We start from the raw sequence: 137,500 nt of genomic DNA on the forward strand, positions 1-137,500 counted from the left end.
AGAGAGGGTGATAGAAGAGTGATAGGGTGATCAAGAGAAGAGAAAGGGCGATCAAGAGGAGAGAGAGAGAGGGCAATCAAGAGAAGAGAGAGAGAGGGCGATCAAGAGGAGAGAGAGGGCGATCAAGAGGAGAGAGAGAGGGCGATCAAGAGGAGAGAGAGTGGGCGATCAAGAGGAGAGAGAGAGGGCGATCAAGAGGAGAGAGAGAGGGCAATCAAGAGAAGAGAGAGAGAGAGGGCGATCAAGAGAAGAGAGAGGGCGATCAAGAGGAGAGAGAGAGGGCGATCAAGAGGAGAGAGAGAGGGCGATCAAGAGGAGAGAGAGTGGGCGATCAAGAGGAGAGGGAGAGGGCGATCAAGAGGAGAGAGAGAGGGCGATCAAGAGAAGAGGGAGAGGGCGATCAAGAGGAGAGAGAGTGGGCGATCAAGAGGAGAGAGAGAGGGCGATCAAGAGGAGAGAGAGAGGGCGATCAAGAGAAGAGAGAGAGGGCGAGCAAGAGAAGAGAGAGAGAGGGCGATCAAGAGAAGAGAGAGTAATATAACCTCCTAATGTAATGTATTACTCCTATGAAAATGTTCAAAAAGTGCTCAAACTTAACATGTGTGCTAACAGTCCAGCCGTGAAGACATCTACGGGACAGTTTTGAGATTTCTTCAAATGCCGTTGCCATGGCAACACAATGCTCACCATGAAACACGGTTTTCTCATAACTTCAGTGAAAATGATCGAAATGGCCCAAAACTTCACAGGTTTGGTAACGATGCAGCCATCAACACATCTAAGCGTATTATGGGGTGTCATCAAATGCCATTGCCATGGCGACAGATCATTCACCAAAGTTAGTTCAAAAGTTTGCAGTTCAAATATTCTGCTGCTTTCCCAAGCCTTTTTACTTTCTTTTCTCATCTTAATACAAATTCATTCACTACTACTTACATCTGATATTTAACTCCTTCAGCCTATTTTCAGCTGCAGAAACCATTCAACTATTACATTATTCAGCTATTTCATTACATCAAGGCTATACATGTTTTTTTAAACCTTTTCTTTTAAATATTAAGCTTTTTCTGCATTTTTGGAGCTAAAAGCAGCTACCATTCAGCTAATAACATATTCAGCTTTTTCAGCTAAATTCAGCCACAAATGTTCACAGTTTACAGCATTCGCACGCATTTTCTGCAGGAAATGCATTTTCTAGTTCTCTCCATTCTTCCTTCTGCCAACGGTGTCGCAGTTTCTCGTCTCTCCCGTTTGTGTGCTTAGTGCGTACGCATGGGTTAGAGTTTGCGTGGAGGACAGCACATTTTCCAATCAAGTTAGTATTTTATAAATCGCAAACATTGCGTAGAAACTGGCGTACGCCATTTTTTGAGCGTATATCCCTTTATAAATGAGGCCCCAGGTCAGCAGGTCCAGTCAGGAACCTCTGGACGAACCGGAGCCTGAAAGCAGCCCCTCTGCTTGCCAGGTGAACCAGGCCATGTCCCCCCTCTTCCTTTGGCAGGAAGAGGCATTTTTTATTTAGGCATTCTGCACAAAACAAATTGTAATGGGAATCTTTAATAAAAGTTAACAAAACAAAAAAGGAGCCGGATACAAAAGGTTCAGCCTTTGAAAACTACATTCTAATTGTGAATGTTAATTTTCCTTATTCTGAGACTGGCACCAGAGAGATAACTGAGCTTACTGGTCTTTCCAGCATGTTTGTTTCTGTCATAAAAATAATCAGACCTCTTGATCTGGGTGGTGTCTCCAGAACTTTTGCCATTAACCAGGATCAATGAAGTGCTTTTGAGTTTATGATCAATACATGTATGTCCAGGTATATGGTTTCTTTGAATGCAATTCCATTCTGGTCTTTCTTGCAAAGTCGTAGATCCATCTGCTCCAGAACTCCGTTATGCATTTCACTTGCTGCCAACAGTGTTTTGGCTCTGAATATTGCAGATGGATTTAACCTGGTGGTAACATTGGTTTGACCTTGAGCTGGAGCAAGTGGTCGAGAGATAGAGGTTCAAAGTCATTTGGAACATTTGGCACTGTAGTTATGTGTGTCGGCTGTTGATAATTTGTACACGCACATAACTGTTGAAGGGCTTTCATCATCAAGTGTTGTCAAGTTGGCCAAAGTCATTGACTCTGACATACATGTATGGTGGTAGCTCTGGCGTAACTCTGTCTTTTGGAAATCTGACATGTTTTGCTCTTTTGCATTTCTTTGCGTGCACCTGCACTTTCTGTTGCAAAACTAATTTCTTTAAAACCATCAGTGCATGTCTTTTGATGAAATCAACCAAAACTAGAAACATTGAATTTTTCATTTTGTTTGAATCTATGAATTTGCGGTTCTACACTTTTCCCTGAGTTTAAAGGAAGGTATCAATATTTTCTATTGAGTTATAATATCCTTAAAGAAAAATAGTATAATTGAGCAGTGCTTTTCTATCTTCACTGTTAATGGCATTCCAATTTGACCTTTCTCCAAACAAGCTGCTGCAAAAGAGTTCATTTCCATAGTTCTCTTCGAGCAATCTCTTGGCTTTCTCGTCCTTTTTAGAATTCATTTATTGAAACCTTCTCACCAAGTCTTTAGCTTGGACAAACATCTCAATAAATGGAAGGTACTCTAATTTATATTCTTTAAAGATGGGTATTTCTCTGGATGGATGTAATGTTAAGCGTTGCTCCTTTGTCAGCATTTCAGTCATTTTGATTTGGTGCTGCATTACTTAAATTGAGTCACTCTTTCTTTGCTATTTGTCTGACTTGGCTGGAGTTTGGCTTTATGTTTTTTTTCTTGTTCCTCTTCATTATGAACATCAGCATTTTCATGTGGTTGACCAGTACAGTATTGCTCCACCACAGCAAATATATTATCATCCTCCACCATACTCCAGGGCTTCCATGGTTGTTATTGTATCAGTTTGAAGCTCAAGCTTTTCCATTAGCGCTCTAAGATTTGTTTTTATTGCTTCAAGGTTAGCTTCTTGTTTTTCAAGCGAATGTATCTGTTGTAAAGCAGCAGTGCATAGAGCAACTTTCTCAGCAACAGCCTTTCTTCATGTTAATGAAGCTGTCATAGATATATTACTGCCAGTATAGCACATATGAGACTTACTGCTAATCTGGCTCACACATTTTCTGTATGCGTACTTATCAGAATCAAAATCAGAATTCCTTTATTAGTCTTAGGAAATGTACAGTGTTACAGCAAAGGTGGCATAGCAGGTAAAAAAGACAACCAATACATGGCAAAAAAATATTATATTATATATATATATATTAATGTATTGAGACCTTATAACAATTAAATGCTGGGACATTTATAAAAAAATGTGCTTTTACATAAAATGACTATTGCACAGTAACATTGCAAACAAGTGTCTATTTTTTCCTTTTCAAGTGGATGTTTCCTTAAACCATGCATAATATATATCTTGGATATGATTGATCATGACGGACATGAACGATAGTTTCTTTCAATGTTCACCTATCACTGCCAATGTCAAACAGTGTATTGCATTTTTTTAAACCTGCTGTAATTTGATGCAAATGATGTCTCAATCCCTTCTTTCAAATCCTTTCACTGACAATTCCATTGCAATCTGCCAATTAGATTTGTATATCTCTTAATTTGATTCTAGTGTGATTGAAGGATCTGGATCCATCGATTAGACCAGCTGTTTAATAATTGACTGCCCATCATAGTTGTAGTTTAATAAACTATAGGAAAGGAAAAATGTTATAATAAATGTTGATCCATGCTTATGAATTGTTTAATAATCAATTAAGGCTTTTATATGTATTGTTTTTATTTTCTACAGAGAAGCAGCAAGAGAAGTTTTTGGAGGAACTGGGGTTGGATCACCACTACAGAGAGAAGCTGTCCCTAAGCACACTTCTGAGGATTGACCAGAAGACCTTTACAGATGAACCTGCCAAATGTAATCCAGATCTTCCATGGTATTTTCTGAAGAAACTAATGATGGTTAATGTGACAGCTAGGAATGTGAAATATACACCTGCACACGAGTCCAACTGTGAGGATCACACAGATGGTCTTGATGACCTAGACGAAAAAACACATTCAGGTGAAACACTGAATCCCCTTGACATAATCACTGCTCTCTTCCTGTGCTCTGATGGTTTTGTACAGCAGGAAATGGCCCTCAAAATGTCCATGTGTCAGTTTTCCGTGCCTCTGTTGCTTCCCAACTGTGACACAAAGCAGTGCACACTCATGCTTTGGGCCATGAGAGACATTGTTAAAAAGTACAGACCTCGGTCCCTTGTAGAATCCAAGGGATTTATTGAAGAGAGAATTGTTGTCTCTAAACTTCCAATGATATCTTTTGTGAGACTGGGTGAGTGCTCTTTGTCCAAGTCAGAGATCCTCAATAAGCTTCTGAGCAATTCTCAGCAGAACCATGACACCTTTGTTCACCGTAACATGGAGGGTGGTGACAGTCCAAGGAGAATATCCAATGGATTGGTTGAAATGACTTGGTACCTCCCTTGTGGGAACAAAAACCTGGACGTCTTCAGCGAGCCAGTTGCTGTAGCTAACCTTCGTGGGGACATTGCTTCATTTGAAACACAATTTTCTTTCTTGTGTCAGACATCTGCAGCAGTTTTTGTCTTCTTTGATGCTTTGGAAGCTGAGTGTGAGCTGCTAACCAACCAACAACACAAGGCACAGATCTTCTTGGTGGGCAACCGTCAAAGCAAAGATTTCAAATTAGATGCTGTAAAAAAGGTAGCAACCAAGTTGAGCTTAACCAAGAGCAACATCCTTTTGAAAGATAAGCACATAAATGATGCAAACTTTGTCAAAGATTTGCGGGAAAAAGTCAGCAATGCATTTGAAAACACAAAGGTGAAGAGGGGAATTGAGAAGATGTCTGACATTGCCCATGAACACGGAATCTCTGTTGATGAAGACTCTCCAGACTGCCAGAATGCGAAGAAAAACTCAGATGCCATCACTGCAGAAATTCAAGACCTTCTTGAATACAAAGAAGCTCAGCTTCCTTTGCAAGGACAAATATGGAAAGACCTCACTTGCTTAGAGAAGGAAGAATTCCGGCTTCGGAAAGTTGGGTCTGAAAAAAATATAGAAAAGTACAAAAGTGATCTTCGGCTACAGAAAAAAGAACTTCGGAAAAAACAGAACTCTCAGGACATGTCAAAGGCAATGACATGTTTCATCAATGCAATATCAAGCCCAGGGATAGAGAGGTGCTATTTCCTGAAATGGATGCGAATGAACCTCGATAACGTGTCTCGGGAAAAACTCTTTGACCTCAGGGAGCAGTACAAAGAAAAATGCAAAAACCCTGAGAACAAAGAGGATATCAAGGAGATTGAGAAACAACTTTCCAACAGCTCATTAGGGACTGAACACTTCTTCCGTGAAATGGGCCAGATCTATGAAGCTTCCCTATTGCTTCCTGAAACAGACCCAGCACGTCAACAACTGCAGCATCTCCCCAAGCTATGTGCAGAATTAATGCTTGCTGGATTTCCACTTGAGCTTGTAGATGGAGAAGCATCCAACATACCTCTCAGATGGGTGAGTGATGTTCTCTCTCAGCTCAATGACTTGGTGTCTCCTAAGAACAAGATCCTGGTAGTCACAGTTCTTGGAGTTCAGAGCACAGGAAAGTCCACTCTCCTCAACACCATGTTTGGAGTGCAGTTTGCAGTCAGCAGTGGTCGATGCACTCGAGGTGCCTTTATGTTGCTGATTCAAATCAATGAAGATGTCAGAAAAGACCTCAACTGTGACTTCATAGTGATCATTGACACTGAGGGCTTAAAGTCACCAGAACTCGCACAACTGGACAATAGCCACGAGCACGACAATGAGCTTGCAACACTTGTTGTGGGGCTGAGTGATATCACCATCATCAATGTTGCAATGGAGAATTCAACAGAAATGAAGGACATCCTACAGATAGTTGTACACACTTTCCTCAGGTTGACAGAGGTGGGAAAAAAGCCCAAATGTCAGTTTGTTCACCAGAATGTGTCCGATGTTTCAGGCCATGACAAGAGCCTGAGAGACAGGAAACTGCTCCTGAAGCAGTTAAACGAGATGACCCAGGCAGCAGCCAAAATGGAAAAGAAAGAAATGTACTCGAGCTTCACTGATGTGATGGAGTACAGTCCAGACACTGGAAACTGGTACATTCCTGGACTCTGGAATGGAAACCCACCGATGGCACCAGTCAATGCAGGCTACAATTCAAAAAATAAATGTACACATGGGTTACACAAGCTGAAAAAAGAATCTCCAACTTCGGTACACCTGCTGATAAATCGAACAAATCTGACATGAGAGAACTTCTCATGCTATTGAGAAGCGAAGCTTTGATAGAGCTGTCTGAATGGGAGACAAAGCTTCTTGGAAATCTGGAACAGTACTTCAAGGAAAAAGAGAGTCATGTCTATCTTGTTGAAGGATACAGACAGGAGTTTAAAAACAGTGCAATGAGCCTTCAAGGAGAAATGGAAAGGTCTGTGTTTAATCAACTCACAGCAGCAGCTGACATCAGAAAGGGGATGACAGAACTTGATAGAATCAAGGAGAACCACACAAAGGAATTAGAGGGCAAAGTTTGTGCATTGATTGAAGAATGTAGGAAGAAAAACATCAAGATGAAAGAGGAAGAGCTGGACAAAGAATTTGACAAGATGTGGACTCAAACAGTGACTCACCTATCCTGTTCAGAATTGAAGGTTGAGGACATTTTCACCAGTGTGTCTCACTGCCTGAGAACACATCTAAGACAAAAGGGAAGTCAAGCGAGTTATTTGTTGAGTAACAAAACCCTGGAAGAGTGTGGACGGTTGCCTTTTAAATATACAGCTGAAGGAATTAAGCGATTTATAGACCTAGTCAGTGCTCAAAGTCACACAAAGGCTGTACAACAAACAGCTGACAGCATCATTACAGTTTGCTCAGAGATGATGACTGACAAAATGCAAAGAAAGAGTCATTACCATGATACCTACATAAAGGAGATTCTAAAGATGATTGATGAGAAGCTGCAAAACAATCAGGAAGTTGACATCACTTTGAAGTCTCTCTGAAACTGCACATCTGTGGAGACGCAGCCAGAAGGTTTCAGAAAATGCATGAAGATTTCATCCATGAGAATGATCCCTACAGATGTCTGAACGAAAACAAAGAAACGTTTCGTTCTGATTTTAAAGATGTGTTCCCTCATGTAGTCCAGTGCCAGAAGAAAGCAGAAGAATTCACAGACCGATGCTTGAAGCCTGCAGTCGAAGACTTTGTCAACCGTTCCCTGGGTCCTGATATCATTGGTGAAATGAAGACAAGTGAGCAGTTCAGCACAAGAATGTCCTTCCAGTATTCAGTTTTACTGGATCTGCTCTCAGAGGATGACTTTAAAAAGTACCTGAGCTTTATTTGCTCCTATGAGAAATATGTAAAGAATTGGATACTCAACAAAATAGTGGAACGCTTCTCAAATGGGTCTACGATGTTCGAGGAACAACATCTCCAGTCATGTGTCTACAGCATAAATACTGCTATCCAGAAAGCTCAAACAGAAAAGAGTCTCAACTTGAAGTCATTTGTTGACGTTGTCTGTCAGGAGCTTGGTGACAAACTGGTCATTTCCCAGGATGCTCTTGGTAAATTCATGATCCTGAACAATGCCAATCAGGAACAGTTTGCTCACAGGCTCACGGAGTGTGTGAAGGAGATGGCACAAGCTCTTAGAGAGAAGTTTAAGGAAACAAACATCAAAACTAAACTACAGAACCTTCTGGTGAAACCTCAGAACGAGCTTTTCAACACACTGATTGGATGTGGTGAACAGTGTCCGTTCTGCCAAGCGCCCTGTGATGCAGGAGGAAGAGCCCACAAGGAGCACTTCACTTTACTTCATCGTCCAAATGGTCTGGTTCAATACAGATCGGAAGAGACACAAAAACTTGTGATTGACTTATGTTCTTTCTCTGTGAACAGTGACAAGCGTTTTCGCTGCAGTGCTTCAAAGGGTGAATGGCATCCTTACAAGTCTTACAGAGACATTTATCCGGACTGGAAAATCCCACCAGATGCAAGCCTCCAGGCATCAGACTACTGGAAATATGTAATGGCAAAGTTCAATGATGAGTTTGCAGCAGCATACGATGCAAAGCCTGCTGATATTCCTCCAGGTTGGAAAGAAATCACAAAGGAGGAAGCAGAGGCAAGCCTCAAAGAGGCATTTTCTATCAAATGAGAAACTACAAGCTTTGTGCTCACAGAGGGTCACGTCCTCCTCATTACAGTCATCATCCTCTCATGGATATTTAGATTACACTTGATTCATATGAAGAGAAGCACACAGAGTAACATGCTGTTTGTGAGAAGGCAAGGTTGACCATATATTTTCCCCACAACAACTTACAAGGAACTTGTAAATGTTTCAGTTTGATTAAATCAGACTTTGTGTCCTACTTCTTTGGTTGTTATTGTCGTATCAATTAATCAAATCCGATTTGATTAAGTGTTTTTATTTCCTTAAAGTAACTGATGCAAAAATATTTGCTTTTATGTTTTTCTGTGTTTTTGTCATAAACACATTAACAATTTCAATGTTTTAAAATATCATTCAGTCTTCATGTCAACATGAAGATTGGACAATGTCTTTATTTTTATTTCAAATAAGTATCTGGCTCTTATTATTAACATTTTTATTGACACATTTAGAATTGTTGTCTTTTCATTTCTGAGCTGCATCAAAAGCCACACATTTACATTTTTAAATCAGTTAATGAATCATTGTGTTTTAGTGGTGGTACAGTCAACATGTAAACATGACAGAAAGTCTGCTGTAATCAAGTTAAGTTTGATATGTGACCGTTTCCCAGAGAGGTAGAATATATTCTTATTTAGTTTCTGTGAATACATATAAACATCAGTTACAAATATTTACATATTCAATGTTTAAAATATCATTCAATCTAAATGTCAACATGTAGATCATACATGTATTTTCTTCTTACCTTATTGAGTGCTATTCCAATACGTATATAACTCCAAATATTTACATTTTTATGTTCGTGTTATTATATTGACTCAAAATGTATTATGTTACTTTTCGTTTTGGGCTGCATCAAATGCCACATTTTAACATGTTTAAATCAGTAAAAGGATAATTTAGTTCATATTCAGCATGTCAACATGACAACAAGTTTGAATCAAGTTAAGGATGATATGTGATTGTTTTCCAGAAGGTTATAATCTATTAGATTTTGTTGTTGAAAGATATTTCAGTCTAAATGTCAACATGTAGGTTATCCTTCAGGTTGTTTTTCTTTCCTATTCGAGTATGATATGTCATTTCCTTAGCTCAAAATCTGTTACGACTTTATTTTTTATCAACTTAGTATCTGATATCACATATTTACATTTATTAACACTTAAAAGATCATTCAATGTAAAAGTGCTATTGTCAACAAGTAAACATGACAACGTTTGTTTTAATCAAGTTCAGCATCATATGATCTTTCTTTTACTCAGAGATTATAATCTTTTGTTTCTGTGAAGTATCTGATTCTTTATATTTACGTAATAAAAAATATAATTCATTCTTTATATTGTTAACATGTATACTGACCACTGTTTACTATTTCAATAAAGAGACCAAATCTGCAGACTGGCTGTGAATGTCTTTAATGTTTCCCAGATCAGAATCACAGCATAGTGTATAATAACTTCTAAAGGAAACAGAAATATCATCACCTCATTTATTTATATAGTTTTACGTAATATACTTTTTTGTAATAATCATCTTTTTTTTAATTCTATAATTTAACATTTTTCTTCATCTCAAGTCTTAGGCTTCTGAATTCAACAAATAATGTAAAAACAAGACAACAGGGGCAACTCCGCAATGGATTGTGTGTGTGTGTGTGTGTGTGTGTGTGTGTGTGTGTGTGTGTGTGTGTGTGTGTGTGTGTGTGTGTGTGTGTGTGTGTGTGTGTGTGTCACTGTCTTTACTGTGTGCGATATGAAGTCACTTTGGTGTGTTTGGCTGACTGCAGTTTGTTGAGGCTAGGTGTGTCCACATACATCCAGTCGGATGCACCGTTAATCACAGGTTCAGACTCTGAAAGTGAGAGAAATTCAGATTAACTTCAAGTTGAATTTCAACTGTTAAAGGTGGGGTATGTAATTTTGGAGAAACCAGCCCGAGTGCGCTAGAATTTGAAAGTACACAACCGGAAAAAATCTGCCACTCCTCCAACACACACGAACGCGCACATGACCAATGAGGGCACGAGATACGTTTGTGCACAGATGGAAGGCTGACAGGCAGGTAGGGCATCCAGTTATTTTGGCCGGCTCAGATGATTGGTCGTGCTTTTTACAGTACTACGGCTTCCACAGATTAATTTCTTTATGTATTTATTGTCAAAGCATTTAATATATTCATTGCTATCGGGATGTTAAGAGCATTCCATGGAATATAACGAAAAGTGTCTCTGAAATCAATTACATACCGTTTAACAATAAACTAAAAGTAAAGAATGTTTTTAAGGATGAGTGTACATGTTTTGCTTTCCAGTGTTTTTGTGTTGATTTGTCCATAACTGTATATTTTGCTAATTAAAAACACAAATGATTACATTTGGATAAAGAAAGGATAGATGGAAACAGAACAAGGGGAAGTCTGTCCATGTCATTCATTATCTTTATCTTCAGGTCAGCGGAGTTGACAATAATAAATAAATGACTGACCTTTATTTAATCCTGAGCATTTTTTTTAACTGTTAAAGATAAATTCAGCCAGTTATATTATTTTTCAAGAAATCAATCACATGGTCTTACTGAAAACTGTCCTTTACCTATTCACTCTGAACATGGACTCCAGCAGACTACTGACATCTAGCGGACATGAATTGCAACAACACCTACTTTAAACTCAGGATTTCTCTTTCTAATTGTTATCTTTAAAACATAAAGACATGGAACCGTAAACATTTCCTAATTCGACCTGAAAATTAAAGACAATTGTTAATTTACTGTTAATTTAAAACACAACCGTAGCCTCAAGACATGCAAAGTGAATTACAGTTTTTCTCGACACACTAAAATTATACATAAAGCACAATTATTTTAACTGACACTCAAAGAGCAAAACATCGGCCAGTTTCCTAAACTCTAAACACGTTTTCAGCTTTTCACACAATTTGCAAATCAACATGGCACTTTTTGCAAACCACTGCACACGTTTCTCCACGTAAGACACAGGAATCTGACATAAAGTCACGTCTTAGCACATACATAACACTGATATCCAAAATGCCTCACACATGGACCAATGATCAAGAAACACGTTCCACCTGACCAAACACCTGATTGCATAATTGTTGGCTCATCCATCAGGATGTTAGCACTATAAAAAGACCACAGGTGAGTACTTTCTTACAGCAACAATGGAAGCGAACATGAGGTGCGTTCACACCGGAGTACTTTGGTGTACTTTTCCCACAATAGTTAATCAGAACTACGATATATTTGCGTTCACACCAAAAAGCCCCAGGAACTAAAGTAGCTCAACTTAGTTCGCGAGACTCGCTTTTCAGTCCCTGCTACAGAGCAGGGTCTATTGTGGGAGAAAGTAGTTCGTACGTCTGATTGGCTGTGCGGAATGCAAACCACGCCCGTTTGACTCAGAATTTTTTGTTGTAAGCGGCCATTGTATTTCCTCGCTTCGCAGCACACACGAAGAGATTCCTTTTGTGAAAGCAGTTATTATAGCAACACTAAATAAATCAATTGGAGTGGTGGAGTGATGAGGATGAGGATGTGTCTGCGCTTCTGGCGATTGACTCGGAGGACGCGAAGCGCCACATTCAGAAGCTTCTACTGAATGCAGTTTCTGTGGCTCTGCAAAGTTAGCAGACCTGGCAAAGTCATGTCGGGACGACTACCAAGGTAAAATAAAATACATGCACTGCACTGTTTTAATCTGCACAATACTGGTCTTAGATGTACTTTTATTTGCTCAGTAGATCGAGCTAGCCATGGTAGAACTTGCTAACGTTAGGTCCAAGCTGGCTAATAACATCTAGCTAGCTAGCTATTCTCATCCATGCCCGCTATGAACACGTTTTGACTTGTGAATAAGTGTGCAATGTTCTGTAATTTGCTTCACTAACTCATGGCACTAATCGTGTGTTTCAGGCGAGGTGTTTCTCTCAGGATTAGAAACTAGTTTTCCCCTCCGGGATAAAACGATAATATAACGTTAGCAATTAGCATGCTAGCTGGACATAATGCTACCTCTGTGGCTAATGCATAGAGGTAAACAATAGATTGTAGTTGCTATAATTTCAAGTAATTTGCAACATTCATTCTACATGTTAATGGTAAAAGCTTAAACAGTTGATTACCTGCATGCCACAAAGACTGATGTTCTAATATTTTTGCACATTTAAGTAGAAATGTAATTGAAATTCTATTTACTGCCTAAACATTGTTCCTTGTATTATCCTAAATAGTTTGACCTTGTTTCCTCAGAAGGCTTCTCAGACTACATGGAGGATCCCTCAGAGAAACACAGTTTCCACGTTCAGTTCCCCCCCGCTGAGAGTAGGCAGCTCCACACCCTCAGGACTACCATCCTGACCGCTGCTGCCATACTGCAGCAAACAGGAGGGAACAGAGGTGAAAACACACTTTATACATTTAGATATGTGGAGCACAAAGAAAAGCATTGCTAAAAAACATTTAGCAGCTAAACTGTGGATAACAAGTAAACCACATTGGTTTGTTATTCAATATTCAAAAGCTTTTTGAATCATTACATGTCACTTGTTAGACGCTTTATCCAAAGCTTACATACTCAATACTGTGGGCAATCCCCACAGGAGCACTTTGGGGTGAAGTGTCTCAGGGACACAACGACATGCTGACTGCAGTGGGGTTTGAACCTGTGCTTCCCTGATCCGAACACCAATGCACTTATCCACTGCGCCACACACCTCCATCCTTTACTCAAGTAGAAGTACAGATACTCGTGTTTGAAATACTCTGGTAAAACTTCTTAAGTAAAAGTAAAGAGGGCTTTGAAATGTACTTAAGTAAAAAGTACCCATAACTACCAGCTGTTTTAAAGAGTACCTGACCTCCCTTTATATTAATAGAACAATAATGTCATTGTTAGCTAATGAATGTTTCCATGCTGAACAACGGCAACATGACAACGTTTTCTTCTTCTTTAGAGAAGACCAGGAAATGATGGATACACGGATTGTATTCAAATCAATAGGCACGCAATGACTCTAAATAATAATGATCACGCCACCAAACACACATTCAAACTAAAGTAACCAGCCTGTTTGGAAAATGTAAGAAGTAGAAAGTACAGGTATTTGTGTTCAAAATGTAAGAAGTAGAAAGTACAGGTATTTGTGTTCAAAATGTAAGAAGTAGAAAGTACAGGTATTTGTGTTCAAAATGTAAGAAGTAGAAGTAAAAAGTGATCAGAAAAATAAGTAGTGGAATGTACTTAAGTACAGTAACGAGGTATTTGTACTCCGCTACTTCCTACCTCTGACCAACGTGTATCTCTATATTCAGAGCACCCAGTATAAGACGGTGGAGCGGGTGGTGCAGACTCTGAAGAACCTGTGCTGTGCTCTGGACGAGACGGAGACCCAGGCCATCACTGAGGCCGTCAAAAGGCTGAAACACTCCGTCAACTTACCCCAGACACGCTCCCCCAAGGTGGGCTAACACTCTGCTTCACACGTTCATACAGAGCGTTGTTTACATGTTAGGAAGTGTTTGTAAGATCAACTTGTTTTGCTTTGCAGATGGGGTCCACATTGTCTGGTCAATCGTCAAATGGTACGTACACACAGTCACACTCCACCTCCACTTATTTAATTTAAATGTGATTGTTGCAGCTTATCATGTCAATGTGGTGCAAAGATGCATTACAGACAGAAATAACTTTTAAATAAAGTCACTGTCAAGTGTCTAAGGCTATTTAAAGACTATGTGGCTTATTCTATTACGGTATGAATCATTCAAAGCTTCATAGCATCATTAATGCTTGCATTAAAATTGTAAAACGTTTAATTTGTATCTATTTGTCCCTATCATGTCCTGAGAGCCCTCCATCCCCCAATTGCTAGTGCCTTCACCATTTAAAATGTTAATAGTCAAATCAAAGGTGTTCCCCGTGTTCCTCCTGTTGTGTGCCTGCAGAGACAGATTTGGACAATGTTGTGTCGTTGTTGCGATTAAACTGATCTTGTATCTTGCTTATTTCACCTTAGGAAAGTGGGCACGCGATGACAGCTTCCTTGACACCATCATGGCGATGGCCCGCCGTGCCATGGTCAGCAAGGAGAATGAGGACCTGCGTGCCAAGGAGATGCACGACGAACGGCTGCTGCATTCACACAAGGCCCAGGAATCGAGGTGGAGCAACAAAATACCTTTCAGGCTGGGCTTCTGGCAGTGCTAAGCGAGCTGATTAAATCCAACAGGCCTTCAATACAAAAATTAAGAAAAACTTGTCGTTGATAAACTGTACAATGACTTGTTGGGAGGCGTGTGGTGCAGTGGTCTGGTGCGTTGGTGTTCGGATCAGGGGAGCACAGGTTCAAACCCCACTGCAGTCAGGATGTCGTTGTGAAGACACTTCACCCAAATTGCCTACACCTGTGACAGTTAATTTTGTATTATTGTGATTATATATATATGCCACTGTTATTAATACTGACACCTAACTTTGCTGCTGAGCCTACCTATTGTTTTTATATATATATATTGCCACTGTTATTATATTGTTTTGATACTACTGACACTTATTGATCTGCTGCTGATAAATAAAAGAGAACCTACATGCACGGCACTAGCATCATGACTGTCTTTGTTTAAACCAGCAGCAGAGCAGCGGTACACAGACTAACCTGTGTGTGTAACGTAGTTCTTCAGGTGTGCATGCTTAACATGTATGTTAACATGTATGTATACAAACGTTTTTAAAGAGCTTTCAACCTCATCCCATTGTCTTTAACACACATTTAACATAATATACTCATTAATATACAAATATACAGTATCAGTACTGTTTTGATACTGACATTTAATCTTTGCACTAAGGTGTCTGCACTATTGTAATTGTGTCTGTTGGCTGGTAAATAAAAGAGAACCAAATGCACTGTACAAAATATCAGCTTTATTGTCAATTTACAATTTCCATGCTGTTCAGATGCCTCTCCACAACGTTGCTTCCAGGCGAATACAGAGGAGTTGAAAAGAGCCCTTGGACATTCGGAAATCTTCGATCCACTGCACATGTTGGCACCACCAGGCCGACGTTCTATTGTTCACCCAGAGTTCCGTAGTATTCGCATATCTGGAACACATACAAAGACACAAATTAGCCCTACATAACTCCATAAATCCTACATTAGATAGTATTAATGTGATTTAATGAACGTACCATTGCTGTTCTTTGGGCGTGATAACGGCCATCATCCTCGGCTGTACAACGGCGAAACATGTCCATCGCGTGTGATTTTGTCGTCTAATCCTTTTGTTAAGGCTTCTTAACCGCCTTCGCCTCCGACTCAGCATTTCTATTGCATTTGAATGGTCGATCTGTATTTGTGGCTGAGTTATTGGCTTAAATAACTCCGTTACGAAGCTGTATAACACGACCATCAAAACGTCAACTCCATACCGTGTCTGAGGTCGGAAGGTAAACAGAAGCATACAGCGGAAGCGGAAGTTTTTTTTCTTCTTCTCTCGGTTTTTTGGCAGATTGCAACTTTAAGGTGCATACCGCCACCTACTGTACTCGCCGTGAAGTTGTTTGCAGCCTGCCAGGAAAAGCTAAGCAGAAGAAGAATAAGTGACGTCAGCGGCTCATTTGCCTAATCCACCCCCAGGAACTCATTTTGGTGTGAACGCGATCTGCTTTAGTTCGTCAGAACTAAAAGAACTCTCATGAACTAAAGTTCTCAGGAACTACTGTGGGAAAAGTACTTGGTGTGAACGCGCCTATGGAAGCAAGAGCAAGAGGAAGAGGAAGAGTAAGAGCTGGGCTGAGAGTGAGAGGAGGAGGAGGAAGAGGTGGGTGAGAGTGAGAGGAGGAAGAATGAGAGGTAGAGCTGGAGGGAGAGGACGTGGACAAAGAAGAATACTCTCTAATGAAATGAAATGTTATCAACCATGGTTTGACGAAGAAGACAGAAACCTGATTACCCAGCAGCTGTAGTTCCTGCATCAAACTATGCATGTCAAAACAAGCTTGCAATCGTTTTGAATTGTGCTGTTGTTTCCTCTGAGGTCATCCTGATCATGTGATACTGGCCTTTAAGAGGGCAGGATATAGTCTGGACCATATATTGGCCAGTTGCGGATTAGTGTCCTCCTTGAGTCTCGGCAGGTTGTTTACTGGCCCAGAGTTCTCTGTGAAAATGTAAGATTGAAGTGAGACAATATTCGCTACATTAATTTATGGTCTTAAGTTAGACGGACAACAAATGCTGTATTCACAGTGCCTCGGTAGCAGTAGGTTAAGGTAAAGAATGAAGCGCTGGTGGCTGCAGTTCAAATACTGTTCAGTCAAACCCCCCTTGGATGGCTTAGAGTAGACGACAGAGTACAGCTACTTGCAATGGGCCTGGTCTACAAGATCCACTACACCTCTATGGTACCCATGTACATGTCAAAATTCTTCCCAAAGGTCAAGGAATACCATGATCATAACACCAGAGGGAGCTCCACAAATCATGTAAAACCCAGATTTGGCACAAAAAAAGGGGAATACACGTTTCGCAATTATGCCACATCAAGGTGGAACGCTCTTCCCACAACTGTAAAGGAAAGTAAAACTATACTTACCTTCAAAACCTCTCTTAAAGAGCACCTTCGGGGGAAAGCATTGCAAAACTGGCCCCGGTAATGGTACAAATCTCAACCTGTCGTACAATGGACAGCTTCCCCCCCTCATCTATGTATATACTCGCATTTTAGACTCTGTTACTAACTGTATATCTGTAGACTTGGTATGTCTTAAATGTCCGGTTAGGATGTATTAGAACGAAATCTAAAATGAAAATTGTAAATAAGCCATCTGTATGTAAAAAACCACCTGTATGTAAATTGTAAATAAGCCATCTGTATGTCAAATATGTCTTATATGTCTTAAATGATATGATGAATTGGAAATGGGGGACCCTGATGTAAACAAGACGAAAGTCTTTCTCTGGTCTGCATCCCCTTAACAATTGTATGTTTTGAGCTGTACTGTACTGTACCCAATATACAAGCTGTTAATAAACTTTTCAATCAATCAATCAATCAAACCTTCAGACAAATCTGGGGGTCATTTTAGACTGTGATCTTCATTTTTTAATCCATTTTAACAAGGTTTCAAAAACTAAATGTTTCCAACTGACAAACATTGCCAGGATTAGAACAGTTGCCACTCAGAATGCTGCTGACATGGTTTTACATGCTTTGATTTCTAGCGGCTTGGACTTGGATTTCAAAGTGCATTGATAGCAGTAGGTCAAGGTACATAATGAAGCACTGTGAATCCTGATTGGAGGGCAGGCCCCTTCCAAAAAACACAAGTAATCCGACCCATTCTATCTGAATGGTTCTGCTGACCCTGCTTCACCATCCATTCCCTATCTGTACCATGGTTGGCACTTCAAAAGCTCCAAACTATGGTGAACTGGCTTTGCTTCCAGGAACAGAAGGAAGCAAGTGAAGCTGAGACAAGTCTTCTGATTTGATGTAAGGAACAGTCTCAGCAAATACACATGGTAAGCACAGGAAGGAAAAGTAAGTGAGTCACGAAAGCCTTTGTCGATTTGTCCTTCCACCAAGGTGAATGCCGATATCCTTTATTAGGCCTAGATATTTAGTCGTGGCACCATCACAAGAATTAGGGAATGAACTGGCCTGCAGAGTAACGTAGCTCCCACAGGGGAACCAGTTCACATCAGCCCACACTAAGTACACTAGTAGGGCTTGCTCTAGTATCTCACCCTCAACTGTTATGAGAGGCCCAGGAGTAGGTTAAGCACCCTCTCTGGTAGAAAATATCCTGTTGTAAGAGTGTTAGTTACTTAGTCAGTTGGGTAGAAAGGAGGAGGAGAAGGTTATAAGAAAGGATTCTAGCATGTATTGGTCTTTATCAATGCCAATTCCTTTTTTACAATGGTTCCAAGGTACCAAGAATAACGAAATTGCGTAATTGTGCTCGTGCAACGGAGTAGCATAAAAGAAGGGACTTCAAATGTGTCAAAAGCACATTTAAAAAGTGTTCACCCCTCTCCTGTTGTTTCACATAGTATGTGGTTCTGAATAACGTTCCTGAGAACTGGTTACATCAGGTTTCAACAGGAAATAAATGCTATTTAATCTGAGGTTGGAAATCCCCTTAGCTTTAATTTATGCAAGATCTCCTCAAAGCATAATATGCTCGTGACAACACCCTTTTTAGTTTCCTTAAATGTTCACCTGTTAATAATGCCATGTCACAGAATTAGGATCATGTTCATTAACTTGCTTTTTTCAGATGCAAAATAGAGTTTCTTTCCACTTCTTTCAAGACCTTTACAGAAAATGACATTGCAATTACATTTTTTCATTTTCACACTTAAAAAAACTAGGTAAGATGGTGTTGTGCAAGCCAATTGTTTTGTAATGAATGAGACAACAATTTCCTTGCTCTGTTGAACATCTGATGTTAATATGTATTTGTTAACGGAATCATTCTCAGAAACCCATTTTAATACTGCTGTCAGTTCCTCATAACAGATACCTGATAATGGGTGAAAGGCGTTTGCTACAGGGGCGCTGGTTGGCTTTGTAAGATATACCCAACAATAAAGTCTGCACACAACAAAAACGAAAGCAGACTAGTACTAAGACACATGGTATTTTATCTTATTGGAATATGAATAGCAGTACAGTCTATAAGAGTCAAAAAAGGCCACAGGAGTATCAAAGACCCCCATCACCCCAGCAACAAACTGTTCTGTCTGCTGCCGTCTGGCAGGCGGTACCGCAGCATCCGGACTAAAACCACCAGACTCAGGGACAGTTTCATCCCACAGGCCAAAAGACTATTTTACACCTGAGCTTGCACTATATTTATTTTTGATTGTTGTTTTTTATACATATTTTTGTATATCTTAAAAATTGCACTGTTGAGGAACTTGTGATCTAAGTTTTTCATACATTACATAATTACACCGTAGTTTGTTATGATGTTATGACAATAAACCTTTGAATTTTGAATCTTGAGATTAAAGCTCTCTTGTTGTTTTCAGAGAGAAGCTGTTTTCACAATCATGACCAAGAGCGGGTTGACTGAAAATAATTATTCAGAAAGGGAGGATACCAAACAATACGTTTCTTTTTCAAGGAAATAAAATGCAAAGTGGCTTCCCAAGGCAGTATAAAAGGAGACACCTCTCATAGGCACTTGCATTGGCAGAGAAGGGCAGGGCTGTGTACTTGCAGAGCTTTATACTACTATACACTGCAGATGAAAGCTCTGGATACAAGAACAGATTTACGTGTTACCATGGTTCATCTACAAAAGGTAGGAAAGCATTTCTTTGTCTTTCATTGAAATACTTTTTAAATGATGGCTTCACATGGTCTCAAACAGAAGCATAACTCATCAGTTTCAGTAATCTATCAGGCTGCAGAGTTCACATGCTGTTTGATCTGTGGTGTTCAGGTGTTGTGTTGAATGGTTTTCAAGTACTCTACTCAAGTATGTATTTGAGGTACCTGTACTTCACTTGAGTATTTCACTTTGTGCTACTATATACTTTACTTCACTTCATTTTGGAGGCAATTTGCAACTTTTTACTTAATTTTTAACAATATGTATTTCACAGTTTTAGATAGCTGCTCTGCAGACGTTGAATAATAATACAGAATACAAAATAAACTAATAAACCATCATGTATTATTATATGATAGGCACCCAGCAGTATATATCAAGATATACAAAATGAACCCAACCTCTACCAATTGCAACATTGAAATGAATTGACATTAATAAATTCATTATTACTAATTATAATACAATCATTTTAAAATATGAAAATGGATCTTTCTGCACAATGAGTATACTTTCACGTTTTGTACTTGAAGTATCTTTTGATGTCTTTTGTAATTTTACTAGGGTAACATTTTGAATAAAGGACTTTTACTTGTTACAGAGGATTTTTACATTGTAGTAATGGTACTTTTACTTAAGTAAAATATCTGAGTACTTCTTACACCTCTGGTTATTTCCTATTACTTTTAGCGGGAAGCTGTTTGGATAATCTGGACAGTGTGGGATTGCTGAGGGTGTATCAAAAATGGAGTACACTGATAAGGAGGTAAACCGTTAAATGACAATACAATTACAAATACATGTCACATAAGCTATTGTTAATATAGTATGACTCATCCAAAATAGAATGTAAACATACTGTAATGTTCTCACTTACCAAGGAACATCATGAAGAAACAGATCCCTCTCCTGACCCGTGCTGTGAGGAAGGAAAGAACACTCCAGCAGCACCACAGTCTGACCGTAAGTGTGACTGTCAATAACTGACCTAATGTTATAAATATATACGCAGTGATATGTAAAGATACTGAGATGTACTTTTCTTGTCTTATGACAGATGTTCCTCCACCAGGGAAAGTAGCTGGGTGTAGACTACAGTTAGATTACTCAGGCTGTGAAACAAACAGCGGCAGTTTGACTGTTGATAACGCAGAAACTGTCACGGTTAAGGCACTGATTCACGGGACTGAGTGTACCATCAGATTCACAAAGATTGCAGACAATGGAAATCAAAGCGAAGCAACCTCGCTATCTGTCTTCACAGGTAAATCTGAAAATGTAATCAATCACACCTGTTTCTGGATCTTTTGGATAATTATATATGGCTATATATTTTTTTGCCTTTCCTTGTCAGTCAAACTTTAAAACTTTAAAATGCTTTAAAATGCTGACAAACATTGGTGGAACATTACTTTTTTAAGTTTTACTGAAAGCTTTCTGTTTTTCCCCTCAGAGCCCAGCACTCATGTTCAGATTAAAGTCGATCAGGTCAGCAGCAAGTCACTGTGTTGTGCAAACCAGAGATGTAGTTCATTGAGCGGTTTCACACAAAAAAAAGTTTTACGGCAAAACATTTTTTTTTTTACTTGCAAAATTATCTTTTAAATTGACAAACTATGTGTACTTCGTGGCACAATTCAAACGGGATCGAAAGATAATTTTTCTCTCGCCATATATGAGAGTAACACATGACGGCTCCGCCCACTTTTGGGGGAAAACAAAGCTGTCATTTGAATGGCGATCAATTCAAATTCTGAAGTTTTTGCCAATCCGATCAGAAATGTAAGAAAACCGTGGATTTTTGGATCTTCAAAGAGCCCGATTACAAACAATTACATTAAATCATTGGAAATCGAAGATAGGGCTCGATATATGGTTAAATATAGCAGTAGGCGATCGATGTCCTTAGATGAGAGTAACATCTACATCACTTCAGGGCGAAAATTACGGCCCCGCCCACTTTTGGGGGAAACAACACTGTCATTTGAATGTCGATCAAGCCTGAAGCCACAGAGCTCTTCTTTTACTGTCCTTTTTTCTCAGAGGAAGTACAGAAAAACGTAACTCTGGATTTGTTTTCATGTTTGAGGTGCAATAAATGACACAGCAGCTTTTTGGCATGATAAAACAATTATTTTCCGCCTCGCTCATGAAAGTAACAGCTGGCGAAATTACGGCCTCGCCTACTGATTTTAATTTAACCATATATCGAGCCCGATCGTGGATTTCAAATGATTTAATGTAATTGTTTGCCTGACTGGCCATCGTAATCGGGCTCTTTGAAGATCCAAAAATCCACGGTTTTAATACATCTCTGATCGGATTGGCAAAAACTTCAGAATTTGTATTGACCGCCATTCAAATGACAGCGTTGTTTTCCCCCAAAAGAGGGCCGGGCCGTAATTTTCACCCGGAAGTGACATAGGTGTTACTCTCATCTATTGACTTCAATACATAATTTTTCCTAAAGAAGGTCCCATGGAGGTCCACCGGAAAGGGAGGGACTTCCTTATGTGCCCTTTTATGCATTTGAGCCTCGTCCCCTCTCATCCTCTCCATGTGCCTGGTGTAGAATCTACATTAGATTAGATGTTGTAACACAGTTCTTTTCTAACACTTTCAGTGAGACGCTGTTTGAAGAATCTTGTGGGATGGCTGAGAGTGTTTCTGCAATGGATAACCCTGATGTGGAGGTAAATAATTAAATTACAATACAATTACAAGAGAAATATTGTCATATATTTAAGTATTGTGAATATGGCATGATTCATGTATTGGATTAGAATTCAAAAATTCAACATATTCTTCCTAATTACCTAGGAACATTATGGAGTATCAGATTCCTTCCCTGACCCGTGCTGTGAGGAAGGAAAGAACACTCCAGCAGCACCAGAGTCCGAACGTAAGTGTGACTGTTAATAACTGATTTAATGTAATAAATATATACCTGCTGTGGAGATACTGAGAGATACTTTTCTATAAAGTGAAGAGCTACAGTGTTCTGGTACACACTATTGTACACTATTTTACTTACTGGTAAATATACACTTTTGTATTAATATTTACTGAGTACTTCTTTCAGCACTGGTAAAAAGTATAGTGAAATGCGTAATAGTTAAATTAAGGTTAGAATAGCTGACCCCTCATAGGTCTGAAGCATAAGTATTTATACAGTTTCCTGCCCTCCCCTGTGAGCGTCACAGGATATGTGGTTCTAAGTAATATGATTGATCATGACAGCACCCATTCTGATTTTTATTAAATGATCACCTATGAATAATGCCAATGTCCAATCTCAGTGCAAAGAACATTTTCATCAACCTGCTGTATTCTGATACAAAGAAATGTCTCTATCCACCTCTTTAAGGTTATTTAACCAACAATTGTTAATATAGTATGACTCGTTCAAAATAGAATGCAAACATACTGTAATGTTCTCAATTACCAAGCAACATCATGAAGAAACAGATCCCTCTCCTGACCCGTGCTGTGAGGAAGGAAAGAACACTCCAGCAGCACCACAGTCTGACCGTAAGTGTGACTGTCAATAACTGACCTAATGTTATAAATATATACGCAGTGATATGTAAAGATACTGAGATGTACTTTTCTTGTCTTATGACAGATGTTCCTCCACCAGGGAAAGTAGCTGTGTGTAGACTACAGTTAGATTACTCAGGCTGTGAAACAAACAGCGGCAGTTTGACTGTTGATAACGCAGAAACTGTCACAGTTAAGGCACTGATTCACGGGACTGAGTGTACCATCAGTTTCAAAAAGATTGCAGACAATGGAAATCAAAGCGAAGCAACCTCGCTATCTGTCTTCCCAGGTAAATCTGAAAATGTAATCAATGCCACCTGTTTCTGGATCTTTTCGATAATTATATTTAAATCAGGAGAGACGTTGATGTATGGAATACATATGTATTACCGGGACACATAAATGAATGAATAATGATGCCACAATTATAACAGGAGAATGAAATGGTGTTTGGCGATTAGGCCCCAGTTTGCAGGATAATCATTGAGGAGGGGGAAGAACCGCTCCGATGAAACCCCCCGGGGTCTAGACACTGGTGGTGGTGATAAGTAGGTGGGAACGGACTGCAGGGAGAAGGTTTAGCTTGGTCCTGAAGGAGACAGGAGGCGAAAGGGGTGGAGGAGGGTTGCGTTTTTGTCACCTGAAATGACAGCTGACAGAGGAAAGAGCAGATATAAAGGGATTAGCGGGAGCTATGATAGGCTTGTGGGATTGGGGAGAGGAGAGATTGGTTAGCTGGGGAGTGACGCCCCCGATCACTTAATGAGGAAGGAGAGTGTAATGTGGTGACGTGTAATCTGAATGAAGAGCTTGGTCTTCCTGATTGAACTTGCGCTGAGCTTCATATGGCTTTTTTTTTGGCCTTTCCTTGTCAGTCAAACAGCACTTTAAAATGCTGACAAACATTCATGGAACATTCATTTTTTAAGTTTTACTGAAAGCTTTCTGTTTTTCCCCACAGAGCCCAGCACTCCAACTGCACCATCTGCCCCCAAAGGTCAGTCAAATATAATCGTTATTGTATGGTTTACTATAAAAACAAAAGAGGCAAAACAAAACTAAAAGATGTACTTACTGTAAGATGATAACGTTAAATAATTGAGCGGTTTAGAACTCTGCCACATCAGCCCATAAATGTGTATCTCAATAAGCTTGTGCTAGGGAATTGTAGTCTTTCTTTTTAATTGACTCTAGAGGTCGCCACTGGGTGAAAATATTATTTTGGCATTCTGCACAAAACAAATTGTAATGGGAATCTTTAATAAAAGTTAACAAAACAAAAAAGGAGCCGGATACAAAAGGTTCAGCCTTTGAAAACTACATTCTAATTGTGAATGTTAATTTGCCTTATTCTGAGACTGGCACCACAGAGATAACTTAGCTTACTGGTCTTTCCAGCATGTTTGTTTCTGTCTTAAAATTAATCAGACCTCTTGATCTGGGTGGTGTCTCCAGAACTTTTGCCATTAACCAGGATCAATGAAGTGCATTTGAGTTTATGATCAATACATGTATGTCCAGGTATATGGTTTCTTTGAATGCAATTCCATTCTGGTCTTTCTTGCAAAGTCGTAGATCCATCTGCTCCAGAACTCCGTTATGCATTTCACTTGCTGCCAACAGTGTTTTGGCTCTGAATATTGCAGATGGATTTAACCTGGTGGTAACATTGGTTTGACCTTGAGCTGGAGCAAGTGGTCGAGTGATAGAGGTTCAAAGTCATTTGGAACATTTTGCACTGTAGTTATGTGTGTCGGCTGTTGATCATTTGTACACGCACATAACTGTTGAAGGGCTTTCATCATCAAGTGTTGTCAAGTTGGCCAAAGTCATTGACTCTGACATGTATGGTGGTAGCTCTGGCGTAACTCTGTCTTTTGGAAATCTGACATGTTTTGCTCTTTTGCATTTCTATGTGTGCACCTGCACTCACTGTTGCAAAACTAATTTCTTTAAAACCATCAGTGCATGTCTTTTGATGAAATCAACCAAAACTAGAAACATTGAATTTTTCATTTTGTTTGAATCTATGAATTTGCAGTTCTACACTTTTCCCTGAGTTTAAAGGAAGGTATCAATATTTTCCATTGAGTTAAAATATCCTTAAAGAAAAATAGTATAATTGAGCAGTGCTTTTCTATCTTCACTGTTAATGGCATTCCAATTTGACCTTTCTCCAAACAAGCTGCTGCAAAAGAGTTCATTTCCATAGTTCTCTTCGAGCAATCTCTTGGCTTTCTCGTCCTTTTTAGAATTCATTTATTGAAACCTTCTCACCAAGTCTTTAGCTTGGACAAACATCTCAATAAATGGAAGGTACTCTAATGTACATTCTTTAAAGATGGGTATTTCTCTGGATGGATGTAATGTTAAGCGTTGCTACTTTGTCAGCATTTCAGTCATTTTGATTTGGTGCTGCATTACTTAAATCGAGTTACTCTTTCTTTGCAATTCGATTGTGACTTGGCTGGAGTTTGGCTTTATGTTTTTTTTCTTGTTCCTCTTCATTATGAACATCAGCATTTTCATGTGGTTGACCAGTACAGTATTGCTCCACCACAGCAAATATATTATCATCCTCCACCATACTCCAGGGCTTCCATGGTTGTTATTGTATCAGTTTGAAGCTCAAGCTTTTCCATTAGCACTCTAAGATTTGTTTTTATTGCTTCAAGGTTAGCTTCTTGTTTTTCAAGCGAATGTATCTGTTGTAAATCAGCAGTGCATACACTGGTAAAAGTATTTCGTTCAACCAATTAAAAAAATTTAGGGTAATGGTTCACATCTATACTCTATAGCTTGAGCCAATGAAAAATAAATAACTTGCCTCAAACAATATTTCTTATGTCCATGGAAACTATTATATAAGACTTGGCACAAAGTATATTTGTCTTGTTGAAGGAAGTCAATTAATTTAAATTCTATATTTAATCCAAACAAAAAAATATAGATTTTATCAAACAGTTTTTTCTCGTTAAAATTAACTAAATATTATTTGTTTTATCCAATCAAAAATGTATACATTTTGTTAAACTATATTTTTCTCATTTAAGGAACATAAACTGAATGTTTAATCTAATCCAAAAAATATAGATTACATCAATAATTCTCATTACACATTGTGATATTTAATAATGGGTTTATTACTTATAAAACAACCATATTTACAGGGCATCTGCATTGTTCAAATAAAATGTAACAATTTAAAATAATACATAGAAAAACCACCCCTCGGTTGTATGCCTAAAGGCATAAAAATGAAAAATAATTCTTGCCAGAAAACAGTCAAGTTTCAATGGTCTGATTGTCAGCCCCACATATCAAAACATTTAAGAAAACAAATGAAAAACGTTCATACTATAAAGTGACCGTTCCTTTTGAAAATGAAACATCTTTCAGACTTATGCTGTGATATAAGCAAGCAAAAATATGACCACCAGTTTACAGTGAGAAAAATACCTAAATTATCATTTTAATAAATATTACCTTTAAGGGTAAAACAATTTAGCTGTATTTTTAAGCCCTTTTCCTTAAATTAGTTATGTTTTGCGTGCTTTAAATCACAGCCTAACCCTGATTTATCTTAACATTGTACAACTCCAATAACATTAACTTTGGAATCCCAAACGTGCTGAAATGTAAAATCCTCAAGTGAGGTTAACATTGAGCTGACCAGACATGAAGACATTCTACACATTTTGAAAAATCGTGTAAAAGTGAGTCAAGTCTTAAGTTAGCCAGTAAGCTTAGTTCTCAAGGGTCAGATTTGGAACTTTGAAGAGCTGGCAGCCAAACATATTATTGACCTTTGAAATCAAATGCGTACGCAAAACAGTTGCGTACTCGACCAGCCAGAGCAGAACCCATCAGTGCCACAGGGTAATTGCTAGGACAGTTTTTATATTTTCTAACAGTTCTACTTCAGAATGACGAACCATAACTAGTTACACACAGGTGTGTAACCTTTTCATTCTCCAGGACAGTCACATACGTTTTCTGTGACTTGTTATCATTTTCCATGACTGGAAAACTTGGACGTGTAGGAAACCTGAACTAAGCTCTATTGTAGAGCTGGTCATAGAGCTTCTTGACCTTGGTGGCCATGCCTTTCGGGTCCAGCTCCATGAAGACTTTCTGGATATATTCAAATGTCAATTTTAATGTCTTGGGATATTCCAGATTGAGAGCATAAAGGAAGCCCAGGAGAATGGCGACAGCATTTGCAACAGACGCCAACTTATTCACAACCTCTTGTCCCTCAAGTATGATGCCAATGTCTTTGGTTGCGGCTTGTGCATCTCTGATGACGAAGATTGCGATAGTTTCCCGCTGAAGAATTTGTCCAGCCTCTTCCTTCTCCGACACCTGGAAAATAATTTAGGAAAAAAGAATCTGAAATCAATATAGCTCGGGTTTCCCCCCAGATGAATAACTGTTAAGACATATCGTGGACGTCCTGGAAGGCCATAATTGGCTGTAAGAAGGAATTGTATCGTGATGCATTGCTTTGGCTCTTGTCTGTAGCTATTGCCTGAGCACGTCTTTAAACACTACTAGGACTGCCTATTGGTTACTCGCTGTTTTGGTGACATTTGAATTTCACTTGTACTCCTATTACACTTGTTGTTAGTCACTCGGGATAAGAGCACCTGCTAAATAACTCAAATGTTATGTAAAATGTAACACACATCATATAAAGTGGACAGCCTTAGCTAGAATTTTAACATCTCAACAGTAATCTTGCCTTACCAGGAATTCTTTGATCAGGTCCTCCACCGATTCTCCCATGTTGAGGATGAGACATTTGAGAGCAATCTCCCTCTTTGTAGTGGTGTCAGTATCCTGCATGAAGACAGTCACAATAATTAATGTTAATTGTTCAGTTCGTCCATTCAATCAGTGTGAGTGTGCCACGGTTTGTTAATGTGGGATTGAGAGCTAGTGTATGTAGGAATGAATGCATGGGAATGGTCATAAATGCAAATGAGCTTTGGGTGATAAATGAGTAAGGATGCATTTAGACAGTAGAGACATGAAAAAAGAGCATAGTTTGGCGTGAAGTTAGGGCTGGACACTTTTTCATATCAGTCGATAAAATAATGATTACAATATCAGTCAATTAGTGTGTCAACCATATTAAGGCCATGAAAAAACAGCCAAGAATTCCCATTACGCCAAAATGGATGTCTGCACCTATAAATATGTAGAAAAACATGAACATGAAGAATGAATGTGCCAAGTCTATGAAACCTCCGGCTAAAAGGTTGCTGTGTCGGATCAGTGACCAATGCTATAAATAATTGATTATGTATTGAAAAATATATCTATTGTTATTGAGGCATATATGTAAGTGAGCAGTAAAGTAAAAAACATCTGTACATACCGTTTCCACAATTGGCAGGAGCTTTGTCTTCTCCCGGATAGCTCCACCCTTCTTTGTGACGACTTGAATTAGTTCACTGCACTTCTCGTCAAGTTTCTGCATGAACCTTGCTTCAAGGGGTATTGTGGTTACTCTGAGGAATTCTTCATTCACCTAGGGAATATAGGTAGTATAGATATATATATATATCAAAGACAGACAAATGATATGTGCCTCATGCAAAAGCATGTGATTTAGCTTTACGTACATTTGATTACACACACATATACATACATACTATGAGTAAAGTTAGTGTACCTCTTGAACTTCGAGTGCAGGTTTTAAATCTCTAACTGTACATACTTTGTGTTTTCTCCATTTATGAGTGTGGAAACTTCCATATATGTTGGTTTGATATGAACAATCAACATACATGTGGTGAAAAAAGTCTGTTTCAGTAGCAAGTTGATTGTCGTCACAAAGATGGCACTTAAAATGTAAGATCTCTGCTCTTGAGGATTGCTGAGAAGGGTGTTGTGTACAAAGATGCTTCAGTAGTGCATTCCACGTTTTACATGAAAATGGGCAGTTTTCATATAGGCAGGGATAAGAACGGTGCCTTCCATAATGTTGATGATCTAGTCTATAATGTTTTAGCAGTTCAGATCTTCTGGTACATGAATAGCCACAGTCCTTGCATCTCCACATCCATCAAATAACCAATAACTCCCCCCCCACCATTGAAAAATGAAATCCCCAAAAAAGCAAAAATCCCAACAAAGTTTCTACTGTATGTCCAACCGTAACAGCAGCAATGAGAGGGTTGTGGCTGAAGATATAGATGTTTCCACCCGAGGAAACCAATATCCTAGATAAGAGTGAGAGGAGTCTGAAAGATAGATAGATAGATAGATCGTACTTTATTGATCCCAAATTGGGAAATTGTTTTTGTTACAGCAGCATAAAAGGCATTTTACAATAAAACAAAATATACAAGAATAGAAATAAAATAAAATAAAATATAAAATAAAATATAAAATATACATGTCAAAATACAAAATAGAAAATATACATACAGATATTATATATATATATATATATATATATATACAAATATATATATATTCAAAATATATGGAATTATGGAGTATTAAATATGAAACAGATTATGTGTGAGTAAAATGTACAAGGTGGTTTTATTTCTAGAGAAACTATGGAGCAGAGAGTTCTCTTCCAGCCAGAGGTGATTTGTTGTACAGTGTTATTGCAGTGGGCAGGAATGTTTTCCAGTATCTGTCCTTGTGGCAGGGGAGCTGCAGCAGTCTGTTGGAGAAGGAGCTCCGTTGACTGTCCAGCTGCAGGTGGAGAGGATGGGTGGGGTTATCCATGATGGACAACAGCCTGTTCAGTGTCCTCCTCTCCACCACAGCTTCAAAGGGGTCCAGCTTGATGCCGATGACTGACCCAGCTTTCCTGATCAGTTTATTGATCCTGCTGGTGTCACCGGCTCTGATGCTGCCCCCCCAGCAGACCGCAGCAAAGAAGAGTGCACTAGCCACAACAGACTGATAGAAGATCTCCAGCATCTTACTGCATACGTTGAAGGATCTCAGCTTCCTCAGAAAATAGAGTCTGCTCATCCCCTTCTTGTACACAGCGTCAGTGTTGATCCTCCAGTTCAGCCCATTGTCTAAGTGCACTCCCAGGTACTTGTAGACCTCCACAACTGCCACATCCTCTCCCAGAATGCACAGGGGCAGAGGAGGAGATGTCCTCTTCCTCCTGAAATCAATGACCATCTCTCTGGTCTTGGCCACATTCAAAAGCAGATGATTTCTTCCAGTCCACTCAACAAAATCACCCACCAGCGCTCTGTACTCCTCCTCCCGTCCATCCCTTATACACCCTACCACTGCAGAGTCATCCGAAAACTTCTGCAGGTGGCATGACTCTGAGTTGTATAGAAAGTCAGAGGTGTATAAGGTGAACAGGAAAGGAGACAGCACAGTCCCCTGTGGGGCTCCAATACTACCAACCACCACATCAGACAGCACACTGCCCAGCCGGACGTACTGTGGTCTGTCCGTGAGGTAGTTGGTAATCCAGGAGATGGTGGACGAGTTTACCCTCATAGCCTGCAGCTTGTCACTCAGTAGCCGAGGCTGGATCGTGTTGAATGCACTGGAGAAATCAAAAAAGGTGATTCTCACAGTGCAACCCGATCCATTCAGGTATGAGTGAGCACGCTGCAGCAGGTAAATAATGGCATCGTCCACCCCCAGGTGAGGCTGGTAGGCAAATTGCAGAGGGTCAAGGAATGATCTCACCTGCGGTCTGAGATGGGCCAAGACCAGTCTCTCAAGCACCTTCATCACATGAGATGTGAGTGCTACAGGGCGATAGTCATTGAGCCCAGAAGGAGTTGTCTTTTTAGGGACCGGAACAACGCAGGATGTCTACCACAGCACCGGGATGGTCTCCAAGTGCAGGCTCAGGTTGAATATATACTGGAGAACAGGAGCCAGCTGGCGTGCACAGGTCCTCAGGACCCTGGGGCTGATACCATCAGGGCCAGCAGCCTTGCCTTGGTGGAGTTTTTCCATCTGACTCTGGACCTGTCCTGTGCTCACAGTGAAGCGGGGGGGGGGGCTTGATGGCAGGGGGGATAGAGGGGGGGGGGGTCTGAGGCAAGATGAGCAGAGGGGGGGGGGGGGGTCAGCGGCAATGTGAGCAGAGGGGGGGTGCAGAAGCCAGGCTGGGTGGTGGAGGAGAGGTGTGAAGTGTAGGTGGTGAGCAGAGGGGGGATGTTGACGCCAGGCTGAGAGGAGGAGGTGAGGTGAGAAGAGGAAGTGGAGGAGACAGCAGCGGGCGGAGAGCTAAACCTATTGAAGAAGGTGTTCAGCTCGTTGGCCCTCTCCAGGGTGCCCACAGTCAGTCTGTCTCTCCCTTTGAAGCCAGTGATAGCCTTCATCCCAGCCCAGACATCCCTGCTATTGTTCTGCTGGAGCTTAGTCTCCAGCTTCTTCCTGTACGAATCTCTGCCCCTCCTCAAATTGTCTCTCAGTTGATGCTGGATACTCTTCAGCATTGATTTGTCCCCAGACTTAAAAGCTTCCTTTTTCTTATTTAAAAGAGTTTTCAGGTCACTAGTAATCCAGGGTTTATTATTGGGGAAACAGTTGACAGTTTTAGCCGGTAATATTGTTTGTTCACAGAAGTTGATGTATTCTGTGATGCAGTCAGTCATATTATTGATGTCCTCTCCATGTGGCACACAAAGCACGTCCCAGTCAGTGGTCTCGAAGCAGTCCTGTAGAGCCTCATTAGCCCCTGGAGTCCATTTCCTCACAGTCCTGGTGGATACAGGCTGCCTCTGCACCAGAGGGACATATTTAGGAGCCAAAAAGACGAGGTTGTGGTCAGATCTGCCCAGGGGGGGGAGGGCAGTGGCACAATATGCATTCTTGGTATTTGCATATAGAAGATCCAGAGTATTATTTCCCCTGGTGGGGCATTTCACATACTGAGTGAATGTAGGCAGAGATTTGTCCAGTTTTGCACGGTTAAAATCCCCAGTTATTGTTATGAATGCATTTGGGTGAAGAGTTTGGAGTTTGGCCACAGAGGAGTGAATGACGTCACCAGCCACCTCCGCGTCCGCGTTCGGTGGAATATAGACAGCAACTACGATGACAGAATAAAGTTCTCTAGGTAGATAAAATGGACGTAATCCCACAGCTAGCAGTTCAATGTCCGGGCTACAGAAACGCTCCTTCACAGTAACATGTCCAGGATTACACCATCGTTCGTTCACATACAGTGCAATCCCTCCTCCTTTCTTTTTACCGCTCAGAATAACGTCCCTGTCCGCCCGAACACTCGTGAAGCCGGGGAGAGCCGTGTTATTATCCGGGATGAGCGAGTGCAACCAAGTCTCGGTAAAACACATGATGCTACACTCACGGTATTCCCACTGCGTCTTCGTCAGCACGCGGAGCTCGTCCATCTTATTCCCCAAAGACCTCACGTTCCCCATTATGATGGCCGGTACACAGGGTTTGTACCTCATCTTCTTCTTCATCCTCAGCTTGGCCCCAGCTCTGCAGCCCCGCTTGAGCCTCCGAAGCTCCTCCGGGATGTCATGCCTGGCTCCGGGCAGCAGCACGGGTCGGCACAGCGCAATCAGCTGCTCACGCGTGTAAACAATGCCATCACTCCTCTGAGCATGGCTCTCCGACACAAAAAGTGAAAAAAGTAGCAGAAGAATGACCAGAAAACGTTCGAAGTAAAACGTGGCCATAGTTCGCTGCAAAACAAAATAAATATCCAAAGAAAAAAGTACAACTAAGAGAATAAAAGTAAACAAAAAGACAAAGATCAATAAAACACCGGGAGCTGCATGCAACAGGCAGCCACCAGCACGGCGCCTTACGCAAAGAGGGAGGGAGCCGAGAGGGAGAAAAAAAGAGCGATTAACTCATAGTCTTCATAAACATCACCAATAGAAATGCTCAAATCAATGGCAGAATATGATTTAACTTTAATGCAATCAATATAGTTGTTTAAGGCTTAGTTTAGGATGAAGTCATCTAGCTATATTTTTTATCTACGATTGTACACACCTATAGTAAGGTTAGCAGTGTTTTTCGATTGGAAATTTCATATCTTGTTTGTCAAATTGACATTACATTACAAATTGCTGGGTGCGCCATTGTCTTTATCATTTTGAGATGCTCAGATCAGAGCAGACCCTTCTCACCTCCCATCTTAGTTGTTAATATTATTAGCAGGGTGGGCAATTACTTTTCCTGGGGGGCAAAATGAGAAACCCAGATTGTTACAGGGTGCCAAACAAATTAAACTCAGGAGTAACTGCTAAGTGTATCACTAAATTAAATTAATAAAACATACTGTGCACTTATTTTTCAGCATTTATTATATTGGAAATCACACCACACAGCATCTTATTAAGATAATTACATTATATGCAGGAGTCTTTGAACCAACTGCTACCAAGTTATTAGCTAGCTAGCAAGCAAGCAGATAGCATTAATAATAATTAACGTACCGCTGTAAAGTCACGGATAAAATGAGTTAATTTATGTAACATTTACCAACGACATCACGTAATGTTAGCAAGTGTAACGTTAAACTTAACTAAGTTTAACATTTACCAACGTCGACATCTAATGTGACCACGTATGTTTGCAGAGAAATGGCAAAATATATAGCATGCAAAAATAAAACTTGAAGTTGAATTAGAACCACCGGGCCCGCATGGTATGCTAGCTGCTTGCTAGCTAGCTAATAACATGGTGGTATGCTAGCTGCTTGCTAGCTAGCTAATAACATGGTGGTATGCTAGCTGCTTGCTAGCTAGCTAATAACTAGCCAATTAACTTTACCGCTGTAAAATAAGTCACGGATAAAATGAGTTAATTTATGTAACATTTACCAACGTCTACATCACGTATTGTTACCAAGTGTAAAGTTAAACTAAGTTTAAGACTTACCAACGTGGACATCACGTAATGTTAGCAAGTGTAACTTTAAACTAAGTTTAAGACTTACCAACGTGGACATCACGTAATGTTAGCAAGTGTAACGTTAAACTAAACTAAGTTTAACATTTACCAACGTCGACATCAAATAATGTTACCAAGTACGTTTGCAGAGAAATGGCAAAATATATAGCATGGAAATAACAGTATGCTACGAAATACAGCAGCATAATTAAATTGTTGTTTTCACTTACCACAATGTAATGGTTGCTCTCTGTCTCTCCGGTGCAGGAAAAGATCGGTCGTGTTGAGGCTCTCTTCCTGGGCGGCCTGGGTTGTTTGAAGACGGTCCTGTCTTATAGCTTTCTGTTTAATGCGCATGTGCGGGCCTATGCGTAACCTTAAGATTGTATATTCGTCAAAACCGATATTTCTTAGTTGAGCTCTGAATGAAAAATATTTACATTAAAAAAATATATTGATAAACAAATTATTAGTTGAAGAAATAAAACAAATAATGTTGAATTGAATGAAAGGACAATTATAAATTGGATGGAGTACAGCTCGAAAACCTTTTTTCAGTGTAGAGCAACTTTCTCAGCAACAGCCTTTCTTCATGTTAATGAAGCTGTCATAGATATATTACTGCCAGTATAGCACATATGACGCTTACTGCTAATCTGGCTCACACATTTTCTGTATGCGTACTTATCAGAATCAAAATCAGAATTCCTTTATTAGTCCCACTGCGGGGAAATGTACAGTGTTACAGCAAAAGTGGCATAGCAGGTAAAAAAGGCAACCAATACATGGCAACAAAATATTATATGTTATATATATATATATATATATATATATATATATATATATATATATATTAAAGTATTGAGACCTTATAACAATTAAATGCTAGGACATTTATAAAAACATATGCTTTTACATAAAATGACTATTGCACAGTAACATTGCAAACAAGTGTATATTTTTTCCTTTTCAAGTGGATGTTTCCTTAAACCATGCATAATATATATCTTGGATATGATTGATCATGACAGACATGAACGATAGTTTCTTTCAATGTTCACCTATCACTGCCAATGTCAAACAGTGTATTGCATTTTTATAAACCTGCTGTAATTTGATACAAATTATGTCTCAATCCCTTCTATCAAATCCTTTCACTGACAATTCCATTGCAATCTGCCAATTAGATTTGTATATCTCTTAATTTGATTCTAGTGTCGTTGAAGGATCTGGATCCATCTATTAGACCAGCTGTTTAATAATTGACTGCCCATCATAGTTGTAGTTTAATAAACTATAGGAAAGGAAAAATGTTATAATAAATGTTGATCCATGCTTATGAATGTTTAATAATCAATTAAGGCTTTTATATGTATTGTTTTTATTTTCTACAGAGAAGCAGCTAGAGAAGTTTTTGGAGGATCTGGAGTTGGATCACCACTACAGAGAGAAGCTGTCCCTAAGCACACTTCTGAGGATTGACCAGAATACCTTTACAGATGAACCTGCCAAATGTAATTCGGATCTTCCATGGTATTTTCTGAAGAAACTAATGATGGTTAATGTGACAGCTAGGAATGTGAAATATACACCTGCACACAAGTCCAACTGTGAGGATCACACAGATGGTCTTGATGATTTAGACAAAAAAACACCTTCAGTTGAAACACTGAATCCCCTTGACATAATCACTGCTCTCTTCCTGTGCTCTGATGGTTTTGTACAGCAGGAAATGGCCCTCAAAATGTCCATGTGTCAGTTTTCCGTGCCTCTGTTGCTTCCCAACTTTGACACAAAGCAGTGCACACTCATGCTTTGGGCCATGAGAGACATTGTTAAAAAGTACAGACCTCCGTCACTTTTAGAATCCAAGGGATTTATTGAAGAGAGAATTGTTGTCTCTGAACTTCCAATGATATCTTTTGTGAGACTGGGTGAGTGCTCCTTGTCCAAGTCAGAGATCCTCAATAAGCTTCTGAGCAACTCTCAGCAGAACCATGACACCTTTGTTCACCGTAACATGGAGTCTGGTGACAGTCCAAGGAGAATATCCAATGGATTGGTTGAAATGACTTGGTACCTCCCTTGTGGGAACAAAAACATGGACGTCTTCAGCGAGCCAGTTGCTGTAGCTAACCTTCGTGGAGACATTGCTTCATCTCAAACACAATTTTCTTTCTTGTGTCAGACATCTGCAGCAGTTTTTGTGTTCTTTGATGCTTTGGACTCTGAGTGTGAGCTGCTAACCAACCAACAACACAAGGCACAGATCTTCTTGGTGGGTAACCGTCAAAGCAAGGATTTCAAATCAGATGCTGTAAAAAAGGTAGCAACCAAGTTGAGCTTAACCAAGAGCAACATCCTTTTGAAAGATAAGCACATAAATGATGCAAACTTTGTCAAAGATTTGCAGGAAAAAGTCAGCAATGCATTTGAAAACACAAAGGTGAAGATGGGAATTGAGAAGATGGCTGACATTGCCCATGAACATGGAATCTCTGTTGATGAAGACTCTCCAGACTGCCAGAATGCGAAGAAAAATGGATGTGGTGAACAGTGTCCGTTCTGCCAAGCGCCCTGTGAGGCAGGAGGAAGAGCCCACAAGGAGCACTTCACTTTACTTCATCGACCACAGGGTCTGGGTCAATCTACATGGGATGAGACACAAAAACTCCCGATGGACATATGTTCTTCCTCTGTGAACAGTGACAAGCGTTTTCGCTGCAGTGCTTCAAAGGATGGATGGCATCCTTACAAGTCTTACACAGACATTTATCCGGACTGGAAAATCCCACCAGATGCAAGCCTCCAGGCATCAGACTACTGGAAATATGTAATGGCAAAGTTCAATGATGAGTTTGCAGAAGCATACGATGCAAAGCCTGCTGATATTCCTGCAGGTTGGACAGAAATCACAAAGAAGCGAGCAGAGGCAAGCCTCAAAGAGTCATTTTCTATCAAATGAGAAACTACAAGCTTTGTGCTCACAGAGGGTCACGTCCTCCTCATTATAGTCATCATCCTCTCATGTATATTTAGATTACACTTGATTCATATGAAGAGAAGCACACAGAGTAACATGCTGTTTGTGAGATGGCAAGATCTAACAACTTCCAAGGAATTTGTAAACGTTTCAGTTTGATTAAATCAGACTTTGTATCCTACTTCTTTGGTTGTTATTGTAGTATCAATTAATCAAATTCGATTTGTTAAACGCGTTACACTACTCCGTTACCGACAAAAGTAATATTATTACACCCAACTCTGAGTGTAATGCACTTTAATAAAAAACAGGCGAACTGCAAGTAAGTCAAATACAATCATTGAACGGTTGATGCAGACCATGTGAACGATTTGTGTAAGAGAATGTCAGCAATGTGATGAGAACTCAGAGATGGCTTTTATTGCACATGCCTCTGGCTTGATAAAGTTCCTTTAGCATGTGAGACTGCCAAGAATGCGGATGCCAAACCTGAAGAATCCTTCCTTGAATACAAGGAAGTTTGTCTTGCAGAAGACAGAAACCTGATTACCCAGCAGCTGTAGTTCCTGCATCAAACTATGCATGTCAAAACAAGCTTGCAATCGTTTTGAATTGTGCTGTTGTGTCCTCTGAGGTCATCCTGATCATGTGATACTGGCCTTTAAGAGGGCAGGATAACGTCTGGACCATATATTGGTCAGTTGCCGACAGAGTTGGGTGTAACGCGTTACTGTAATAATATTACTTTTGTCGGTAACGGAGTAGTGTAACGCGTTACTTTTATAATTCAGTAATCACACTACAGTTACTAACATTGCCCCGACACGCGTTACTTCGTTACTTTTATAAAATCAGTCATAATCACACTGACAGACAAGAGGGGTTTTCGCCGCAGGTTTATATGTACGTAATCTGCGCGACTTGCGCGTCCACATCTCCACGTGCAGTGCTGCATAAACATGGCTGAGTCAGCGATAACTTTCGAGGGGTGGAGGTATGCCCATTATTTTGAGTTCGTCCGAAGAATAGACAGGAATGTGACGGTGAGGTGCAAACTGTGTCCAGGCCAGAAGCTGTTATCCACTGCTGTAAACACCACGTCAAACCTCAACAAACACCTGCAAAGAACACATGCTAAGGTGAAGCTAATAGCTAAGGACCGGACCCCCAAACCCAGAGTGAGGATGTTGTGAGTGCGCCACCGCCGACTCCGAAGCAGCACAAATTAGAATTTGGAGGACCGGTAACCAAAGCAGAGATGGACAGGCTTGTAGCATCCTTCATAGTAGAGGTAATGTTGCCCATTTGCACAGTGGAATCACCATCGCATCGTTCAGAGATATACTGCGCAAAATACAGATAGCAGGAGACAGAGGACAGCCATAGTCAGAGCTATCTGGATCAGTCTTATGCGACAATGGAAACTGAACTAAAGAGAACATTTGAAACTTTAGCAGTCTGCGTGATCTGCCTGTAGGGAGGGGCTGGCCGGCCCTGCGAGTAAAGTAACGAGTAAAGTAACGAGTTACTTTATGTAGAGAGTAACGAAGTAGTGTAATATATTACTTTTTAAAAAAGTAATATGTAATATGTAATATATTACTTTTTTTTAGTAACGACCCCATCTCTGGTTGCCGATTAGTGTCCTCCTTGAGTCTCGGCAGGTTGTTTACTGGCCCAGAGTTCTCTGTGAAAATGTAAGATTGAAGTGACTACATTAACTTATGTTCTTAAGTTAGACGGACAACAAATGCTGTATTCACAGTGCCTCGGTAGCAGTAGGTTAAGGTAAAGAATGAAGCGCTGGTGGCTGGCTGCAGTCAAACCCCACTTCAGTCATTTTAGACTGTGATCTTCATTTTTTAATCCATTTTAACAAGGTTGCAAAAACTAAATGTTTCCAACTGAGAAACATTGCCAGGATTAGAGCAGTTGCCACTCAGAATGCTGCTGAAATGGTTTTACATGCTTTGATTTCTAGCGGCTTGGACTATAGCAATTCTCTTTTTACTTGTCCCTCTTAAAACATCTTTTAAATAATTGCAATTAATTCCGAATGCTGCAGTCAGGATATAACAAACAAAACAGAGATCACATTTCCCCTCTGCTGGCATCACTGTACTGGTTACCGGTGTCTTACAGAATTGATTTTAAAGTGCTTTTAATGATTGACAAGACTTCACATAACCTTACCCCTCGATACTGTACATCAATGACTGCCTTTCATTCATGCAGACTCGCTTAGACTAGAAGACCATATTTGCTACATTAATTTATGGTCTTAAATTAGACAAACAAAATCATCTGTTCAAAGTGCATTGATAGCAGTAGGTCAATGTACAGAATGAAGCACTGTGAATCCTGATTGGAGGGCAGGCCCCTTCCAAAAAACACAAGTAATCTGACCCATTCTATCTGAATGGTTCTGCTAACCCTGCTTCACCATCCATTCCCTATCTGTACCATGGTTGGCACTTCAAAAGCTCCAAACTATGGTGAACTGGCTTTGCTTCCAGGAACAGAAGGAAGCAAGTGAAGCTGAGACAAGTCTTCTGATTTGATGTAAGGAACAGTCTCAGCAAATACACATGGCAAGCACAGGAAGGAAAAGTAAGTGAGTCACGAAAGCCTTTGTCGATTTGTCCTTCCACCAAGGTGAATACCGATATCCTTTATTAGGCCTAGATATTTAGTCGTGGCACCATCACAAGAATTAAGGAATTAACTGGCCTGCAGAGTAACGTAGCTCCCACAGGGGAACCAGTTCACATCAGCCCACACTAAGTACACTAGTAGGGGTTGCTCTAGTATCTCACCCTCAACTGTTATGAGAGGCCCAGGAGTAGGTTAAGCACCCTCTCTGGTAGAAAATATCTTGTTGTAAGAGTGTTAGTTACTTAGTCAGTTGGGTAGAAAGGAGGAGGAGAAGGTTATAAGAAAGGATTCTCGCATGTATTGGTCTTTATCAATGCCAATTCCTTTTTTACAACGGTTCCAAGGTACCAAGAATAACGAAATTGCGTAATTGTGCTCGTGCAACGGAGTAGCATAAAAGAAGGGACTTCAAATGTGTCAAAAGCACATTTAAAAAGTGTTCACCCCTCTCCTGTTGTTTCACATAGTATGTGGTTCTGAATAACGTTCCTGAGAACTGGTTACATCAGGTTTCAACAGGAAATAAATGCTATTTAATCTGAGGTTGGAAATCCCCTTAATTTTAATTTATGCAAAATCTCCTCAAAGCATAATATGGTCGTGAGTAAGCAAGTTATTATCATGGCAACACCCTTTTTAGTTTCCTTAAATGTTCACCTGTTAATAATGCCATGTCACAGAATTAGGATCATGTTCATTAACTTGCTTTTTTCAGATGCAAAATAGAGTTTCTCTTTCTGAGCTAACACCTACTTGACTGTAGTGCAAGATATTATTCCAGATTTTATAAATAATAGAACCTTACATAACCTTACCCCTCCATACTGTACATCAATGACTGCCTTTCATTCATAACCAGACTCGCTTAGACTAGAAGACCATATTCGCTACATTAATTTATGGTCTTAAATTAGACAAACAAAATAATCTGTATTCAAAGTGCATTGATAGCAGTAGGTCAATGTACAGAATGAAGCACTCTGAATCCTGATTGGAGGGCAGGCCCCTTCCAAAAAACACAAGTAATCCGACCCATTCTATCTGAATGGTTCTGCTGACCCTGCTTCACCATCCATTCCCTATCTGTATCATGGTTGGCACTTCAAAAGCTCCAAACTATGGTGAACTGGCTTTGCTTCCAGGAACAGAAGGAAGCAAGTGAAGCTGAGACAAGTCTTCTGATTTGATGTAAGGAACAGTCTCAGCAAATACACATGGTAAGCACAGGAAGGAAAAGTAAGTGAGTCACGAAAGCCTTTGTCGATTTGTCCTTCCACCAAGGTGAATACCGATATCCTTTATTAGGCCTAGATATTTAGTCGTGGCACCATCACAAGAATTAGGGAATGAACTGGCCTGCAGAGTAACGTAGCTCCCACAGGGGAACCAGTTCACATCAGCCCACACTAAGTACACTAGTAGGGGTTGCTCTAGTATCTCACCCTCAACTGTTATGAGAGGCCCAGGAGTAGGTTAAGCACCCTCTCTGGTAGAAAATATCCTGTTGTAAGAGTGTTAGTTACTTAGTCAGTTGGGTAGAAAGGAGGAGGAGAAGGTTATAAGAAAGGATTCTAGCATGTATTGGTCTTTATCAATGCCAATTCCTTTTTTACAATGGTTCCAAGGTACCAAGAATAACGAAATTGCGTAATTGTGCTCGTGCAACGGAGTAGCATAAAAGAAGGGACTTCAAATGTGTCAAAAGCACATTTAAAAAGTGTTCACCCCTCTCCTGTTGTTTCACATAGTATGTGGTTCTGAATAACGTTCCTGAGAACTGGTTACATCAGGTTTCAACAGGAAATAAATGCTATTTAATCTGAGGTTGGAAATCCCCTTATGTTTAATTTATGCAAAATCTCCTCAAAGCATAATATGCTCGTGACAACACCCTTTTTAGTTTCCTTAAATGTTCACCTGTTAATAATGCCATGTCACAGAATTAGGATCATGTTCATTAACTTGCTTTTTTCAGATGCAAAATAGAGTTTCTTTCCACTTCTTTCAAGACCTTTACAGAAAATGACATTGCTATTAAATTGTTTCATTTGCACACTTAAAAAAACTAGGTAAGATGGTGTTGTGCAAGCCAATTGTTTTGTAATGAAGGAGACAACAATTTCCTTGCTCTGTTGAACATCTGATGTTAATATGTATTTGTTAACGGAATCATTCTCAGAAACCCATTTTAATACTGCTGTCAGTTCCTCATAACAGATACCTGATAATGGCTGAAAGGCGTTTGCTACAGGGGCGCTGTTTGGCTTTGTAAGATATACCCAACAATAAAGTCTGCACACAACAAAAACGAAAGCAGACTAGTACTAAGACACACGGTATTTTATCTTATTGGAATATGAATAGCAGTACAGTCTATAAGAGTCAAAAAAGGCCACAGGAGTATCAAAGACCCCCATCACCCCAGCAACAAACTGTTCTGTCTGCTGCCGTCTGGCAGGCAGGCGGTACCGCAGCATCCGGACTAAAACCACCAGACTCAGGGACAGTTTCATCCCACAGGCCAAAAGACTATTTTACACCTGAGCTTGCACTATATTTATTTTTGATTGTTGTTTTTTATTAAAAAAAATGGTATATCTTAAAAATTGCACTGTTGAGGAACTTGTGATCTAAGTTTTTCATACATTACATAATTACACCGTAGTTTGTTATGATGTTATGACAATAAACCTTTGAATTTTGAATCTTGAGATTAAAGCTCTCTTGTTGTTTTCAGAGAGAAGCTGTTTTCACAATCATGACCTAGAGCGGGTTGACTGAAAATAATTATTCAGAAAGGGAGGATACCAAACAATACGTTTCTTTTTCAAGGAAATAAAATGCAAAGTGGCTTCCCAAGGCAGTATAAAAGGAGACACCTCTCATAGGCACTTGCATTGGCAGAGAAGGGCAGGGCTGTGTACTTGCAGAGCTTTATACTACTATACACTGCAGATGAAAGCTCTGGATACAAGAACAGATTTACGTGTTACCATGGTTCATCTACAAAAGGTAGGAAAGCATTTCTTTGTCTTTCATTGAAATACTTTTTAAATGATGGCTTCACATGGTCTCAAACAGAAGCATAACTCATCAGTTTCAGTAATCTATCAGGCTGCAGAGTTCACATGGCTGTTTGATCTGTGGTGTTCAGGTGTTGTGTTGAATGGTTTTCAAGTACTGTACTTGAGTATGTATATGAGGTACCTGTACTTCACTTGAGTATTTCACTTTGTGCTACTATATACTTTACTTCACTTAATTTTGGAGGCAATTTGTAACTTTTTACTCAACAATATGTATTTCACAGTTTTAGATAGCTGCTCTGCAGACGTTGAATAATAATACAGAATACAAAATAAACTAATAAACCATCATGTATTATTATATGATAGGCACCCAGCAGTATATATCAAGATATACAAAATGAACCCAACCTCTACCAAGTGCAACATTGACATTAATTGACATTAATACATTCATTATTACTAATTATAATACAATTATTTTTAAATATGAAAATGGGCCTTACTGCACAATGAGTATACTTTCACGTATTGTACTTGAAGTATCTTTTGATGTCTTTTGTAATTTTACTAGGGTAACATTTTGAATAAAGGACTTTTACTTGTTACAGAGGATTTTTACATTGTAGTAATGGTACTTTTACTTAAGTAAAAGATCTACTTCTTACACCTCTGGTTATTTCCTATTACTTTCAGTGGTAAACTGTTTGGATAATCTGAACGGTGTGGGATTGCTGAGGGTGTATCAAAAATGGAGTACACTGATAAGGAGGTAAACCGTTAAATGACAATACATTTACAAATACATGTCACATAAGCTATTGTTAATATACATAATAAACAGAATGTAAACATACTGTAATGTTCTCACTTACCAAGGAACATCATGAAGAAACAGATCCCTCTCCTGACCCGTGCTGTGAGGAAGGAAAGAACACTCCAGCAGCACCACAGTCTGACCGTAAGTGTGACTGTCAATAACTGACCTAATGTTATAAATATATACGCGTGATATGTAAAGATTCCTGGGTGTAGACTACAGTTAGATTACTCCTGTGAAACAAACAGCCGCAGTTTGACTGTTGATAACGCCGAAACTGTCACTGGCACTGATTCATAGGACTGAGTGTAGCCTACCATCAGATTCACAAAGATTGCAGACAATGGAAATCAAAGCGAAGCAATCTCGATATCTGTCTTCACAGGTAAATCTGAAAATGTAATCAATCACACCTGTTTCTGGATCTTTTGGATAATTATATATGGCTATATATTTTTTTGCCTTTCCTTGTCAGTCAAACTTTAAAACTTTAAAATGCTTTAAAATGCTGACAAACATTGGTGGAACATTACTTTTTTAAGTTTTACTGAAAGCTTTCTGTTTTTCCCCTCAGAGCCCAGCACTCATGTTCAGAATAAAGATAGGGCTCGATATATGGTTAACTATTGCAGTAGGCGATCGATGTCCTTAGATGAGAGTAACATCTACGTCACTTCAGGGCGAAAATTACGGCCCCGCCCACTTTTGGGGGAAACAACACTGTCATTTGAATGGCGATCAAGCCTGAAGCCACGGAGCTCTTCTTTTACTGTCCTTTTTTCTTAGAGGAAGTACAGAAAAACGTAACTCTGGATTTGTTTTCATGTTTGAGGTGCAATAAACGACACAGCAGCTTTTTGGCATGATAAAACAATTATTTTCCGCCTCGCTCATGAAAGTAACAGCTGGCGAAATTACGGCCTCGCCTACTGATTTGAATTTAACCATATATCGAGCCCGATCGTCGATTTCAAATGATTTAATGTAATTGTTTGCCTGACTGGCCATCGTAATCGGGCTCTTTGAAGATCCAAAAATCCACGGTTTTAATACATCTCTGATCGGATTGGCAAAAACTTCAGAATTTGTATTGACCGCCATTCAAATGACAGCGTTGTTTTCCCCCAAAAGTGGGCCGGGCCGTCATTTTCGCCCGGAAGTGACGTAGGTGTTACTCTCATCTATTGACTTCAATACATCATTTTTCCTAAAGAAGGTCCCATGGAGGTCCACCGGAAAGGGAGGGACTTCCTTATGTGCCCTTTTGTGCATTTGAGCCCCGTCCCCTCTCATCCTCTCCATGTGCCTGGTGTAGAATCTACATTAGATTAGATGTTGTAACACAGTTCTTTTCTAACACTTTCAGTGAGACGCTGTTTGAAGAATCTTGTGGGATGGCTGAGAGTGTTTCTGCAATGGATAACCCTGATGTGGAGGTAAATAATTAAATTACAATAGAATTACAAGAGAAATATTGTCATATATTTAAGTATTGTGAATATGGCATGATTCATGTATTGATTAGAATTCAAAAATTCAACATATTCTTCCTAATTACCTAGGAACATTATGGAGTATCAGATTCCTTCCCTGACCCGTGCTGTGAGGAAGGAAAGAACACTCCAGCAGCACCAGAGTCCGAACGTAAGTGTGACTGTTAATAACTGATTTAATATAATAAATATATACCTGCTGTGGAGATACTGAGAGGTACTTTTATATAAAGTGAAGAGCTACAGTGTTCTGGTACACACTATTGTACACTATTTTACTTACTGGTAAATATACACTTTTGTATTAATATTTACTGAGTACTTCTTTCAGCACAGGTAAAAAGTATAATGAAATGCGTAATAGTTAAATTAACAACCTGGTCTCACCAGAATGCGTGACTCCACCACGACTCCTTAACACCGCAGTGCGTGGTGGAGTCACGAACTTTGCTACATTTACGTGTCTGCACCACGCAAACAACCCCAATGTAAAGTGAATGAGGCTCCTTTGTCGTGGTGCACACACGCATTTCTACAACGTCCAACATTGAGCTTTTATTCTATAAAACGTTTTTAAAATCTACTTTATAGCTTGTAGTAACTCACGGGAAGCTTCTTTTATTTTATTTGTATTCATAATAATTTTTATTTTTCGTCAGAATGTATTATGGTGCATTATTCACCAATTTTTGTTCTCAAAAACAGTGCATTGTGTGTAATACAACTGTGATTTTTATTAAATGAGTTAGTTTTTAAGGAAGGCCAGAGCTTCAGCTGTGTCAAATAGATTGTTCCCTTTAGTTAACGTTATTTAAAAGATAATTATATTCCTATTTGATCAAGTCCTCTTTATTGTATTACGGAGAGCAATGTGAGCGTCCATTCCCATTAGATAACGGAGGATTTTACACCCGGAAGTAAGTATTCTCCTTCCTGTCGATTGATTTTATTTACAGTGATATCTGCACTGCTCATCAACTCAAAAACACCAGATCATCCTTGTTAATTACACAACATTGATTGGTTTAAATTGTGTGCAATGCTTTTGTATTTTCCCATTTCGATTCGGAGAAACAAATATTTGTTCGTCGTGTGTGGATGGCAGAAGACACTACACTACCCAGAATCCTCAGCTATGGGACTACACCATGTGCTTAGAACGTGTCCTACCCCCCCCCCCCCCCCCCCCCCCCCCCCCCCCCCTCCTTAGGTCACAGGCTCCTCCAACAGTGCAACCCTACGTCCATTTATATATACAGTCTATGAGTGCAACACAATAAAACAGATACACAGACAAAATAGTGCAAGTAAATACAAAAAGAAAAATAGTCAAATAGTAAAAAGTGAAATAGTGCAATAAGAGTCTATATACAAGTGATTGGAATATGATATATTAGATAAATAATTTCTAAGTAGCAGCCAGATGAATGTTATGGATGTTGTTTCAAAGTTCAGGTGTTTAATAGTCTTATGGCCTGTGGGATGAAGCTATCCCTGAGTCTGGTGGTTTTAGTTAGTTAGTTCTGCGGTACCGCCTGCCAGACGGCAGCAGACAGAACAGTTTGTGGCTGGGGTGATGGGGGTCTTTTATAATCCTGAGGGCATTCTTTAAGGTTAACCTGGTATTTTTACTCCACTACATTTATTTGAGTTACTTTACAGATTTGGATTAATGATGTGAAATATAAACAACCCTTAAATCAGACTTTAGTTACACCTGAGTAAAATTCAGTGAATTCAGCCAACAATCAGGCGAGATATTTGGTAGTGGGTGCTTGAGAAGATTAAATATTTATCTGCAGATCCCTATAAAGCATATTCATTACTCGTTATTCTCTACTAATAGTTCATTAAAAACTGTATATAATGGCTATTTTGCACATCCCTTTCAAGATTTCAAGATTTTCTAAGGTTTATTGACATATCATATACACAACTACGGTGTAGTTATGCAATGAATGAAAAACTTGGGTCACAGGTTCCTCAACAGTGTATTACAAGACATCTATCGATACCTGTGTACCTCCACCATTAAACATATTCTGCACCTTTCTTATACTATCTACATACATCTTATAAGAGTATAATTAATATGTATAATATCAGTTAAAATAAGTGAAGAAAAAGGCATTTTAAAACAGTCATTAAAAAGCAACACAATCTACCTGCATTACAATTACTCTAAACGTGTAATAACGTGCTTTAACCAGTAGGAGGTGCGGGTTAAAAAGCTGTCAAGTTTACAGTGTTAACAAAATAAAATATACTGCTGTTTCTGGTTTAGTTTACGACGGATATATTCTGTTATTGTTTTGATATTTGTAACACAAAAGCGATGTAAAAAACCCACAGCAAGACAGAAAAGAAGGTCTTAACATGACCCAGCGGTCTAGTAGTTAATAAAAAACAATAATATCAAAACAAATTATTACTACTAACTTTATTGTGAAATTAAAACCGAACGGTAAAAGAATAGTTTCCGGTCTATTCTGAGCCCGATCTCTGTAGATAAATAAAGAACTACGACAGATGTGTAATGTTTAATGCAGCCAAACCATTCATTACAATGCATTCATGTGATGACTTTCAAAGAGTAAAGCAAGCACTGCTGAATAAAGTATGATTTTATCTTTTACGAAACGTTTTTTTTTCCATATGGAATGCAGTTGGAGGTCAACCAATCACAGAGCTTGAGGCAAAGCAGAACAATAGCTGAGGATTCTGGGTAGTGTAGTGTCTTCGGCCATCCTAAACTCTGAACACATATTTGTTTCTCCGAATCGAAGGGGAAAATTACAAAAGCATTGCACACAATTTAAACCAATCAATGTTGTGTAATTAACAAGGATACTCTGGTGTTTTTGAGTTGATGAGTAGTGCAGATATCACTGTAAAATCAATCGACAGGAAGGAGAATACTTACTTCCGGGTGTAAAATCCTCCGTTATCCAATGGGAATGGAGGCTCACATTGCTCTCTGTGTCCGTAATACAATAAAGGGGACATGATCAAATAGGAATATAATTATCTTTTAAATAACGTTAACTAAAGGGAACAATCTATTTGACACAGCTGAAGCTCTGGCCTTCCTTAAAAACTAACTCATTTAATAAAAATCACAGTTGTATTACACACAACGCACTGTTTTTTGAGAACAAAAATTCGTAACTAATGCACCATAATACATTCTGACGAAAAATAAAAATGATTATGAATACAAATAAAATAAAAGAAGCCTCCCGTGAGTGACTACAAGCAATAAAGTAGATTTTAAAAACGTTTTATAGAATAAAAGCTCACTGCGGGACGTTGTAGAAATGCGTGTGTGCACCACGACAAAGGAGCCTCATTCACTTTACATTGGGGTTGTTTGCGTGGTGCAGACACGTAAATGTAGCAAAGTTCGTGACTCCACCACGCACTGCGGTGTTAAGGAGTCGTGGTGGAGTCACGCATTCTGGTGAGACCAGGTTGTAAATTAAGGTTAGAATAGCTGACCCCTCCCGCGCGGGGAAGCATAAGTATTTATACATTTTCCTGCCCTCCCCTGTGAGCGTCACAGGATATGTGGTTCTAAGTAATATGATTGATCATGACAGCACCCATTCTGATTTTTATTAAATGATCACCTATGCATAATGCCAATGTCCAATCTCAGTGCAAAGAACATTTTCATCAACCTGCTGTATTCTGATACAAAGAAATGTCTCTATCCACCTCTTTAAGGTTATTTAACCAACAATTGTTAATATAGTATGACTCGTTCAAAATAGAATGCAAACATACTGTAATGTTCTCAATTACCAAGGAACATCATGAAGAAACAGATCCCTCTCCTGACCCGTGCTGTGAGGAAGGAAAGAACACTCCAGCAACACCACAGTCTGACCGTAAGTGTGACTGTCAATAACTGACCTAATGTTATAAATATATACGCAGTGATATGTAAAGATACTGAGATGTACTTTTCTTGTCTTATGACAGATGTTCCTCCACCAGGGAAAGTAGCTGGGTGTAGACTACAGTTAGATTACTCTGGCTGTGAAACAAACAGCGGCAGTTTGACTGTTGATAACGCAGAAACTGTCACGGTTAAGGCACTGATTCACGGGACTGAGTGTACCATCAGTTTCAAAAAGATTGCAGACAATGGAAATCAAAGCGAAGCAACCTCGCTATCTGTCTTCACAGGTAAATCTGAAAATGTAATCAATGCCACCTGTTTCTGGATCTTTTGGATAAATATATATGGCTTGTTTTTTGGCCTTTCCTTGTCAGTCAAACAGCACTTTAAAATGCTGACAAACATTCATTTTTTAAGTTTTACTGAAAGCTTTCTGTTTTTCCCCTCAGAGCCCAGCACTCCTGTTCAGAATAAAGTCTATCAGCTCAGCAGGGAGTTAGAGCCTCTGCATCCTGAGCCACCTGCTGCTGAACTTGATGAAGTGGAGAGTAACAATGCAACGTGGTGCAGTGAGGTTGGAAAGCCAACTGCACCATCTGCCCCCAAAGGTCAGTCAAATATAATCGTTATTGCATGGTTTACTATAAAAACAAAAGAGGCAAAACAAAACTAAAAGATGTACTTACTGTAAGATGATAACGTTAAATAATTGAGCGGTTTAGAACTCTGCCACATCAGCCCATAAATGTGTATCTCCATAAGCTTGTGCTAGGGAATTGTAGTCTTTCTTTTTAATTGACTCTAGAGGTCGCCACTGGGTGAAAATATTATTTTGGCATTCTGCACAAAACAAATTGTAATGGGAATCTTTAATAAAAGTTAGCCGGATAAAAAAGGTTCAGCCTTTGAAAACTACATTCTAATTGTGAATGTTAATTTGCCTTATTCTGAGACTGGCACCAGAGAGATAACTTAGCTTACTGGTCTTTCCAGCATGTTTGTTTCGGTCATAAAAAGAATCAGACTTCTTGATCTGGGTGGTGTCTCCAGAACTTTTGCCATTAACCAGGATCAATGAAGTGCATTTCAGTTTATGATCAATACATGTATGTCCAGGTATATGGTTTCTTTGAATGCAATTCCATTCTGGTCTTTCTTGCAAAGTCGTAGATCCATCTGCTCCAGAACTCCGTTATGCATTTCACTTGCTGCCAACAGTGTTTTGGCTCTGAATATTGCAGATGGATTTAACCTGGTGGTAACATTGGTTTGACCTTGAGCTGGAGCAAGTGGTCGAGTGATAGAGGTTCAAAGTCATTTGGAACATTTGGCACTGTAGTTATGTGTGTCGGCTGTTGATCATTTTGACACGCACATAACTGTTGAAGGGCTTTCATCATCAAGTGTTGTCAAGTTGGCCAAAGTCATTGACTCTGACATGTATGGTGGTAGCTCTGGCGTAACTCTGTCTTTTGGAAATCTGACATGTTTTGCTCTTTTGCATTTCTATGCGTGCACCTGCACTTTCTGTTGCAAAACTACTTTCTTTAAAACCATCAGTGCATGTCTTTTGATGAAATCAACCAAAACTAGAAACATTGAATTTTTTATTTTGTTTGAATCTATGAATTTGCAGTTCTACACTTTTCCCTGAGTTTAAAGGAAGGTATCAATATTTTCCATTGAGTTAAAATATCCTTAAAGAAAAATAGTGTAATTGAGCAGTGCTTTTCTATCTTCACTGTTAATGGCATTCCAATTTGACCTTTCTCCAAACAAGCTGCTGCAAAAGAGTTCATTTCCATAGTTCTCTTCGAGCAATCTCTTGGCTTTCTCGTCCTTTTTAGAATTCATTTATTGAAACCTTCCCACCAAGTCTTTAGCTTGGACAAACATCTCAATCAATGGAAGGTACTCTAATTTATATTCTTTAAAGATGGGTATTTCTCTGGATGGATGTAATGTTAAGCGTTGCTCCTTTGTCAGCATTTCAGTGATTTTGATTTGGTGCTGCATTACTTAAATCGAGTCACTCTTTCTTTGCTATTCGATTGTGACTTGGCTGGAGTTTGGCTTTATGGTTTTTTTCTTGTTCCTTCATTATGAACATCAGCATTTTCATCTGGTTGACCAGTACAGTATTGCTCCACCACAGCAAATATATTATCATCCTCCACCATACTCCAGGGCTTCCATGGTTGTTATTGTATCAGTTTGAAGCTCAAGCTTTTCCATTACCGCTCTAAGATTAGTTTTTATTGCTTCAAGGTTAGCTTCTTGTTTTTCAAGCAAATGCAACTTTCTCAGCAACAGCCTTTCTTCATGTTAATGAAGCTGTCATATATATATTACTGCCAGTATAGCACACATGATGCTTACTGCTAATCTGGCTCACACATTTTCTGTATGCGTACTTATCAGAATCAAAATCAGAATTCCTTTATTAGTCCCACTGCGGGGAAATGTACAGTGTTACAGCAAAAGTGGCATACAGTAGCAGGTAAAAAAGGCAACCAATACATGGCAACAAAATATTATATTTTATATATATATATATATTAAAGTATTGAGACCTTATAACAATTAAATGCTGAGACATTTATAAAAAAAATGTGCTTTTACATAAAATGACTATTGCACAGTAACATTGCAAACAAGTGTATATGTTTTCCTTTTCAAGTGGATGTTTCCTTAAACCATGCATAATATATATCTTAGATATGATTGATCATGACAGACATGAACGATAGTTTCTTTCAATGTTCACCTATCACTGCCAACGTCAAACAGTGTATTGCATTTTTATAAACCTGCTGTAATTTGATGCAAATGATGTCTCAATCTCTTCTTTCAAATCCTTTCACTGACAATTCCATTGCAATCTGACAATTAGATTTGTATATCTGTTAATTTGATTCTAGTATCGTTGAAGGATCTGGATCCATCTATTAGACCAGCTGTTTAATAATTGACTGCCCATCATAGTTGTAGTTTAATAAACTATAGGAAAGGAAAAATGTTATAATAAATGTTGATCCATGCTTATGAATGTTTAATAATCAATTAAGGCTTTTATATGTATTGTTTTTATTTTCTACAGAGAAGCAGCTAGAGAGGCTTTTGGAGGAACTGGGGTTGGACCACCACTACAGAGAGAAGCTGTCCCTAAGCACACTTCTGAGGATTGACCAGAAGACCTTTACAGATGAACCTGCCAAATGTAATCCAGATCTTCCATGGTATTTTCTGAAGAAACTAATGATGGTTAATGTGACAGCTAGGAATGTGAAATATACACCTGCACACAAGTCCAACTGTGAGGATCACACAGATGGTCTTGATGACTTAGACGAAAAAACACATTCAGGTGAAACACTGAATCCCCTTGACATAATCACTGCTCTCTTCCTGTGCTCTGATGGTTTTGTACAGCAGGAAATGGCCCTCAAAATGTCCATGTGTCAGTTTTCCGTGCCTCTGTTGCTTCCCAACTGTGACACAAAGCAGTGCACACTCATGCTTTGGGCCATGAGAGACATTGTTAAAAAGTACAGACCTCCGTCACTTTCAGAATCCAAGGGATTTATTGAAGAGAGAATTGTTGTCTCTGAACTTCCAATGATATCTTTTGTGAGACTGGGTGAGTGCTCCTTGTCCAAGTCAGAGATCCTCAATAAGCTTCTGAGCAACTCTCAGCAGAACCATGACACCTTTGTTCACCGTAACATGGAGGGTGGTGACAGTCCAAGGAGAATATCCAATGGATTGGTGGAAATGACTTGGTACCTTCCTTGTGGGAACAAAAACATGGACGTCTTCAGCGAGCCAGTCGCTGTAGCTAACCTTCGTGGGGACATTGCTTCATCTCAAACACAATTTTCTTTCTTGTGTCAGACATCTGCAGCAGTTTTTGTTTTCTTTGACGCTTTGGACTCTGAGTGTGAGCTGCTAACCAACCAACAACACAAGGCACAGATCTTCTTGGTGGGTAACCGTCAAAGCAAAGATTTCAAATCAGATGCTGTAAAAAAGGTAGCAACCAAGTTGAGCTTAACCAAGAGCAACATCCTTTTGAAAGATAAGCACATAAATGATGCAAACTTTGTCAAAGATTTGCGGGAAAAAGTCAGCAATGCATTTGAAAACACAAAGGTGAAGATGGGAATTGAGAAGATGGCTGACGTTGCCCATGAACATGGAATCTCTGTTGATGAAGACTCTCCAGACTGCCAGACTGCGAAGGAAAACGCAGATGCCATCACTGCAGAAATTCATGACATTCTTGAATACAAAGAAGCTCAGCTTCCCTTGCAAGGACACATATGGAAAGACCTCACTCGCTTAGAGAAGGAAGAATTGCGACTTCGGAAAGTTGGGTCTGAAAATATAGAAGAGTACAAAAGCAATCTTCATCTAAAGAAAATAGAACTTCGGAGAAAACAGAACTCTCAGGACTTGTCAAAGGCAATGACATGTTTCATCAATGCAATATCAAGCCCAGGGATAGAGAGGTGCTATTTCCTGAAATGGATGCGAATGAACCTCGATAACGTGTCTCGGGAAAAACTCTTTGACCTCAGGGAGCAGTACAAAGAAAAATGCAGAAACTCTGAGAACAAAAAGGAGATCAAGGAGATTGAGGAACAACTTTCCAACAGCTCATTAGGGACTGAACACTTCTTCCGTGAAATGGGACAGATCTATGAAGCTTCCCTTTCCCTTCCTGAAACAGACCCAGCACGTCAACAACTACAGCATCTCCCCAAGCTATGTGCAGAATTAATGCTTGCTGGATTTCCACTTGAGCTTGTAGATGGAGAAGCATCCAACATACCTCTCAGATGGGTGAGTGACGTTCTCTCTCAGCTCAATGACTTGGTGTCTCCTAAGAACAAGATCCTGGTAGTCACAGTTCTTGGAGTTCAGAACACAGGAAAGTCCACTCTCCTCAACACCATGTTTGGAGTGCAGTTTGCAGTCAGCAGTGGTCGATGCACTCGAGGTGCCTTTATGTTGCTGATTCAAATCAATGAAGATGTCAGAAAAGACCTCAACTGTGACTTCATGGTGATCATTGACACTGAGGGCTTAAAGTCACCAGAACTCGCACAACTGGACAATAGCCACGAGCACGACAATGAGCTTGCAACACTTGTTGTGGGGCTGAGTGATATCACCATCATCAATGTTGCATATGCAATTCAACATATATGAAGGACATCCTACAGATAGTTGTACACACTTTCCTCAGGATGAAAGAGGTGGGGAAAAAGAAGCCCAAATGTCAGTTTGTTCACCAGAATGTGTCCGATGTTTCAGCCCATGATAAGAACATGCGAGACAGGAAACTGCTCCTGCAGCAGTTAAACGAGATGACCCAGGCAGCAGCCAAAATGGAAAAGAAAGAAAAGTACTCGAGCTTCACTGATGTGATGGAGTACAGTCCAGACACTGGAAGCTGGTACATTCCTGGACTCTGGAATGGAAACCCACCGATGGCACCAGTCAATGCAGGCTACAGCGAGGCTGTCTATGAGCTCAAGAAGAACATAATCCACATTTTGGGAAGTTGTGGATCATCAGCTAATAATATCTTGGACTTTACTGAGTGGATGAAGAGCCTGTGGACTGCAGTAAAACATGAAAACTACCTCTTCAGCTTCAGAAACAGTCTCGTGGCTGATGCATACATGAGGCTGTGCACAGAATTCAACAAATGGGAATGGGAATTCAAAAAAGAAATGCACACATGGGTTACACAAGCTGTAACAAGAATCTCCAACTTCGGTACACCTGCTGATAAATCCAACAAATCTGACATGAGAGAACTTCTCATGCTATTGAAAAGCGAAGCTTTGATAGAGCTGTCTAAATGGGAGACAAAGCTTCTTGGAAATCTGGAACAGTACTTCAAGGAAAAAGAGGGTCATGTCGATCTTGTTGAAGGATACAGACAGGAGTTTGCAAACAGTGCAAGGAGCCTTCGAGGAGAAATGGAAAGGTCTGTGTCTAATCAACTCACAGCAGCAGCTGACATCAGACAGGGGATGACAGAACTTGATAGAATCAAGGAGAAACACACAAAGGAATTAGAGGGCAACGTTTGTGCATTGATTGAAGAATGTAGGAAGAAAAACATCAAGATGAAAGAGGAAGAGCTGGACAAAGAATTTGACAAGATGTGGACTCAAACAGTGAATCACCTATCCTGTTCAGAATTGAAGGTGGGGGACATTTTCACCAGTGTGTCTCACCACCTGAGAACAAATCTAAAACAAAAGGGAAGTCAAGCGAATGATTTGTTGAGTAACAAAACCCTGAAAGAGTGTGGACGGTTGCCTTTTAAATATACTGCAGGAATTGTCAAGCGATATATAGACCTATTCAGTGCTCAAAGTCACACAAAGGCTGTACAACAAACAGCTGACAGCATCATTACAGATTGCTCAGAGATGATGACTGACAAAATGCAAAGAAAGAGTAATTACCATGATACCTACATCGAGGAGATTCTAAACATGATTGATGAGAAGCTGCAAAACAATCAGGAAGTTGACATCACTTTTGAAGTCTCTCTGAAACTGCACATCTGTGGAGACGCAGCCAGAAGGTTTCAGAAAATGCATGAAGATTTCATCCATGAGAATGATCCCTACAGATGTCTGAACGAAAACAAAGAAACGTTTCGTTCTAATTTTAAAGATGTGTTCCATCATGTAGTCCAGTGCCAGAAGAAAGCAGAAGAATTCACAGACCGATGCTTGAAGCCTGCAGTCGAAGGCTTTGTCAACCGTTTCCTGGGTCCTGATATCATTGGTGAAATGAAGACAAGTGAGCAGTTCAGGACAAGAATGTCCTTCCAGTATTCAGTTTTACTGGATCTGCTCTCAGAGGATGACTTTAAAAAGTACCTGAGCTTTATTTGCTCCTATGAGAATTATGTAAAGAATTGGATACTCAACAAAATAGTGGAACGCTTCTCAAATGGCTCTACGATGTTCGAGGAACAACATCTCCAGTCATGTGTCTACAGCATAAATAATGCTATCCAGAAAGCTCAAACAGAAAAGTGTGGCAACTTGAAGTCATTTGTTGAAGTTGTCTGTCAGGAGCTTGGTGACAAACTGGTCATTTCCCAGGATGCTCTTGGTAAATTCATGATCCTGAACAATGCCAACCAGGAACAGTTTGCTCACAGGCTCACTGAGTGTGTGAAGGAGATGGCACAAGCTCTGAGAGAGACGTTTAAGGAAACAAACATCCAAACTAAACTACAGAACCTTCAGGTGAATCCTCACCACGAGCTTTTCGTCATACTGATTGGATGTGGTGAACAGTGTCCGTTCTGCAAAGTGCCCTGTGAGGCAGGAGGAAGAGCCCACATGGAGCACTTCGCTTCACTTCATCGCCCAAATGGTCTGGTTCGAAATAGATCGGAAGAGACACAAAAACTCACAATTGACTTATGTTCTTCCTCTGTGAACAGTGACATGCTTTTTCGCAACAGTGATTCAAAGGATAAATGGCATCCTTTCAAGTCTTACAGACAAATTTATCCGCACTGGAAAATCCTACCAGATGCAAGCCTCCAGGCCTCAGACTACTGGAAATATGTAATGGCAAAGTTCAATGATGAGTTTGCAGAAGCATACGATGCAAAGCCTGCTGATATTCCTGCAGCTTGGAAAGAAATCACAAAGGAGCAAGCAGAGGCAAGCCTCAAAGAGTCATTTTCTATCAAATGAGAAACTACAAGCTTTGTGCTCACAGAGGGTCACGTCCTCCTCATTACAGTCATCATCCTCTCATGGATATTTAGATTACACTTGATTCATATGAAGAGAAGCACACAGAGTAACATGCTGTTTGTGAGATGGCAAGATTGACCATATCTTTTCCCCACAATAACTTACAAGGAATTTGTAAATGTTTCAGTTTGATTAAATCAGACTTTGTATCCTACTTCTTTGGTTGTTATTGTAGTATCAATTAATCAAATCCGATTTGATTGAGTGTTTTTATTTCTTTAACCTGTTCCACTCTGAGCCTGTTTTTCAGGTCTCAGGCTCGAAAATGACATTCCCAGAACAAATGACCATATCTTCCCTTCTAAAAGGGTTAAATTAATAATCTTTGTTCTCAAAGTAATGATAAACCTGTGAGTTGGATGTAGAAGTGTCAGAATCAATATAAATGTTTTTTATTTTAAAGAAAATTCAGATTTTACATAGTAAAAAACTGTAAATTATAGTGTCCGTCCAAAAATTATTTTTTACAGATAGTGAAAACTACCCTTGGATGATGGGTTAGTAGACTAAAAGCTTTAGGAATCCAAAGTACAACATATAATAAGTACCCTGTATCAAGATTGATGCAAAACAAGTGAAATTTGACCTTTTTAGAGAGATTTAGCCAAAAACCCCCACTTCTGGGGTCATTTGGGTGGATTTGACCTATCTCTGGCCCCCCTTGGTCGATTTGGTTGGTTGACACACCCTTGTGACCGTTAGAGCCAATAGAATCGAAGGGGGAGGCTCACATACACACACATTGTAAAGAAAAAATGTGGGCGCTTCGCGTGTGGAAAACGAAAGCAAAGTGGATGAATGTCTCCTTCTGGAATTTGGAAATTAAAAAGCCGTTTTATTGCTTATGGATTATCAGAAATAATTTCAAAGAAGGCACAGACACATAGGATGAACCTATGGATTAACTGCAGCATCGTTTTTTTATCGTTTTAATGCCATTGAAGACCACTTTTGACCAAGGTAAGCCATATTTACGTTTTTTAGCTACTTAGCTCCACATGTGATGATGTACGCTTTCGTTTATAGCGTCGCGAATGTTTATCACTGAGTGTTGAGGTTTTTTACACAGATTCAGTGTCTCCAGGACACCAAAAACGAGTGGTTGGCTGTGCATCTAGGATAAGTAATAAGGGAGTTATGAGTGAGTTTAAGTGCCTTTGTAGGTTCCGTTTTTTCGATCGAGGCTAATTCAGAGGCTGAGTGCTAGCATTGTGGTTTTTTTTTGGAAAAAAAAAAATGAAAAAGATCAGTTAGCTGAGTTTCTTCCCGTTACATGGATATAACACATTCATAGTTTTATTCAATATTAAGATTCCTTAGACGTTGTTTCCTGCAAATGACGCGTTTATCCGCCCGGTACCGGGGGGATGGTGTGGAACAGGTTAAAGTAACTGATGCAAAAATATTTGCTTTTATGTTTTTCTGTGTTTTTGTCATAAACACATTAACAATTTCAATGTTTTAAAATATCATTCAGTCTTCATGTCAACATGAAGATTAGACAATGTCTTTAGTTTTATTTCAAATAAGTATCTGGTTCTTATTATTTACATTTTTATTGACACATTTAGAATTGTTGTCTTTTCATTTCTGAGCTGCATCAAAAGCCACACATTTAGATTTTTAAATCAGTTAATGAATCATTGTGTTTTAGTTAAAATAGTTGTGGTACAAGACAATTCACATATAATCATGTTATGCACCTGATTTGTCTAAAAGTAATAACATACTACTTTATGAAATACATTGACAGCCAGAGTTGGGTGTCTTAAAAAATATTACTTTTGTCGGTAACGGAGTAGTGTAACGCGTTACTTTTATAATTCAGTAATCACACTACAGTTACTAACATTGCCCCGACACGCGTTACTTCGTTACTTTTATAAAATCAGTCATAATCACACTGACAGACAAGAGGGGTTTTCGCCGCAGGTTTATATGTACGTAATCTGCACGACTTGCGCGTCCACATCTCCACGTGCAGTGCTGCATAAACATGGCTGAGTCAGCGATAACTTTCGAGGGGTGGAGGTATGCCCATTATTTTGAGTTCGTCCGAAGAATAGACAGGAATGTGACGGTGAGGTGCAAACTGTGTCCAGGCCAGAAGCTGTTATCCACTGCTGTAAACACCACGTCAAACCTCAACAAACACCTGCAAAGAACACATGCTAAGGTGAAGCTAATAGCTAAGGACCCCCGAACCCAGAGTGAGGATGTTGTGAGTGCGCCACCGCCGACTCCGAAGCAGCACAAATTAGAATTTGGAGGACCGGTAACCAAAGCAGAGATGGACAGGCTTGTAGCATCCTTCATAGTAGAGGTAATGTTGCCCATTTGCACAGTGGAATCACCATCGCATCGTTCAGAGATATACTGCGCAAAATACAGATAGCAGGAGACAGAGGACAGCCATAGTCAGAGCTATCTGGATCAGTCTTATGCGACAATGGAAACTGAACTAAAGAGAACATTTGAAACTTTAGCAGTCTGCGTGATCTGCCTGTAGGGGGGGGCGGGCCGGCCCTGCGAGTAAAGTAACGAGTAAAGTAACGAGTTACTTTATGTAGAGAGTAACGAAGTAGTGTAATATATTACTTTTTAAAAAAGTAATATGTAATATGTAATATATTACTTTTTTTTTAGTAACGACCCCATCTCTGGTTGCCGATTAGTGTCCTCCTTGAGTCTCGGCAGGTTGTTTACTGGCCCAGAGTTCTCTGTGAAAATGTAAGATTGAAGTGACTACATTAACTTATGTTCTTAAGTTAGACGGACAACAAATGCTGTATTCACAGTGCCTCGGTAGCAGTAGGTTAAGGTAAAGAATGAAGCGCTGGTGGCTGGCTGCAGTCAAACCCCCCTTCAGTCATTTTAGACTGTGATCTTGGTTTCAAAAACTAAATGTTTCCAACTGAGAAACATTGCCAGGATTAGAGCAGTTGCCACTCAGAATGCTGCTGAAATGGTTTTACATGCTTTGATTTCTAGCGGCTTGGACTATAGCAATTCTCTTTTTACTTGTCCCTCTTAAAACATCTTTTAAATAATTGCAATTAATTCCGAATGCTGCAGTCAGGATATAACAAACAAAACAGAGATCACATTTCCCCTCTGCTGGCATCACTGTACTGGTTACCGGTGTCTTACAGAATTGATTTTAAAGTGCTTTTAATGATTGACAAGACTTCACATAACCTTACCCCTCGATACTGTACATCAATGACTGCCTTTCATTCATGCAGACTCGCTTAGACTAGAAGACCATATTCGCTACATTAATTTATGGTCTTAAATTAGACAAACAAAATAATCTGTATTCAAAGTGCATTGATAGCAGTAGGTCAAGGTACAGAATGAAGCACTGTGAATCCTGATTGGAGGGCAGGCCCCTTCCAAAAAACACAAGTAATCCGACCCATTCTATCTGAATGGTTCTGCTGACCCTGCTTCACCATCCATTCCCTATCTGTACCATGGTTGGCACTTCAAAAGCTCCAAACTATGGTGAACTGGCTTTGCTTCCAGGAACAGAAGTAAGCAAGTGAAGCTGAGACAAGTCTTCTGATTTGATGTAAGGAACAGTCTCAGCAAATACACATGGTAAGCACAGGAAGGAAAAGTAAGTGAGTCACGAAAGCCTTTGTCGATTTGTCCTTCCACCAAGGTGAATACCGATATCCTTTATTAGGCCTAGATATTTAGTTGTGGCACCATCACAAGAATTAGGGAATGAACTGGCCTGCAGAGTAACGTAGCTCCCACAGGGGAACCAGTTCACATCAGCCCACACTAAGTACACTAGTAGGGGTTGCTCTAGTACAGGGCTTCTCAAACTCCAGACCAAGGTCCGGATCCGGACCGAACTGCAAATCAATCCGGACCGAACCCTGTGTCCCATTATATAAATAAAAAATAAATAAATAAATAAAAAAAAATCTGATTCTGATCAATTAATGTACATCATTATGTACGCGCGTCTTGTGTCTGACGCGTAGTGAGAATGAACGTGCATATATATTTACTTGTGTGCGCGAGCGTGACACTCATTGCAGACCGCAAGTTAACCGCAAGTTTACCTTGACTTTCTAATGCTTCTAATGCCTTTTTTGCCGAGGTTCAAGGCATTGACTACAGACAAACAGCCAAGCCACCATACTGTATAATGTGTGAGTGTATAAAGCGGCGCCGTTTGCCGACAGGCAAGGCAGGCAAGTGCTTGGACCAGAAGGGGGGCCCCCAAAGAAGGTAGATTAAGAAGGTCCACAGCAACGACAACATGGAACACCCTTTCATTTACTGCAAGACGTGTCGGGAAACCCCCATGCATAGCGCGCCATAAGAAACTGCTACTTAATTTCAGTTTCGTTTCAGGGGGGGGGGGGGGGTGACTTTACTGGCATTGATCCGGACCAGTGACCTTGTATAAAGTTCACAAATGGACCTTTAATAAAAAAGTTTGAGTACCTCTGCTCTAGTATCTCACCCTCAACTGTTATGAGAGGCCCAGGAGTAGGTTAAGCACCCTCTCTGGTAGAAAATATCCTGTTGTAAGAATGTTAGTTACTTAGTCAGTTGGGTAGAAAGGAGGAGGAGAAGGTTATAAGAAAGGATTCTAGCATGTATTGGTCTTTATCAATGCCAATTCCTTTTTTACAACGGTTCCAAGGTACCAAGAATAACGAAATTGCGTAATTGTGCTCGTGCAACGGAGTAGCATAAAAGAAGGGACTTCAAATGTGTCAAAAGCACATTTAAAAAGTGTTCACCCCTCTCCTGTTGTTTCACATAGTATGTGGTTCTGAATAACGTTCCTGAGAACTGGTTACATCAGGTTTCAACAGGAAATAAATGCTATTTAATCTGAGGTTGGAAATCCCCTTAACTTTAATGTATGCAAAATCTCCTCAAAGCATAATATGGTCGTGAGTAAGCAAGTTATGATCATGGCAACACCCTTTTTAGTTTCCTTAAATGTTCACCTGTTAATAATGCCATGTCACAGAATTAGGATCATGTTCATTAACTTGCTTTTTTCAGATGCAAAATAGAGTTTCTTTTTCTGAGCTAACACCTACTTAACTGTAGTGCAAGATATTATTCCAGATTTTATAAATAATAGAACCTTACATAACCTTACCCCTCCATACTGTACATCAATGACTGCCTTTCATTCATAACCAGACTCGCTTAGACTAGAAGACCATATTTGCTACATTAATTTATGGTCTTAAATTAGACAAACAAAATAATCTGTATTCAAAGTGCATTGATAGCAGTAGGTCAATGTACAGAATGAAGCACTCTGAATCCTGATTGGAGGGCAGGCCCCTTCCAAAAAACACAAGTAATCTGACCCATTCTATCTGAATGGTTCTGCTGACCCTGCTTCACCATCCATTCCCTATCTGTACCATGGTTGGCACTTCAAAAGCTCCAAACTATGGTGAACTGGCTTTGCTTCCAGGAACAGAAGGAAGCAAGTGAAGCTGAGACAAGTCTTCTGATTTGATGTAAGGAACAGTCTCAGCAAATACACATGGTAAGCACAGGAAGGAAAAGTAAGTGAGTCACGAAAGCCTTTGTCGATTTGTCCTTCCACCAAGGTGAATGCCGATATCCTTTATTAGGCCTAGATATTTAGTCGTGGCACCATCACAAGAATTAGGGAATGAACTGGCCTGCAGAGTAACGTAGCTCCCACAGGGGAACCAGTTCACATCAGCCCACACTAAGTACACTAGTAGGGGTTGCTCTAGTACAGGGCTTCTCAAACTCCGGACCAAGGTCCGGATCCGGACCGAACTGCAAATCAATCCGGACCGAACCCTGTGTCCCATTATATAAATAAAAAAAAAAAAAAAAAAATCTGATTCTGATAAATTAATGTACATCATTATGTACGCGCGTCTTGTGTCTGACGCGTAGTGAGAATGAACGTGCATATATATTTACTTGTGTGCGCGAGCGTGACACTCATTGCAGACCGCAAGTTAACCGCAAGTTTACCTTGACTTTCTAATGCTTCTAATGCCTTTTTTGCCGAGGTTCAAGGCATTGACTACAGACAAACAGCCAAGCCACCATACTGTATAATGTGTGAGTGTATAAAGCGGCGCCGTTTGCCGACAGGCAAGGCAGGCAAGTGCTTGGACCAGAAAGGGGCCCCCAAAGAAGGTAGATTAAGAAGGTCCACAGCAACGAACACATGGAACACCCTTTCATTTACTGCAAGACGTGTCGGGAAACCCCCATGCATAGCGCGCCATAAGAAACTGCTTCTTAATTTCAGTTTCGTTTCAGGGGGGGGGGGGGGTGACTTTACTGGCATTGATCCGGACCAGTGACCTTGTATAAAGTTCTCAAATGGACCTTTAATAAAAAAGTTTGAGTACCTCTGCTCTAGTATCTCACCCTCAACTGTTATGAGAGGCCCAGGAGTAGGTTAAGCACCCTCTCTGGTAGAAAATATCCTGTTGTAAGAGTGTTAGTTACTTAGTCAGTTGGGTAGAAAGGAGGAGGAGAAGTTTATAAGAAAGGATTCTAGCATGTATTGGTCTTTATCAATGCCAATTCCTTTTTTACAATGGTTCCAAGGTACCAAGAATAACGAAATTGCGTAATTGTGCTCGTGCAACGGAGTAGCATAAAAGAAGGGACTTCAAATGTGTCAAAAGCACATTTAAAAAGTGTTCACCCCTCTCCTGTTGTTTCACATAGTATGTGGTTCTGAATAACGTTCCTGAGAACTGGTTACATCAGGTTTCAACAGGAAATAAATGCTATTTAATCTGAGGTTGGAAATCCCCTTAACTTTAATGTATGCAAAATCTCCTCAAAGCATAATATGGTCGTGAGTAAGCAAGTTATGATCATGGCAACACCCTTTTTAGTTTCCTTAAATGTTCACCTGTTAATAATGCCATGTCACAGAATTAGGATCATGTTCATTAACTTGCTTTTTTCAGATGCAAAATAGAGTTTCTTTTTCTGAGCTAACACCTACTTAACTGTAGTGCAAGATATTATTCCAGATTTTATAAATAATAGAACCTTACATAACCTTACCCCTCCATACTGTACATCAATGACTGCCTTTCATTCATAACCAGACTCGCTTAGACTAGAAGACCATATTTGCTACATTAATTTATGGTCTTAAATTAGACAAACAAAATAATCTGTATTCAAAGTGCATTGATAGCAGTAGGTCAATGTACAGAATGAAGCACTCTGAATCCTGATTGGAGGGCAGGCCCCTTCCAAAAAACACAAGTAATCCGACCCATTCTATCTGAATGGTTCTGCTAACCCTGCTTCACCATCCATTCCCTATCTGTACCATGGTTGGCATTTCAAAAGCTCCAAACTATGGTGAACTGGCTTTGCTTCCAGGAACAGAAGGAAGCAAGTGAAGCTGAGACAAGTCTTCTGATTTGATGTAAGGAACAGTCTCAGCAAATACACATGGTAAGCACAGGAAGGAAAAGTAAGTGAGTCACGAAAGCCTTTGTCGATTTGTCCTTCCACCAAGGTGAATACCGATATCCTTTATTAGGCCTAGATATTTAGTCGTGGCACCATCACAAGAATTAGGGAATGAACTGGCCTGCAGAGTAACGTAGCTCCCACAGGGGAACCAGTTCACATCAGCCCACACTAAGTACACTAGTAGGGCTTGCTCTAGTACAGGGCTTCTCAAACTCCGGACCAAGGTCCGGATCCGGACCGAACTGCAAATCAATCCGGACCGAACCCTGTGTCCCATTATATAAATAAAAAAATAAATAAATAAAAAAATAAATCTGATTCTGATCAATTAATGTACATCATTATGTACGCGCGTCTTGTGTCTGACGCGTAGTGAGAATGAACGTGCATATATATTTACTTGTGTGCGCGAGCGTGACACTCATTGCAGACCGCAAGTTAACCGCAAGTTTACCTTGACTTTCTAATGCTTCTAATGCCTTTTTTGCCGAGGTTCAAGGCATTGACTACAGACAAACAGCCAAGCCACCATACTGTATAATGTGTGAGTGTATAAAGCGGCGCCGTTTGCCGACAGGCAAGGCAGGCAAGTGCTTGGACCAGAAGGGGGCCCCCAAAGAAGGTAGATTAAGAAGGTCCACAGCAACGACAACATGGAACACCCTTTCATTTACTGCAAGACGTGTCGGGAAACCCCCATGCATAGCGCGCCATAAGAAACTGCTTCTTAATTTCAGTTTCGTTTCAGGGGGGGGGGTGACTTTACTGGCATTGATCCGGACCAGTGACCTTGTATAAAGTTCACAAATGGACCTTTAATAAAAAAGTTTGAGTACCCCTGCTCTAGTATCTCACCCTCAACTGTTATGAGAGGCCCAGGAGTAGGTTAAGCACCCTCTCTGGTAGAAAATATCCTGTTGTAAGAATGTTAGTTACTTAGTCAGTTGGGTAGAAAGGAGGAGGAGAAGGTTATAAGAAAGGATTCTAGCATGTATTGGTCTTTATCAATGCCAATTCCTTTTTTACAACGGTTCCAAGGTACCAAGAATAACGAAATTGCGTAATTGTGCTCGTGCAACGGAGTAGCATAAAAGAAGGGACTTCAAATGTGTCAAAAGCACATTTAAAAAGTGTTCACCCCTCTCCTGTTGTTTCACATAGTATGTGGTTCTGAATAACGTTCCTGAGAACTGGTTACATCAGGTTTCAACAGGAAATAAATGCTATTTAATCTGAGGTTGGAAATCCCCTTAACTTTAATGTATGCAAAATCTCCTCAAAGCATAATATGGTCGTGAGTAAGCAAGTTATGATCATGGCAACACCCTTTTTAGTTTCCTTAAATGTTCACCTGTTAATAATGCCATGTCACAGAATTAGGATCATGTTCATTAACTTGCTTTTTTCAGATGCAAAATAGAGTTTCTTTTTCTGAGCTAACACCTACTTAACTGTAGTGCAAGATATTATTCCAGATTTTATAAATAATAGAACCTTACATAACCTTACCCCTCCATACTGTACATCAATGACTGCCTTTCATTCATAACCAGACTCGCTTAGACTAGAAGACCATATTTGCTACATTAATTTATGGTCTTAAATTAGACAAACAAAATAATCTGTATTCAAAGTGCATTGATAGCAGTAGGTCAATGTACAGAATGAAGCACTCTGAATCCTGATTGGAGGGCAGGCCCCTTCCAAAAAACACAAGTAATCTGACCCATTCTATCTGTATGGTTCTGCTAACCCTGCTTCACCATCCATTCCCTATCTGTACCATGGTTGGCACTTCAAAAGCTCCAAACTATGGTGAACTGGCTTTGCTTCCAGGAACAGAAGGAAGCAAGTGAAGCTGAGACAAGTCTTCTGATTTGATGTAAGGAACAGTCTCAGCAAATACACATGGTAAGCACAGGAAGGAAAAGTAAGTGAGTCACGAAAGCCTTTGTCGATTTGTCCTTCCACCAAGGTGAATGCCGATATCCTTTATTAGGCCTAGATATTTAGTCGTGGCACCATCACAAGAATTAGGGAATGAACTGGCCTGCAGAGTAACGTAGCTCCCACAGGGGAACCAGTTCACATCAGCCCACACTAAGTACACTAGTAGGGGTTGCTCTAGTACAGGGCTTCTCAAACTCCGGACCAAGGTCCGGATCCGGACCGAACTGCAAATCAATCCGGACCGAACCCTGTGTCCCATTATATAAATAAAAAAAAAAAAAGAAAAAAAAAAGAAATCTGATTCTGATCAATTAATGTACATCATTATGTACGCGCGTCTTGTGTCTGACGCGTAGTGAGAATGAACGTGCATATATATTTACTTGTGTGCACGAGCGTGACACTCATTGCAGACCGCAAGTTAACCGCAAGTTTACCTTGACTTTCTAATGCTTCTAATGCCTTTTTTGCCGAGGTTCAAGGCATTGACTACAGACAAACAGCCAAGCCACCATACTGTATAATGTGTGAGTGTATAAAGCGGCGCCGTTTGCCGACAGGCAAGGCAGGCAAGTGCTTGGACCAGAAGGGGGCCCCCCAAAGAAGGTAGATTAAGAAGGTCCACAGCAACGACAACATGGAACACCCTTTCATTTACTGCAAGACGTGTCGGGAAACCCCCATGCATAGCGCGCCATAAGAAACTGCTTCTTAATTTCAGTTTCGTTTCAGGGGGGGGGGGGGTGACTTTACTGGCATTGATCCGGACCAGTGACCTTGTATAAAGTTCTCAAATGGACCTTTAATAAAAAAGTTTGAGTACCCCTGCATTACATAATTACACCGTAGTTTGTTATGATGTTATGACAATAAACCTTTGAATTTTGAATCTTGAGATTAAAGCTCTCTTGTTGTTTTCAGGGAGAAGCTGTTTTCACAATCATGACCAAGAGCGGGTTGACTGAAAATAATTATTCAGAAAGGGAGGATACCAAACAATACGTTTCTTTTTCAAGGAAATAAAATGCAAGGTGGCTTCCCAAGGCAGTATAAAAGGAGACGCCTCTCATAGGCACTTGCATTGGCAGAGAAGGGCAGGGCTGTGTACTTGCAGAGCTTTATACTACTATACACTGCATATGAAAGCTCTGGATACAAGAACAGATTTACGTGTTACCATGGTTCATCTACAAAAGGTAGGAAAGCATTTATTTGTCTTTCATTTAAATACTTTTTAAAGGATGGCTTCACATGGTCTCAAACAGAAGCATAACTCATCAGTTTCAGTAATCTATCAGGCTGCAGAGTTCACATGGCTGTTTGATCTTTGGTGTTCAGGTGTTGTGTTTAATGGTTTTCAAGTACTGTACTCGAGTATGTATTTGAGGTACCTGTACTTCACTTGAGTATTTCACTTTGTGCTACTATATACTTTACTTCACCTCATTTTGGAGGCAATTTTTTACTTTTTACTCAACAATATGTATTTCACAGTTTTAGTTACTAGCTGCTCTGCAGACGTTGAATAATAATACAGAATACAAAATAAACTAATAAACCATCATGTATTATTATATGATAGGCACCCAGCAGTATATATCAAGATATACAAAATGAACCCAACCTCTACCAAGTGCAACATTGACATTAATTGACATTAATACATTCATTATTACTAATTATAATACAATTGTTTTTAAATATGAAAATGGGCCTTACTGCACAATGAGTACTTTTACGTTTTGTACTTGAAGTATCTTTTGATGTCTTTTGTAATTTTACTAGGGTAACATTTTGAATAAAGGACTTTTACTTGTTACAGAGGATTTTTACATTGTAGTAATGGTACTTTTACTTAATTAAAAGATCTGAGTACTTCTTACACCTCTGGTTATTTCCTATTACTTTTAGTGGGAAGCTGTTTGGATAATCTGAACAGTGTGGGATTGCTGAGGGTGTATCAAAAATGGAGTACACTGATAAGGAGGTAAACCGTTAAATGACAATACAATTACAAATACATGTCACATAAGCTATTGTTAATATAGTATGACTCGTTCAAAATAGAATGTAAACATACTATAATGTTCTCACTTACCAAGGAACATCATGAAGAAACAGATCCCTCTCCTGACCCGTGCTGTGAGGAAGGAAAGAACACTCCAGCAGCACCACAGTCCGACCGTAAGTGTGACTGTCAATAACTGACCTAATGTTATAAATATATACGCAGTGATATGTAAAGATACTGAGATGTACTTTTCTTGTCTTATGACAGATGTTCCTCCACCAGGGAAAGTAGCTGGGTTTAAACTACAGTTAGATTACTCAGGCTGTGAAACAAACAGCGGCAGTTTGACTGTTGATAACGCAGAAACTGTTACGGTTAAGGCACTGATTCACGGGACTGAGTGTACCATCAGTTTCAAAAAGATTGCAGACAATGGAAATCAAAGCGAAGCAACCTCGCTATCTGTCTTCACAGGTAAATCTGAAAATGTAATCAATGTCACCTGTTTCTGGATCTTTTGGATAATTATATATGGCTTTTTTTTGGCCTTTCCTTGTCAGTCAAACAGCACTTTAAAATGCTGACAAACATTGATGGAACATTCATTTTTTAAGTTTTACTGAAGCTTACTGTTTTTCCCCTCAGAGCGCAGCACTCCTGTTCAGAATAAAGTCTATCAGCTCAGCAGGGAGTCAGAGCCTCTGCATCTTGAGCCACCTGCTGGTGAACTTGATGAAGTGGAGAGTAACAATGCAACGTGGTGCAGTGAGGTTGAAACTGTGCAAGCGAAAGCCGATGGACCATTAAGCAAGCCAACTGCACCATCTGCCCCCAAAGGTCAGTCAATATAATCATTATTGCATGGTTTACTATAAAAACAAAAGAGGCAAACTCAAATACAATTATGCACAAACTAAGATTTATGTTTATTTCCGTTCGATGATAACGTTAAATAATTGAACGGTGGAGAACTCTGCCACATCAGGCCATATCTGTGTATCTCAATAAGCTGGTGCTGGGGAATTATAGTCTATTATTTTTCATTGACTATAGAGGTCGCCACTGGGTGACAATATTATTTTGACCTTCTGCACCAAAAGAAAATGGCCTACATAGCGGCACTTATTGTTATCTTTAATAACAATAAACAAAACAAAGAATGAGCCAGATATAAAAGGTTCTTTGAAATCTATGTTCTAGTTGTGACAGAGAGTTGTTCAATTATTTGGCCTTATTCTGAGACTGGCACCAGAGAGCTAACTTTGCTTACTGGTCTCTCCAGCATGTTTGTTTTTGACATAAAAATAATCAGACTCTTTCTTACAAAAGTGGTAGACACATTGGGACTTTCTGCACGAAACCAAAACTCTGAAAAAGACCCTTCAGAGTGTGAGACTGCCAAGAAAGTTGCAGATGACATCACTGCAGAATTGTTCCTTGAATACAAGAAAGATTTCCTTGCAGAAGACAGAAAGCTGATTGCCCAGTTTTATGTAGTTAAAGCTAGCTGGCATTTCAAGTTATTCTTTTGTATGAGTCCTTGGTGAAGCTAGCGATCCTCCTGACCATGGGACCCTGGCCCTTTATGGCGCATATCCACTACAGGGCCTAGCACGGCTTAGTAAGGTATAGTTAGGCCTTGGTAGGCCAGGCTCACTTTATGCTGCGTTTCCATTACAGTTTAGGAACTGGGGTAGTAACTATAGTAACGCAGTGTAGGCGGAGCTGTGACTTCATCTTCAATGCGAAACACAAAACCAACATCAGCCGTTTGCTATTAGCCCTCAGAGCTCACAGCTCCTCATATCTGTTCAGAAACTAGACAAAAATTAAACAAGTACAAACCACAGACTGTCTGTGTCATGGTGAGTACAGTCGCTGGTTTATTTATGTCTGTATAGGCCGTTGTTGTGAGTGTGGACGGTCGGAGCATATACTGCGTTAGCTTAGCCAATCTCCATTTAGAAAACACGCATTTTAAAAGGTTTTTCGCCTGCCGTCTTGTCTGCAGACTTGTCAAAGCATTATTCATGGTTTTTACTAACCGGTATCAGCATGTTGTTACTTCAGCATCATTTTGATGTTGTTACTTCAGCATTATTTTGAAACGTATGTAATATGTATTACATTGAAATCTACATTCTAATTGTGACAGAGGGTTGTTCAGTTAATTTGCCTTATTCTGAGACTGGCACCAGAGAGATAACTTAGCTTAATGGTCTTTCCAGCATGTTTGTTTCTGTCATAAAAAGAATCAGACCTCTTGATCTGGGTGGTGTCTCCAGAACTTTTGCCATTAACCAGGATCAATGAAGTGCTTTTGAGTTTATGATCAATACATGTATGTCCAGGTATATGGTTTCTTTGAATGCAATTCCATTCTGGTCTTTCTTGCAAAGTCGTAGATCCATCTGCTCCAGAACTCCGTTATGCATTTCACTTGCTGCCAACAGTGTTTTGGCTCTGAATATTGCAGATGGATTTAACCTGGTGGTAACATTGGTTTGACCTTGAGCTGGAGCAAGTGGTCGAGTGATAGAGGTTCAAAGTCATTTGGAACATTTGGCACTGTAGTTATGTGTGTCGGCTGTTGATCATTTGTACACGCACATAACTGTTGAAGGGCTTTCATCATCAAGTGTTGTCAAGTTGGCCAAAGTCATTGACTCTGACATGTATGGTGGTAGCTCTGGCGTAACTCTGTCTTTTGGAAATCTGACATGTTTTGCTCTTTTGCATTTCTATGCGTGCACCTGCACTTTCTGTTGCAAAACTACTTTCTTTAAAACCATCAGTGCATGTCTTTTGATGAAATCAACCAAAACTAGAAACATTGAATTTTTTATTTTGTTTGAATCTATGAATTTGCAGTTCTACACTTTTCCCTGAGTTTAAAGGAAGGTATCAATATTTTCCATTGAGTTAAAATATCCTTAAAGAAAAATAGTGTAATTGAGCAGTGCTTTTCTATCTTCACTGTTAATGGCATTCCAATTTGACCTTTCTCCAAACAAGCTGCTGCAAAAGAGTTCATTTCCATAGTTCTCTTCGAGCAATCTCTTGGCTTTCTCGTCCTTTTTAGAATTCATTTATGGAAACCTTCTCACCAATTCTTTAGCTTGGACAAACATCTCAATCAATGGAAGGTACTCTAATTTATATTATTTAAAGATGGGTATTTCTCTGGATGGATGTAATGTTAAGCGTTGCTCCTTTGTCAGCATTTCAGTCATTTTGATTTGGTGCTGCATTACTTAAATCGAGTCACTCTTTCTTTGCTATTCGATTGTGACTTGGCTGGAGTTTGGCTTTAGGTTTTTTTTCTTGTTCCTCTTCATTATGAACATCAGCATTTTCATCTGGTTGACCAGTACAGTATTGCTCCACCACAGCAAATATATTATCATCCTCCACCATACTCCAGGGCTTCCATGGTTGTTATTGTATCAGTTTGAAGCTCAAGCTTTTCCATTAGCGCTCTAAGATTTGTTTTTATTGCTTCAAGGTTAGCTTCTTGTTTTTCAAGCAAATGCAACTTTCTCAGCAACAGCCTTTCTTCATGTTAATGAAGCTGTCATAGATATATTACTGCCAGTATAGCACATATGACGTTTACTGCTAATCTGGCTCACACATTTTCTGTATGCGTACTTATCAGAATCAAAATCAGAATTCCTTTATTAGTCCCACTGCGGGGAAATGTACAGTGTTACAGCAAAGGTGGCATAGCAGGTAAAAAAGACAACCAATAAATGGCAAAAAAATATTATATTTTATATATATATATATATTAAAGTATTGAGACCTTATAACAATTAAATGCTAGGACATTTATAAAAAAATATGCTTTTACATAAAATGACTATTGCACAGTAACATTGCAAACAAGTGTATATGTTTTCCTTTTCAAGTGGATGTTTCCTTAAACCATGCATAATATATATCTTAGATATGATTGATCATGACAGACATGAACGATAGTTTCTTTCAATGTTCACCTATCACTGCCAATGTCAAACAGTGTATTGCATTTTTATAAACCTGCTGTAATTTGATACAAATGATGTCTCAATCCCTTCTATCAAATCCTTTCACTGACAATTCCATTGCAATCTGCCAATTAGATTTGTATATCTCTTAATTTGATTCTAGTGTGGTTGAAGGATCTGGATCCATCTATTAGACCAGCTGTTTAATAATTGACTGCCCATCATAGTTGTAGTTTAATAAACTATAGGAAAGGAAAAATGTTATAATAAATGTTGATCCATGCTTATGAATGTTTAATAATCAATTAAGGCTTTTATATGTATTGTTTTTATTTTCTACAGAGAAGCAGCTAGAGAAGTTTTTGGAGGAACTGGGGTGTGATCACCACTACAGAGAGAAGCTGTCCCTAAGCACACTTCTGAGGATTGACCAGAAGACCTTTACTGATGAACCTGCCAAATGTAATTCGGATCTTCCATGGTATTTTCTGAAGAAACTAATGATGGTTAATGTGACAGCTAGGAATGTGAAATATACACCTGCACACGAGTCCAACTGTGAGGATCACACAGATGGTCTTGATGATTTAGACGAAAAAACACATTCAGGTGAAACACTGAATCCCCTTGATATAATCACTGCTCTCTTCCTGTGCTCTGATGGTTTTGTACAGCAGGAAATGGCCCTCAAAATGTCTATGTGTCAGTTTTCCGTGCCTCTGTTGCTTCCCAACTGTGACACAAAGCAGTGCACACTCATGCTTTGGGCCATGAGAGACATTGTTAAAAAGTACAGACCTCGGTCCCTTTTAGAATCCAAGGGATTTATTGAAGAGAGAATTGTTGTCTCTAAACTTCCAATGATATCTTTTGTGAGACTGGGTGAGTGCTCCTTGTCCAAGTCAGAGATCCTCAATAAGCTTCTGAGCAACTCTCAGCAGTACCATGACACCTTTGTTCACCGTAACATGGAGGGTGGTGACAGTCCAAGGAGAATATCCAATGGATTGGTTGAAATGGCTTGGTACCTTCCTTGTGGGAACAAAAACATGGACGTCTTCAGCGAGCCAGTCGCTGTAGCTAACCTTCGTGGGGACATTGCTTCATTTGAAACACAATTTTCTTTCCTGTGTCAGACATCTGCCGCAGTTTTTGTGTTCTTTGATGCTTTGGACTCTGAGTGTGAGCTGCTAACCAACCAACAACACAAGGCACAGATCTTCTTAGTGGGCAACCGTCAAAGCAAAGATTTCAAATCAGATGCTGTAAAAAAGGTAGCAACCAAGTTGAGCTTAACCAAGAGCAACATCCTTTTGAAAGATAAGCACATAAATGATGCAAACTTTGTCAAAGATTTGCGGGCAAAAGTCAGCAATGCATTTGAAAACACAAAGGTGAAGATGGGAATTGAGAAGATGGCTGACATTGCCCATGAACATGGAATCTGTGTTGATGAAGACTCTCCAGACTGCCAGAATGCGAAGAAAAACGCAGATGCCATCACTGCAGAAATTCAAGACATTCTTGAATACAAAGAAGCTCAGCTTCCCTTGCAAGGACGAATATGGAAAGACCTCACTTGCTTAGAGAAGGAAGAATTGCGACTTCGGAAAGTTGGGTCTGAAAATATAGAAGAGTACAAAAGCAATCTTCATCTAAAGAAAAAAGAACTTCGGGAAAAACAGAACTCCTATGACATGTCGAAGGCAATGACATGTTTCATCAATGCAATATCAAGCCCAGGGATAGAGAGGTGCTATTTCCTGAAATGGATGCGAATGAACCTCGATAACGTGTCTCGGGAAAAACTCTTTGACCTCAGGGAGCAGTACAAAGAAAAATGCAAAAACTCTGAGAACAAAAAGGCGATCAAGGAGATTGAGGAACAACTTTCCAACAGCTCATTAGGGACTGAACACTTCTTCCGTGAAATGGGCCAGATCTATGAAGCTTCCCTATCCCTTCCTGAAACAGACCCAGCACGTCAACAACTACAGCATCTCCCCAAGCTATGTGCAGAATTAATGCTTGCTGGATTTCCACTTGAGCTTGTAGATGGAGAAGCATCCAACATACCGCTCAGATGGGTGACTGACGTTCTCTCTCAGCTCAATGACTTGGTGTCTCCTAAGAACAAGATCCTGGTAGTCACAGTTCTTGGAGTTCAGAGCACAGGAAAGTCCACTCTCCTCAACACCATGTTTGGAGTGCAGTTTGCAGTCAGCAGTGGTCGATGCACTCGAGGTGCCTTTATGTTGCTGATTCAAATCAATGAAGATGTCAGAAAAGACCTCAACTGTGACTTCATGGTGATCATTGACACTGAGGGCTTAAAGTCACCAGAGCTCGCACAACTGGACAATAGCCATGAGCACGACAATGAGCTTGCAACACTTGTTGTGGGGCTGAGTGATATCACCATCATCAATATTGCAATGGAGAATTTAACAGAAATGAAGGACATCCTACAGATAGTTGTACACGCTTTCCTCAGGATGAAAGAGGTGGGAAAAAAGCCCAAATGTCAGTTTGTTCACCAGAATGTGTCCGATGTTTCAGCCCATGACAAGAACATGCGAGACAGGAAACTGCTCCTGCAACACTTAAACGAGATGACCCAGGCAGCAGCCAAAATGGAAAAGAAAGAAAAGTACTCAAGCTTCACTGATGTGATGGAGTACAGTCCAGACACTGGAAGCTGGTACATTCCTGGACTCTGGAATGGAAACCCACCGATGGCACCAGTCAATGCAGGCTACAGCGAGACTGTTTATGAGCTCAAGAAGAACATAATCCACATTTTGGGAAGTTGTGGATCATCAGCTAATAATATCTTGGAGTTTACTGAGTGGATGAAGAGCCTGTGGACTGCAGTAAAACATGAAAACTTCCTCTTCAGTTTCAGAAACAGTCTCGTGGCTGATGCATACATGAGGCTGTGCACAGAATTCAACAAATGGGAATGGGAATTCAAAAAAGAAATGTACACATGGGTTACACAAGCTGAAACAAGAATCTCCAACTTCAGTACACCTGCTGATACATCCAACAAATCTGTCATGAGAGAACTTCTCATGCTATTGAAAAGCGAAGCTTTGATAGAGCTGTCTAAATGGGAGAGAAAGCTTCTTGGAAATCTGGAACTGTACTTCAAGGAAACAGAGAGTCGTGTCGATCTTGTTGAAGGATACAGACAGGAGTTTGCAAACAGTGCAAGGAGCCTTCGAGGAGAAATGGAAAGGTCTGTGTCTAATCAACTCACAGCAGCAGCTGACATCAGAGAGGGGATGACAGAACTTGATAGAATCAAGGAGAACCACACAAAGGAATTAGAGGGCAACGTTTGTGCTTTTATTGAAGAATGTAGAAAGAAAAACATCAAGAAGAAAGGGGAAGAGCTGGACAAAGAATTTGACAAGATGTGGACTCAAACAGTGACTCACCTATCCTGTTCAGAATTGAAGGTTGAGAACATTTTCACCAGTGTGTCTCACCACCTGAGAACGAATCTAAAACAAAAGGGAAGTCAAGTGAATGATTTGTTGAGTAACGAAACCCTGAAAGAGTGTGGACGGTTGCCTTTTAAATATACTGCAGGAATTCTCAGGCGATTTATAGACCGATTCAGTGCTCAAAGTCACACAAAGGCTGTACAACAAACAGCTGACAGCATCATTACAGATTGCTCAGAGATGATGACTGACAAAATGCACAGAAAGAGTAATTACCATGTTACCTACATCGAGGAGATTCTAAACATGATTGATGAGAAGCTGCAAAACAATCAGGAAGTTGACATCACTTTTGAAGTCTCTCTGAAACTGCACATCTGTGGAGACGCAGCCAGAAGGTTTCAGAAAATGCATGAAGATTTCATCCATGAGAATGATCCCTACAGATGTCTGAACGGAAACAAAGAAACGTTTCGTTCTAATTTTAAAGATGTGTTCCATCATGTAGACCAGTGCCAGAAGAAAGCAGATGAATTCACAGACCAATGCTTGAAGCCTGCAGTCGAAGACTTTGTCAACCGTTTCCTGGGTCCTGATATCATTGATGAAATGAAGACAAGTGAGCAGTTCAGCACAAGAATGTCCTTCCAGTATTCAGTTTTACTGGATCTGCTCTCAGAGGATGACTTTAAAAAGTACCAGAGCTGTATTTGCTCCTATGAGATTTATGTAAAGAATTGGATACTCAACAAAATAGTGGAACGCTTCTCAAATGGGTCTACGATGTTCGAGGAACAACCTCTCCAGTCATGTGTCTACAGCATAAATACTGCTATCCAGAAAGCTCAAACAGAAAAGTGTGGCAACTTGAAGTCATTTGTTGACGTTGTCTGTCAGGAGCTTGGTGACAAACTGGTCATTTCCCAGGATGCTCTTGGTAAATTCATGATCCTGAACAATGCCAATCAGGAACAGTTTGCTCACAGGCTCACGGAGTGTGTGAAGGAGATGGCAAAAGCTCTTAGAGAGAAGTTTAAGGGAACAAACATCCAAACTAAACTACAGAACCTTCTGGTGAAACCTCAGAACGAGCTTTTCAACACACTGATTGGATGTGGTAAACAGTGTCCGTTCTGCAAAGCGCCCTGTGATGCAGGAGGAAGAGCCCACAAGGAGCACTTCACTTTACTTCATCGTCCACAGGGTCTGGGTCGATGCAGATGGGATGAGACACAAAAACTCGTGATTGACCTATGTTCTTCCTCTGTGAACAGTGACAATCGTTTTCGCTGCAGTGCTTCAAAGGGTGAATGGCATCCTTACAAGTCTTACAGAGACATTTATCCGGACTGGAAAATCCCACCGGATGCAAGCCTCCAGGCATCAGACTACTGGAAATATGTAATGGCAAAGTTCAATGATGAGTTTGCAGCAGCATACGATGCAAAGCCTGCTGATATTCCTGCAGGTTGGAAAGAAATCACAAAGGAGCAAGCAGAGGCAAGTCTCAAAGAGTCATTTTCTATCAAATGAGAAACTACAAGCTTTGTGCTCACAGAGGGTCACGTCCTCCTCATTACAGTCATCATCCTCTCATGGATATTTAGATTACATTTGATTCATATGAAGAGAAGCACACAAAGTAACATGCTGTTTGTGAGATGGCAAGATTGACCATATATTTTCCCCACAACAACTTACAAGGAATTTGTAAACGTTTCAGTTTGATGAAATCAGACTTTGTATCCTACTTCTTTGGTTGTTATTGTAGTATCAATTAATCAAATTCGATTTGATTGAGTGTTTTTATTTCTTTAAAGTAACTGATGCAAAAAGATTTGCTTTTATGTTTTACTGTGTTTTTGTCATAAACACATTAACAATTTCAATGTTTTAAAATATCATTCAGTCTTCATGTCAACATGAATATTGGACAATGTCTTTATTCTTTTTTCAAATAAGTATCTGGCTCTTATTATTAACATTTTTATTGACACATTTAGAATTGTTGTCTTTTAATTTCTGAGCTGCATCAAAAGCCACACATTTACATTTTTAAATCAGTTAATGAATCATTGTGTTTGAGTGGTGGTACAGTCAACATGTAAACATGACAGAAAGTCTGCTGTAATCAAGTTAAGTTTGATATGTGACCGTTTCCCAGAGAGGTAGAATATATTCTTATTAGTTTCTGTGAATACATATAAACATCAGTTACAAATATTTACATATTCAATGTTTAAAATATCATTCAATCTAAATGTCAACATGTAGATCATACAAGCATTTTCTTCTTACCTTATTGAGTGCTATTCCAATACGTATATAACTCCAAATATTTACATTTTTATGTTCGTGTTATTATATTGACTCAAAATGTATTATGTTACTTTTCGTTTTGGGCTGCATCAAATGCCACATTTTAACATGTTTGAATCAGTAAAAGGATAATTTAGTTAATATTCAGCATGTCAACATGACAACAAGTTTGAATCAAGTTAAGGATGATATGTGATTGTTTTCCAGAAGGTTATAATCTATTAGATTTTGTTGTTGAAAGATATTTCAGTCTAAATGTCAACATGTAGGTTATCCTTCAGGTTGTTTTTCTTTCCAATTCGAGTATGATATGTCATTTCCTTAGCTCAAAATCTGTTACAACTTTATTTTTTATCAACTTAGTATCTGATATCACATATTTACATGTATTAACACTTAAAAGATCATTCAATGTAAAAGTGCTATTGTCAACAAGTAAACATGACAACGTTTGTTTTAATCAAGTTCAGCATCATATGTTCTTTCTTTTACTCAGAAATCATAATCTTTTGTTTCTGTGAAGTATCTGATTCTTTATATTTACGTAATAAAAAATATAATTCATTCTTTATATTGTTAACATGTATACTGACCACTGTTTACTATTTCAATAAAGAGACCAAATCTGCAGACTGGCTGTTAATGTCTTTAATGTTTCCCAGATCAGAATCACAGCATAGTGTATAATAACTTCTAAAGGAAACAGAAATATCATCACCTCATTTATTTATATAGGTTTACATAATATACTGTTTTGTAATAATCATCTTTTTTTAAATTCCATTATTTAACATTTGTTTTCATCTCAAGTCTTAGGCTTCTGAATTCAACAAATAATGTAAAAACAAGACAACAGGGGCAACTCCGCAATGAATCGTGTGTGTGTGTGTGTGTGTGTGTGTGTGTGTGTGTGTGTGTGTGTGTGTGTGTGTGTGTGTGTGTGTGTGTGTGTGTGTGTGTGTGTGTGTGTGTGTGTGTGTGTGTGTGTGTGTGTGTGTGTGTGTGTGTGTGTGTGTGTGTGTGTTTGATCACAGGTTCAGACTCTGAAAAGTGAGAGAAATTCAGATTAACTTCAAGTTGAATTTCAACTGTTAACAATAAACTAAAAGTAAAGAATGTTTTTAAGGATGTATGTACATGTTTTGCTTTCCAGTGTTTTATTGTTGATTTGTCCCATAACTGTATATTTTGCTAATTAAAAAATACAAATGATTACATTTGGATAATGCACATTTGGCTGCATCACGGCCTGGTACGGCAGCTGCACCGCCCTCAATCGTAAGGCTTTACAGAGGGTGGTGAAAACTCAACCCACTCTCTTCAGTCTGCATACAAGTGGCACGACTTTACACATTGGAAATGCGTGCAATAGATACGCAGAAGTCCGATTTTGCGTGCATATGATACGCTAACCATTCCCATTGAGTTCTGAGGCCGAGTTTTGCGTGCATATGATACGCCCAACCCGGTATCACGGCAAGACGTGAACATGTGACGATTTACCATGCTGGGAGACGTGAAGATGTCACGATTTCGTCCCTTCAAACGTGACAGTTACACGGTATTGTTAACATGGCCCAAATACCCGGAAATGCCAAGCAAATGCTGTACCACGACGGTCGGTTCTTATTGTCAATATTAATATAATAATGATTTATTTTTTAATAGTCACACTCGATTTCGCCGATTTTCTTGTTGCCCCAGCTGGTCGACACCTCTTTTAGCAGAAACAAAGGCTACATTAATGTATTAAATCGATGTTAATCCATGTGTGAGGTTGTGGAATTGACGGACGTGACGTTGTGCGATTGCGTTGCCAGGCAACAACTTGGCTACATGTTAATTTACAAACTCTTCAACTAGAACCGTAGTTATATTTAAAAACATTTTAGAAGGCCTCACGAAATACTTTAATGTAAATGTAAATTTAAATGTGAAGGACTGTGTGTATAACAAAATACATCCATCATAAACAATACCGGAAACAGACGTAGGCAAGATCCTCAGCTCGGTGATTGGATGGTTTAGCCGCAATGCATGTTGGGATATGGTGTTTATGCGATGTGAAATCCAAAAACATTTAAATATAATAATACTTTATTCCGAGTGTGCTTGCTTTTCTCTTTGAAAGTCATCACATAACGGCATTGTAATACACGGTTTGGCTGCATTAAATATTGCATATCTGCCGTAGTTCTCTATTTATACAGTAGAGCCCTGATGAGAAGACTTCTAGACAAACAGGAAGAACTGCCGCCAAAACTGAAAACGTGACGTGGATCATAAATATATCAGCAATTAAACAACATCTTAGATTTCTTTTCACACAATACGTCTCCTTGCAGTATCAAGACTAATTCGGCTGACTTTTATATTTGATCCAATTGGTAGATAGGCTGTATTTACACCATAACGGTGCACAGCTGATAGAAAGGGACACCTAGTGGTTAAAGCACGTTATTGAATTTTATTATTTGTATTATTAGATATTAATAAGATCCCTATAAAGTATATTCATTACTCGTTATTCTCTACTAATAGTTCATTAAAGACTGTATATAATGACTATTTTGCACATCCCTTTCAAGATTTCAAGATTTTCTAAGGTTTATTGACATATCATATTATACACAACTACGGTGTAGTTATGCAATGAATGAAAAACTTGGGTCGCAGGTTCCTCAACAGTGCATTACAAGACATCTATCAATATGTGTGTACTTCCATCATTAAACTGTCATATTCTGCACATTTCTTATACTATCTACATACATCTTATAAGAGTATAATACATATTTATAATATCAGTTAAAATAGGTGCTTAAACATAATTAACATAAATAAAATTCAAAAATAATAATACAATTCAATAACGTGCTTTAACCACTAGGTGTCCCTTTCTATCAGCTGTGCATGTGCAGCATGTGTGTATGTATATGATATGTCAATAAACCTTTGAAAATCTTGAAATCTTGAAAGGGATGTGCAAAATAGCCATTATATACAGTTTGTAATTAACTATTAGTAGAGAATAACGAGTAATGAATATACTTTATAGAGATCTGCAGATAAATGTTTAGTCTTCTCAAGCACCAACTATCAAATATCTCTCCTGATTGTTGGCACTTGACAATCACCTTTCCATGAATTTTACTCAGGTGCAACTAAAGTCTGCTTTAAGGGTTGTTTATATTTCACATCATTAATCAGAATCTGCAAAGTAACTAAAATAAATGTAGTGGAGTAAAAATACCAGGTTAACCTCTGAATTGTAGTGGAGTAGAATTACAAAGTAACAATGAGCTGTCATATATTAATAATGCCCATTATGGACACAAGTGATTTTCACCCATTTATTAATTACATGTTTTAAATGTGTACACACCAATTTGTTTCCTATCGCCTAAACCTCCAGGGCTGTACACCGTTTAATACTGGCAACTTCTAATTGTGGGAAAAACGAAAACGTATTTTAAAACTACAATTCCCAGTAGAGACGTGCCATAGAATATGTTGCGAAACACAATAGCCAGCATGTGTAGTTCTGGGGGGGGCGTTCGAGTCCAGTTTTGGAAAGTCTGCCGTGGTTTCGTTCCATTTCAAAGAGCTTTGACGCTCGGCGTAACCTTGGCGCACTACCACTCCAACATCCAATCCCAGAGCTTGAAGATTAATCATGGGGTTTGTCAACGGGGCTGTAGTCCCAAACGATAGCTGGGGATTATGGTTAGTGTAGTGTCTTCGGTAATCCTAAACTCAGATTTTTTTTCGGATATCATATCGCATTAACACCATATCCCGATGTGCATTGCGGCTAAAACATCGAATCAACGAGCTTCAAGCTGAGGATCTTGGGTAATCAGTTCAGTGGGATCAGGCTTGTTTGAGACAAGCGAGACCTGCGCAGACCTGCGCAATTGCGATCAACGTCTTGCTAGTGCGTTGCATGATGGTTAGTCATTTTGTCCGACTTGCTCTGGAGGCTCGCCTACATGAGACGTTGAAATCTCGCGGGACAAAGACGCCCGCAGACTTGAGAGCGAGGCGCGGCGAGGCGGCGCAGTTTCTCTCCACGGGCTGCGGAAGCGAAATGCTTGATGGGAAACGACTCGCTGGTATCTCGAGCTGAGCGCTCATTGGTGGGTTTTACCCCGTGCTGGAGATGAAACTCTCCATTGGCTCGGCAAAAGTGTGTTGTTGTTTTGTGTCAGTTTTACGTCGCCACTTCCATTCACATTTTTCATCATTGTTCCACAATGTTTATCATCATGACATTAATATCTATATATTTTATACTATACTTGCACTGCTTACCGTTGTCATACTTTATATATCTTAGCATATTCATACAACACACTGTTCATACTAGGCTAGGCTACTGTGTATATAGTGTATTCATACCCCTCACTGTTTTTTCATCATTCAATTCATTCTATATTTTATTCTGTAGATTGTGTACATTACTTTTCACTTTACTGCTTTTTGCACTCCTGGTTAGAAGCTAAACTGCATTTCGTTGTCTCAGTACCTGTAATCTGTGCAATAACAATAAAGTTGAATCTAATCTTGAGCAGGAACAAATGTATTTACTTAGTACATATCTGACATTAACGATTAAACACATTTGTCCATTCTTTATCAATCAATCAATCAATGTTTATTTATATAGCCCAATATCACAAATGTTACATTTGTCTCAGTGGACTTCACAGTTTGTACAGAATATCAGTATGACAATACGACACCCTCTGTCCTTACGTTTCACATCATACAAGGAAACACTTCCAGAGAAAACCCCACAGTTTAAAGGGGAAATGGGAGAAACCTCAGGGAGAGCAACAGAGGAGGGATCCCTCTCCCAGGACGGACAGACGTGCAATAGATGCCGTGTGCATTTATAAATGCAAACCGAGTCAAGCCGACTCCGGAGGTGGCAGTATGCACCTTAAAGTTGTTTGAAATCCGCCAAAAAACCGAGAGAAGAAGAAGAAGAAGAAGAAGAAGAAGAAGAAGAAGAAGAAGAAGAAGCCGACTCCGAGCTGTCCGACTTCAGGCGAGCTTTTTGAGACCTCCCCCGGCTGCGATCGGCTATTCTCGTCTACTTTCGAGGCGAGCCGCAGCTCGTCTCAAACAAGCCTTTTGTGTATCGCAATGATGCTCGAAATGTCCCTTATAAGCCTACGTCTGTTTCCGGTGACTTTATTTACGGCTAAAAAGCCAAAGATTATAGAATTAAACGAATAAATAAAAACAAGGATAATTGTGTGTTATTGTTGAGTAAATAACAGTGTGTTATTCAGAAAAGAATAACAAATTAGAAGGAAAAAAAGATTTAAAAAATACAGATTTCAGTATTTTGAGGCTCTGAGCCCCATTTCTTTTCCTCACAGACGGCAAAAAGTCCGACATTATACAATTTAAAATAAAAACAATAATCGTGACTTGATATTGAGTAAGAACCAAGCGGCAAACTCTGGGGAAGAGCCGGGACGCCAATACGGAAGTGCCACAAACTGCAGTTCATATATTGGCCGATAGGCGATGACTGCAGAAAGGAGCAATTTCCATAGACCCCAATGTTAAAATGCCCAATTTCACAGCAGAAAAAAAACGTTTCTAGCCCTGGCTCCAATACATTTTATTATGTATATAGTTAGATTCCACCTTCGTGATTATGAATCTGTGAGTGAATTGTTTTCTAACGCGACCCTTTTATTTATATTAGGTCTTAAAGTTTTTGCATAAATTAGGGCGTGGTCACATTGAGTGACAGCTCTGTCAGGTGACTGCTGCTGTTAGCTTTTTGTCTCTCTGCTAGCTGCTCCGTCCGTGAAGCTACAGGGACTCTGCCTGGTCAGTTCATCCAGGGAACACAACTTGATCCCGGCCGTGTTTGTTTGTTCTTCATGCTTATATATCGGACTATTGTGACTCGCTCTGTGGTTAAAACAGACGGTGCATGAATGCCGTTTTGCGGTAAGTGAAATTCGAGTACTTTATTTATGTGTTTATGATTTTAATCAGCTAATGAATGTTAAGGCTTGGGTTTGCGTGTAAGCGAGTGGTAGCTATGCTCAAGTATGTAGACAAGCTAACGTCGAAGTAGTGTATGTGAAATCAACCTCACAATAAGATGTGTGTATATTACAATTATTAATGTCATATTTCAAGATGATTACTTAGATATTACAATATGGTTGGTTGAGCTGGAGTTCATTATTGAGTTTACACATTAACGTCACAGTCATCTGAAGAACGAACCCAAACGTTGTTGTTTTTATTAATTGCATTACCAAATTGGTATCAAATAAACAGTAACACAACAGCATTGGTAACACAACTTCCAAAGTTACAGTAAAATAAAAAGAACCCTGACTCGGACAATACACAATCCAACATGTTCAACAGAAGAGAATAAGTGATATTGTTTGTACACATGGTTCTTTACATATATATCTGTTTGTTTAAAGTTTCCAGGTGATGCAGACAGGATGGACCAGAGAGTGAGAGACAGAACTGGACTCCTCACAGCAGTGAACTTCAGCACAGGTACAAATACTCTTTTTTCATACTGTACAAAGAATCAAGAAAGATATTGGTTTAAATAAATGAAGTATTGACTTTAATACACTGATATACATTCCATTAAACAATACTAAATACTAGATCACCTACACATCAGTGAAGTTGAGGGTTTTTTTCCATGCAAAGGGTTACATTTAGATGTTAACAAGCAATATGACTGTCAGCTTTCTAATTTAAGGTATTGAAGGCAAAGCTATTTAACGCATAGTGACAACTGCTATTTACCTCTCAATATTGTCTGTAAAAAACGTGGTAAAAGTTATGATTTCAGTGAGAGAACAGAGCAAGCTTCTACAGTTGCACTAAGTTTTGATAACAGTTAAATATTATTTTGATAATAAAATATATTTCAATGTTGATGAATGTCATACTGTTCATTCATAATCTGATTGTCTTTGTAGCTCACTGTTGAAATAAAATAAAACATTACAATTACAAAATAATTATATCTACAGCCCCTAAACACAAGCACACCTCTTTCATAAATAACACACTTGTTCTGCAATAATATGTTTTATGTTTCCTGTAATTTTTGTTAGGAAAGGACATGCCTGAAAGACACGACTCAACATTTTCTCCTTCTCTGAGGATCAAGAAGAACATCCAAGAGGAAAATTAAAAGCTGATGTTATGAGATTTTAAGACCAGTACAGGACATTCACTAAGAAACTACTTTTATTGTGAAGTCAGCTGATCGAATGCACCTATTTCCACATCTACACTCCATCAGCTGATTAATTCTATTTGCCTCACTTTATGAGCTTCACAACATGTACCTTGTACCGCAGAGTTTGCAACGCAAATAAATGGGGCCAATCTTCAGTCGGATGTGAATGTGTAATCTAACATTTTCAGTAAGAATAATGGACAAAAGGAGTGCAAATACAAATTCAATTTATTGAAATCTGAACCAAAAGTTAATCAAACATGTTTTAAATAAAAAAGCACATATGGACAGAAGGTGTAAACCTATTAAATGTATAAGTAAACACATTTAGTCAAATAAAGTGACAGACAAGGCCTGATCAGGTGGTATCAGCTATGCATGGGCTCCTCCATCAGGCCTGGTCCTCCTCACAGAGGAAAGACCCTCAGTCCTCTCCAAACCAACAGACTGGACGTCCATCACACGGAGGTTTCTCCCTGAAGTCTCTGCAGCTCTCTGGACACCACGCTGTCTCAATCCGTCCACACTGAATATGAGAGGGGAAAATGAAAATAATAAATGCTTTAGACAATAAGAAATATAAAGTTGACTGTTGAGTTGCTCAGTTTTTTTAGATTGTCAATACTATTACTGTATAACTAATATCCCAGGTTAAGAGGCACCTTCAAATAAAGATTGGTCTTTAAATACATTTTGTCTTTTGAATTGTTTGTCTAAAGTCAAGGATCTAGAACTGGTACTTGTAGTTTTAATGATACAGTCTGGTTATAATGCGGTTTGGAGGAGGCCTCACAGGTAAGAGCACTAACTAGCTACCATCACATGCACCTTAGCTTAACTTAAATGTATTAAACGTATAATTAAGTGATAGCAAAATATAAATAACTAATGTCATGCAAACATATTAATATTTGCTTGATTCCAGTGTTGCATTTAGCACATTGCATACAAACGTTAAGGGATTTTAAGATTCTGAAGTATTATGCTAAAAACTCAATAACTTAGATTATTATTTATAGTTTTGCTGAATAGTTTCATGTCCGCTTACCTTAGAAACGTAAAATGTGACGGCAGTGTGCTGATGGGGAAGCATGTTAGCTTAGCTTCTTAGCTTGAGCTAGCTCTGTTACTTCCCAGCTGGAGGCAGAAGGTCCCGCCTCGGCTCCGCCTCTTTGCCCTTATTTGGAGCAGGCTGGAGCAGGCGGGAGTTAGACTCAGACGTCACTGTCGAGCCGTTAGTGGCCGACTCCGCCTACTAAGGGCTTCTCGGCAACTCTGCAGAATCCTATGGGTGACGTCACGGACCCTACGTCCATTTATATATACAGTCTATGGTAAGAACACGTTTTTATGAACCGCACAGCTTCCGGTCTTCCAAGACCCGGCCGGACAAAAAGACGTGTTGCAGGCACGAAACGTGGCGTATCATATGCACGCAAAATCGGACTTCTGCGTATCTATTGCATGCATTTCCAATGTGTAAAGTCGTGTCATTTGTACGCAGACTGAAGAGAGTGGGTTGTGAAAACTGCACAGAACATCACCAGGACGGAGCTGCCATCCATGGAGGAACTTTACTCCCAGCGCCTCAGGAAGAAAGCCCTCAGGATTACAAAAGACCCCCATCACCCCAGCCACAAACTGTTCTGTCTGCTGCCGTCTGGCAGGCGGTACCAAGCGGCAAACTCTGGGGAAGAGCCGGGACGCCAATACGGAAGTGCCACAAACTGCAGTTCATATATTGGCCGATAGGCGATGACTGCAGAAAGTAGCAATTTCCATAGACCCCCATGTTAAAATGCCCAATTTTACAGCAGAACAAAACATGTTTCTACCCCTGGATGCAATACATATTATTATAGATATAGTTAGATTCCACCTTCATGATTATGAATCTGTGAGTGAATTGTTTTCTAACACGACCCTTTTATTTATATTAGGTCTTAAAATGTTTTCATAAATTAGGGCGTGGTCACTTTGATGGACAGGTACGTGCCTCACTGTCAGCTAACAGCAACTTGTCCACTCTGCTAGGCTACAACGTTAGTTAGTTGTAGTTACTGTACGTGACCCGTTAGCCGTGTTCGTGGTGATTGTGCCTTTTAGGGAATATTGTTACAAATACCAGACAATTAAAATGTCGTGCTGTGCGCTTGAATGTAGTAACAGAACTTCCAAGAAGTCTAAAATTATCATATTATACATGTTAACCCCGTTAGCAGGTGTTTGTGTGCTTGTTAGCTTAGCTTGTTATGTAGCTTATTAGCCAGCTAAGGACGTAACCCTTTATACATGTATACATATATATATACAGTTTCGTTTATGATTCAGCCTTGGGTAAGACTTTTATAGTATATGGCTATGACGCCCATAATGCTAAACGGGAGCAAATGTTAAAAGGGGACCCAATTATCCCAGTGGTGGCCGCCGGAGCTAACGGAGCCGCAGGGGGCTAGCTCCAGCCGGCGTCCAGCTCCAGCCGGCGTCCCGGAGCCCCCTGCGGCTCCGTTAGCTCCGGGCGATGGAGTCCGGCGTTATAACTGGAGATCAAGGAATGCAGCGAAACGCGGACTTGGTTCGCCTGCAGCCCACTGTAGTATTAGCCAAATAAATTATGTTGAACAAGGATTAAGAATAACAAAAAATAGCTAATTATCTTGCAGAGTGTCTCGTTTGATTATGAATGTAACGTTTATATAGGGGAACTACACTGTTTTATCAAAACCAAAGTGCCACGCAGTAACTTGGTATGCATGTATTTCACGTTAGCTTAGCTTCTTAGCCTGAGCTAGCTCTGTTTACTTCCAGTTCGGAGACAGCAGGTCCCGCCTCCGCCTCTTTGCCCTTATTTGGAGCAGGCGGGAGTTAGACTCTGACGTCGCTGTCGAGCCGTTAGTGGCCGACTCCGCCTACTAAGGGCTTCTCGGCAAGTCTGCAGAATCCTATGGGTGACGTCACGGACACTACGTCCATTTATATATACAGTCTATGGCGGTACCGCAGCATCAGGACTAAAACCACCAGACTCAGGGACAGTTTCATCCCACAGGCAATAAGACTGTTAAACACCTGAACTGTTGAAACAACATCCATAACATTCATCTGGCTGCTACTTAGAAATTATTTATCTATTTACCTAATATATCATATTCCAATAACTTGTATATAGACTCTTATTGCACAATTTTACTATTTCACTTTTTTAAACTATTTTTCTTTTTCTTTTTGTATTTTCTATTTACTATTTACTTGCACTATATTTGGCTGTTTATCTGTTTTATTGTGTTGCACTGTTGGACAAGCCTGTGACCTAAGATTTTCATCGTCATAACTACACTGTAGCTATGTTCGTATGACAAATTAAAAAAAACTTGAACCTTGAGAAAGGATAGATGGAAACACAACAAGGGGAAGTCTGTCCATGTAATTCTTTATCTTCACATGTCTGGTTTCACATATCTGATAAGACATTATTGAGACATACATCCTTTCCATCAAACCAAATTATAGCCAATTTAAAATGTTGTATTAATGGTAAGCTTAATAGAGGTAGGTGAGGTAAAGGTGAGGTCTGTCACGGCCACTTAAACAGCAGATCTGTCAACAAATTATTAATTCTGAACATGGACTCCAGCAGACTACTGACATCTAGTGGACATGAATTGCAACAACACCTACTTTAAACTCAGGATTTCTCTTTTAATTGTTATCATTAAAACATAAATACATGGTACCCTAAACATTTCCTAATTGGATCTGAAAATTAAAGGCAATTGTTAATTTACTGTTAGCACTCTCATTTTTTTAAAGTAAATAATTCAATTTAAAACAACCGTAGCCTCAAAACATGCAAAGTGAATTAAGAAGAGCAACTATCTGCAATTGACAACAACAGCTTAATAAGTTTAACTAAAGTTGTCCCAATAGAAGCTCCCGTCACAGTGTACTGACTGATTCTGCAGTCCATTGCTGCTGTCATCAAACATCTCCACACACAGACAACACAATCATATCTGTCTACTGATTTATCAGGGAAAATAGGACTTCAAAACTCACAAGGTTTATCCCAATATCCATCCTCAACTTGACCCGGAAATCGATCGTTGAAGGACGTCCTAATTCCTTAAATGTGTGCGGAGGAGTCGAGGAGAGAGGAGGGAGGAGGCTTCCAGAGGAGAGGGCATGGGAGAGGGGCGCGAGGAAACGAGTGCAGGCTATGCGGAGGTATCTAATGTAGCGAGAATGAATGCCATTACGAAGCAAGAAACCCAAATAACACAATGCAACAAGTCTCCTTTCACTGCAGCCACACCACACACATCATCTCTAGCAGAAGCTCCAATATTTACTTAATAAAATGACAAGAAAATATAAAAACATGTAAAGAAAAGTCATTAGAGCCTTTACTCATCAATACGTTTGAAGTCCTATTTGAGTTTTCAGTTCCAATAATAAGTCATGTTCTAACGCCATTGAGGCTCCCCCAAAAGTTTTAAAAAGCACCGCTGCTTGTAAGTTTCCAGCATTGCTTTTGTGTCTCACCGCTGCCTTGGTTAGACTCAAGTTTGCAAACTTATAAGGCTCCAAACACGGAGTCCATTAGTTGACAATATTAGGCATTTCCAGCAATACAGTTTGCAGTACTCCTCCGAGGCTGTGAGCCAATGGTACCGCTCGTAAGGCAAGGCAAGGCAAGTTTATTTATATAGCACCTTTCAACACAAGGCAATTCAAAGTGCTTTACAAAAATGAAAGACATTAAGAAAATGGCATTTAAAAACAGTCATTAAAAAGCAAAGATAATAAAGTAAACATTAAAAGAAAAAATACATGGATAAAAGTTGCAGTGCAGTTTAAGATATGAATAGTTCAATTAAAAGCAGCGGCAAAAAGAAAAGTCTTCAGCCTGGATTTAAAAGTAGTCCTGCAGCGGACCTGCAGGTTTCTGGGAGTTTGTTCCAGATATTTGGAGCATAATAACTGAACGCTGCTTCTCCATGTTTAGTTCTGACTGGGGACAGAAAGCTGACCAGTCCCTGAAGACCTGAGGGTTCTGGATGGTTCATAATTTAGCAGTAGGTCAGAAATGTATTTTGGGCCTAAACCATTCAAAGCTTTATAAACCAGCAGCAATATTTTTGCAATGATTTATTTGACACACAGGAAGCCAGTGTAAAGACTTCAGAACAGGAGTGATGTGATCCACTTTCTTAGTGTTAGTAAGGACTCGAGCAGCGGCGTTCTGAATCAGCTGCAGCTTTCTAATAGATGTTTTAGTAAGACCTATTACAGCAGTCGAGTCTACTGAAGATAAAAGTATGGACAACTTTTTCCAAATCCTGCTGTGACATTAGTCTTTTAATCCTAGATATGTTCTTTAGGTGATAGTAGGCTGATTTAGTAACTGTTTTAATGTGAATGTTGAAACTCAGGTCAGAGTCCATGACTACACCTAGATTTCTGGCTTTATCTGTTTTTTTTAACATTGCACACTGAAGCTCAGCGCTCATTTTTATACGTTCTGCCTTGGCTCCAAAAACCTGCTTCAAACTGAGCTGAAACTCAGAGAGCTGTACATTATACACACTCAAAGCAACTTTAACTGACCTTGAAGCAGGACGCTCTGTCTGTAAATGCTTTGGCTAAACTTGGTGTATGACTGTGTTGTGATTGTGTGTTTTTTAATTGTCTGTAACTGTAAAACTGTCTGAAACTGTGCTGTTACCATTCTTGGGCCAGGACTCTCTTGAAAAAGAGATTTTTAATCTCAATGAGACCTATCCTGGTTAAATAAAGGTAAAATTAAAATTAAATAAATTACAAAACTTCAGAGATTACCAGAGGTGGAGTTATTTCCGCAGGGACTGGCCTGTTTGGAGAAAGCCATCAGATTTGCAGATCAGCTTCATGTTGTTGACACTTCAGGGGTGGAACCAATGGATTCAGTTCTGGAGGACAGGTAAGGTTCAACCAGTTATCAAAACAAGTATATTTGTATATTGGCCTCCTCATCCCAGCTATATCAAATGAGCCCCAACTGTAGCACAGTTTTAAACTGAGCCGATTGCATGAATATTGTTATGTCTCATACATGCTCATTCAGGTCATTAAACCTTAGGGAGGATGCAGTGACGGAAGGGGACTGTGCTGAAGAACTGCTTCAGCTCTCCAAACACACCGTTGAGGAATATTTTGTGGCACCACCAGGTGAGAAAAAACCCTGAATACATGTATTTTTAAGCATTAGAGGGGATTGAATCATTGGTTTTAAAGGTCACCTATTATGCAAAATCCACGTTTTCATGTATTTTATACATCAACATGTGTCCCCTCTGTGTAAAGAGATTCTGAAAGTTTCAGGAAAAAAGATTCGCTCACTTTTTGTCCTGATCCATTTATATAAAAACCTGTCTGAAAATGAGCTGATCAGATTTTGCCCACTATTTTGGCTTGTGTAACCATTAGCCAATAACCAACCAAGGTAACCCCCCCCCCCCCCCCCCCCTTATCACCTGAATCTCCTCCTAGAGCACCATTGTGTTCTTCTTAACCAAATCTCTCTCAGAGGGGCGTGGGGAGTGGCTCCTTATTTTCATCTAAAGTAACAGACAGAGAATCAGCATTTTTTAAACAGGGCTGAAACAGAGGGGATTATGGGATGCTACAATGATCTGTTTGGTATTTGGAGCCAAACACACACAGAGACATGTTTTGTATATATCTGAGACCTATAATATGTTGATGAAAAAGAGTATAATAGGGGACCTTTAAATAATTAAGAGTATATGGGAATGAAACTGAACAAGGCCTCATTGGTTGCTGATGTATTTCTGCCTCTCTACATTTGCCTGCACTATATGCTCTTCCCATACATTTGTACTATTGGCTTCTCTATGTCTGAATAACTAATCAGAGTTTTAAAAAAATATTAATATGGACTTTTGCAATATTCAAATCGCACAAGGCACAATATTTGATAAGGTTAAATGTGTGTAAAGATACTATTTTCTATTAAGCAGTGTTGTGATTCACAAACCAGATTCTAAACGCTTAAAGGTCCCATGTCATGGCCATTTCCACTGATCATAATTCCATTGTTGAGGTCTACTAGAATAGATTTATATTGTGCAATTTTCCAAACTCACATTGGTTTCTCATACAGCATCTCTGTAAACTACTTGTATTTACTGAATTTCACTCGATAGCGAGTTAGCGATACACAGCCAAACACAGCCAAACTCATCCTGAGCACACACAAAGTCACAGCCGAAGTAAAAACAATAAGTGTGGCTTGATATTGAGTAAGAAAAAGGTTGATAAACGCTGTGAGAATGGGTCTGCAGAGAGAATTTCGCCGCGATCCCAACTGTCTGTTATCAGCCTGCAGCCAGGGAGGAGAAATCAGCAGAGCTGCCTGCACACTGTATGTGTGTGAGGAAGTCCGTGGATTGGTCAATTTGGACCAATCAGCGGGGGCTTAACGTAACGGCTCCACGGACGTAACGTAACGGCTCCACGGATTGGTCCATTTCGTTCCGGGTACGGCTTGACATCATGCCGTACCCGGAACGAAATGGAAGAATCAAATGGACAATGATGTATCTCCAACGAGCAGTGGCGGCTCCAGAGTATTTTTGTTGGGTAATCTATGGTAGGGCTAACCCATACAGTGGTGGGGCTCAAGTCAGTATTTGCAATGTAATTACATACACGCTATATCGCCCCCCTTGACAGTGAAACGCCACGCGTGAGGTTTAGATTATTTCCCTGTCTCAATCCAAATTGAACTGTATGAAATAAAAAGGCACATTTGCCTTGTAGTAAATAAAAAGGGCGACCTGGAGCCAATCCTGCAATTTCCCCACAGGTGAAAGAGTTGACATGCTGAAGACCCAACCCCTGCAGGGGGTTCTGGGGGGATTCTCCCCCAGGAAAATATACATTCTGGTACTCTCTTGAGAAGAAAAATAAATAAATCTATTACTACAGTAGACGACATATTTAAAAAATTGAATGCCATTTTTGTGTTTTGTTACTTTGTTCTGAAAGCTGAACCTGCTGCTCCTCACAGAGAGAAGAGGGAAGAGGCTGTGTGAATTACTTTACATTGTGGATAAGGGTGGATAGCCCCCATTGTTCTGTGTGTCAAAATGAAAGACAGCCCACACACCTATCAATCATCAAACCGTGGGGTCTTAATTCATTACGTGTTGATTTCTATCAACACGTAATGTTGTATCGATGTATAAAGAGATGTACTACAGCAAAAGTATTCTCCGTCGGGACTTCCTGCAACAACACCACGTTATCGTGATTCTGATTGGCCAGAAGACATTATCAAAGATGTTTTATTGAGAAGACGATCACTACGTGACAAAAGTTTTCAAAACCGTTTCTAGTCTTCGGTATTTCCAGACAAGTGGCTACTGAAATCAATCTTACTAACTGCTGTCTGTGCAATTTACTCCGTGCGAGTTGGTGAACTTTATTTTGCTTACTTTAACATCATTTGTCATGGTGGGGCTAAGCCATTTGTTGGTATCGCTGTAGCCTACCCCAGCCATACCCTGGCGCCGCCACTGCCAACGAGGCGTTTTGGGGAGGTATTTTCTGTGTTACTGTTTTACTCGCTACAGGGTGTACTTTGAGGGTTTGTGACTCTGCACACCGTTTACATGCATAAAAACCTTCATAACACACAAGGGGACGGGTAATAACCGGAAAAGCATGACATGGGACCTTTAAGAAATCTTAGTTTGGTACAGATCCTCGCAAAAAACATCAACATGATCAATTTCATATATCATTCAATGAAAATAAGATTAATGATGCAATAATCACCATTCCCTCCAACATAGTCAGATATATCATAATTGCAATGAAAGTCAAATTAAACGTAATAAAAAAAAATGTCTATATTGTTCTGCTCTAGCCCTCAGTGTATAAATCTCCCTGTGTATTCCCATCTTAACGTCTATACCTGTGCTTCTATCTACAGTTTGTATGTTGGCAACTGTCTCTCTTTTTTTATCCTGTATATATCTTATTAATTTCACACTGTTCATACTCTAGGCATCATACCCTGAGCATTTTGTAATCAATCCATTTAGTTATTCTCTATATGCTCTGTACATTAATTTAAACTAAAGGATGATGTATAGTTTTCATCCTGTTTGATTGTAATTGTAAATATCCTTAACTGACATTTTTTATTTTCACCACAGGAAATATTCCTCTACCAACGAGGGAGGAAAGGGCCACCATACTGAAACACTCAGAGTTATGATATTTATTACAAATAGTACATTTTGGAAGTTAAATAAAAACCTTAAAGTACTGCATTAAGATTGTGTTATTGTTATTGTTCAGTTTCATTTACACCTGCAGTTTGGTTACTTCTCTTCTTAGTTTCGGTTTCATGTTAGCAACATGGTGAGTCAGCAGTGTTTGGACAACCTCTGTTATGAGGACATTGATAAGGAATGTTGTACAGGGCTTGTGACTTACATTGTGACAGTGATTGTCATGTGTCCTGTTTTTATTCAAGTGTTGTTTAACTTTGGTGTTAAAAAATATTTTCTATCTTTTTGTTTTTGTTTGTTTTAGGTTTACTGTGTGTGGCTAATAATAGACTCTGACGTGTTATTTAGATTTTATCTGATGAAAGGATTTTCCCTTTCCTGTCGGTGAATGATATAACCTGTGAATCATAAACGTGCCTTACGGCTCTGATCCAATCACTTGTATATATAGACTCTTATTGCACTATTTCCCTATTTTACTAATTATTTTTATTATTATTACTGACACTACTTTTTCAGTTTAAAAAAAAAAAACGTTTTAGTCTGTATTATTATTTAAGATACAAACTCATTATCACAGGAGGAGGGCCAGGTAAAGACCTGAATGAACAGAGCTTTCCCTCTATGTTGAACAGTCGTACTGTCCCGCAGCTGCTGCCTCTCTGTTGGAGTCCGGTACTGCACATTACTCACGGGACGTTTCTCTGTGAAACATTCGGGGCTTTTCAGAAAACATCCGGGGCATGAGCCCAAGTAGCCACCCCCTAGCTCCGCCACTGCAAAGACTCACTTTTAGTTTATCAGGAGTCGTCAGTTTATTCACTTACAGCAAACAACTTCACGTCATGGAAAAAGTCCCGGACTACGCCCTCGTGCACTTTACAATGTCCAAAACACTGCAGGTCATTTTTGGAGAATAGAAACCGAAAAGGATGAAGGCATGGAAGGGAAAACGAATCTTAAACCAGGGGGCGGGCTCGATCAGCTGGGCAGACTGTATATAAACAGAGGAGAGAAGAAGCCTGCGTCAGCTGCTCCGGATCATCGATTCCTGTCACTGTCTAAAGAAGAGCGAAGATTTCTGGAGGATTTTTCTAAACTTATCTCAAGGTACGAACTTGTCTTTATCAGCACTGTCATGAAATGTACCGTGATACATTATTCTCTGGGTGACATTTTTTTTCTAGTGGACTTATTTGTATTAATGTATTTAGTGATGTAAAGTATAGAACATATTCACTGTACTTTTGTTTTTTAATGAGGGACTTGTAGTTATTTATTTAAATGTTTTGCTACTTTGTTCTAATAAAGTTCAAAGGTAAATAGTGTACTTTTACTCCACTGCATTTATTTATTACATTTAGTTACCTTGCAGATTTGCATTAATGGTGTGAAATGGTTACCCTAGTATTCACTTTTATTTAATAGGCTGCACCTTTACCAGCTTTGATAACACTTTAATGTATCAATAAAATATAATCAAAACATGTAACTTGTATTTTTCTGAAATAGGCCAATCTGCATAATATGTACTTTTACCTTTGGTACTTTAAGTATATTTTTATGCTAATATTTTTGTACTTTTACTTAAGTAACATTTTGAATGCACGACTTTTACTTGTAAAAGAGTATTCCTACACTCTGGTACTTCTACTTTTAATTAAGTACACACTCTTCGTTTTTCTTCCACCTCTAAATGTATTTACCTATCTTTCAGGCCACTTTCATCATGGATCTAACCATCAGTCTGATGAATGGGAGCTCCCACACCCTGAGGGTGCACCCGCAGGACACAGTGGGCTCTCTGAAAATACTCATCCAGCAGAAACTAGGGTTTTCATGTGAGTCCCAGAAGCTGGTCTTTGAGAACGGCTGCAGCACAACTCTCAACAACGACTCTGCGACCCTCGAGTCCTACGGCCTGCACTCCGGGGCCAGGGTGAACCTGCTGGTGACCACACCAGCCATAATCCAGGTGTTCCTCAAAAACGACAAGGGGGTAAGCAGCACGTATGACATCAAACCGGATGAGACGGTGAGCCACTTCAAGAGCAGGGTGGAGGAGAGAGAGCGGGTCCCGGTGAGCCAGCAGAGTCTCGTCCACGAGGGCAAAGTGATGAACGAGGGGAAACTCTCCGACTACAACGTCCGAGCGCATAGCACCATCTCCCTGAACCTGCGCCTGAGAGGAGGCTGTGGACACTTCCGGTTAATAGAAACTTCTGGACATTCCTTTATTTCATCTTAAAATGAAGATCATTTAGCTTGTATTTTATTTATTTAAATTTAAATTGCACTCATTAATACATTCCTCGATTAGAAATCATTCCAAAAAGAAAACTTTCTTTGTTTTGGCTTAACAAATATGTTATGAACACATCTTCATGTTATAATTTTAATTATGAGCAAATTGGTTCCACTGCATGTTTTTAAAGCTCGGATAAGTGCAATGATACTTGATACTGTTGGTACTTGTCAATGTCGCTAGGTATGTAAATGTAGTCCTGTAAATATGATGTCCTTTATTGTTTTCTGTTGTTTTCTGTTTCATGTTGTAACATACTTGCTGCCATGTTGGGCAGGTCTCCCTTGAAAAAGAGATCGATGATCTCAATGGGACCACCTGGTTAAATAAAGGTTTGAATGAATGACACTTCAAAATCTGACTACATCAAATGTACACTGTTAAAAAATAATAAAGATTTTAATCTTGCATGTCTGTTCTCATTTCCTGTTCTTTGCTGAATCTTCAGCTCAGGGTTGAGCTGCACTCTGTACAGACCACAACCATACGAAGTAACCAGAAAGGCACACTAGCATTGGATTAAAATTGACATTATGATCAAAATCATAATGAATGTTCACTACAGTATCACATTTCTGTAAGCAGTGCTCTGTAGAAAAAACACTTAGGCCTACATGTATTATGTTGTCATTACAAATGTACTAACATACCAAAGCAGTATGTTATAAAGGCTTAAACTCATTGTACAGGTTTCTTAGGTGTATCCAAATAACTGTATGTGAGAATTAGTGTCCATTTTAGAAACAGGTCAAAAGGTAGTAGAGGAAACAGCCAGATGTTAAAGCCACAGCTTCCGGTTCAGTGAGGTTAGGTCGGGAAGCTTTATTTCCTCACAGATGCAAGGTAGGCGTACCAAAATAAGGCGACCATGTTGGCAAACAGCACTCGGAACTGAAAGCAAAAACAGAGACAGGAAGGGAAGGGGGAAACCATTACAAGTGATTCATCTTTTGTTTGATGACAGGATGCCAATGAATGAAGGGCATACCTCGACAGGCACAAAGTTGATATTGACGAACTGAAAGGGAGTCCACACTTTACAGTTCATTTTCAAGGCAGTCCAGTAACTTCCTCTCATCTTGCTTTCAAAGTCTCTCCATCCTTTTGCCTGGGAAAAAGATGGGATGGTCATTTAATTTATTTTTCATTTGTCTATATGAAAACTATATAGCATGTGTTTACTACACAATTAACGTGAAGACACTGGACCAAATACTGTGGTCAAAATGTAGGATGAAGCATTGCATGAGTGTTTTAATCATATGTTAAAAGGGGCAGTCTGCCATTTGAACACATTAGATTAGTAATGGGGAAAAGAACTGCGAGCATAGCAATGATCTTTTTTGCATAGCAGAGGTCTGTTGTATAGAAAAACAGACAGAAGAATGCAGTTGACAATCAGAATCAAGTATTCACAAATCTGTTCACGAATAAATATAATTTTATCTGAGATAATGATCGTTTTGGCCATGTTTTATCAAATTTAGCAAGAGAAGAACAGGTGGGTAAATGTCAGTTCTGCATGAGTCTGGAGCACAGGTTTTCAATGAAAGACGGGTTTGATCCGCATCTAGGAAGGTCATTTCAGGGGCTTTTTAAATCTCTGATTTTTAAAACTGTAAAGACCTTTAATAGGAAGTTCTATTAAACCTGTATAATGCAAACACATTTGAACAAAAAAACTGTTGTGACTAACTGGGTTATTGAAAATATGCTTTCATGTTGCATGACAGGAAGTGTATCCTCAATTCTTTTCCTTCAACCATACTAAAACCAATTGCTCCCTCTGCTGCAGCAATTTTGTAGTTCCCACAACTTAATGCAATCTCAAATCACTACAGAGCTCCTTTAATCTGAGGGTAAGGGGGACAGTTTCTGAGATGACCTACCTCCAGGATGTTCATAACCAAGTAGAAAATCAGCAGAAAGCCAGGGGCAAAAATAAGCCGATCCAGTCGCAGACGTTTGACTATGCAGAGTGGGTCTGTCGTGGGCATCCACACCTCCATCAGCTGGTAGAAGATATGGCTCACTGGTCCTGTGATAAGAAACCTGAAATACACAGGAACATAGACAGGTAATTTTCCAACAATTGGTGATGCATTTTAGCTCACAATCACAAACCATTACATGTATTTTCCTGTTATTTAGCACATCAACCCTCAATTTTGTTTCCATATAAGGTCTCACCCAAAGGTTGCATATCGAGCAGCGGCAGCCGGGTCGATCTCACCGACCGGGGCTCCACTCTTGTTCTTTTTTCTTGCCTCCAAAATCTGAGACAGAAGATGTCCTAAAGGTGAGCTCTGACATTTTACAGAGAACATAATAAATCTACAAGATAATCAGTGGATTAATTGATTATGAAAATAATATTTAGGTGTGGCTTTGGTTTTGAGGGACAAAATCTCACAATATTGTCAGCATTACAAAACTTCAGAGATTACCAGAGGTGGAGTTATTGGGCTTGAGTCATGGCAGTGCGTGCTGATTAGAAATGATTAATGGAGGCAATTACTTTATTCAATGGTTACTAACAGTCAACCTGTTAAGCCCTTAGCCTGTTTTTCAGGTCTCAGGCTCGAAAATGACATTCCCAGAACAAATGACCATATCTTCCCTTCTAAAAGGGTTAAATTAATAATCTTTTTTCTCAAAATAATGATAAACCTGTGAGTTGGATGTAGAAAAGTCAGAATCAATATAGATGTTTTTTATTTTAAAGAAAATTCAGATTTTACATAGTAAAAACTGTAAATTATAGTGTCCGTCCAAAAATTCTTTTTTACTTATAGTGAAAACCACCCTTGGATGATGGTAAGGTAGACTAAAAGCTTTAGGAATCCAAAGTACAACATATAATAAGTACCCTGTATCAAGATTGAAGCTAAACAAGTGACATTTGACCTTTTTAGAGAGATTTAGCAAAAAGAAACCACTTCTGGGGTCATTTGGGTGGATTTTCCATATCTCTGGCCCCTCTTGCTCGATTTTGATGGTTGACACCTCTTTCTGACCGTTAGAGCCAATAGAATCGAAGGGGGAGTCCCCCACACACACTCATTGTGAAACGAAAAGGAGGGGGCTTTGCGCATGTAATTTTCCATCAGAGTGAACCTATCTCTAGCTTTGACATCTGGAAACGGAAAAGCAGTTTTAATGCTTATGGATTATCAGAAATCATTTCAAAGGGACACAGACACATTGGATTAACCTATGGATTAACTTCAGCAGCGTTTTTATCGTTTTAATGCCATTGAAGACCACTTTGGAGAGACTACAGAGCCAAGGTAAACATTTTAGCATTTTTAGCTACGTAGCGTCACCTGTTTTGATGTCCGTTTTGTCGCAAATTCGTATAATTCAGTGATAATGTTGGTGTCCATCGATTCTGTGTCACCTCACGATGTGAAACGATGTCATGGATGTAGAGAAGAGATAAATAATAAGGTTTTGTGAGTGATTTTCGGTGCAGCAAGGTGTTAGCATTTTTCGCTCGTTGCTAATTCAGAGGCTCAGTGTTAGCATTGTGGGTTTTCTTTTGAAAAAAAAAAAGAAATGATCAGTTAGATGAGTTTCTTCCCGTTACATGGATATAAAACATTCATAGTTTATTAAATGAACATGCCCTCAGACACTGTTTCCTGCAAGATGTTGCGGCAGTGCCCCGGTACCGGGGTCTCTCGGGCTTAACAGGTTAAACACATTCTTAAAATGTTCGGGAAAGAATGGTTCAGCCAGTTATGAAAACAGTATATTTGTATATTGGCCTCCTCATCCCAGCTATATCAAATGAGCCCCAACTGCAGCACAGTTTTAAACTGAGCCGATTGCATGAATATTGTTATGTCTCATCCATGCTCATTCAGGTCATTAAACCTTAGGGAGGATGCAGTAACGGAAGGGGACTGTGCTGAAGAACTGCTTCAGCTCTCCAAACACACTGTTGAAGAATATTTTGTGGCACCACCAGGTGAGAAAAAACCCTGAATACATGTATTTTTAAGCAATAGAGGGGATTGAATCATTGGTTTTAAAGGTCACCTATTATGCAAAATTCACTTTTTCATGTCTTTTATACATAAACATGTGTCCCCTCTGTGTAAAGAGATTCTGAAAGTTTCAGGAAAAAAGATTCTCTCACTTTTTGTCCTGATCCAGTTATAGAAAAACCTGTCTGAAAATGAGCTGATCAGATTTTGCCCACTTTATGATGTCACAAAGTTACTTTGGCTTGTGTAACCATTAGCCAATTGTGTAACCCCCCCCCCACCTTATCACCTGAATCTCCTCCTCGAGCACCATTGTGTTCTTTTTAACCAAATATCTCTCAGACGGGCGTGGGGAGTGGCTCCTTATTTTCATCTAAAGTAACAGACAGAGAATCAGCACTTTTGAAACAGGGCTGAAACAGAGGGGATTATGGGATGCTACCAGTGGCGTCGCCTGGCCTGGGCATCCGGGGCTTTAGCCCCGAATGTTTTTTCTGTAGCCCCGGACAATTCTCCCTCAATAATATAATACATTAACCGTGCTTTACGTGAACCTCATCATGACACAAGAGAGGACGGCAGCACTGTAATTTCCCATGTTCAGTGAATGCAACAGAGGCATGACACCAGACCAATCAGAGAGTTGCATGGAAATAAACGTGTGCTTGTGTCATTCAAGCTCGGCTCTGTGTGTGTGTGTGGCAATAGCGCATTTAGTGTGATAGAGAGAGAGAGAGGGAGAGAGGGGGAGAGAGGGACCGGTGTCAGCATGGACCGTGTTGTTAGCATCTGGTTAGCTAGCTGCACTAACGGACATAAGGAGCTGTTTGTTCCACAAGAAGCTGGAGGAGAGTCCTCTCCTCTCAGACTGAGAGACTCAGGTGAGCTAAAGGACTCTCTGAGTGTTTAGATAGTTAACTTTAGTCTAAGTTATCTCAGTGGGTCTCAAACGGTTTGGTCACAAATTATTCAAAAGATTATTTCCGCAGCACACCTTCATATGATCATTATAGTTATTAAAAAAAAGAGAATAAAGGAAAAACAGTTATGAAATACTATATGGCAGTAAAACAAGAATAGAGTTTAAAAGGGGAGTGATTAGTAAAAATATCCATAAAGAAAAAGTACATCTGTTTACAGTTCTGCTTCATATGGGTGTTGAGAGAGGTATCCATAGATCTCTTCATTTTGCTCTCAAAGTGCACCAGATTGATGCATTTAACTTCAATATTTAAAAAAAAATCTTCCCGGGGGAGCATCCCCCCGGACCCCCCTAGAGGAGGTGAGCCCCCCACTCATAAAAAATACCACTTTACCCCTGTCTATATGCCTGAGCTGATTATCGAGCCTTCATTGTAACAGTCGCGGGTGTATGTGTGTGCGTGTGGGGAGTGTTGCAGTAAAAAATGCCACTGTAGTGCCGCCGCCACTGTGGGCTAAGCCCCGAATCTTTTCAGGTCCAGGCGACGCCCCTGGATGCTCCAATGATCTGTTTGGTATTTGGAGCCAAAAACTTCAGAGACATGTTTTGTATATATCTGAGACCTATAATATATTGATGAAAAAGAGTATAATAGGGGACCTTTAAATAAAGTGGACCTATCATGCTATATTTAAATGATATATTGTAGGGCCATACCTATATAAGGTATATTTATACGTTTCTGTTTTCAAAATACCAAACAGATCATGCATTTTAGCCATGCCTCATTTCGCTCTATGTGCTGTTTGCTGTCTACGGGTCTGATTCTGCTGACCACGCCCCCATGCAGGAGAGGGGAGACGTGCTCTGATCAGCTGCTGGGCTGTCAGAAGAGGGGGAGAAAAAGAGATCTCTGTCCTCCGTGTTTTATTATATAGAGTCGTTATTCATTTGTTTTAAAGTTCAATAAATAACAAAAAAGACCTTTGACCGGCACTTTTCTAATTTTGTCCGGAAGATTTAAACTTTAACGGACATCTTGACCGGCGAAACAAACTGAAACTGAAACTCTGCCGCACGGTCCCCTCGTTCCTTGGAAGAGGCGGAGAGGTGGGTGTTTGTCATCTGCTGGTGGACTAACCGGAGAGAATTACAGTGCTTGCCTCGACGGGGAGGGATTGCATTGAATTAAAGCAGCAGGAGCAAACGCTTGCCTCGGGGAGTGAGAAAAAAAGCCACAGCGGAGAATAAACAGAAGGGTAACCATGGTAACTATGGGCGGGAAGTCTTCTTCGCTGCTTTTGTGGCAGACTACAGCGCCACTTACAGGCCTGGCATATGTACTACAGCGTCTCCAGCGCTTTCGAACGGCAATGGCCGTGGCTGTCTCCTTCTGATTGGTGGAGTTGGCCCAATAGCCGTAGCGCCACCGTCCTGACGTCAGGACAGTGTTCAAATCTGGATCAGTTTTTATCAGATCCGTTGCAGCCCCTTTTTTAGAGATTTGGGTATGGAGGAAAATAGAGAGTGTTGTGTTTTCTGACACTTGGTGAGTTCCCTGGAACACCGGGGACACATATTCATGTATAAAAGACGTACAAAAGTGCATTTTGCATGATAGGTCCCCGTTAATTAAGAGTATATGGGAATGAAACTGAACAAGGCCTCATTGGTTGCTGATGTACTTCTGCCTCTCTACACTTGCCTGCACTATATGCTCTTCCCATATATTTGCACTACTGGCTTCTCTATGGCTGAATAGCAATTCAGAGTTTTTTCCAAATATTAATATGGACTAGTGCAATATCCAAATCGCACAAGGCACAATATTAGATGAGGTTAAATGTGTGTAAAGATACCATTTTCTATTAGGCAGTGTTGTGATTCACAAACCAGATTCTAAAGACTTAAGAAATCTTAGTTAGGTACAGATCCTCGCAAAAGAAATCCGCATGATCAATTTCATATATTATTCAATGAAAATAAGATTAATGATGCAATAATCACCATTCCCTCCAACATAGTGAGATATATCACAATTGCAATGAAAGTCAAATTAAACGCAATTACATTTTTTTTTTCTATATTGTTCTGCTCTAGCCCTCATTGTATACATCGCCCTGTGTATTCACATCTTAACGTCTATACCTGTGCTTCTATCTACAGTTTGTATGTTGGCAACTGTCCCTCTTTTATTATCCTGTATATATCTTATTCATTTCACACTGTTCATACTGTTAATACTGTAGGCATCATACCCTGAGCGTTTTGTTATCAATCCGTTTAGTTATTCTCTATATGCTCTGTACATTAATTTAAAGGGGACCTATCATGCAAAATGCACTTTTGTACGTCTTTTATACATGAATATGTGTCCCTGGTGTTCCAGGGAACTCACCATGTGTCAGAAAACACAACCCTCTCTATTTTCCTCCATACCCAAATCTCTAAAAAAGGGGCTGCAACGGATCTGATAAAAACTGATCCAGATTTGAACACTGTCCTGACGTCAGGACGGTGGCGCTACGGCTATTGGGCCAACTCCACCAATCAGGAGGAGACAGCCACGGCCATTGCCGTTCGAAAGCGCTGGAGACGCTGTAGTACATATGCCAGGCCTGTAAGTGGCACTGTAGTCTGCCACAAAAGCAGCGAAGAAGACTTCCCGCCCATAGTTACCATGGTTACCCTTCTGTTTATTCTCCGCTGTGGCTTTTTCTTCTCCCTCCCCGAGGCAAGCGTTTGCTCCCGCTGCTTTAATTCAATGCAATCCCTCCCCGTCGAGGCAATTCTCTCCGGTTAGTCCACCAGCAGATGACAAACACCCACCTCTCCGCCTCTTCCAAGGAACGAGGGGACCGTGCGGCAGAGTTTCAGTTTCAGTTTGTTTCGCCGGTCAAGATGTACGTTAAAGTTTAAATCTTCCGAACAAAATTAGAAAAGTGCCGGTCAAAGGTCTTCTTTGTTATTTATTGAGCTTTAAAACAAATGAATAACGACTCTATATAATAAAACACGGAGGACGGAGATCTCTTTTTCTCCCCCTCTTCTGACAGCCCAGCAGCTGATCTCCTGCAGGGGGGCGTGGTCAGCAGAATCAGACCCGTAGACAGCAAACAGCACATAGAGCGGAATGAGGCATGGCTAAAATGCATGATCTGTTTGGTATTTTGAAAACAGAAACGTATAAATATACCTTATATAGGTATGGCCCTACAATATATCATTTAAATATAGCATGATAGGTCCACTTTAAACTAAAGGATGATGTATCGTTTTCATCCTGTTTGATTGTAATTGTAAATATCCTCAACTGACATTTATTTATTTCACCACAGGAAATATTCCTCTACCAACGAGGGAGGAAAGGGCCACCATACTGAAACACTCAGAGTTATGATATTTATTACAAATAGTACATTTTGGAAGTTAAATAAAAACCTTAAAGTACTGCATTAAGATTGTGTTATTGTTATTGTTCGGTTTCATTTACACCTGCAGTTTGGTTACTTCTCTTCTTAGTTTCAGTTTCATGTTAGCAAAATGGTGAGTCAGCAGTGTTTTGACAACCTGTGTTATGAGGAATTCATAAGGAATGTTGCACAGGGCTTGTGACTTACATTGTGACAGTGATTGTCATGTGTCCTGTTTTTATTCAAGTGTTGTTTAACTTTGGTGTTAAAAAATATTTTCTATCTTTTTGTTTTGTTTATTTTAGGTTTACTGTGTGTGGCTAAAAATAGACTCTGACGTGTTATTTATTTATTATTTTATCTGATGAAAGGATTTTCCCTTTCCTTTTAAAAACTAGACCTGTCGGTGCATGATATAATCTGTGAATCATAAACGTGCCTTAAGGCTCTGATCCAATCACTTGCAGGTCATTTTTGGAGAATAGAAACCGAAAATGATGAAGGCATGGAAGGGAAAACGAATATTAAACCAGGGGGCGGGCTCGATCAGCTGGGCAAACTGTATATAAACAGAGGAGAGAAGAAGCCTGCGTCAGCTGCTCCGGATCATCGATTCCTGTCACAAGAAGAGCGACGATTTCTGGAGGATTTTTCTAAATTTATCTCAAGGTACGAAGTTTTCTTTATCAGCACTGTAATGTATTCAGTGATGTAAAGTATAGAATATATTCACTGTACTTTTTTCTTTATTTTTAATGAGGGACTTGTAGTTATTTATTTATATGTTTTGCTACTTTGTACTTATAAAGTTTAAAGGTAAATAGTGTACATTTATTACATTTAGTTACCTCGCAGATTTGCATTAATGGTGGGAAATATAATCAACACTTAAATAAGACTTTAGTTACACCTGGATTAAATTCACCATTTATTTAATAGGCTGCACCTTTACCAGCTTTGAAAACACTTTAATGTATCAATAAAATATAATCAAATCATGTAACTTATATTTTTCTGAAATAGGCTAATCTGCATAATATGTACTTTTACTTTTGGCACTTTCAGTATATTTTTATGCTAATACTTTGTACTTTAATTTGAGCAGGACTTTTACTTGTAAACAAGTATTCCTACACTCTGGTACTTCTACTTTAAATTGAATACACCTCTGAATGTATTTACCTATCTTTACAGGCCACTTTCATCATGGATCTAACTATCAGTCTGCTGAATGGGAGCTCCCACACCCTGAGGGTGCACCCGCAGGACACAGTGGGCTCTCTGAAAAAACTCATCCAGCAGAAACTAGGGTTTTCATGTGAGACCCAGAAGCTGGTCTTTGTGAACGGCTCTAGCACAACTCTCAACAACGACTCTGCGACCCTCGAGTCCTACAGCCTGCGCTCCGGGGCCAGGCTGTCCCTGCTGGTGACCCCGGTGACCCCGCCGGCTCCGCCGGCCCCAATCCAGGTGTTCTTCCAAAACGATAAGGGGGTAAACACCACGTATGACATCAAACCGGATGAGACGGTGAGCCACTTCAAGAGCAGGGTGGAGGCCAGAGAGGGGGTCGCGGTGAGCCAGCAGAGGCTCATCCACGAGGGCAAAGAGATGAACGAGGGGAAACTCTCCAACTACAACGTCCGAGCGAATAGCACCATCTTCCAGACCCTGCGCCTGAGAGGAGGCTGAGGACACTTCCAGTTAAAAGAAACTTCTGGACATTCCTTTATTTCATCTTAAAATGAAGATCATTTAGCTTGTATTTTATTTATTTAAATTTAAATTGCACTCATTAATACATTCCTTGATTAGAAATCATTCCAAAAAGAAAACTTTCTTTGTTTTGGCTTTACAAATATGTTATAAACACGTCTTCATGTTATAGTTTTATTATGACACTTCAAATCTGACTACATCAAATGTACACTGTTAAAAAATAATAAAGATCTTAATCTTGCATGTCTGTTCTCATTTCCTGTTCTTTGCTGAATCTTCAGCTCAGGGTTGAGCTGCACTCTGTACAGACCACAACCATACGAAGTAACCAGAAAGGCACACTTTAGCATTGGATTAAAATTGACATTATGATCAAAATCATAATCAATGTTCACTACAGTATCACATTTCTGTAAGCAGTGCTCTGTAAAAAAAACACTTACATGTATTATTTTGTCATTACAAATGTACTAACATACCAAAGCAGTATGTTATAAAGGCTTAAACTCATTGTACAGGTTTCTTAGGTTTATCCAAATAACTGTATGTGAGAATTAGTGTCCATCTTAGAAACAGGTAAAAAGGTAGTAGAGGACACAGCCCGATGTTAAAGCCACAGCTTCCGGTTCAGTGAGGTTAGGTCGGGAAGCTTTATTTCCTCACAGATGCAAGGTAGGCGTACCAAAATAAGGCGACCATGTTGACAAACAGCACTCGGAACTGAAAGCAAAAACAGACACAGGAAGGGAAGGGGGAAACCATTACAAGTGATTCATCTTTTGTTTGATGACAGGATGCCAATGAATGAAGGGCATACCTCGACAGGCACAAAGTTGATATTGACAAACTGAAAGGGAGTCCACACTTTCCAGTTCATTTTCAAGGCAGTCCAGTAACTTCCTCTCATCTTGCTTTCAAAGTCTCTCCATCCTTTTGCCTGGAAAAAAGATGGTATGGTCATTTAGTTTGATATGTTCTTCATTTGTATATGAAAACGATATAGCATTTGTTTACTATACAATTAACATGAAGACACTGGAACAAATACTGTGGTCAAAATGTAGGATGAAGCATTGCATGAGTGTTTTGATCATTTCAGTCAGACAACTCACGTGTTTCTTTAACATGTTTATTCGAAGCAGCATAGAGTTGAGTTTGGCGTCTAGGCTCGGGCCTCATCACTCCACAGATATACATAGCACGATGAGTGATGATTAAATAACTAACCCCCCGAGCATACAGGTGGAAGCTGGGGTGGTGGTGGTGGTGGGGCAGGCAAGCAGCAGCGACGTGGAAGTAGCTGCAGCAATAGCAGCAGCAAGCAATGCATGGAGAGATATCTGGCAGGTTAAATAGAGCGGCTTATTAAGGAGACTCTGTTTGGTTGGTTGTAGAGTGGCAAGGGGCGTTATGTATGAATGCAGCATAAGTGCTCGAGTTGACTGCCTGAACTAGCTCGCAGGCTTCGCCCCATATGTTGAAAAGGGGCAGTCTGCCATTTGAACACATCAGATTAGTAATGGGGAAAAGAACTGCGTGCATAGCAATGATCTTTTTTGCATAGCAGAGGTCCGCTATATAGAAATAACAGACCGAAGAATGCAGTTGACAATCAGAATCAAGTATTCACAAATCTATTCAAATATAAATATTATTTTATCCGAGATAATGATCGGTTTGGCCATGTTTTATGCAATTTAGCAAGAGAAGAACAGGTGGGTTCAATGTCAGTTCTGCATGAGTCTGGAGCACAGGTTTTCAATAAAAGACGGGTTTGATCCGGATCTAGGAAGGTAATTTCAGGGGCTTTTTAAAACTGTAAAGACCTTTAATAGGAAGTTCTATTAAACCTGTATAATAAAAACAAATTATTATTAATTATTAACAAAAAAACTGTTGTGACTAACTGGGTTATTGAACATATGCTTTCATGTTGCATGACAGGAGGTGTATCCTCAATTTTTTTCCTTCATCCATACTAAAACCAATTGCTCCCTCTGCTGCTGCAATTGTGTAGTTCCCACAACTTAAATAATAATACAGACTAAAACGTTTTTTTACACCACTTAAAATTCAGGCCTCACACCCTCCCTGTAAAGCTCAGGTGATCAGAGCCTTAAGGCACATGATGATTCACAGATTAGATCATGTGTTGACAGGTCTGTTTAGTTTTTAAAAGGAAAGGGAGAATCCTTTCATCAGATAAAATCTAAATAACACGTCAGAGTCTATTTTTAGCCACACACAGTAAACCTAAAACAAACAAAACGAAAAGATAGAAAATATTTTTTATTACCAAAGTTAAACAACACTTGAATAAAAACAGGACACATGACAATCACTGTCACCATGTAAATCACAAGCCCTGTGCAACATTCCTTATCAATGTCCTCATAACACAGGTTGTCCAAACACAGAAAAGACCTGTCTATGCTGCCCCAGAACGCCTCGTTGGAGATTTCTCTTTTTCTTCCTGGGTACAGTGACGTGACCATACCCAAATGGACCAATCCGTGGAGCTCCTCCCACACACACACTCTCTCAGCGGCGAAACTGTGACACGCTGGGGGGGTGCTAGTGGAGCCTCGCAGCGGCAAAACTGTGGCGCTCTTACACTGTAGGTGCGCCGCGTTTGGGGGTGCGGGTGCTAGTTGAGCCTCGCCGATGGGGGTACTGCAGCCCCCTCAGCACCACCCCCTTCCCGCGTCCATTCGCGATGTCTCGCTGTCTCGCAGATTCCACGCAGCAAGCAGGAAATGAACCCAGCTCACACTGTCCGCTCCTCGCAGCAGACTAGACTAGAGTCTAGACTCTAGTGAGTGGCCCAGACCTTCGTATATTTAGTATATTGCCTCATTAATTCAGTTATAAGTCAGCAAAATCAATCAAATGTAGGTCAATGATGCTTGTGAGTGTTAGCAGCTCATCCCTTCAAACAGAAGCCTCAGATTGCCTAATAAGGAGAAATAGGAAGGGTGTATTTCAAGCTTGTTATGTAAATAAGTCATAGGGCTTTTTTCTTATCAAATAAGATATGTTAGAAAATGTTTCCAACTTTAATTGACTGAATTTATTTGAAAAGTGGTCTTATTAACACATGAATACTACTGTGTAAATAAGACCACTTGTCCATGTTCCATTATACTTTTTTAATTTGCTGAGGGCCGATTCAAAATGGTCCGCGGGCCGCATTTTGCCCCCAGGCCGTACTTTGGACACCCCCGGTTTAAACCTATGAAATAACAATACTAAAGAGTCACTTTGAGTTTGTCATGAGTCGTCAGTTTATTCAATTACAGAAAAAACTTCACGTCAAGGAAAAAGTCCGGGACTACGCCCTCGTGCACTTTACAATGTCCAAAACACTGCAGGTCATTTTGGGATAATAGAAACCGAAAATGATGAAGGCATGGAAGGGAAAACGAATCTTAAGCGAGGGGGCAGGCTCGATCAGCTGGGCAGACTGTATATAAACAGAGGAGAAAAGAAGCCTGCGTCAGCTGCTCCGAGCATCGATTCCTGTCACTGTCTAAAGAAGAGCGACGATTTCTGGAGGATTTTTCTAAATTTATCTCAAGGTACGACGTTTTCTTTATCAGCACTGTCATGAAATGTATCGTGATACTTTATTCTCTGGGGCAAAATATGTTTTTTCTAGTGGACTTATTTGTATTAATGTATTCAGTGATGTAAAGTATAGAACATATTCACTGTACTTTTTTTTTTTTTTTAATGAGGGACTTGTTGGGGATGTTTTGGTACTTGTACTAATAAAGTTCAAAGGTAAATAGTGTACTTTTACTCCACTGCATTTATTTAATACATTTAGTTACCTCGCAGATTTGCATTAATGGTGTGAAATATAATCAACACTTAAATAAGACTTTAGTTACACCTGGATTAAATTCACCAGTCACCCTACAGTATTCACATGTATTTAATAGGCTGCACCTTTACCAGATTTGATAACACTTTAATGTATTAATAAAATATAATCAAATCATGTAACTTGTATTTTTCTGAAATAGGCCAATCTGCATAATATGTACTTTTATTTTTGGTACTTTTAGTATATTTTTATGCTAATACTTTGTACTTTTATTTGAGTAATGTTTTGAATGCAGGACTTTTACTTGTAAAAGAGTATTCCTACCCTCTGGTACTTCTACTTTAAATTGAGTACACAATCTTAGTACACCTCTGAATGTATTTACCCATCTTTCAGGCCACTTTCATCATGGATCTAATCATCACTCTGCTGGGTGGGAGCTCCCACGTCCTGAGCGTGCGCCCGCATGACACAGTGAGCTCTCTGAAAATACTCATCCAGCAGACACTAGGGATTGCATGTGAGACCCAGAGGCTGGTCTTTGTGAACGGCTTCAGCACAACTCTCAACGACGACTCTGCGAGCCTCGAGTCCTACGGCCTGCACTCCGGGGCCAGGGTGACCCTGCTGGTGACCACACCGGCCATAATCCAGGTGTTCCTCAAAAACGAGAAGGGGGTGAGCAGCACGTATGACATCAAACCGGATGAGACGGTGAGCCAATTCAGGAGCAGGGTGGAGGAGAGAGAGCGGGTCCCGGTGAGCCAGCAGAGGCTCCTCCACGAGAGCAGAGAGATGAACGAGGGGAAACTCTCCGACTACAACGTCCGAGCGAATAGCACCATCTTCCTGAACCTGCGCCTGAGAGGAGGCTGAGGACACTTCCGGTTAATAGAAACTTCTGGACATTCCTTTATTTCATCTTAAAATGAAGATCATTTAGCTTGTATTTTATTTATTTAAATTTAAATTGCACTCATTAATACATTCCTCGATTAGAAATCATTCCAAAAAGAAAACTTTCTTTGTTTTGGCTTTACAAATATGTTATGAACACGTCTTCATGTTATAATTTTATTATGACACTTCAAATCTGACTACATCAAATGTACACTGTTAAAAAATAATAAAGATCTTAATCTTGCATGTCTGTTCTCATTTCCTGTTCTTTGCTGAATCTTCAGCTCAGGGTTGAGCTGCACTCTGTACAGACCACAACCATACGAAGTAACCAGAAAGGCACACTTTAGCATTGGATTAAAATTGACATTATGATCAAAATCATAATCAATGTTCACTACAGTATCACATTTCTGTAAGCAGTGCTCTGTAAAAAAAACACTTACATGTATTATTTTGTCATTACAAATGTACTAACATACCAAAGCAGTATGTTATAAAGGCTTAAATTCATTGTACAGGTTTCTTAGGTTTATCCAAATAACTGTATGTGAGAATTAGTGTCCATTTTAGAAACAGGTCAAAAGGTAGTAGAGGGAACAGCCCGATGTTAAAGCCACAGCTTCCGGTTCAGTGAGGTTAGGTCGGGAAGCTTTATTTCCTCAAAGATGCAAGGTAGGCGTACCAAAATAAGGCGACCATGTTGGCAAACAGCACTCGGAACTGAAAGCAAAAACAGACACAGGAAGGGAAGGGGGAAACCATTACAAGTGATTCATCTTTTGTTTGATGACAGGATGCCAATGAATGAAGGGCATACCTCGACAGGCACAAAGTTGATATTGACGAACTGAAAGGGAGTCCACACTTTCCAGTTCATTTTCAAGGCAGTCCAGTAACTTCCTCTCATCTTGCTTTCAAAGTCTCTCCATCCTTTCGCCTGGGAAAAAAGATGGGACGGTAATTTGGTTTCATTTATTTTTCATTTGTCTATATGAAAACTATATAGCATGTGTTTACTACACAATAAACATGAAGACACTGGACCAAATACTGTGGTAAAAATGTAGGTTGAAGCATTGCATGAGTGTTTAAATCATATGTTGAAAGGGGCAGTCTGCCATTTGAACACATCAGATTAGTAATGGGGAAAATAACTGCTTGCATAGCAATTATCTTTTTTGCAGCAGAGGTCTACTCTATAGAAATAACAGACCGAAGAATGCAGTTGACAATCAGAATCAAGTATTCACAAATCTGTTCAAATATAAATATTATTTTATCTGAGATAATGATCGGTTTGGCCATGTTTTATCAAGTTTATAAAGAGAAGAACAGGTGGGTTCAATGTCAGTTCTGTATGAGTCTGGAGCACAGGTTTTCAATAAAAGACGGGTTTGATGCGGACCTAGGAAGGTCATTTCAGGGGCTTTTTAAATCTGGGCTCAGATTTTTAAAACTGTAAAGACCTTTAATAGGAAGTTCTATTAAACCTGTATAATGCAAACAAATTTGAACAGAAAAACTGTTGTGACTAACTGGGTTATTGAAAATGTGCTTTCATGTTGCATGATAGGAAGTGTATCCTCAATTTTTTTCTCCTTCAACCATACTAAAACCAATTGCTCCCTCTGCTGCAGCAATTTTGTAGTTCCCACAACTTAATGCAATCTCAAATCACTACAGAGCTCCTTTAATCTGATGGTAAGGGGGACAGTTTCTGAGATGACCTACCTCCAGGATGTTCATAACAAAGTAGAAAATCAGCAGAAAGCCAGGGGCAAAAATAAGCCGATCCAGTAGCAGACGTTTGACTATGCAGAGCGGGTCTGTTGCGGGCATCCACACCTCCATCAGCTGGTAGAAGATATGGCTCACTGGACCTGTGATAAAAAACCTGAAATACATAGGAACATAGAGGACAGGTAATTTTCCCACAATTGTTGATGCATTTCAGCTCACAATCACAAACCATTACATGTATTTTCCTGTTATTTAGCACATCAACCCTCAATTTTGTTTCCATATAAGGTCTCACCCAAAGGTTGCATATCGAGCAGCTGCAGCCGGGTCGATCTCACCGACCGGGGCTCCACTCTTGTTCTTTTTTCTTGCCTCCAAAATCTGAGACAGAAGATTTCCTAAAGCTGAGAGGATGCCACTAAAAATATCAAAAACACACAACAGAACTCTTTTAATATGCAGCAGATACAGTTATCATAGTATCATTATCCAATAAAACCAGTGTCAAAAACTAGGGGAGGTTTTCAGGGCAGAAGCTGATTGGCTACAGAGTGATGACACCAGAGGGCAGTCAGTGGTCAGTGCAAACAAAGGAGATACACTTTGAAGTCAACAACCACATTGAAAACTGCTAACAAATTACCAGAGGTGGGAAGTAACGAAGTACATTTACTCAAGTACTGCACTTAAGTACAATGCTACATTATACTTAAATTCCACTACAATTCAGAGGTAAATAGTGTACTTTTACTCCACTACATTTATTTTGTACCTTTGTGGGACTAATAAATGATTTCTGATTCTGATAGTTACTTTACAGATTTGGATCAATTATGTGAAATATAATCAACACTTAAATAAGACTTTAGTTACACCTGGAGTATATTCACACGCTACCCTGCAGAATACAAAGTCATTCAAACTAGCTGCACCTTTATCAGCTTTGACAACACTTTAATGCATCAATAAAATATAATCATTTACAGTAAAGGTATTTATTTATTTAAATGTTTTGCTACTTTGGACTTCTACCCTAATAAAGTTCAAAGTTAAATAGGGTACTTATTTATTACATTTAGTTACCTTGCAGATTTGCATTAATGGTGTGAAATATAATCAACACTTAAATAAGACACCTGGATTATATTCACCAGTTACCTATACAGTATTCAAATATATTAAATAAATAGGCTGCACCTTTACCAGCTTTGATACCACTTTAATGTATCAATAACATATAATCAAAACATCAAATATATATTATTCTGAAATGGACCAACCCGCATAATGAGCACTTTTGTAGTTTAGGTATATTTTCATGCTAATACTTTTGTACTTTAACTCGAGTAACATTTTAAATGCAGGTACCTTTACTTGTAACAGAGTATTCCTACACTCAGATACTTCTACTTTTATTTAATCTGAGTACTTCTCCGTACCTCTGCAGATATATTACGACATATTACAATGTAGTAAACAGTAATCTATACAAAAACACGTTGATTTTTTTCTGAATGTCAAACTGTGCAAACAACTTGAAACAAGCACGAGGCTGCAGAACAGTGACAGTCAGGGAATAAGCAGAGCTACAGACCTCGTCACAGACTTAGTAAGGATGGGGTAATTCTTCAGAAGAACCAGATACTGCTGCAGTAAACGGAAATGTATGGACGCATCCCGGACTGGCAGGCTCTGCACAGGCATTGTCAGTAGTTTAACTGCACAAACATTACCAGACTGATAGGGGCAAAGTTTAAAAGGAGCTTTCCAATATCTTCCTGTCTACGTCATTACGTCACTGGCAGAGCCGCGCCTTTACGTCGACAAGAAGGCGAATTACTTCCTGTTTGTTTACCCCCAAATGATTCTGCACATGAGGGTGCTGTTGTAAAGGTCAATTTATTAAAAGGACAGTGTTTATTTTCTAGTTTTAAACAAGGCAACTTCCCTGCATTATGTTTTATATAAATTGATTTCAGAAGTGGGATGGAAGTACTGAGATCTTGTACTTAAGTAAAAGTAGAAGTACCAGAGTTTAGGATACTCTGTTACAAGTCCTGCATTCAAATTGTTACTCAAGTAAAAGCACAAAAGTATTAGCATCAAAATATACTAAAAGTACCAAAAGTAAAAGTGCAGATTCTCCCATTTAAGAATAATATATGTTTGTATTATAATTATTGATGCATTAAACTGTTATCAAAGCTGGTAAAGGTGGAACTAGTTTTAATGACGTTGTACACTGAAGGTTAGCTTGTGAATTTTACTCCATGTGTAACGCAAGTCTTATTTAAATGTTGATTATATTTTACATTTAAAAAATATATATATGCTAAGTAACTGCAGTAAAGGTATTAAATAAATGTAGTGGAGTAAAAGTGCACCTTACAATTGTATTGGGGTATAAGTAAAAAAAAAAGGAAATTCTCTCCATAGTTGTACTTGAGTACAGTATTTGAGTAAATGTACTTAGTTACTTTACACTACTGGTTAATTTGACTTAACTTATCTCTTGAATGTTAATTCAACTTAGGCAACTTGTGTTAGTTTAAGCAAAGTGACAGCTGGTGAAATTACTGACCATCATCATGGCAGACATGTTGACTTGCAGGAAAAGCAGTGGCCTTATATTATATGTAGCCTTGTGCATGTAACACTAATGTAAAGTGATTCTGAAATGCAGTGGGACGTGAACTGCTCCACTTGGTATGTTGTGTTTGTGTATCTGAGGTAGCTGGCTGAGTGATCACATTAAGAAACATTAATAAACAATATCCACTATTTGGAACCTCTTTAATAGAACCAACATTTCAATAAAAAAAGTAAACAGAAAACACAGACATATTTACAATGTTGAAAAAACATATTGAGAAAGATATATTTAAGAATATTCAGTGTATAGCAAAAAACTTAATATTTTCAACTACTGACATGAACTCTTGACTCTCATAAAGAAATATCTGCACATTCTATTGATAAAACAGGAAACTGTGAAAGCTTATGGGTGGGTTTTGATCTGTAGTGAACTAACATTCATGTTAAGAACCATGAAAAACAGTTTAAAGAGACTTCCAGTTTATGGGAGACTTTCCCGATTGCACCAGGAGCTCGTTGGCCTTGGAGAAATGGCTGCACCCGAAGAATCCTTTACGAGCGGACAGGGGGGAAGGATGCACCGCCTGCAGGACGTGGTGGCGTCTCTGCAGATACAGAGAACATGAACTTAGATGCATGAACATTAGAAATACGCTTTCTTTTAAAACCACAGTGCTGCAGACTAACCTTGTTAATGGCAGCTCCTTTCTTCTGAGCATACGCTCCCCAAAGCATGAACACCAGGCCTTCCTGGTTGTTGCTGAGCCACTGCACGACGGCGTCAGTGAACGTCTCCCAGCCTTTGTCTTTGTGGGAGTTGGCGTTGCTCGCTCGGACGGTCAACACAGCATTGAGCAACAACACACCTGATTGAGCGAGGACACAGATGGAGAAGACGGCAGTCAGATAATTGCTATCATCTTTGCGTAAACATTCAACAAACTGCTTTTTTTAAAATAACCTTGTTCGGACCATCCAGTCAGATCTCCGTGTTGAGGGGGCTGAAAGCCTTCAATGTCCGTCTCCAGTTCTTTGTACATGTTCTTCAAACTACAAATAAAAAGCATCAAAATGTGTGTTAAATATGTCAAAGCATTGCATACGACTGGATTGTGTGATTTTAAGTAAGAAGACTGATCACAGGCAGAGATAATGAACATGTTTTAACCTGGGTGGAGGAAGCACTGGCTTTTTGACGCTGAAGCACAATCCATGGGCTTGGTTAGGACCATGATATGGATCCTGGCCAAGAATCACCACCTTGACCTGGAAATAGAGACAGATCTTCAGCAACATAAAATAAGTTGCCACTAACTCAGATTTTCCATTTTTCGTTGCACTCTAATTATCCATGTGTTGTCCTCAGTGCCTGCTGCATTGTGTAGGCGGCTTTTTATGGATTTAGAGCATGGGAGGTGCCAAGATATGCTTGTCAATTTATGTCCCAAAAGCTATGAATGCAATGTAATACTGCAGGAGCGTAGTGATAGGGAGGATGTCTCACAATAAATAAATAAAACAGTTTAAGTTTATTGTTTGGGGGTATGTTTGTTAAGATAAGATATACTTTTATTGATCCCAGTTTGGGAAATTATTTTTGTCACAGCAGCATGTAGACGCATTGCACATGAATGAAAAGTTAAGGAAAATAGATATAAACAGCCAATTTATGTATAAGCAGTACAAAAAAATAGAAAATAAACAAAACAGAACAGTACATGTGTACATATCAACAGTAAAATATGTTTATCTAGAGTATCTCTTTTGAATATACAATATCAATGTGCAGATTTACAGATAGAACTGAAGATGGTATACATGTTTGTTGAAGTTAAAGGACACTACAAGGGGCGTCAGGCATTCAGAGCAAGGCTAAAACAATGTCATTTTATTATTGTTTTGACTCTGGAACAGCATCAAACAAAGACACAGAAAAGCTACATGTACGCCAACCTTTAAAACATATTTAGTCTATATTAAAGCTATTTTTCTACACATTTGTGCATCTTGTTTTTGTATTTATATTATACTTTCTGCCTCCTAAAATTCCTAAAATTGGGATCAATAAAGTACTTCTTATCTTATCTTATTTATGCCATGGGTCAATTACAAATGAAGGGGGTTTAAGGGGTGCAGATAAACTCACATCTCGGATGTCACACATCTGGGTCCAGGTGAAGACTTCTTCAGCAGGAGGGTATACAGTCCAGCTCGTCCTCTCTTTAGAAACAAAATCCATCAACTGTGGCACAGATATAAAGTTATTCAAACTGTTCAAAACACAAGAGACACACTATACGAGCAGTTTTATTCGTTTTTCTCTTACTTTTTTAAAATAAGGCTTTTCAAACTCTGCTGACAGACCCTCTCTCCAACTTTCCCCAAACCCTGGAGGTGTTTCTGCGGAAGTCCTTTTCTCCATTGCTGCTCTCTTGTTGCGGGCGATCCCCTCCAGCTGATCCGGGGACAGAGGAGCAGGAGACGGGCTGGAGACCTCCGACTCCACCGCCGAGGACTTTGACTTCTTCTGCACAATTTTGGTGTATTGAGCAAAATACAAAACTTGAGAGAAAGGTGCCGCTTGAGGCTTTAAAAACCTTCGACAATGTAGTACAAACATATCGTAGGGGGCGGACTATTGCACCACTTTTATCAACAATCAAGAACACAGCAGTGCTTGTGAACGCAGCTTGGGTTACACTGCACGTGTCGCGGGAAACTACGAATCCCTGTTTTAAATACGAATGCAAGTACAATGTAAGTGATGTTTTAATATGCATATATGTTAGCATTGCCCACGTTACATGAGGCTAATGGTAAATGACAGACTAAAGTAATATACATTGTGCTCACCGGGTGTTTTGCATCCTTCTCGGATTCATTTACGTCCTTAGAACTCCTCTTTTTCGAGACTGGAGAGAAAAATGAGTTAATCGTTTTTTGTCCAATCATTTTTGCCGAAACACGTGGACGGTAAGCTAATGTAAGAGCGAAACGGAGGTGGGCTAAACGGATAACTAAAACCAGCACCCTCTGGGACTGAAGTGTTCGCGCCAACACGAAGTGACGAACCGGGGTTATGCTAATGAGCTGGGATCTGTTCAAGACACACTGCTGTTTTCCACAGTTTTTAGCAGGCAAAGTAGAGTCGAGCGCCTTGCAGGCGCGTTCACACCGGAGTACTTTTCCCACAGTAGTTAATCAGAACTACGATATATTTGCGTTCACACCAAAAAGCCCCAGGAACTAAAGTAGTTCAAATTAGTTCATCTGACCCGCTTTTCAGTCCCTGCTAGAGAGCAGGGACTGTTGTGGGAGAAAATAGTTCATACGTCTGATTGGCTGTGCGGAATGCAAACAACGCCCCGTGAATCTCTAGAATCTTTTTGAAGGCCGCTATTGTATTTGCTCGCATTAAGCTCAGCACAGCGCACCAACGAGTGGATTACTTTTGTGAAAGCAGTTATTATGGCAACACTAAATAAATCATCGGAGCGGTGGAGTGATGAGGATGTGTCGGCGCTTCTGGCGATTTACTCGGAGGACGCGAAGCGCCGCATTCAGAAGCTTCTACTGAATGCAGTTTCCGTGGTTCAGCAAAGTTAGCAGACCTGGCAAAGTCATGTCGGGACGAAGGTAAACTAAAATACATGCACTGCACTGTTTTAATCTGCACAATACTGGTCTCAGATGTACTGTTATTTGCTCAGTAGATCGAGCTAGCCATGCTAGAACTGGCTAACAGGTCCAAGCTGGCTAACAATAGCTAGCTAGCTATTCTCAGCCGTGCCCGCTATGAACACGTTTTGACTTGTGAATAAGTGTGCAATGTTCTGTAATTGCTTCACTAACTCATGGCACTCATCGTGTGTTTCAGGCGAGGTGTTTCTCTCTGGATTGGAAACTAGTTAGCTTTTCCCTCCGGGATAAAACACTGCGGTCAAGCCAGCCTCCACTTGGGAAAACGCAGTCAAGCCAGTCCGCACGTGATATTGCGGTGCGCGAATATCCTATGCATTACGGTAGAGTCCTGGAAAAACTGCCTTCAAAATAAAAGCGCTTACTCGGTCAATAACAAATACACCTAAAAAACATACCAAACATATTAAATTAAGAAATATGTACTATATAATGTGATCAATAATTATTTAAAACAAACTACGTATAACTACCACATTATAAATGAGTGAATGTAAAACTTAAGGAGTTTCAAAATAAAAGACCTTTGAAGTCTCATATATGAGCTATCATCCCTCTGTTTTTAGATAAGAATAAAATAAAAACTCTCCAGTATCAAATACTTATTTCACTCCAGGGTGATAGCAGGACACCCCAACTAGTCACTCGGTAAAAATCAGGACATTCTGATGTAGATCTTCAAAATAAAAGACCTTTGAAGTCTCATATGAGCTATCATCCCTCTGTTTTTAGATAAGAATAAAACAAAAACTCTCCAGTACCAAAGACTTATTTCACTCCAGGGTGATAGCAGGACACCCCATGTAGTCACTCAGAGATAATAATGACAATCTGATGTAGAGTTTCAAAATAAAAGACCTTTGAAGTCTCTATTGTATGAGCTATCATGCCTCTGTTTTTAGATAAGAATAAAACAAAAACTCTCCAGTATCAAATACTTATTTCACTCCATGGTGATAGCAGGACACCCCATCTAGTCACTTAGAGAAAATAAGGACAATCTGTCATATGTGAGACTTCAAAGGTCTTTTATTCTGAAACTCTACATCAGATTGTCCTTATTTTCTCTGAGTGACTAGATGGGGTGTCCTCAAGCCCCCAGGAAGTGCGCCGGACTCTGATGAAAATATTCGTGCTGGCCAAACGGCAGTACTACACTTCCTTTTGGTTGCCAGGCCCGGAAACACTTTTTCCCATTGACTTACATGGGGAAAGAGTGGTCTGTAAATCGTTGGATAATTTTTTTTAAACTAAATAAACTACCCAGTATGAACACTTGTATAGCCCTTATTAAAAACATTCGTTCCTCAAGTTGTAAAAATGTGCTAATAACGTTATTCTGAGAGTTATTTCCCTCTGCATTATGAACGCGCATCTAACCCACGGGACCGCGCCGCCCGGCACGTTCATGTTACGTGTTCAGCACTAGTACATGCGTTTATCTTTACCCATGGATGTACAATAAGAACGGACCCGTCCCATATCGCCTTACTGCCAGCCCACGGAGCTGTAATAATGAATATATTGCACATGTTTGCTGTAATTCATCATTTGTAAAATATTATACTACATGGGCTGTATGATTAAATCTTGTACCGTAAATGTTGTATTAAATAAAGTTAATATTACCGACGTAGATTAACGTCACTGTAGCTTCTTATTGCACTAAGAAGCTTATTGCACTGTATATATATATACATATATATATATATATATATATATACAGTGCAATAATTCTTTCATGCTAAATGAAGCTCTGTTGCTTGGATATCACTAGATCCTGTTACAGCGTAATATAAAAGTACATAACGATTGATGTGTAAATTAAATTAGCATAATTACTAGCTAACCGCTAGCTGCTAACTGCCGCCTCGTTAATATCAAATCTATCATAATAACAAACCATTACCATGCTGTCATGAACGTGTGGTGCTGTTACGTGTACGCGAATTGACGTGCTTGATGTGAACGAGCATTTTGGGGGGCATGGTTAAAGTTGCGCATGCGCTATGAGCGCACATACGGGTACTTCTCAGGCATGCCGGGTAATCTGTGACGTTTCGCTCTCTCAAAAGTTGGGCCATTTTATCATCATGCGCGAATGAGCAACTCTCATAGGAATGAATGAGGCCCCGCCTCCCACGCTGTATCCAGTTCTTATTATACATCCATGGGTGTCCTGCTATCACCCTGGAGTGAAATGAGTCTTTGATACTGGAGAGTTTTTGTTTTATTTTTATCTAAAACAGAGGCATGATAGCTCATATATGAGACTTCAAAGGTCTTTTATTTTGAAACTCTAAATCAGATTGTCCTGATTCTCCCTGATGACTAGATGGGGTGTCCTGCTATCACCCTGAAGTGAAATAAGTATTTGACACCTATATACTGAAATATGATATCTTTTAAATTGACAAACATCATATGTTTAATTTGAGGCACAATTCAAACGGGATCGAAAGATAATCTTTCTCTCTCCATTGACTTAAATACATAATTTTTCCGAAATAAGGTCCCATGGAGGTCCACCGGAAGGGGAGGGACTTCGCCACTCTATTTGTGTTTGCTTAAATAACGCAGACGAAGCTCATGTCTGAGGTCGGAAGGTAAACAGACGCCTCATTTACAGCAAGTGGGCGCGGGAGGTTTTTCTTCTTCTTTTTCTTTCGTTTTTTTGGGCGGATTGCAACTTTAAGGTGCATACCGCCACCTACTGTACTCGCCGTGAAGTTGTTCGCGCGGCCTGCCAGTAAACCCAAAGCAGAAGAAGAAGAAGTGACGTCAGCGGTTCATTTGCCTAATCCACCCCCAGGAACTCATTTTGGTGTGAACGCGATCTGCTTTAGTTCATCAGAACTAAAAGAGCTCTCATGAACTATTGTGGGAAAAGTACTTGGTGTGAACGCGCTGTTTCGAGAAAAATCTAAGGTTATCAATTCTGTTTTAAGTTACTGTTACATCTATTCTGCGTCCAGTTGTATTGGTTAATATACTATGGCGGTTAGTTTTGTTTTACGTTATGCATAAAGGCATGTTAAGATCTTTAATTTGCAACATTTCAACAGAAATTAACCGTCTATTTTCAAGAAAAATGCCGAAACTAATGTGGTTCCATGTTCAGAAATGTAAGGATTTTTCTGCTTCTTCAGTGTCTTTTATAATAGTAAATTACATGTGTTTACTATTTGATCAGTTTTAACCTTGGGCTCAGGGACAGTTTTCACTATTCTCGCACAACTAGTCATTAATATGAATTAGTAGCTAACAGGTTATTTAATTTTAAAAATAATTGTGAGTTGCATTATTATACTTAATAATAAAGCAAAAAATTACAGAAACATAATATTGGTGAGAAGTAAACTTGATGCAGACCCACACTGAAGATTTGTTTCACAGTTCTTTATATAAATCTCACAATTGATAATGTTCAATTTTCTTTCGTCATCCAGGTCCTTAACAATCCTTAAACTGAGAACCCCAGACAACAGGTGACTGCAATGGAAAAGTTTGTGAAAAAACGCTCCTTCATTAGTGAAGCCAGAAGTCCACAGAAGAAGATCAAACTGGAGAGTGATGAGGGGATGACGCAGGATGAGGAAGATGAGTTTTCTCATCCTGTTCCCTGGCAGAAAATAGAGGCAGAAGGACTAGACTGTGATTATGCTCTGCTGTTCTCCAAAGAAGAAGCAGACAACCTCTTTAAACAGCTGGAGGAGGAGGGGGTGTACTCAACAGGTACAATATCAAACCTTTTTCTGTAACATTAGGACGAGTTGTAGTGTACAGTTGAACGATTGGAGCCGTTTTTGTTCCAGGGGAAGAAGCTAAGGTCCAGGTGTTTGGAAAGGTGTACGATATACCAAGAAAACAGGCCACATATGGAGATGCAGGTCTCACCTACACTTATTCAAGAGTGACACGTTTAGCCAACTCTTGGACTCCAACCTTGGAATATATACGGGATGCTGTCACTAAAACAACTGGACAAGCGTTCAACTTCGTCTTGGTCAACAGGTGAGACATTTCTGAAAAAAAGTTTTATATTTGTCTTCCTGCTAAAATCTCAATCAATTTCAAATTCCAATCTTGCACTCTTGTATTGTTTTTAAAATCAGTTTTATTGTTTATGTCATATTACGTTGCATTGTTGGAGGAGCCTGGGACATAATATTTTCATTTCCATATTTACACTGTAGCTACTGTGCATATGACAATAAAGCCTTTGAATCTTGAATCTTGAAAAGTGTTCTTCTCGCCTCCAGGTACAAAGATGGCCAGGATCACATGGGCGAGCATCGTGATGATGAGAAGGAGCTGGACCCCCTCTGCCCCATCGCCTCCGTCTCTCTGGGAGCGCCACGAGACTTTATCTTCCGACACAGAGATGCTCGGGGGAAACAGAGCCTCAGGCAGATTGAACCCGTGAAGCTGGAGCTCGCTCACGGGAGCCTCCTCCTCATGAACTCCCCGACCAACACTTTCTGGTACCACAGCCTGCCTGTCCGCAAGAAGAGTTCCCTGCCTCGCATCAACCTCACATTTAGACGCATCGCACTTGACAGAAAGAAATGACCAGTAGGGGGATTAACAACCTGGCCATTGGTCCAAGAACCTTCTGACTAAGGGACAATTAAGGCTGAACGGACAAGTCACATGCTGTTCTTGGCCACATGGACAAATAACACTAAGCTAATATGGGTTTTTAGCTGAATCTGAGAGACTATAATGACCGCACAAGTGAGGACTGTTTACTTGGACTCTTAAGAATCAGAATATTTTTTACAGTGAACTTATTTATGTTAAAAATGACCCAAACGTCTGACTGACTTGATTTCAAGCAATCGTTTCAGTAATTTTCATCCAGTTGTATGGTAAAGCAGCTGGCTATGTCTCCAAAGAAAGATAGAAACGTTGCCAGAGCGATGGAACACTTTCCTTATTACAAATTAAAAAAAACGTATTGAAAGGTGCGTTGTGTGCTGTTCCAAAGAAGATGCCCACAGTAGTTTTTTTTAATTATGGTGGATGTGTTGTCTGAGAATGCTTTTGTTCGGACTCAGATTTGGATAAAATGTTTTGAAAGTGCCTGCTGATCCATCCCTGGCAGATGTTGGCAGTTATCTGTAAATGATCAATCAGAAGATTATTTTGTCAGTCAGCATTTGGCACTGAAAAACACTTGAAATTATGCATTGTATTTATTTTTGAGAAATGTACATTTCTACAGAGAAAATATTTAGTTTGAAACATTTGGTAACACTTGAAAGTCTTATAGTGTTTGGGTCAAGGACAGGTCAGTAAGTGTGTGCTGATCTTCAGCATCTCTGCTGGCACACAATCTCTGACAATGATATTAATAATTATCTCTGAATATGTAAAAAATAAAACTCTAAATTGATGTTTCTTTTTTTTTTTAATACCTGAAAACAATCACCTTTACAGATTGCACGCAAAAACACACACTCTCACGTTAATATACATCAGTGCAAATTGCAAACATTAACAAGAGGTTCTGAACCAGGCCATTTCTCCATTTGACTGGTTTGGTAGGAGCAAATCGGCAGCTTCACATCATTATTAATATTCAGGATAACTTGCCCAAAGACCTGATTAATACACTTTTTAGCATCAACACCAAGCAAGATGGCTTTGATGCATTATATTGTGTTAACATCATATTTAGCACACATGGCTTAAGGTGTTAAACAATAAACATATTGACCATTAAAGACAACATGGCACTTTGACCTCAACTCTGCAAATCATGACAATGTGAGGACTCTTGGATAAATAGAAAAATACCAAATACAACCTCTTGTGAAAAAAGTCCATAGAAACATTAATTCCAATCGTTTGACATACACTGATAGCAATGATTAGGCTGATTCATTTTTATGAGAACCACAGTTGGGGAAAGTTATACCTAATTGACATCATAATATGCAACAAATTCTAAATAATATCTCCAAGAATACTTACTTTAGCTACGGCAGTGGACACAATAACAGGAACATTACAAAGCATCATAGAAATGCCAGAGTCTAAGCTTTCCACATGAACAATGATTAGCAGGGCCGTCACTTTAGAGTGCACTATATTGTCAAATGTTCCAGTTTTTTGTGCCACTGAAGCCAAAATGCTGCATGACAGAAACTTTAACACATGTCAAAGTATTGCAGTTTGCACAATCAAAGATATTTGACAAAAAATCCTGCAGGTCCATAATCTTTGGGATTGAGAGCATCCCGCTCTAAAGGAGGCAAAGTGTCCACTCGTAGATTTAATATCAAACCGGGGTTGATGGTTAGTCAGTGGCTGCTAGATCTGGTAGAAATGGTAATCTATTGAATGGCTGGTAGAGTTTGAACATTCACCCTCATGTGGAAAAAAAAAAAAGGTTAATGTCAGTTTTTCCCTTTGGTGAGTTTGAATATTTACCTTGTGAAATAAAATCATTATTGTAGCGTTTGCTTTATCATTTTTCACATGAAGTTTCAAACTGTCATGATGTTGGATGAAGAAAGAATTCAAATGTAATGGATGTGCAGATTTTAATAGTCCCCAGCCTTTCTAACCCTGATTCAGAAGACACCATTCAACGATGTCCAACATGTTGCTGTGATCCATGATGTAAGAGAAACACCACGGTGGCCCCCAGGATGGCGTTCCTCCCTGGTCTCATTGTCACAAAGTCATAACCCTCCTGACGGCCACACACAGCGGGGACAGTTTGATGGACAGGCAGCAGTCGGTGTTACTCCTCCGAGCGCGGAGCGAGGTCCAGCCTCCGGACTCTCTCGTAGAAGAGCATGTAGGCGTTGGACGACAGCACCTCCTGCAGGGTGGCCTTTCGAACCGAGTCGTCGGACACCCAGAGCCACTGGGAGCTGAAGGGTGAGGAGGGGCGGGCTGAGCAGGGGCTGCGGCGGTACGTCACGAAGTGTCCCGAGTGCATGTCGCCGTGGTGCACCAGCACGGCCGTGAGCTGGAAAAGGTACTCTGTAGAACTGGGAAGAGAGACGCTACAATCAGAAGAGATATTAGGATGCTGCGCCGTGGAGGGCTGCCGTGTCTCGAGCCCCTCTCCAACGCTGCATGTGCACTATTTTTATCGTGTTTTTATTTGTTTTATTAATATTTATGTTGCATTGTTGTAGAAGCCTGTGTACAGTTTTTCATTGCATATCTACACTGTAGCTACTGTGCAAATGACAATAAAGCCCTTTGAACCTTTGAGATATACAGAACGATGCATTATACAGGCAAAGCTTGTATATAGACTCTTATTGCACTATTTTACTATTTTCTTTTTTGTATTTACTTGCAATATTTGTTTCTGTTTTTCTGTTTTATTGGGTTGCACTGTTGGAGGAGCCTGTGACCTAAGATTTTCATCGTCATAACTACACTGTAGCTATGTACGTATGACTAATAAAAGCCTTGAACGCCTTATTTGGAAAGCCTATTTCAACAACAAGGCAATTTAAAGCATTAAGACCTAGTGTAGAGTAAGCACAATATAAGGTTACATTTAAACACAGTTATTAAAATAGCAAGAGAATAGAATAGGTACAGATACAGAAAAATATTCACTTTTGACTTAAAGTTAGTAAGGGTTGCAGCAGGCCTGCAATTTTCTTAGAGTTTGTTCCAGATATATAAAAGCATAGAAAGTGACACTTCTTCCCTGTGTTTAGTTTTAAATAAGAAACATTATGTTGGGCTGATGGGCTTTGATTAGCACCACAGCTCAGAATAGCTTGATATGCATTGTATTCATTGTAAGGTTGCATCTTGACATTGAGGTTACCTGAAGTCATTTGTGAAGCCGTGCTGTGGGTTCAAACCAGGAGACTGAAGAAACACAGAGGGAAATGTTCCGTTGGAAAAAGGTTTGTTATTGTTGTCCGGATGCTCTGCTCCTGGAAGACAAAAGAGAAACAAAATGCATGAAGACAAAAGAAAAAAAAAGGGATTCTGAAGCAAATGATATCAAAGAGTTCAGGAAACACACCGGTGCCGTTAGCAGAGAGCTTTTCCGTGGAATCATCTGAACTTTCTGCCTTTTTGGGGTTCAGAGCACATTTGATCCGCTGACTTCTGTGTGTGTGAGCGTTGTGTTTGTAGCGGCCCATCGAGAGATACTCTGTAAACTGCACATGCTCCGGTCTCTTGATGGGGGAGCCTTCGTTGGACCACGTCAGTCTTTGTAAATGGATGCAGAGGCATTGGGGGAGCTAGCAGAGGGAGGAAAGCATTGAAGAAGGGAAAACACAATACATCTTCAAACATCTTTCACTAAGAAATAAAGGGAAGTTTTGATCTACTGAATTGGGCACAAACAAGCTTTCGCAGTGTATTATTAATCAGGTAATTGTATAGTGATATTAATATAAATGACAGTCACCTTTCCCAGTTTAAGCTGTTTAACAAATGTTGTCCTCTGGCTTCCAAGAACTTCGCCATTTACTGAGGTCCCTTGTTGAAGCTGAGGGGAAATGAGACAAAATAAGAACAATACAAACATTTGTAGGTTTCTCACAAGAGTTGCCTCTCTTTGATTCTATTCTTGTTTCTTAAGTTGACTACCAGAAGTAGGCAATACAGATACTGCAGTGAGTGTACCTTGGTGCAGTTTTCACAATCCACTTCTTTGATGGTTTCCGAAGAGATAAAATGTTGAAGACACTGATCTAGAGAGACAGGTCGACCCTGAGGACACAGGCAGATCAAATGATGACAAACAGAACACCAAAAATCTGTATTGAGTTGTGATACCATAATAACTTTTAGTATTAACTTGTTCCTAAAAATCTTTCTTACCCACTGAGGTAAAGGGATGGACAGGGAAAGGCTCTCAAATGAGTCGTACCGCACCGGACTCTAACCAAAAGCAAAGGAGAGGAATAAATCCCTGTAAAAAAAGTACAACAAACCTTTCCTGTCCGAAAAAAACGGAACACCTACTTGTTGTTCGCAGCGCTTGCATGACATATTGCTTGTTAAACAACCATGAAAAGGATTCTGAGACTTCCAAGGACTTGGTATCGGATGCAGAGGGGCTGAAAAAGGAAAAAGGAATACAGATGAAATAAGTTCCAGTTTGATACTCACATCTACTGTATATCATTTCATGTTTCTTTACCTCGACTTCTGCAGGTCATAGTTTTCTCATCTTGATCAGGAATGCTCTGGTATTAAACAAACACATACACTGATTAACCACATTGTTATTTTTGACAGTCCTACAACACTGCTGCAGTTCACATACTAACATTTCACTTTTATAAGGGTGTAGGAGGCAGAATTTGGTTTGAAACGGTGCTTCCCTCCATACAACCGATGCTCCAAAGTGCAAACTGATTCTCAACCTTTTATAACTGAAGGCAACCTTCCTAAACAATTGAGAAAATAAGTAATTAAACAAAAAAGGAGATCAAACAAACTGGGCTGTAAATAGGCCTTTTGCCACCATCAGTGTTAATGACCAAAATCAATATTCTGCTAACCCTCACCCATCACTGGCAGCCATTAGGAATCCAAATGTAATCTCTTAAGGTTCACATTTCCTTTGGAGTTTTACTGGCGCTGTCTGGTCTACAAAATCAATTTTTTGTTTCATAAAACTGATCGATTGCCTTGAACTGATAATGTGTTTTGGCATGGTGACTTTATTTCATGTTTTTTTATTTATTTGTGTTCTCTTCAGCACATTAAAAATTGATTTTTGATTCAACGACGTTACAATTTCCCTAACCTCCACGGCCACTAGATGGCGCTCTGAGGCCCACTGGCTGAGAGCATCAGACTGTTTAAATCAGTCTATGGTTATACAGTATATTAGGTTCAGAGCAGCTTCTGCAGAGCATGTGTGTGCTGTTTTAAGATAATGAGAGTGGGGACATGAAAACTTGCCTCGAGGGACTGCATGTCAAACAAGGGAACGATTTTCGGCTGACGATCTCGCTCCTCATCCAGAGAAGACGTAAGAACATGAAAGAGCTCGTGTGCATCCTGAGAGAGGACAAACAAACACAGACAGAAAACGGTTAATACATGAAACAATGCAACAAACATCATGTATGAAAATATCAAAGGAAACACCACCTAAAAACATTATTGACTAACCTGCTCTTCAAAGGAACTGATGTGCCACCGGTACAGTCGGAGAACATCCAGGAGGCACCCGGCATCGAGAACATCTTCCTCCCCCGGCTCGTCTCTGGACAGACCTGTCAGAGCAGTCACCATTACCATCCTCATTAGAAATATGAATGAACACCGCATGTTTACTACGCTCTGGTGACTTGTGTAACAGAGAAAACTATACAATGACTTTAATATTATGATTCTTACTTGCTAATGTGTATCTCTTTACTGGCTTGAATGTCTTTGCTTAGCTAGAGAATTGTCCTTTTGAAGAAGATTCTTACAATGTTATTTGTTACACTCCATGTAACAGTTTGACCTATAGCTTCCTGCTACTGCCTCCCTTACTGCTAGAATGCTCCTTTCATTATCACCAAGCTTGATCCCCCCTTTCTTCTTTCTCTGTGTTTAAACGCAAACTCTATTCTGCGTCTTTCACTCTGCAGACAGTTTGCTTTCTGACTGAACTATCTCACAAGAAATAAAATATGACAAAGACAGCTGAATGGTTGGATTCTTTGTCCACATTGGATAAATACCACACTTGTTAAACCATAGGCTGGTGTTATATACCATTGAGTAGCTGGAGCAGTGTCGTGGACAGCTGATTGTCTTTGCAGGACTGGGTTGGAGGCAATCCTATTACCGTCTCCAGCCACCGGATGAAAGACGGACATGCTGCCAAACCCTGAAGCAAAGAGTTCAGGAAGCAGGTGTTGCCTAAGTTCAACAAACCAGGAACCATACCTGAGGGAAAACACAGGTCGTTGTAAGTTCCTGATCTTCAACCGGTTCTCTGCATATAATCTGTGTATGACACGTTCCCTCTGACTCTTACCTCTCTTTCTCTTCCTTCTATCTGTAATTGGGCCCCACAACACATAGACTCCAGCTGCAACCGCAGCAGCTACCCCCCCGATGACACCCCAGTTCTTTATCATTTTGTTTCTGAAAAGAAAACATTATGTTAATGACGCACAATGGATGATTTGGAATGAAGGGGATATACACAACAGGTGATAACAATAAGTAAGGCGGGATGGTAGCAGGTAAATATACACTTTCATACATCACTGTTCTCGATTACAATGCAATAATGACACTGATGTGTTTTTCCAGTGCCCAACACCTGCATCTCCAAAAAGATCATACATTTATGTCAACTGTCTAAAACTGTATCCACAAAACAATTCACATTTTATCAGAATTTGTTTTTACATTACATTACATTTAGCTGACGCTTTTATCCAAAGCGACTTACAATGACCAATTACAGGGACATTCTCCCTGGAGTAACTAAGGACTAAGTGCCCTACTCAAGGGCACACTAGTGGTGGTGTTCCTGGCGGGATTTGAACTCACAACCTTCCGATCTTCAGCCCACCTCACTATCCATTAGACCACCACTATCCCATGTTTCAGGACTTATTCATTAAACTGTTTTAGATACAGCCGAGTGTACCTAACAAACTGACAAATCAGAATATGTGTGTTGATTAAATAGTTCAGTTCACTAAAAGGTTAAGGTAATAAATAAGACTTTAGTTTCACCTGAATTCAAACTAGCTGCACCTTTACCAGCTTTGATAACACTTTAATGCATCAAAGGCGCCTTGGGGGACTTCTTGGAGGAATTAGATAATCTCCTCTCACACATCCCTGAAACTGGCCCTCCCACTGTACTTCTCGGAGACTTCAACCTCCAGACAGGGAAGAGATGTGAACCAACATCTCTTTTAACTGCCTTTGCTTTCTCACTGTCTCCATCCCCACCAACTCATCAAGCTGGCAATGTCCTTGATCTCATGTTCTCAAGGAACTGCACTACTTCTAACCTCTCTGTAAACCCGCTCCACACCTCGGATCACTTTTTCATATCATTCTCTCTACCCCTTTCCAAACATAACAAACTAATCTCTTCTAACTCTGCACCTGTCCGCCATAACCTTCGTTCCCTCTCCCCCTCTACTCTTACCTCATCGGTGCTCTCAGCCCTCCCTTCCTCTGACTCGTTCCAACTTCTGCCTCCAAACTCTGCTGCAGAAACTCTCCTCTCTACTCTACTCTTTCATCCGCACTGGACTCTCTCTGTCCTCTCACATCTCGGCAGGCTCGTCAGTCCCCTCCTGCTCCCTGGCTAAATGACGCACTGCGTGCTAATAGAACCATCCTTAGGGCAGCTGAGCGGAAATGGTGGAAATCCAAACACCCTGACAACCTCCTAACCTATCAGTCCCTCCTCTCCTCTTTCTCTTCTTCGATCTCTCAGGCAAAAAGCACTTTCTTTCAAGATAAGATCCATTCTTCCTATTCCAAAAAACTATTTTCTATCTTCTCCACCCTCCTTGACCCCCTTCCCCTTCCTCCCTTATTCCAAGCGACTTCGTTAACTACTTTGAAAAAAAGGTTGATGATATTCGCTCTTCTCTTTCTGACTCACCTTTACTCACCGCTGGGTCACCTGACCCACCGTTCACCCACACACTAACCTCCTTTTCCCCTCTCTCTCAAAGTGAGGTTCTTACCCTCATTACCTCTGCCCGTCCTACCACCTGTCCTCTGGACCCTATCCCCTCAAACCTCCTTCAGACTATCGCTCCTGATATTCTACCGTTTCTCACCCATTTCATCAACACTTCTCTAACTTCTGGTCACTTTCCAAACAGTCTCAAGGAGGCAAGAGTAAACCCTCTCCTAAAGAAACCCACTCTCAACCCGTTCGATGTTATAAACTACAGGCCTGTCTCTCTCCTCCCGTTCCTGTCTAAAACACTTGAACGCGCTGTCTTTAAACAACTCTCCTGTTATCTCCGTCAGAACAACATTCTTGATCCGCACCAGTCTGGTTTCAAGGCAGGTCACTCAACAGAAACTGCCCTCCTCGCTGTCTCTGAGGAACTGCACACGGCTAAAGCAGCCTCCCTCTCCTCTGTCATCATCCTTTTGGACCTGTCTGCTGCATTCGACACGGTGAACCATCAGAATCCAAAATGGTGGAATGAGCTCCCCATTGACATCAGGACAGCAGAAAGCTTACACATCTTCCGGCGCAGACTAAAAACTCATCTCTTTCGACTCCACTTCCAGCAATAAAATTACTAACAAAGCACTTATATACTAATAAAGGACTAGCTTATCTAAAGCCAGTTGAGTAGCACTTGAAATGTTTTGGCTCTATGAAACCTGATGTACTTATATGATTCTGTTTTCTTCTAGTTTGTATCTTCTTGGTCGAATGCACTTATTGTAAGTCGCTTTGGATAAAAGCGTCAGCTAAATGCAATGTAATGTAATGTAATCAATATTTATAATAAAAAAATATCATATAAATCATTCTGAAATGGACCAATTTGCATAATAAGTAATAAGTACTACAAAAATGTTGATGACAATAGTTGTGTACTTTTACTTGAGTCAAATGTTGAATACAGGACTTTTACTTTCAACAGAGTATTCATTTCCTACACTCTGGTACTTACTCAAGTACAATATCCGAGTACGTCTTCCACTTCAGTTTCTTCACACCTCTAAGTAGAGTACTTGAGTAAATGTATTTGTTTACTTTACACCTCTGCGTGTATAACTACCACTACGAAGCAGCTAACACCACCATTAGCATGCAGCAGCAGCAGAGCTAGCTTTAGGCTAACTTACCAACAACATCGAGGTTAATAGTGTGCCCTCGGCTGCTCTGTTGCCTCCTTTGATACAGACCCAAAGCTACTATCTAGAAATATAAGTGACACTCATTGCTGTGTTTCTCGTTAGCAGGTTTAGCAACTTAACCCGGACTCAGTGTGTGCGCATGTTTCACTTTAGGTCGAACGCGTCATGACCTGCTCAACTCCTGACCCCTTGCACTATAAATAATCTGTATGCGATGTTTCTGCCAGAGGAGAGCTTTTACCTGACGATTTGTCCAGAGCCAAGAAACTCCTTCACAAGCTTATCAGAGCTTTCAGGTCTGCACCACAACATCCTGCTGCTTTCATGGCGGAACTCCAGTTTCTGGTTTCAGGACGGACATAATGGGAGAGAGCACCAATGTGTTCACAGTTAACAGTCCGACCAGCAAAATGGTGTTGCGCACATTTGTGAAATCATTAGAGTAACTCACCGCTGAAGAAGCGTACCGAGATGCTGAGGTGGATTGTTTCATGACACGGTTTATTCTTTAGATGTACTCTCTCTCTCAAGGAACGGCTGGCAATATATTTCTGAAGTTGTTCGAAATGTTTGAAAATAAACAACAACAGAAGTTCATAACAACATCCGGAGAATATACTTATTTTTAAATGACTGCTGTAATAAATATATATATTTTTTAAATCACGGTTGCGTAGGTTCCACCATAATTCCCAATTCTGCCTTCACATTAATGTCTTTGCTTTTTTGTCTAGCCTGTTGGTATTTTATTTGTTTTCTCTGTATCATTTGCTCTATCTCTGGGATCTTTACTTTGAACTATTTCATTTTTTATTTTATTGAATTGTAATTTGTGTTCCAATTGTTTTAATGCAATTAAAATGCGTGTATCAAGCACTATGAATTATCTTTGTTTTAATGCACTTTCCGAAAAACAAAACATGTACATGGCCTATAAACTTCAGTTATTGTCTAAAGTACAGAGTAGGTTTTACATTACAAGAAACATACAATAGACATATTAAACAATACATAATGGGAAAGTACAAGGTCCAGAACAGGAGGAGCAATATATGAATGGTAGATGTGGAAAAGTAAACAATACATGTATTTATAGCCATAATAAAATAAGGCTACGACAAAAAGTAGGAGTCAAAAAAGTAGGAGTCAAAAAGTTTACATATACAAGGAATTTTCTTTGTGTTTTTAGGTTATTTTTTATATTTAAATTTGGTGTAAATATTTGTCTTTATTCATTTGTAATGTTACGGTTTTAAAAAATATATATTTACTTGTTATAATCGTTATATTTTTGACCTTTTAAACCGTATTTTCTTATGTCGTTTATATTTGCACCACCAAAAACCAAAGCAAATTCCTTGTATTTGTAAACGTAGGCTACCTGGCAAAAAATGTGATTCTGATTCTGACATTTTAGGCACATTTTGTTATGGCTTTTTATTGATTGACTTTATGTATTTTTTTGTATGACGCTACTTTATACGTCTATCCCTGATGTGCACTTCTTTATATAAAAAATATATGATGTTAATATATGTTCTTGAATAAATACATAAGAAAGTGTCAGATCCCCCTGGGCTCATCATCCTATCCACTCCCCCCCTTCCTGTGTCTCGCGGTGAGTCGCGCAAGGCGGCCTCCCATTGGCTGAGGCGGGCTCGCTGAGCAGGTAGCTCTCCTCGGTGCTGAAATCATTCGCAGCTCGTCGTGATAATGTAAACGGCGATGAGCCCGTCAGCCAGTAAACATCAAAATGGACGATGATCTGTTCCAACTGAGACAGCTGCCGTGAGTAATACTTCCATCTGAAAAACATTGGTGCCTTTGTTTGTTTTTTATTCACTCTATTTCCCACCGTGACAGCATGTTTGGCGGACGCGTCGCCCTCTGACAGCCTCGCGTCGTCTGATTAGCTCGCTGGACCACAAATAGCCTCACATTCCTTAAAAGCAGCAGTCATTCATTTACAATATTTGTGCAGTTATAATAGAAATTCACAACAAATAAATTAAAACAACTTCACATGCAGCTAGCAGTTTGTTTCGCATATCGCTTAAGAAGACTATTTTGTTTTTGTTTATTAATACTAAGCAGTTTTGCTGTGATTTCTAAGCTAAGTTTTTGGTGTGAACTTAATTAATTAAGTAATTGTGTTTACTGTCATGACTCAGTGCCTATTGTGATTTATTTCTCTGCTGGAGCCTTTTACATTTAGCTAAAGGCTGGCCGTCATGAGGGACAATAGACGTACAGTCAAATAACGATGTCTTTCCACACAAATAACATAAAATAATTAAAATGCGAATCGTTTAATGTACTTGTTTGTTAATCAAACAATTACAATTATGGATTTGGAATAAGCACAACAAAAGAAAGAAAATATATATTTCCAGGGAGTTGGATATCACTTGTATTTCATCATAAAGAACTTGAAAATGAAAATTATAGCGGTTTAAAATATACAAGACAGACATTTCTGGACATCTCACAAAGTCATCTGCATCAGTGACTCCCCATTTCCAGTAGTCTATGTCATGTAATTACAGTGATTAGGACCTCACTGCCACTATCACAGTTCTAGTATAGTGTTTCATCCTTAATGAACCATCAATTATCTGCATGCTGAAGAAGATTATAGCTGTAAACAGCATGCACATCTCAGTGCTGAGCAGAAAAGTGCACAGAGCTCTCAGTTGGCCTGACATGGTTCCCCAATAGGATGATATTACCACCCATTCACAAAATCACAGCCAGAAAAACCTCATATCACCTAGGCAACAGCCTCATCTGCACTCAGCTTTGCCCTGGCACTCGACTTCTGAAACTCCCCTGATCAGGCATATTGTAGAGATGTTAAATATCCTATGCTTTTACTTTCTTTTTGTAGTGTTGTCCGCTTCCGTCGTACAGGTGAGAGCATACGCTCAGAGGATGATGGAGAGAACAGAGAACAGTTTATCAGGATCGCCGAGCAGACTGATCTGGAGTCTGTGGCTCTTACAGACGGAGCTCCGGTTCCTCGGGAGTTTGCCAATCCAACTGATGGTACAGTATGACTTCAATATACGATACAAGTTTGCACATACATACACAGACAACAGACTGACACTGACGCCCTTTTGCACAAATTCCATGGCCGACATTTAAACTATACATTACAATTGTTTGTTGAAAAGCTGAATGGAAATTGGTAGGAATGACTGTTTGTATAGGTTTAGCCTTCTTGTAGGAACCCTAAATCTCCTACCATAAGGTAAGAGCTGGAAGCCTGGATGGAGGATATGGGTCGGATCAGATGTCATTTTTCTTGCCTGTACAAACTCATACTCCCAAAGGAACGTGATTTAAGACAAGAATTACTTTTTAGATCTGTTTCCAATGTTACATGAACACCATCATCAGAAGAATGCAGAGAATACAAATTGTTTGATCATTCAGACGTGTGATGTCACAGACCTAACGATGTTTCCAAGATACCACATTATTACATATCATCGTCCAATGCTCTCACACTCACGTGTACAGCTTCAGGTTCTGACAGAGGAGAATGTTTATGCTGATTTATTGAATACCGCTTTAAATACTTCTTCATTCCCCCAGACACATTCATGGTGGAGGATGCCGTAGAGGCCATCGGCTTTGGGACCTTTCAATGGAAGCTCTCCATCCTCACTGGTCTGGCCTGGGTAAGAGCCGCTCTTTGAAAATACACGGTCACTTGCTGTGTGTGTATTTTAATAAATCTTATGTGTCTCTGTGTTGTCTGCTGTTTGCTCAGATGGCCGATGCCATGGAGATGATGATCCTCTGCATCTTAGCCCCTCAGCTCCACTGTGAATGGAAGCTGCCCAGCCTCCAGGTGGCACTTCTTACATCGGTAATGGCTCTAATGTTTGTAAAGTGCTCTTGCTTGCGATGCTATGACTGTCCTGATAGTTATTGGCTAAGTGCTTAGGGATTGCTTAAGTGCTTGTATTGAACAGTGACAACCTTGTGAAAAAGTAGGAAGTGTGATGTCATTAGATGACATGCACAAT

At 39.7% G+C, this 137,500-nt stretch overlaps 13 protein-coding genes and 1 long non-coding RNA gene across 27 annotated transcripts in view; 10 read left to right on the top strand and 4 right to left on the bottom strand.

Moving 5' to 3' along the window:
* The first annotated feature begins 2,614 nt into the window (after positions 1-2,614).
* Positions 2,615-9,678, top strand: LOC117496773 (up-regulator of cell proliferation-like). Its single transcript, XM_034148526.1, is given in 4 exon segments — positions 2,615-2,621; positions 3,825-6,238; positions 6,271-7,078; positions 7,081-9,678. Coding segments are annotated over 4 exon segments (4,410 nt in total). The 3' UTR covers positions 8,262-9,678.
* A 9,716-nt stretch (positions 9,679-19,394) lies between these two features.
* On the top strand, positions 19,395-78,607 carry LOC117496951 (interferon-induced very large GTPase 1-like). Of its 7 annotated transcripts, XM_034148822.1 has the most exons (14): positions 19,396-19,616; positions 20,337-20,412; positions 20,528-20,609; positions 20,704-20,910; positions 22,270-22,339; positions 22,467-22,548; positions 43,620-43,701; positions 44,927-44,996; positions 45,123-45,204; positions 48,862-48,943; positions 49,038-49,244; positions 49,407-49,531; positions 68,988-69,054; positions 72,549-78,607. In XM_034148822.1, the coding sequence occupies exons 2-14, from the start codon at positions 20,392-20,394 to the stop codon at positions 77,189-77,191; spliced, it is 5,820 nt and encodes a 1,939-aa protein (XP_034004713.1). In that variant the 5' UTR covers positions 19,396-19,616; positions 20,337-20,391; the 3' UTR covers positions 77,192-78,607. The 7 variants fall into 7 exon arrangements, with proteins under 7 accessions (XP_034004712.1, XP_034004713.1, XP_034004715.1 ...); XM_034148821.1 differs by lacking the exon at positions 20,337-20,412 and having other exon boundaries at positions 19,395-19,616; XM_034148824.1 differs by lacking the exon at positions 20,704-20,910.
* LOC117496952 (up-regulator of cell proliferation-like) lies at positions 51,903-56,919 on the top strand. Its single transcript, XM_034148829.1, is given in 2 exon segments — positions 51,903-54,151; positions 54,154-56,919. Coding segments are annotated over 2 exon segments (4,695 nt in total). The 5' UTR covers positions 51,903-52,005; the 3' UTR covers positions 56,703-56,919.
* A 12,447-nt stretch (positions 78,608-91,054) lies between the features above and the next one.
* Positions 91,055-94,574, top strand: LOC117496774 (glutamyl-tRNA(Gln) amidotransferase subunit C, mitochondrial-like; the record flags this gene model as incomplete). Its single annotated transcript, XM_034148527.1, has 3 exons — positions 91,055-91,188; positions 91,333-91,436; positions 94,454-94,574. Coding segments are annotated over 3 exons (300 nt in total), but the record flags the coding sequence as incomplete, so codon positions are not given.
* A 958-nt stretch (positions 94,575-95,532) lies between these two features.
* Positions 95,533-97,244, top strand: LOC117496811 (polyubiquitin-B-like). The gene is made up of 2 exons (XM_034148584.1): positions 95,533-95,641; positions 96,249-97,244. Exon 2 carries the CDS (start codon positions 96,261-96,263, stop codon positions 96,777-96,779), a length of 519 nt encoding a protein of 172 aa, XP_034004475.1. The 5' UTR covers positions 95,533-95,641; positions 96,249-96,260; the 3' UTR covers positions 96,780-97,244.
* A 382-nt stretch (positions 97,245-97,626) lies between these two features.
* LOC117496775 (peroxisomal membrane protein 2-like) lies at positions 97,627-98,917 on the bottom strand (the record flags this gene model as incomplete). The annotated part of the gene is made up of 3 exons (XM_034148528.1): positions 97,627-97,727; positions 97,825-97,944; positions 98,726-98,917. Coding segments are annotated over 3 exons (381 nt in total), but the record flags the coding sequence as incomplete, so codon positions are not given.
* Positions 98,918-100,705: 1,788 nt separating this feature from the next.
* On the top strand, positions 100,706-105,209 carry LOC117496814. Its single transcript, XR_004557324.1, has 2 exons — positions 100,706-100,809; positions 105,089-105,209. It is a non-coding gene; the product is annotated as an uncharacterized LOC117496814 (long non-coding RNA).
* A 518-nt stretch (positions 105,210-105,727) lies between these two features.
* LOC117496812 (polyubiquitin-B-like) lies at positions 105,728-107,123 on the top strand. The gene is made up of 2 exons (XM_034148586.1): positions 105,728-105,832; positions 106,358-107,123. Exon 2 carries the CDS (start codon positions 106,370-106,372, stop codon positions 106,853-106,855), a length of 486 nt encoding a protein of 161 aa, XP_034004477.1. The 5' UTR covers positions 105,728-105,832; positions 106,358-106,369; the 3' UTR covers positions 106,856-107,123.
* On the bottom strand, positions 107,040-115,307 carry LOC117496810 (peroxisomal membrane protein 2-like). 2 transcript variants are annotated; one of them, XM_034148583.1, is made up of 5 exons: positions 114,949-115,307; positions 113,650-113,772; positions 113,346-113,508; positions 107,700-107,819; positions 107,040-107,602 (listed from the first exon to the last, which is right to left on the bottom strand). In XM_034148583.1, the coding sequence occupies exons 1-5, from the start codon at positions 115,056-115,058 to the stop codon at positions 107,534-107,536; spliced, it is 585 nt and encodes a 194-aa protein (XP_034004474.1). In that variant the 5' UTR covers positions 115,059-115,307; the 3' UTR covers positions 107,040-107,533. The 2 variants fall into 2 exon arrangements, with proteins under 2 accessions (XP_034004474.1, XP_034004473.1); XM_034148582.1 differs by lacking the exons at positions 107,040-107,602; positions 107,700-107,819 and adding exons at positions 111,775-112,334; positions 112,432-112,551 and having other exon boundaries at positions 114,949-115,145.
* LOC117496813 (polyubiquitin-B-like) lies at positions 110,286-111,857 on the top strand. The gene is made up of 2 exons (XM_034148587.1): positions 110,286-110,460; positions 111,108-111,857. The coding sequence occupies exon 2, from the start codon at positions 111,120-111,122 to the stop codon at positions 111,585-111,587; it is 468 nt and encodes a 155-aa protein (XP_034004478.1). The 5' UTR covers positions 110,286-110,460; positions 111,108-111,119; the 3' UTR covers positions 111,588-111,857.
* Positions 115,308-116,121: 814 nt separating the features above from the next.
* unga (uracil DNA glycosylase a) lies at positions 116,122-119,976 on the bottom strand. Of its 2 annotated transcripts, XM_034148567.1 has the most exons (8): positions 119,802-119,976; positions 118,803-118,861; positions 118,276-118,476; positions 118,096-118,191; positions 117,118-117,215; positions 116,911-116,999; positions 116,637-116,815; positions 116,122-116,554 (listed from the first exon to the last, which is right to left on the bottom strand). In XM_034148567.1, exons 1-8 carry the CDS (start codon positions 119,812-119,814, stop codon positions 116,414-116,416), a joined length of 876 nt encoding a protein of 291 aa, XP_034004458.1. In that variant the 5' UTR covers positions 119,815-119,976; the 3' UTR covers positions 116,122-116,413. The 2 variants fall into 2 exon arrangements, with proteins under 2 accessions (XP_034004458.1, XP_034004457.1); XM_034148566.1 differs by lacking the exon at positions 119,802-119,976 and having other exon boundaries at positions 118,803-119,125.
* On the top strand, positions 118,483-125,046 carry alkbh2 (alkB homolog 2, alpha-ketoglutarate dependent dioxygenase). Of its 4 annotated transcripts, none has more exons than XM_034148570.1 (4): positions 118,483-118,706; positions 123,098-123,383; positions 123,464-123,662; positions 123,911-125,046. In XM_034148570.1, exons 2-4 carry the CDS (start codon positions 123,146-123,148, stop codon positions 124,218-124,220), a joined length of 747 nt encoding a protein of 248 aa, XP_034004461.1. In that variant the 5' UTR covers positions 118,483-118,706; positions 123,098-123,145; the 3' UTR covers positions 124,221-125,046. The 4 variants fall into 4 exon arrangements, with proteins under 4 accessions (XP_034004461.1, XP_034004459.1, XP_034004460.1 ...); XM_034148568.1 differs by lacking the exon at positions 118,483-118,706 and adding an exon at positions 119,248-119,585; XM_034148569.1 differs by lacking the exon at positions 118,483-118,706 and adding an exon at positions 119,875-119,946.
* Positions 125,043-133,820, bottom strand: usp30 (ubiquitin specific peptidase 30). Of its 2 annotated transcripts, none has more exons than XM_034148564.1 (13): positions 133,705-133,820; positions 130,636-130,745; positions 130,371-130,544; positions 129,777-129,880; positions 129,564-129,662; positions 128,794-128,839; positions 128,616-128,710; positions 128,472-128,531; positions 128,274-128,360; positions 128,056-128,136; positions 127,663-127,885; positions 127,459-127,570; positions 125,043-126,655 (listed from the first exon to the last, which is right to left on the bottom strand). In XM_034148564.1, the coding sequence occupies exons 1-13, from the start codon at positions 133,773-133,775 to the stop codon at positions 126,403-126,405; spliced, it is 1,515 nt and encodes a 504-aa protein (XP_034004455.1). In that variant the 5' UTR covers positions 133,776-133,820; the 3' UTR covers positions 125,043-126,402. The 2 variants fall into 2 exon arrangements, with proteins under 2 accessions (XP_034004455.1, XP_034004456.1); XM_034148565.1 differs by lacking the exon at positions 133,705-133,820 and adding an exon at positions 133,452-133,591.
* A 1,323-nt stretch (positions 133,821-135,143) lies between these two features.
* The window catches only part of svopa (SV2 related protein a), an 8,855-nt gene continuing 6,498 nt past the window's right edge, over positions 135,144-137,500 (top strand). Inside the window, exons 1-4 of one of the 2 annotated variants that reach the window (XM_034148573.1) lie at positions 135,144-135,251; positions 136,351-136,508; positions 137,064-137,149; positions 137,242-137,340. In XM_034148573.1, coding sequence (XP_034004464.1) covers positions 135,217-135,251; positions 136,351-136,508; positions 137,064-137,149; positions 137,242-137,340 — 378 coding nt within the window. In that variant the 5' untranslated portion in view covers positions 135,144-135,216. The remainder of the gene's footprint in view (positions 135,252-136,350; positions 136,509-137,063; positions 137,150-137,241; positions 137,341-137,500) is intronic. The other variant, XM_034148572.1, reaches the window with a different exon arrangement.

Source organism: Trematomus bernacchii, unplaced genomic scaffold (assembly GCF_902827165.1).
Source record: "Trematomus bernacchii unplaced genomic scaffold, fTreBer1.1, whole genome shotgun sequence".
NCBI classification, from domain to species: domain Eukaryota; kingdom Metazoa; phylum Chordata; class Actinopteri; order Perciformes; family Nototheniidae; genus Trematomus; species Trematomus bernacchii.

Coding starts and splice junctions, on each gene's coding strand:
- LOC117496811 (XM_034148584.1), top strand. CDS start 96,261: ATGGATCTAACCATCAGTCTGATGAATGGGAGCTCCCACACCCTGAGG.
- alkbh2 (XM_034148570.1), top strand. CDS start 123,146: ATGGAAAAGTTTGTGAAAAAACGCTCCTTCATTAGTGAAGCCAGAAGT. Junction 123,384..123,463: donor GGAGGGGGTGTACTCAACAG/GTACAATATCAA, acceptor TTTTTGTTCCAG/GGGAAGAAGCTAAGGTCCAG. Junction 123,663..123,910: donor AACTTCGTCTTGGTCAACAG/GTGAGACATTTC, acceptor TCTCGCCTCCAG/GTACAAAGATGGCCAGGATC.
- LOC117496810 (XM_034148583.1), bottom strand. CDS start 115,058: ATGCCTGTGCAGAGCCTGCCAGTCCGGGATGCGTCCATACATTTCCGT. Junction 113,509..113,649: donor GCTCGATATGCAACCTTTGG/GTGAGACCTTAT, acceptor TATGTATTTCAG/GTTTTTTATCACAGGTCCAG. Junction 107,603..107,699: donor TCAACTTTGTGCCTGTCGAG/GTATGCCCTTCA, acceptor TTTTGCTTTCAG/TTCCGAGTGCTGTTTGTCAA.
- usp30 (XM_034148564.1), bottom strand. CDS start 133,775: ATGTTGTGGTGCAGACCTGAAAGCTCTGATAAGCTTGTGAAGGAGTTT. Junction 130,746..133,704: donor GGCTCTGGACAAATCGTCAG/GTAAAAGCTCTC, acceptor TTTTCTTTTCAG/AAACAAAATGATAAAGAACT. Junction 127,571..127,662: donor GCTCTCTGCTAACGGCACCG/GTGTGTTTCCTG, acceptor TTTGTCTTCCAG/GAGCAGAGCATCCGGACAAC.
- LOC117496951 (XM_034148821.1), top strand. CDS start 19,560: ATGAAAGCTCTGGATACAAGAACAGATTTACGTGTTACCATGGTTCAT. Junction 19,617..20,527: donor CCATGGTTCATCTACAAAAG/GTAGGAAAGCAT, acceptor TCACTTACCAAG/GAACATCATGAAGAAACAGA. Junction 45,205..48,861: donor AGCAGCACCAGAGTCCGAAC/GTAAGTGTGACT, acceptor TCAATTACCAAG/GAACATCATGAAGAAACAGA.
- unga (XM_034148566.1), bottom strand. CDS start 118,901: ATGATTGGACAAAAAACGATTAACTCATTTTTCTCTCCAGTCTCGAAA. Junction 118,192..118,275: donor AAAAGCCTTATTTTAAAAAA/GTAAGAGAAAAA, acceptor TCTGTGCCACAG/TTGATGGATTTTGTTTCTAA. Junction 117,000..117,117: donor CCAGTGCTTCCTCCACCCAG/GTTAAAACATGT, acceptor TTTTATTTGTAG/TTTGAAGAACATGTACAAAG.
- LOC117496813 (XM_034148587.1), top strand. CDS start 111,120: ATGGATCTAATCATCACTCTGCTGGGTGGGAGCTCCCACGTCCTGAGC.
- LOC117496812 (XM_034148586.1), top strand. CDS start 106,370: ATGGATCTAACTATCAGTCTGCTGAATGGGAGCTCCCACACCCTGAGG.